The following is a 144,179-nucleotide window of genomic DNA, read 5'->3' as shown; positions in this document are numbered from 1 at the left end:
AAAGGGGAAGCTAGTAGAGTACTTACAGTAAGGGAGGAATGTGATATGATACGCATTTTTGAAAGATCATGCTGTCCATTATGTGAAAAATAAACTATAGAGGGGCAAGAGTAGGAAAAAAAAAGAGATATGTTAGAAATTTATTGCAACAATACAGATAAAAGATGGTGGAATGTAGCAAGAAATTATCAGATTTAGAATGTATTTTGAAGAAATATACTTGTATCCTTAAGCACCATGGTGAATTTTTCACTTATTATACACTATCTTATATCCTTCAATATATTTTTATTTTGTGTCTCATCTCCTTAGCGGAGAAGGCAATGGCACCCCACTCCAGTACTCTTGCCTGGAAAATCCTATGGACAGAGGGGCCTGGTGGGCTGCAGTCCATGGGGTCGCTAAGAGTTGGACACGACTGAGCGACTTCACTTTCACTTTTCCCTTTCATGCACTCTATGGGGTCGCACAGAGTTGGACACAACTGAAGCAACGTAGCAGCAGCATCTCCTTAGACTGTGGCATTTGTAAGTTATTGATAGAATTTTATGTAGCATTATTAATTTATTTAGTAAACATTAGGAGAATGTATATCCCAGCTGCTATAGCAGTTTTTTTAAATATTTATCAGTTGTTTTTTTCATTGCCACATTTATTTTTATACACACATGATTCACTTTGCTTATTTTCTATATCTAGAATTTTCCTTTTGAGTAGCTTTCTCCTTCTCTCCCTCTCTCCCATTTTATATTTGTTCCCTTGGATCTTTTCATTCCTTTTTCAAACATTCCTTATTTTACATAGTCATTTTTAGGTAGATCAGAATTACAAAGTGCTTTTCATAAAATATGTAATTTAATAATAATCTTATAAAATAGCTCATGCAGATATTATTATTGCCTTTTTACAGATGAGCAAAGTGAGGCTCAGAGAGGTTAAATGATTCACCCAAGGTCAAAATGAGCTGGGGAGAGAGAAACTGAGAGAAGAGTCAAGTTTCCTGATTCCCAAATCAATGCCTTACTACCACACTACCCCTCTGAGCCCACCTGCACTGTCCCCTAGATAGCAGGTGCTCATACACAGCAGATAACCGATAACACTGTGATGTGAGGACAATAGTACTCTCCTCTCTGCATTCAGTGTATCTATTTATATGATTCATGGATTTCTCACTATGCCAAAATGTACCTTAAACTTAGCCTAGGTAGATTTTACCAAAAAACAAAGTTATTCATAAAAGACTGGATCTCAATTCTTTGCACATGGAAAGGTTAGTCATGGCTCAATTCAAGAAACATTTTATTGGGTACCCACCATGGACCAAAATATTTCCTTGAAGAAAGAATAATCATATTATATAAATGTAAGTCCTTGTAACAATCTACTTGGAGAAATGAGAGAGAAAACATAGAAGTATAAGACCATAAAATAACATGTAATAAGTGAAGCAATATGACACTGTGAAGAATATAATATGCATTAGCCTTTTCAAGGTTCTGAAGGTGGAAGGGTGAACAAGACAGGATGGCTCCTGCTCTCATGAAGTTTTTACTCTAGCCTCCTCTCATAACTGTTATTCATGCTTTAAGAGCTTTGAAAACTTCCTAACATTCTTCATAATTAATAATTGCTAACACTTATTGGATGCTTACAGAAATTAATTTATTTGATCCTCTCAACAGCCCTATGAAGTAGATAGCATTATTATCAACTCCGTTTTACAGATTAAAGAAAAAAAATAGCAGATGACACGGTTAGGGCAAAATTAGCTTTGAATCCAGGCAGTGTGGCTGCTTAGGAGACTTCTCCTGGTACAGTGGTTAAGAATCCACCTTGAAATACAGAGGACACAGGTTCAGTCCCTAGTTGGGGAACTAAGCCCGTGCACTGCAACTTTTGAGTCCGCGTGCTCTGGAGCCCATGAGCCACAACTAGAGATCCCATGTACCACAATGAAAGGTCCTGGGTGAAACAGTGAAGACTCCATGTGCTGCAACTAAGACCTGACACAGCAGCCAAATAGATAAATACACACATTAAAAAATACACATGTTTAGACCCTGTGCAGGGAGAGATTCAGGTTTTGTGGGGCATGAAGCTTATACAATTCTAGGGACTTCTTTTGAGAAATTTAAAAAAAAAGGAGAGAATACAACACTACCGTCCAAAATTAGGTACAGGGCCTTGGAAGGGGCCAATGTAAAACTAGAACTTTATTAGTTTCACAATAAACCTACTAATAGGTTTATTAGTAGGCATAAATTTATTCTCACACTTCTGGAGGTCAGAAGTCCATAAAATCAGGATGTCAGCAGAGTTGTGTTCTGTCTGCAGGTTTCAGGAAGAATCTGTTTTCTTGCCTTTTCCAGCTTCTGAGGCCACCTGAACTCCTTGGCTCCAGGCCCCTGCCTCATGTCACTCCACCTTCTTGCTTCTTGTCACATTTCCTGCAACTGACTCTGACCTTCCTGTCTCCTACTTTTTTATTTTTAAGTTATTTATTTTTAATTGGAGGATAATTGCTTTACAATGTTGGGGATCAATTTATGGCAAAAACCTACCTCCTTCTGGTAAGGACCATTGTGATTAGACCATTGGGCCACTTGGTTAACACAGAATTCTCTCTCCATCTCAAGATCCTTAACTTAATCATACCTGCAAAGTCCCTTTTCCTACGTAAGTAACATAATTACTTACAGGGTCCCCAGGTTCTGGGGATTAGGACATGGACATCTTTGAAAGGCTGTTATTCAGTCTAACACAAAAATTAACAATAAAAAGACAGTCCAGGCTCTGTGACCATTCTATCCCTATGAAGCCATAGGCTGAATAGATAAAGAGTGGCCAGGCTTCCTCCTAAGCTAAGGAGTCTGGACTTGTTCTAATAGAGAGTTGTTATAGAGTACTGAGAGGGTCAAGTCATTAAGAAAATGATGTTGCTAAAAGATTTATTTGAAGAACAAAAAAAGATATATTTGGCAACTGAGTTGTTATTAGTTTCATTTGAATCCATCTCTTTTTCAACATAATAATAAAAACTGATTGCATATAAATTTTCATTGTTATATACCTTCACATATAAGGCTATATCATAGGTATTACTATAAGGTTTCATTGTTATATACCTTCACATATAAGCCTATATCACAGGTATTACTATCTCCATGTAAACATGAGGAAACTGAGTTTAGGGTGATTTCTCTAAGGAGATTATATACAGCTAACACACGGCAGAACCAAGCCAGCTAATTCGAGGAGACAGCATAGTGCAGTGGATGAGTACAAATGCCTCTGGAAGCTAATTTGAGTCCAAATATTAACTCTGCCCTTTACTAGCTACATGACTTTGGCCAAGTTACATCACTTCTCTATATTTCATTTTCCTTTCTCTAAAATGAGGTTAATAATAGTTCCTACCTCATAGGTTTTTGTCACTATTAAAATAATACTGGTAAATAAAGTACTTAGCACAGAGCAATCAATAAACAGTAGCTTACTATTATTACAAATCCCACTCCCTCTCCATAACATCAAACTCAGATGAGACCATCTGAGATCATACTTTTAAGTCAGCTTATATTTCAACACAGGAAGAGTCAAAATCTGAGTTTTAAAAAAGGTATTAAAGATACAGTATCTTCTAGCACATAAACTTTTCAGTTCTCCTCAATTAAAAAAAAGAAATGTCCCCAGTGTCCCCAGAACATGTTAACAACTTTAACTCTAACTCTCAATTACCCTCAGTATAATTTCCTATATGTCCTAATTTTCTTCAGTTGAAATCTGATTTTGTTCAGATGGGTTATTTGTGAAAGACCAAATAAAATGTACTTTTGCAGTCAATCAACATGAACTGGTTTGTATAACTTCAGTGGACAAGCAAGCATGTGCCAAGTGTCTGAATTAACCTTTACTTTGTGCCCATTTCTAGGAGGAATGAATGAGCAACAGTGGCCTGCTGGCCGGACAGCCTCTGCCCGGTGTCTGGCATCCAGAGACTTTTCCTGGCTGACCTTTTGGAGAATGTCCAACCCTGAGAAAATGAAATCCAAAAGAAGATACAGAATCAGGCTCCAGCTTTTGGAGATTGCACCACATTGGTCACTGGAGTTAAATATGTTCATATCCATCGGCCCTGTGCTCTGTCACGCAAAATATTAAAATGAAATTCAAGGAGAACAGTTTGAAGCAATCCTTCCTGTTCTTGAAAATCACCTTTAGCTGTTGGGAACGCTGATAATCCCTTTGTAGTTTACCCGGGGCACATTTATCAGTGAGGCAGCTAAGCCAATTGCGGTTGCATTCACAGGTGACCGTGCTGTCTGCCTGCCTTCCCAGAGATACAAGAAACAAAACCAAACCGGTAGCGAGGAGCTGGCATGGCAGATTCGCACAAGAGAGTGGCCCAGGCCACGCTTCTGTTTTTATGGACGGGAACATTCGGCCCTCTGCGGCCCAGCCTCTGAATTCACAGGCTCCTCTTACTATGCAAGCCACGATTCTGAAAAATAAAAGGGGATCTCAAGCAGAAAAAGTGATTACAAATAAGGACCATTCGACAACAATAACCAAAAAATAAACCCTGGCAGCCACCTTGCTAAGCGGGCCTGGTAGATGCCAGGCTTGCCTTCTCAGTCCCTGCTCCCATCAGTAGCACAACAAATTATCCAGTTTCCTAAATCTGATGGGCTTTGACTCCAGACACAGGAGAGCAGGCTGTATTTAAATTTGAAAAGCTGTTACTGTTAGAACCCTGCTGGCGGGCACAAAAAGTACTTTTTACATATAAAAAGCATGTTTGGCAAATCCGGCTGTTTTTTCGCTGCTAAATTAGACCACAATGTGACAAACAACAACAACAACAAATTAACTTCCACCTTTCCCTTAAAAAACGTCTCCGCTGGTCCCTTCTGAATTTTTAGATTCCCTTTAGAAATTAGAGAAATTGAAAAGAATTCTCATTATTGCTCTGTTGCTCTTAAAAGCACCTGGTGTTTTTTAAGCAATACATAAAAGTATTTGTTAAAAATCAAAATAAATTGTTAAGCCCAGATCCTATGTAGAGTAATGTGAGTTATTTCCCATCTCTTTAGCCATTTACCTTTTTCCCCCCATTTAGCCTGTTTTTCACAGTTCAATAAATATTTTTCCAAGCTCCACTTGCCAAACAAAAGAGTTTAGCCTCAGTGTTACTCCTCTGACAAATATCCTTATGGTCTTGCACATGTGAGAGCCATTGATAAACAAATTAAAATTCTGTCCCAGCTCAGAGCTCAGCTGGCCCATTTTATCTTGCAGTATGGGTTTGTAAAGGTCTGGGTGTCTGTCATCCTCCCCTAACCTTGTCTTTGTCAAAGGGATACAAAAGCCTGCCCGCTCGGGGCCCTTACGATACTGATTAGTGTGAGTGACAAAGTGGTGCTGCAAGTCCACTCAGCCTTTCATAATAAATCTATCAAAGAGTAATAGAATTCCATCAATCCTGCCTCATCCCCGAGGGTCGCTGGGCTGGGATGGAAAGTGTGTTCCGTTGGGATTGTACAACTGTTATTATTCAATTACACTCTTTTCTTCCTAGTTAAAGACCATGATATCATTATCACTTAATGAATACATATAATTGGATCTGGACTCTATGTTTGGCTGATGAATACCACTCACTATTCATTCAGTCTCAGCTCATCTTCTGACCATTTATTATAGACTTTTGGCTGAAAACCACGATGACAAAGGGAATTTGAAATTAGCTGTGATTTTATTCAATGCTCAGTTAGACACAAAGACAAAATAAAATTTTGATGCCTAAATGAGTTTGGAATGGATTAAGAAGTTTTGCCTAACTCAGCAGTCTCTGGTTTACCACACTGAATAGACACACAACATCCACAGACACACTCTCACATACACACGTACATACACACACACACAGAGTTACAAGAAGACTGTTTTAATAGTTTAATAACTTCTAATGACAATTTTATCTTAGATAATCCTGAAATTTTTTAACGAACTTGAGAGAAAATTTACTCTGTTAGTCTCATTAAAAAAAATGTATCTGCTAGCTGTGAAAGTGTTACCATGCATACACTTACACTCACACACACACACATTGAAATTTTCGAGTCAACCCTACCCACCAAACACAATTTTATGATTAAATAACATTTAAACTTGACAAAGCAAAAGTGCTTCTAATACAGTATATTTATTACACCTAATATCGAGTCCATCATTAAGTTTCATCATACAATGTGCCCCCAAAGGAAACTAGCCCTCCTATTCATATTGTTGGGAGTAAATGTAGCATACCTCCTTTGGATCACTGGTGAACAGGCTACCTCATTAATCCTAGTTAGTAGATGCTGCCGGGCATGTGGAGCCGCCAAATCCAGATGCTACCCACAGAGGCTCTCCAGGCAGTTAGGGAATCACGGAGTACCACCTCAAGCCTTCCATACATCACTTCAAATTAAATTTACATTAAGTGCTACTCCATCAGAGCTGAGAGAAGCTGACATCTTTGGAAAATGCAGATGATAATCCATTAAATCCTATTATATACATGTCTTCTAATTTTACTTAAGCCCATGCATACCAAAGTATGAGTTTGTGTTAAAAATTAAAGACCCTTTTACTAGAACAAAAGACTTTATGAACTGTTGACTTTGGGAGGTTTTATTACAGGGGCAGGCTAGTCTATCAAGACAAGTAGATTTTCTTCTGTACAAATTCTAGTTAAATATTTCTTCTGAGGATTTGTGTTAGTTTTTGTTTTAAAACATATCTTCTTTCTCCCTTCCCTCACATCCTCCATGCTTTTCAAATAATATGGTCCTTTTCATCCTCCATGCAGTATCCTAATACTGTCTGCATTAAATGTTATGAATGAGACAGTGGAACACATATTGTCTCCTTTTGCAATTAAGAAAATATTTGCTGGCAGCTTCCAAACTGGCAACAAGAAGAAGATGCTATAAAATCATCACAGTGAAAAACTAAGGTTTAATTAGCCTATTATCACATATGTTAATCCCTTTATATTTTCATAGTCCTTAGTCACAGCTACTTTTACTTTGATGAGTCTCTTCTAATTTCATAGCAATGATCTTATTATTTTTGATCCTGAGCACTTAAATTTTTATATTAAGCTGCAGTCTTTTATGTTGACATTTCTGTGTCATTTGTTTTTCTACAGATAAAACCTGAAATAATCTGAAATTGGGAAATATTCAAAAGACCAGGAAAATCAATGACTATTTGGACAAAAAATTCTACATTAACCAGAAAACTTCTACCCAGAAATAACACACACACACACACACACACACAATTAATTTAAAAGCTATTTATCAAACCTTTTAAATTTTAATCACAGTTTGGTTTTCCTGCACTGGATTTTTACACATTAAAGCCATTTATTTAAGAATGTGCCATTGTATATGTCTGTATTTCAATAAAAGTGCTCTTTCTGGATAAAAATTAGCCCTTCTCTCAAGCCTAAATTTTTTTTCCATCTATCACTTTTCTCAGACCCCATATAATTCATTTCTTTATTAGCTTCTATTTATGGCATTAAAATATTCCACAGGTACTGGCTTTATCAAAATTTACTTGTGGCAAAAATCTTTGACATATATATTATTACAAAACTTTGCTTTTGAAATAAGAAAACTAAATCCCCAAAAGGTTAAGTAACATAGGACAATAAAAGTGACTGCTTCATAAAACTTTCACAAGGATTAATATTATCTACTGTATGTGAAGTGTCTGGCATATACTAGGCTTTCAATAAATGATTACATTTGTTTTTATGTATTGCAAACAGTGCTCTCCTAAAAGACATGGGATTAATTTAGTGAAAAATTTACTTTAACATCACTGAACACTTGTACACAATTTTGACTACAATATTTGTTAAATATTGGACACTACCCCCATGTACTTAGAAAAGATACTAACAAGCACAGCAGAATGAATATCAGGTTAATGCCTCTTCCTTTACCTTTCCAAGGTTAAAAGTCCTGATCCTATCTAAATGACCAAAAAATGCAGTGAAATTGATACTGACAATCACCAGTTATTAAACTCTGAATTATTGTCTTGTACTCACTTCCATGGAGCCACTTGAAAAAGAGGATGGCAGGCCTTACAGAGTATTTACTGTCTGAGCCACCAGGGCCTTGCAGAGAACTACCTGAACTCTGTCACAAATGACTTTGCCCTACCAGAAGCCATTTCTTCTACCAAGTTTCAAATCTGCATCAGAGAAGTTAAAGGGGAGATAATAAACAAGACTCCATATGGATGCACCATCTGATTCCATCTTCTGGAACTCCTTAAACAAGCCCTAGAATTGTAGTTCCCTGTATCAAGTTGCCTATTTGATATTCCCACTCACACATCTCAGTCTTTACTATCCCAAATGAGGCTCTTCATTGTCACCCTTCCTGAGCTTGCCCCTCCTCCCATCATCCTTGCTTCACTAAATGGCACCACTATCTCCTCAGTTGCTCAAAACGAAACATTGGTCATTCTTGAGTTTCTTCATTCTTTCACAACTCCTATTCAGTTTAACATGAAACCCTGTATCTTCTACCTCCCAACTATATTCTAAATACAGATTTTCATTTTCTAATCTAATCCAAACCATTACCATCTCTCACCTGTATTGTGACAAGAACCTCAACTTCTATGTTTCCATCATTTCTCGAAATAGCTTTTTTAAAAAATGAAATAATTCATAAATATTAAAAAAGCCAAGGTTAATGAATACCAATGGATCAACCACCCACCTTTAAAAAATATTAACATTTTGTCATATTTGCTTTGGCTCTTTTTCTTTAAAAAATAAAATATAACTGAGGGACCTATGTACATATTCTATTCTCATTTTTCCCACTCCAGAGGTAATAAATGTTCTGAATTTAGTCAATTTAGTGATTCTCATTTCTATGGATGGGATTTTATTTTTATTAAATATTTAGATTCATGCATATCAATTAGGATTAACTTCAGCTGCATGTAAAAGAAAATCCAAATAACAATGGTATAAAGAGAAATGGATGTTTGTTTGTTTGTTTTTTCTCATATAACTGAGAAACCTGGGGTAGGCAGTTGAGACAGTGAAGCTGATCTGGTGTCAAGGTCAAATTCTTTGGGATTCTCCTGATTTTTTCCATAATGGTGGCAATATGATTGCTACAGCTCCAATCATTGTGACTCATTTCCAATGCAAGAGGATAAGGCCGATGACAAAGGGGCACATGTCAGCTGACTCTCTTCCTTTTAAGGATCTTTCCCAAGAGCCCTACCCAACAATTTCCACTTTTATCCTATTTTTCAGAATCATATGACAACCTACATAGCTGCAAGAGAAGCTTAAAAATGTAGTTTTTTACCTGGACACATTTTCACCACAATAAAAGTAGGGTTATGCTACTATGAAGGAAGGAGAAACTAGATACTGGTTAGGCAACTACTAGTCCTTTCTACAGTTTGTTTCCTTAGTAATATGTTGATTTGAATGTTTTAACAATTTATATACATAAAATCATATATAAAGGAAATTATACAGGTTCAGTTCAGTTCAGTTCAGTTGCTCAGTCGTGTCTGACTCTTTGCGACCCCATGAACCGCAGCACGCCAGGCCTCCCTATCCATCACCAACTCCCAGAGTTGACCCAAACTCATGTCCATTGAGTCCTTGATGCCATCTAACCATCTCATCCTCTGTTGTCCCCTTCTTCTCCTGCCTTCAATCTTTCCCAACATCAGGGTCTTTTCAAATGAGTCAGCTCTTCGCATCAGGTGGCCAAAGTATTGGAGTTTCAGCTTCAACATCAGTCTTTTCAGTGAACACCCAGGACTGATCTCCTTTAGGATTGACTGGTTGGATCTCCTGGCAGTCCAAGGGACTCTCAAGAGTCTTCTCCAACACCACACTCCAAAAGCATCAATTCTTCGGCGCTCAGCTTTCTTTATAGTCCAACTCTCATATCCATACATGACTACTGGAAAAACCATAGCCTTGACTAGTTGGACCTTTGTTGACAAAGTGATGTCTCTGCTTTCTAACGTGCTATCTAGGTTGGTCATAACTTTTCTCCAAGGAGTAAGCATCTTTTAATTACACGGCTGAAATTACCATCTGCAGTGATTTTGCAGCCCCCAAAAATAGTCGGCCACTGTTTCCACTGTTTCCCCATCTATTTGCCATGGAGTGATGGGACCAGATGCCATGAGCTTAGTTTTCTGAATGTTGAGCTTTAAGCCAAATTTTTGACTCTCTTTCACTTTCATCAAGAGGCTCTTTAGTTCTTCTTCACTTTCTGCCATAAGGGTGGTGTCATCTGCATATCTGAGGTTATTGATATTTCTCCCGGCAATCTTGATCCCAGCTTGTGCTTCCTCCAGCCCAGCATTTCTCATGATGTACTCTGCATATAAGTTAAATAAGCAGGGTGACAATATATAGCCTTGACATACTCCTTTTCCTATTTGGAATCAGCCTGTTGTTCCATGTCCAGTTCTAACTGTTGCTTCCTGACCTGCATACAGGTTTCTCAAGAGGCAGGTCAGGTGGTCTGGTATTCCCATCTCTTGAAGAATTTTCCACAGTTTATTGTGATCCACACAGTCAAAGGCTTTGGCATAGTCAATAAAGCAGAAACAGATGTTTTCTGGAACGCTCTTGCTTTTTCAATGATCCAGCGGATGTTGGTAATTTGATCTCTGGTTTCTCTGCCTTTTCTAAATCCAGCTTGAACATCTGGAAGTTCACGCTTCATGTATTGCTGAAGGCTGGCTTGGAGAATTTTGAGCATTACTTTACTAGCGTGTGAGATGAGTGCAGTTGTGTGGTAGTTTGAGCGTTCTTTGCCTTTCTTTGGGATTGGAATGAAAACTGACCTTTTCCAGTCCTGTGGCCACTGCTGAGTTTTCCACATTTGCTGGCATATTGAGTGCAGCACTTTCACAGCATCATCTTTTAGGATTTGAAATAGCTCAACTGGAATTCCATCACCTCCACGAGCTTTGTTTGTAGTGATACTTCCTAAGGCCTAATTGACTTCACATTCCAGGATGTCTGGCTTTAGGTGAGTGATCACACCATCGTGATTATCTGGGTCATGAAGATCTTTTTTGCATAGTTCCTCTGTGTATTCTTGCCACCTCTTCTTAATATCTTCTGCTTCTGTTAGGTCCCTACAATTTCTGTCCTTTATTGAGCCCATCGTGGCATGAAATGTTCCCTTGGTATCTCTAATTTTCTTAAGAGATCTCTAGTGTTTCCTATTCTATTGTTTTCCTCTACTTCTTTGCATTGGTCGCTGAGGAAGGCTTTATCTCTCCTTGCTATTCTTTGGAACTCTGCATTCAAATGGGTATATCTTTCCTTTTCTCCTTTGCTTTTCACTTCTCTTCTTTTCACAGCTATTTGTAAGTCCTCCTCAGACAGCCATTTTGCTTTTTTGCATTTCTTTTCCATGGGGATGGTCTTGATCCCTGTCTCCTTACAATGTCATGAACCTCCATGCATAGTTCATCAGACACTCTGTCTATCAGATCTAGTACCTTAAATCTATTTCTCACTTCCTCTGTATAATCATAAGGGATTTGATTTAGGTCATATCTGAATGGTCTAGTGGTTTTCCCTACTTTCTTCAATTTAAGTCTGAATTTGCCAATAAGGAGTTCATGATCTGAGCTACAGTCAACTCCTGGTCTTGTTTTTGCTGACTGTATAGAGCTTCTCCATCTTTGGCTGCAAAGAATATCATCAATCTGATTTCGGTGTTGACCATCTGGTGATGTCCATGTGTAGAGTCTTTTCTTGTGTTGTTGGAAGAGGGTGTTTGCTATGACCAGTGTGTTCTCTTGGCAAAACTCTGTTTAGCCTTTGCCCTGCTTCATTCTGTATTCCAAGGCCAAATTTGCCTGTTGCTCCAGGTATTTCTTGACTTCTTACTTTTGCATTCCAGCCCACTATAATGAAAAGGACATTTTTTTAGGGTGTTAGTTCTAAAAGATCCTGTAGGTCTTCATAGAACCGTTCAACTTCAGCTTCTTTAGCATTACTGGGATTGAACCTAGGTCTCCCATATTGCAGGTGGATTCATCACCAGCTGAGCCACCAGGGAAGCCCAAGCATACTGGAGTGGGTAACTTATCCTATTCCTTCTCCAGTGGATTTTCCTAACCAGGAATCGAAGCAAGCTCTCTGAATTGCAGGCGGATTCTTTACCAGCTGAATGGGGTATAACAAAAATGATGTATTCAATTTGCGGGTGATTTCCTTAAAGGTGATACATTTTGATAAAGGGATATCCTGCTTCTTCTCTCTTTTCCCTTCCCAATGGTGAGAGGATGGACCTAGTGGCTGGCAATTTTGGAACCATTTGTATGACACTCAAGGGATGTTAGAACAACAGGATAGAGGAAACAGAAGCCCAAGATAACTTTTGGTGAGGCAGAACTATCAAAAATTTGGTGAGAAAAAAATTAACCATCATGTTTTAAGCCTCCGTTATTTCTGATAGTCGGTCAAATCTATATCTAATACATGGTCTTGGTTCAAACAACATTTCCTCACCAAGCCTTCTCTGACTAACCTATCTAAAGTAGCTCCACCCTCAAATAAACCAAGTCAGTCTCACATCAGTCTACCCTATTTCCTTCATTGAATTTATCATCATCTGAAAATATTGTGTTTGTTTGTCTATTTGTTTACTAGGGCTTCCCAGGTGGCTCAGTGGTAAAGAGTCTGCCAATGCAGGAGATGCAGGTTTGATCCCTGGGTCAGAAAGATCACCTGGATAAGGAAATGGCAACTTACTCCAGTATTCCTACCTAGGAAATCCCATGGACAGAGGAGCCTGACTGGGTACAGTCTATGGGGTCACAAAGAGTTGGACACGACTTAGCAACTAAACAACAACAACAATTTGTTTACTACCTATCTCTCCCCAGTAAAAAATAAACTTTATGGCGGCAGAGACCTTGTCTGCTTTGGTAACTGCCTGTATGCCCTGCGCCTAGAACACTGCCTGGTATAAAATAAGTACTCAATAATTGTTTATTGACCAGACAAAAGAACAAATAACAAAAAGTAACATTAATTAGCTTCCACTAGACTGTAAGCTGTAGGAAGGTAGGGACAATGTCTATTTGTTTATTGTCACATCACCAGGACCTAACAAACTGCCCAATATGTTTTTGTTGAGCAAGTCCACAGACAAATGATTAAGAATGAACACATTCCCAAGGAATCTTGTGAAATAAGGAATCAATAATAAAAATTTAATCATGAATATAATTTCATTTTTAAAGATGTTTCAAAGTCTACCCTCCTGGGGAAATCATTTGTTCATTAGGCAGTAAAAAAAAGTAGCAGTACTTCTATAGATAACAAACACAAAATGGCAACAGAAAGAAACTTAACTTTCCCAAAATGTCTCGTGTGATTATAGTATAAAATGGAAATACCAATAACATTACCTGACACTTATTATTATTATTTTTACCAAGGGCTTATTGTATGCAAAACACTGTGCTAAATGGTTCCCATCTATTATTATCATTTAATCCTCATAACAATCTTATAATTAAGTAATACAGGTCCACAACTCCTTACCTGGCCTGCTTGAAGGCTAAAAACATTTCAACATTGACAACTTTTTGGAAAATTATAATAGAGTACATAAACTATATGGAGCAGGAGCTGGGGCAGTGCCTCATAGCCAAAAACATTATTTCCAGAGAAATATGTATAAGTTCAGCTCAGTCACTCAGTCATGCCTGACTCTTTGCGACCCCATGGACTGAAGCACGCCAGGCTTTGCTGTCCTTCACCAACTCCTGGAGCTTGCTCAAACTCAAGTCCATTGAGTCGATGATGCCATCCAACCATCTCATCTTCTGTCGTCCCCTTCTCCTCCTGCCTTCAATCTTTTCCAGCATCAGCGTCTATTCCAACAAGTCAGTTCTTCACATCAGGTGGCCAAAGTATTGGAGCTTCAGCTTCAGCATCAGTCCTTCAATGAATATTCAGGACTGATTATTCATGACTGAAACATGAATATTCACCAATTAACAAGCAGACAAAAATCTAAAAGTAACCTCATAGCCATTTAAGTCAGATTCTTCTCTAGTTTCAATCAGGGCAGATTTTCTGGGCAAATGAGTAGCAAAACCTTTTGGTTTTCAGAGATTTTGTGTTTTAGAATTACAAATAAAAGACTGTGAGTTTGTATGATCATCCCAGTTTTTTTAGGTGAAGAAACTAAAACTAAAGAACGTGTCCAAAGCCACAGAGATAATAAGGAGCAGTGGACTTGAACTCAGACAATTTGGCTGAAAATTTGCCATGTTTAACTAATTCACTATGGCCCCTGAAAATTCCATGTTCCTTTAGGCATTCATTCTGAATCATGGGAGATGTTCCATCTGAAGGGGACAACTCTGCCCTGAAGAGGCAATTTGCACATCAGGGTGCTGGATAAACTTGAAGACAAAGTCTTTTCAGGTGTCTTCTCATCCTGAGCATCCATGATCCTCTGAAAATGTACCTATGCTAATCTTAGTTCATAGGCCACTTTTGTACATGGTCCTGTAGTGGTGCTCAAAACTGACATTTGCTTCATATATTCTCTCAACAAATATGGTTTGAGCATTTACCACGTGCTAAGCAGTATAAGAAGATGTGAATACTTATTGTACATGGTCTATGATCTCAAGGAGTCTGCAATCCAGTGGGAAAGACATTATATAAAAGCAGAAAGAGTTAAAAAAAAAAAAAAAGCCATACAAACAGGACTAGTTACAAAGCCTAAATGAGAAAAACCAAAGGTGTGAGTCAGACAGAACACTGTTGGAGATCAAAGAAAGAGAAATCCCTAAGGACTAACAGAATCAGGGAAGACTTCATTGAGAAGATGACTCTGTGCCTACAGGGATGGAAAGGATTTACATGGATACAGAAATGAGAGGTGGTGTTTCAAGTATAGGCTGCGACCCACAACTGTGTTTCATCCAGCAAAAAGTTGTATTTACCATCAGCACATGCAAACTACACTTGGAGACATTTATCTTAAGCACATACATATATAAGAACAAATAATAGACACTCTCAAATGTGTCTTTCAGTATACATACATTATAAAAGACCTTACATAAGCAGTTTTACACACCCTGAGAAAAGTTGCTTTGACTATTTGCAACCAGGTAGTATTACAAGTGCTTCTGCAGTAAAAGAAGCAACCCTAAAATCAATCAGGTACCTAAGAAACAAAAGCTGCCTCTAGGACAGAACATTCAAGTGAACTCTTTATGAGAGACTACCTTCTCCACTATTCAGCAACATATCTTGAAGCACTGGACTGATTTATGCTTCCAGTGTCCTCCAAGATTCCATAACTTTAGGGCATCTACATAAATATGTCTTATGACAAATACATACTACCGCATAAGTATAATATAACCAGTAACATCATATGCATGTATAAATATGCTGATAGAGCTAATATTTATGTACGAAGAGACGTGATACCGAAATTTCACTCTAAATTTAAAAGTGAATTGTCATTTTTCAGTGCCCTCTCTAAAACAAGCTCCCAAATCACTGACATTATTCTTTTTTAATAAAATATCACTAAACTGACCTTAAACCCAGAATTTATTTCTTCTTGCCTGCAAAAAATTATATAAATAGGATGGTACTTATTTTGAAATTAATACAACATTGAGTCACATCACTTTGGTACATAATAAAAGGATCAACAGAATCAAATGGTGAGTTTGGTTGTTTTCCTCAGAAAATCAGAAGAGTGTTATGACTTTGGCTTTCTCTGTTTTAGAAGGACCACAATAAAATATGGTCTCAAAAGAACTCTGTCCATTTCTTGGTGAATTTATAACATTTCAAAACATTCCTTTCATATTTGCCACTCTACAGACCAACAGTGATTAAATATCAGTAAAGTATATATAAGCAGAGCATCTTCCTTTCCACCTTAAATCCCAATTCGAATTCTTTTCAGAGCTTAGCTTCCTGTTCTGTCATTGTCACCTAAGACACTCTGCAATGCTTCTTTAGGTCTTTTAAAGGTAAAGGTTCAATATTCTGATTAATACACCACAACAGAGTATAACTGTGGGAAAATACATGTCTGAATAATGCATGTGTAGAATAACATTTTAAATATTACTCGATGATTTTTTTTTGTTCTCAGGAATTCCTTTATTCTTCTATCATTAAAATGAAACCTTGACGCTAACACTTGTGTACTCAAGGGAAGGTAAAATCCAGCAAACAGAGTCAAGTTTTCTTTGTTTGAAAAAAAAACCTCTTAAACCCCTGACAGATATAGAAATCTTGAAAGTCTACAAATGTTTTGTTTTGTTGGTATAGTTGTTTTTTGAGAGAAAAAAAATTTTCTTTTAAAAATTAGGATCATGAAGTTCTCAGAGCATGAAGTCCTAATCAAAACAACAGAATGGTAAAGAAGGCAAAATGAGAGAAGATCTATGTTTGAAAGTTAGGCTGAAGAAAGATCTGAGGTTGAAAATAAGAGCAAAGAAGTTAGCACTGATGTGAGTCTTCGAGAAGGAAGTCTGCCCTGTGTGGAATGACAATAGACATGTCATACAAGCTTGGAAGATTCTAAGAACAAAGATCTGTACTTTGCTTCCTGGGCAAAGTACAGAAAGACCGTAAGTTTCATAAGCAAAACACCGTACCAGAAATATGTGGCAACAGTTCAGCAGAAACTCAACCAAGTGTGGGAAGAAAGAATCTGTGATAGTTCACCACACTTTCCTTGACCTCATAAATGGCTGCCAAAAGGTCAGTTGGTCTGAAGGACAAGGAGGTACCATAGGCATGGACTGCATAAGCTGAGAATTCTGATATGACCACAGATACTGAAGCAAATGACTAATGATGAAAGATTCTCCCTTTTCCTTAGACCATGGAAAATTTACACCCTAGAGGACTTAAATGTCACCCTAGGAAGACAGAAGGGCAAGGCTGGAACCCCAAATTTGACTGTGTTTACACCTGAAAAAAATCCCTATATAATTAGTGATAAATACAACCAATTAGGAAAGAAATTCCAAAAAGCTCCCACCATCATGCATACCATCCTCCCTTCATCTGTACCCATATCATCTGCTTCCCACCAAATACCATGGAGAATGTTTATGCATCTCTTCAAAGTCAACTTCTCCAGCTGTGCCCTGCCTCCTATTATCTCTCTCATATATTGAAGAACAATACTCCAGTAATCATCTATTCTTTCTCTTGTATCATCAATTTTTTTTATTTTCTTTCATTTCCATCAGTGAATAAACATGCTATATTACTTTCATTTTTAAAAAGATCTCCCTTGAGATATTTGCATAGTACTAGAACATTACCCATTGACTTTTTATATAAAGTACAAAATGAAAATGTTACTTTATAATCAAGAAATCTGGCAATCACCATTTTAACTAAGGGATCAAATTCAGCATCATTACAATGGACAACATAACATTATGTGCTCCCTGATGAAATATCGTATGAAGCATGCAATATAACTTAAGGCATTTTTGCCAAAAACATTTAACCTAATCTAATTAAGCCTTAAAACTTAATTTCCAGTGAATAGGATATATGTAAAAAAGAAACAAGCTACCAAGAATTTTGTTGTTCAGTCACTAAGTGGTGTCTGACTCTTTGGGACCCCATGAACTGCAGCACACTAAGCTACTCTATCCTCTACTATCTCCTGGAGTTTGCACAAACTCATGTCTATTGAGTCAGTGATGCTATCTAACCATCTCATCCTCTGCCATCTCATTCTCCTCCTGCCTGGCTTTCCGAGCATCAGTGTCTATTTCAATGATTCAGCTCTTTGCACCAGGTGGCCAAAGTATTGGAGCTTCAGCTTCAGCATCAGTCCTTTCAATGAATATTCAGGACTGATTTCCTTTAGGATTGACTGGTTTGATCTCCTTGCAGTCCAAGGGACTCTCAAGAGTCCTCTCCAGCACCACTATTTGAAATCATCAATTCTTCGGCGCTCAGTCTTCTTTATGGTCCAACTCTCACATCCATATGTAACTACTGGAAAAATCACAGCTTTGACTATATGACTTGTTGGCAAAGTGATGTCTCTGCTTTTTAATACACTGTCTGGGTTTGTGACAGTTTTCCTTCCAAGCAGCGTCTGTTAATTTCATGGCTGCATCACTATCCACAGTGATTTTGGAGCCCAAGGAAATAAAATCTGTCATTGAACAATTAGATGTAGGATATTCCAGGTGGCACAGTGGTAAAGTATTTGCCTGTCAATGCAGGAGACGCAGGAGATGTGGGTTTGATCCCTGGATTCGGAAGATCCCCTGGAGGAGGATCCATATTTTTGCCTGAAAAATCCAATGGACAGAGGAACCTGGCAGGCTACAGTCCGTGGGGTTGCAAAGGGTCGGACGTAAGTGAGCACACACACAGCAGCAGCATTCCATAGCACATGGCCTGGACTTTCAAAAAATAAAAATCATTTTTAGAAGAAAACAGGAGGACTTTTCTATAGATAGATACTAAAGAGACATAGCAATATGCAACATTTGAACTTGATTGGCCTCTGGATTTAAAAAAAATACATGTATATATATAAAAGATCTTTCGAGATATTTGGGAGAATGTAAATATGACTGGATATCAGACAATGTGGAATTATTACTAATTTTCTTGGGACATGAAGCTGAAGTATTTATGGATAAAGTGTCATGATGTCTGCAAGTCACTTTCATATGGTTTAGCAAACCACTTGAAGAGAGAAAGCAAATGTGGAAAGATATTCAAAATTAGTGAATCTAGGTGAAGGATATATGGTTATTCATTGTAAGATTCTTTCAACTTTTCTGTAGGTTTGAAATTTTTTAAAGTAGAAGTTCTTTTAAAATGCCTGGTTGATTTCTCCAAAGAAGACATACAGATGGATAACAAACACATGAAAAGATGCTCAACATCACTCATTATCAGAGAAATGCAGATCAAAACCACAATGAGGTACCATTTCACGCCCGTCAGAATGGCTGCTACTCAAAACAAGCAATAAATGCTGGAGAGTGTGTGGAGAAAAGGGAACCAACCCTCTTACACTGTTGGTGGGAATGCAAACTAGTACAGCCACAATGGAGAGCAGCGTGGAGATTCCTCAAAAAACTGGAAATAGAACTCCCATATGACACAGCAATCCCACTACTGGGCATACACACTGAGGAAACCAGACTTGAAAGAGACACGTGTACCCCAATGTTCATTGCAGCACTGTTTATAATAGCCAGGACATGGAAGCAGCCTAGATGCCCATCAGCAGATGAATGGATAAGGAAGCTGTGGTACATACACACAATGGAATATTGCTCAGCCATTAAAAAGAATACATTCGAATCAGTTCTAATGAGGTGGATGAAACTGGAGCCTATTATACAGAGTGAAGTAAGCCAGAAAGAAAAAATACCAATACAGTATACTAACACATATATATGGAATTTAGTAAATCGGTAAAGATAACCCTGTATGCAAGACAGCAAAAGAGACACAGATATATAGAACAGTATTATGGACTCTATGGGAGAGGGCAAGGGCGGGATGATATGGGAGAATGCCACTGAAGCATGTAAATTATCATATGTGAAAAGAATCCCCAGTCCAGGTTCAATGCATGATACAGGGTGCTTGGGGCTGGTGCACTGGGATGACCCGGAGGGATGGGATAGGGAGAGAGGAGGGAGGAGGATTCTGGAAGGGGAACACATGTACACCCATGGTGGATTCATGTCAATGTATGGCAAAACCAATACAATATTGTAAAGTTAAAAAACAGATAAATAAACTAATTAAAAAAAAGAATGCCTGGTTGATAGTCTATCTCTTTCAAGGTAACTAACGCTCATTTCTCTATCCTCCTTGGAAATTTCCTTAAAGAGTTGTCTATACGCAGTTTCCATTTCCGCAGTTTCCATTCTTTCTCAAGTTTACTGAAAATGAGCTAAGCCCCGTCTCTTCACCAAAACAGATATTGTCAAGGTCACCAATGACCTTCATACAGATAAATACAATGATTTATGCTCATCTTATCCAACCTATCAGCAGCATTTGACACACTTGATCAGTCTGTCTTCTTGAAACACTTTTTTTAAACTTAACTCTTAAGATATCATGATCTCTTGATTTTTCTCCTACTTTATTGCTCCTTTTAGTCTCTTTTGGTGAATTCATCCCATCTCCCTAACCCCTAACACTGGTGCCCCCAAAGTTCAGCCCTGAGATCTCTTCTCCATCTAGACACCTTTTCTAGATGATACCTTATACTCTGGACTTTAAACATCATCTATATACACTATTTGGACTTCTATCTTGCATTCCTATGTTCATATACCAAATACCAATTTGACATCTCAGCTTGAATGTTTAATAGGCATTTCATACCTAACACTTAACATTCACATTTAATTGGACTCCCAATAGATCCCTGCCCCAATTACCATGAACATGTCCCTCTTACAGTTTTCTTTATCTCAGTGGAAACTCCATCCTTCCAGTTACTCAACCCAAAACCTTAGATACTCTTTGACATCTTTCTTCTTCTCCTGTTTTCAATTCTTAAATAAATCCTGTCAGTTCTAGCTTCAAAATAGACACTAGATCTTACACTTCTTACTATTTACACTAGTCCAAGCCACCATTCTCCTAACAGCCTATTGTTGTAGCCTTCTAAATGGCCTCTGTCCTTTACTTTCATCTCCCACATTTTATTCTACAAAAGGCAGCCAAAGTCATTTCTTTTCCTTTTTAATTTATTTTTTAATTGGAGGAAAACTGCTTTACAATGTTGTGTTGGTCTCTGCTTTACAACACTGCAAGTCAGCCATAATTGTACATGTATCCCCTCTGTCTTGAGCCTCCCCTCTGCTTCCATCCCACCCTTCTAGGTCATCACAGAGTGTCAGACTGGGCTCCTTGTGTTACGTAGCATCTTCTCACCAGCTATCTATTTTATACATGGCAGTATGTATATGTCAATGCTTTCTCCGTTCATCCCTCTCAGTCTTTTAAAATATAAGTCAGATCATCTCATTCCCCTGCTCAAAACCCTCTAATGACTTCCAATCTCATTCACAAATAATTTGCAGTTCTGGTTGAGAGAAACTAAAGAAGACTTAAATTAGACATCCCATGTTCACGGATCAAAGGACTTAATTTCATCAGGATGTCAATACTCTTCAAATTGATCTACAGATTCAACTCAACACTATCAAAATTCTAGACTGCCTTTTTATAGTAATTAACAAGCCAATCCTAAAATTCATAAGGAAATAAAGTTTCAAGGAACTCAGAATAGTTGAAACAATCTTGAGCAAAAAAGGACTAAGAGGAATCTACTTACTGATTTCAAAATCTACTATAAATGCACACTGCTATACCTAAAACAGGACCTACTGTACAGCACAGGAACACTGTTCAATAAACTAAACAGGAAAATAATTTGAAAAGGAATACATACATGTATATGTATAACTGAATCACTTTATTGTATACCCAAAACTAATAAACATTGCTAATCAACTATAATCCAATCTGAAATAAAAATTTTTTAAATAAGCAATAAATAAAAATAAATTTTAAAAAATAAAGCTGCAGTAATCAAGCTAGTGTGGTACTGGTATAAGGATAAACATTCAGGCCAATGGAATAGAATTGAGAATATCAAAATAAGTCCACATCTACTGATTACTGGTGAGGCTGACAAGATAATTCAATGGAGAAAGAATAATATTTTCAAGAAATAGTGCTGGGACAAAAATATATGCACATGCACAAGAAGGAATTTGAACTCTTACCTCACATCATATATAAAAATGAACTCAAAAAAACCATAGACCTGATTTCAAGAACTAAAACTCATAGAAGAAAACATAAGTATGAAATTTCATGTCCCTGGATTAGGCGGTAGTTTCTTAGATACAATGTCAAAGTGCCAAGTGACAAAAGAAAAGATGGATAATTTAAAATTTCATCAAAATAAAAAATATTTGTTCTTCAAAGGACACCCTCAAGAAAGTCAAAAGACATATACATTCCGTATATATCCCAAAGAACAAACCATTCTGATACTCAATTAATGGCCTCCCAATTACTTCAGTTAAATCACCTCTTCTCATGCCAATTCATTCTTTGCTATGCCCTCAGAATAGACTTTTAAAGTATATGATAGTCCCATAACTCTTCTTATAAATAACCATTGCTCCCCACTGAATATAGTTCTTCAGGGCACTTTTCTTAATCTAATCTCAATCTGTCTTTAGATTCATCTCTTTCTGGTCCCCTTTGGATATTGCTATACCTAGTATAATACACTTTTCATTTAGTCTTTGAATATTCAGTTTCTTCTGCCTGGAATGTTCTTATCCTCTATGACCTGTCTCAACCTCTCATTGTGGAGAATTCCTGTTCAACTGGGTTCAAACAGTACATCCTATGTGGAGCATTTCCCATTTTCTCCAGATAGTTTGTCTCTCCTCATTCTCCTCAGAACGCTTTGCTTACTCTCTTTAATAGCTTTGTATTGTAAAGCTTATTGTTGTTTTTAATTTTTATTGAGATATAACTGACATATAACACCACATTAGTTTCAGATGTGTAACATGATGTTTTGATATTTGTATATACTGTGAAATCATTACCACAAGGAGTCTAGTTAACATCTGTCGCGATACAGCTTCAAAAATTTTTTTCTTGTGATGAGAAATTTTAAGACCTACACTTAGCAACTTTCAAATACACAATACAGTATTATTAACAATAGTCACGGTTTTTATATATGTCTTCCCCATCAAAGAAACATTGAATCTCTTAGTTTTCCCAAAGTTTAGCACAGAACCTGACACAGATTAGCAATTCAGTAAATGTTAGTTAAATGAATGAACATACATTCCATGGTGATTATTAATAGCTTTAATGTATTTTATAATGCTTTTATATTTAAAATAATAAAACAATTAGCTTTAATAAGGTATTTGGAGATTCTCCTAAAATAAGCACAAAAAATATTTTATGCATATATTGAAAATCATTTTTATAAAACTGGTAAAATAGAATGATTTTGTGCTAGATTTAGGATTTATCCCACAATCTAACTATCAGATGGTCAAAAATTTCCCCTAAAATTCCAAAGATCACCTAGTAAGAAGAGCTGGAAAGAGACACATAGTTAGTTCATCCTTGAGACTAGAGGATATATTTTCATTTTGATGCCCAGCAATTTATATATCCAACTTCCATTAATGTTAATGGGAATTGTGCACATAAATTCTTGGAAGCTGAGATGAGAATACATCTCTAAACGTGCAAACCAGTGATACATGCAGATACTATAATTTCAAAGCTTAGGAAACTAAGCTCATAATTAAAATGTGTGGATCTCTTGGTGGTAGCAAATTGAGTTGCTAACACACTTACCAGCACAGTTCATCACAATATGTCTACGTCCTTCCAACTTCCATGAGTCCTGGAAGGCAGCAGAAGCTGGTGAACAGCAGACTGCCTTGTCCAGGGGAAAGGTCAGTCTGCAACAGAAACCTCACTGGGAGAAAGGAGAAAGGGAATAGAAAGGTAAAGCATTGTCTGTGGAAACTGAAAACTTGCCAAAGATCCCTTTGTTTCCTGCTGCTGTCACCTTGGTGCTTTCTCCTAACAGTTATACCTGCATAAAAGAGGATTTCTGAATCTAAAACCTTTCAGTGAGAGCCAAAATATCTATTCTGCAAGAGGCTATTTGCAAACCTGGTTTACTCACAACATACTATACAAGTGCTCTGCTTGGGAGAACCAACTGATATTTCTGAAAATACAAATCAAATTTAAGGCAAATACAAATACAGCACATGATTTCACATTTGTGATCATGATCACCAGGTCTCTACAGACTCATTAGAATTTCAACAAGTTATCTTCAATACTCCTGCAATAAGTTTACTTCCAAATTCAACAGCATCAAAAACATTAAGTCTATACTGGGTATCAGTTCAGTTCAGTTCAGTTCAGTCGCTCAGTCGTGTCCGACTCTTTGCAACCCCATGAACTGCAGCACGCCAGTGAAAAGTATGTTGAATTTGTAATTCAAAGATATATATTCAAGTTCCACTCAATAGTTCTGGCACATGAAATCTCTCTGAAACACAATTTCTTCTATTGGAAAATGAGGGCGATAATTATTGCCCTATCCCTCTCTTAGGGTTACTGTGAAGCTCAAATTAGAAATTCAAATGAAAGCATTTGAAAATATAGACACCAGTTTCTATGCTCAATAATATATATATATAATATATATATTAGAATTATATATTTAGAATATATATATATTAGAATTAACTGTATATGTTATCCCCTGGAAATTACAGAAATGGCCTCTTTTCCTAAAACACAATACCCAAGATAAAGTATCTTTCATAATTCCATTCCTTCTCTCCTTCCCCTGCCATTCCCAACTTTGACCTTACCTCTTGCCATTTACCAACCCCAGTGATGAGTACCTTGTTTCACCTAAGCGTACTAAAACCACAAAATTATGAAACTCCAACAGCAGGGGAAGAGCAATGAATCACATTGGGAGTCATATGAGTTTATTCTAGTTCCAGTTCTACTAGCAGACAGAACACTATGGGCCAAATATTGTGCTAGGAACTAGAGATACTTCACTGAACAAGATTCAGCTTCAGCTTCAAGGAAGTCATCTTAAACACACCCTCTCCATCACTACCCACATTCGAACCAATACTAGAGCTTGTCACTTTTACTTTGAATAATCCACTTGTCTCCATCTTAACTGCCATCACCCTTGTCCAAGAAGCTATCATTTCATCATCTCTGCATAGACTACTACCATAATCTGTTAACTAGACCACCCACATTCCACTCTTGGCCTTTATAGTAACTGTGATTTTTTGCAAAACCCAACTTTCTCCTGTCATTCCTTATGCTTAAAATAAATCAATGACTTATAGCTGTTCTATAGATAAATACCAAACTCTTTAATATGACCTATAAGAGCTTACATGGCCTGCTCCTACCTACTTCTCAAGCCTCATCAATTCCTTTCCTCCTTTCTGCTTCAGGCATATAAACTCCTTTTGGTGTCTTTCTACATGCATTACCACGGCTCAGTTCAGTTCAGTCACGCAGTCATGTCCAACTCTCTGCGACCACATGGACTGCAACATGTCAGGCTTCCCTGTCCATCACCAACTCCCGGAGCTTGCTCTCGTGTCCATAGAGTTGGTGATGCCATCCAACCATCTCATCCTCTGTCATCCCCTTCTCCTCCTGCCTTCAATATTTCCCAGCATCAGGGTCTTTTTCAAGGAGTCAGTTCTTCGCATCAGGTGGCCAAAGTATTGGAGTTTCAGCTTCAGCATCAGTCCTTCCAAAGAATATTCGGATTGATTTCCTTTAGGATTGACTGGATGGATCTCCTTGCAGCCCAAGGGACTCTCAAGAGTCTTCTCCAACACCACAGTTCAAAAGCATCATTTCTTTTGGTGCTCAGCTTTTTTATAGTCCAACTCTAACATCCATTCATGATTACTGGAAAAACCATAGCTTGAACTAGACAGACTTTTGTTGACAAAGTAATGTATCTGCTTTTTAATATGCTATCTAGATTGGTCATAGCTTTTCTTCCAAGGAGCAAGCAACTTTTAATTTCATTGCTGCAGTCACCATCTACAGTGATTTTTCAAGCCGCAAAAGATAAACTCTCTCATTGTTTTCATTATTTCCCCATCTTTTTGCCATGAAATGATGGGACTGGATGCCATGATCTTAGTTTTCTCAATGTTGAGTTTTAAGCCAACTTTTCCACTCTCCTCTTTCATTTTCATCAAGAGCCTCTTTAGTTCTTCTTCACTTTCTGTCATAAGGGTGGTTTCATCTGCATATCTGAGATTATTGATATTTCTCCCAGCAATCTTGATTCCAGCAGGTTCTTCATCCAGTCCAACATTTTGCATAATGTACTCTGCATATAAGTTAAACAAGCAGAGTGACAATATAGAGCTTGACCTACTCCTTTCCGAATTTGGAACCAGTTTGTTGTTCCATGTTAGGTTCTAACTGTTGCTTCTTGACCTGCACACAGATTTCTAAGGAGGCAGGTACAGTGGTCTGGTATTCCCATCTCTTTCAGAATTTTCCACAGTTTGTTGTGATCCACACAGTCAAAGGCTTTGGCATAGTCAATAAAGCAGAAGTAGATGTCTTTCTGGAACTCTCTTGCTTTTTCGATGATCCAACGGGATGCTGGCAATTTGATCTCTGCTTTCTTTGCTTTTCCTAAACCCAGCTTGAACATCTGGAAGTTCACAGCTCAGGTACTGTTGAAGCCTGGCTTGGAGAATTTTGAGCACTCCTTTGCTAGCATGTGAGATGAGTGCAATTGTGTGGTAGTTTGAACATTCTTTCAGTTCAGTTCAGTCACTCAGTCGTGTCCGACTCTTTGCGACCCCATGAAGCGCAGCATGCCAGGCCTCCCTGTCCATCACCAACTCCCTGAGTCCACCCAAACCCATGTCCATTGAGTCGGTGATGCCATCCAACCATCTTATCCTCTGTTGTCCCCTTCTCCTCCTGAGCTCAATTGTTCCCAGCATCAGGGTCTTTTCAAATGAGTCAGCTCTTCGCATCAGGTGGCCAAAGTATTGGAGTTTCAGCTTCAACATCAGTCCTTCCAATGAACACCCAGGACTGATCTCCTTTAGGATAGACTGAGTGGATCTCCTTGCAGTCCAAGGGACTCGCAAGTGTCTTCTCCAACACCACAGTTCAAAAGCATCAATTCTTTGGCGCTCAGCTTTCTTTCTGGTCCAGCTCTCACATCCATACATGACCACTGGAAAAACCATAGCCTTGACTAGACGGACTTTTGTTGGCAAAGTAATGTCTCTGCTTTTTAATATGCTGTCTAGGTTGGTCATAACTTTCCTTCCAAGGAGTAAGCGTCTTTTAATTTCATGGCTACAATCACCATCAGCAGTGATTTTGGAGCCCAGAAAAATAAAGTCAGCCACTATTTCCCTTGTTTCTCCATCTATTTGCCATGAAGTGATGGGACCAGATGCCATGATCTTAGTTTTCTGAATGTTGAACTTTAAGCCAACTATTTCACTCTCCTCTTTCACTTTCATCAAGAGGCTCTTTAGTTCATCTTCACTTTCTGCCATAAGGGTGGTGTCATCTGCATATCTGAGGTTATTGATATTTCTCTCGGCAATCTTGATTCCAGTTTGTGTTTCATCCAGCCCAGCATTTCTCATGATGTACTCTGCATATAAATTAAATAAGCAGGGTGACGATATACAGCCTTGACATACTCCTTTTCCTATTTGGAATCAGTCTGTTGTTCCATGTCCAGTTCTAACTGTTGCTTCCTGACCTGCATACAGGTTTCTCAAGAGGCAGGTCAATTAGTCTGGTATGCCCATCTCTTGAAGAATTTTCCACAGCTTATTGTGATCCACACAGTCAAAGGCTTTGGCATAGTCAATAAAGCAGAAGTAGATGTCTTTCTGGAACTCTCTTGCTTTTTCGACGACCCAACGGATGTTGGCAATTTGATATCAGGTTCTTCTGCCTTTTCTAAATCCAGCTTGAACATCTGGAAGTTCACGGTTCATGCATTGCTGACGCCTGGCTTGGAGAATTTTAAGCATTACTTTACTAGCGTATGAGATGAGTGCAACTGTGCAGTAGTTTGAGCATCTTTGGCATTGCCTTTCTTTGAGATTGAAATGAAAACTGACTTTTTCCAGTCCTGTGGCCACTGCTGAGTTTTCCAAATTTGCTGACATGCTGAGTGCAGCACTTTTACAATATCATCTTTTAGGAATTGAAATAGCTCAGATGGAATTCCATCACCTCCACGAGGTTTGTTCGTAGTGATGCTTCCTAAGGCCCAATTGACTGCACATTCCAGGATGTCTGGCTCTAGGGTTATCTGGGTCATGAAGATCTTTGTTGTACAGTTCATCTGGGTATCCTTGCCACCTCTTCTTAATATCTTCTGCTTCTGTTAGGTCCATACCATTTCTGTCCTTAATTGTGCCCATCTTTGCATGAAATGTTCCCTTGATATCTCTCATTTTCTTGAAGAGATCTCTAGTCTTTCCCATTCTGTTGTTTTCCTCTATTTCTTTGCATTGATCACTGAGGAAGGCTTTCTTAACTCTCCTTGCTATTCTTTGGAACTCTGCATTCAAATGGGTGTATCTTTCCTTTTCTCCTTTGCCTTTCACATCTTTTCTTTTCTTAGGTATTTGTAAGGCCTCCTCAGATAACCACTTTGCCTTTTTGCATTTCTTTTTCTTGAGGATGCTCTTGATCACTGCCTCCTATACAATGTCATGAACCTCCATAAATAGTTCTTCAGGCACTCTGTCTATCAGATCTAATTCCTTGAATCTATTTGTCACTTCCAGTGTATAATCATAAGGGATTTGATTTGCATCATACCTGACTGTGGTCTGGTGTTTTTCCCTACTTTCTTCAATTTAAGTCTGAATTTGGCAATAAGGAGTTCATGATCTGAGCCACAGTCAGCTCCTGGTCTTGTTTTTGCTGACTGTATAGAGCTCCATCTTTGGCTGCAAAGAATATAATCAGTCTGATTTTGGTATTGACCATCTGATGATGTCCATGTGTAGAGTCTTCTCTTGTGTTGTTGGAAGAGGGTGTTTGCTATGACCAATGCATTCTCTTGGCAAAACTCTATTTAGCCTTTGACCTGCTCCATTTTGTACTACAAGGCCAAATTTGCATGTTACTCAGGTATTGCTTGACTTCCTACTTTTGCATTCCAGTCCCCTATAATGAAAAGGATATCATTTTTAGGTGTTAGTTCTAGAAGGTCTTGTAGGTCTTCACAGAACCGTTCGACTTCAGCTTCTTTAGCATTACTGGTCAGGGCATAGACTTGGATTACTCTGATATTGAATGGTTTGCCTTGGAAACGAACAGAGATCATTCTGTCGTTTTGAGATTGCATCCAAGTACTGCATTTCAGACTCTTTTGTTGACTATGATGGCTACTCCATTTCTTCTAAGGGATTCTTGCCCACAGTAGTAGATACAATGGTCATCTGAGTTAAATTCACCCATTCTCGTCCATTTTAATTCACTGAGTCCTAAAATGTCAATGTTCACTCTTGCCATCTCCAGTTTGACCACTTCCAATTTACCTTGATTCATGGACCTAACATTCCAGCTTCCTATGCAAGATTTCTCTTTATAGCATTGGACTTTACTTCCATCACCAGTCACATCCACAACTGGACATTGTTTTTGCTTTGGCTCTGTCTCTTCATTCTTTCTGGAATTGTTTCTCCACTGATCTCCAGTAGCATATTTGTCACCTACCAACCTGGGGAAATCATCTTTCAGTGTCATTTCTTTTTGTCTTTTCATACTGTTCATGGGCTTCTCTAGGCAAGAATACTGAAGTGGTTTGCCCTTCCCTTCTCCAGCAGACTACATTTTGTCAGAACTCTCCACCATGACCCGTCCATCTTGGGTGGCCCTACACACCATGGCTCATAGTTTCATTGAGTTAGACAACACTGTGGTCCATGTGATCAATTTGATTAGTTTTCTGTGATTGTGGTTTTCATTCTGTTGGCCCTCTGATGGATAAGGATAAGAAGCTTATGGAAGCTTCCTGATGGGAGACTGACTGAGGGGGAAACTGGGTCTTTTTCTGATGGGTGGGACCATGCTCAATAAATCTTAATCCAATTTTCTGTTGAAGGGTGCAGCTGTGTTCTCTCCCTGTTGTTTGACCTGAGGCCAAACTATGGTGGAGTTAAAGAAGATAATGATGACCTCCTTCAAAAGGTCCCGTGCATGCACTGCTGCACTGAGTGCTCCTGACCCTGCAGCAGGCCACTGCCAACCCTCGCCTCTGCCAGAGACTTCTGGACCCACAGGCAAGTCTGGGTCAGTCTCTTGCGGGATCACTGCTGCTCTCTCCTGGGTCCTAGTGCACACAAGGTTTTGTTTGTGCCCTCCAAGAGTCTGTTTCCCCAGTCCTGTGTAAGTTCTGGCGGCTCTGTGGTGGGGTTAATGGCGACCTCCTCCAAGAGGGCTTATGCCATATCTAGGCCTGCTGCACCCAGAGCTCCTGACTCTGCAGCAGGTCACTGCTGACCTGTAACTTCATAGGAGACACTCAGACACAGTTCTGGCTCAGTCTCTGTGGGTTTTCTGGGTCCTGGTGTGCACAAGGTTTGTTTGAGCCCTCCAGGTATGTCTGGCAGGTATGGGGTTTGATTCTAAATGCAATTTCACCCCTCCTACCATCTTGCTGGGGCTTCTCCTTTGCCCTTGGACACAGGGTATCTTTTTTTGTTGGGATCCAACATTCTCCTGTTGATAGTTGTTCAGCAGTTAGTTGTAATTTTAGAATTCTCGCAGGAGAAGATAAGCCCACGTCCTTCTACCCCGCCACCTTCTTCTGTGGATTTTTTACCAGCTGAGCCACAAGGGAAGCACTTTACCACAATTACCTCAGGTTAATTTTACCACAGGTCCCTCTAGTCAACACAGAGCTTTTAACATGCTATTTTCTCACTGTTTCCCCTAGTTAAACTACCGTTCACCTTAGCACAATCATCACTTCCTAGGAAAACCTTCCCTGCCCTCCCTTACTTGGTCAAATACCCCTTTATGTGTTCTTAAACCAGAAGGCAATAGCACCCTACTCCAGTACTCTTGCCTGGAAAATCCCATGGACGGAGGAACCTGGTGGGCTGCAGTCCATGGGGTCGCTAAGAGTAGGACACGACTGAGCGACTTCACTTTCACTTTTCACTTTCATGCATTGGAGAAGGAAATGGCAACCCACTCCGGTGTTCTTGCCTGGAAAATCCCAGGGACGGGGGAGCCTGGTGGGCTGCCATCTACAGGGTTGCACAGAATTGGACACGACTAAAGTGACTTAGCAGCAGCAGCAGCAGCAGACCACCATGAACATCTCCTTAGCACTTAGCACTCGTGATTTGATTATTGGCTATCTCCTCCAATGAATCATAGTAGTATAAGAGCCAGATTTGTGCCTGTTTTTGCTCTCCACTATTTTTTTCTAGCACCTATCACACGGGCACACTGGCACACTGTAGCTGTTCAGTTAATAAATATTGACTAAATCAGTATGTTCATTAATCAACTTATTTTAGTAATGATAAGTAAGTCACCATGCATTTATATCTCAATAAACAAAGACATAAACTCCAAGAGGGCAGGAATTTTTGCCTCTTTTATTCATTGATGTATTCTTGGCACCCAGAGTAGAGCTTAGCATATAATAGGCACTCCATCAACACTTCTTTTTCTTTTTTCTTCAAGAATTTTTATGATATAACTTTTAAATATTAGCTACAATTAGAATTCATTGTTTGTTGTTCATTCACTGTTCATTCACTACTTTGCCAACAAAGGTCCATCTAGTCAAAGCTATGGTTTTTCCAGTAGTCATGTATGGATGTAAGAGTTGAACTATAAAGAAAGCTGAGTGCCAAAGAATTGATGCTTTTGGACTGTGGTGTTGAAGAAGACTCTTGAGAGCCCCTTGGACTGCAAGGATATCCAACTAGTCAATCCTAAAGGAAATCAGTCCTGAATATTCATTGGAAGGACTGATGCTGAAGCTCAGACTCCAACACTTTGACCACCTGATGCGAAGAACTGACTCTTTGGAAAAGACCCTGATGCTGGGAAAGATTGAAGGCAGGAGGAGAAGGGGACAACAAAGGATAAGATGGTTGGATGGCATCACCCACTCTATGGACAGGAGTTTGAGCAAGTTCCGAGAGTTGGTGATGCACAGGGAAGCCTAGGGTGCTGCAGTCCATGGGATCACAGAGTCAGACATGACTGAGCAACTAAACTGACTGAACTGACTGAGAATTTATTGTTAGTAGTGACATAGGGATTTAGCTATGTTTTTCATGAAATGCCTGTATAAGACTTGCTGTTGTTTAGTCACTAAGTCACATCTGACTCTTTTGCCACCCCATGGACTGTAGCCCACAAGGCTCCTCTGTCCAAAGAATTCCCCAGGCAAGAATTCTGGAGTGGGTTCGCATTTCCTTCTCGACGTCAATATTTCTTGAATGAATGAATTAAGAGATAAAACACAGATAAGCACAAGGAATGATGACAACCTATAGCAAAGGTTTACTGGCTTACTACACTTTCTTTATTTCATATATTTGATGTCTACTTTATTAGGGGGCTTCCCAGGTGGCACTGATGGTAAAGAACCCGCCTACCAATGCAGGAGACGTAAGAGGTGCAGGTTCAATACCTACATTAGGAAGATCCCTTGAAGGAGGACATGGCAACCCATTCCAGTATTCTTGCCTAGAGAATATCATGTACAGAGGAGCTTGGAGGGCTACAGTCCATAAAGTCACATACAGTCTGATATGACTGAAGCAACTTAGCACGGACTTTATCAGGAGAATTCACTAAAGTCCTAAACCCAAACATTTCCTTGCTGAATGACCTTGGGAAGTCATATAATATCTTTGAGATTCTGTTTCCTCATCCTTAAAATACAGATAATGCCATCTGTTCTGGCTTCCTCACAGGGTTAGTGTATTAATCAAAAGAGATCATGTAAAGTATAAAGGGCCATTGGATGAGAAGACTCAAGCTAGTATTTTTTGAACACCTACTATATGATAAGAAATTACAGAATAGTAAGTCCTTCTGCGGTGATCACAACATAAAAACCCCTGAAAGCTCTTGCTTTTTTCTCTTCATTCCTTTCCTATATCTATTTATGATTATCAATTATGGCTATTCACACACTTTTCAGCACTTTGAAATACAGGAATGCTGGGAACTATGAGGTGTGGAAAGAAGTGGTGAAGGCTGGATAAAGTGAACTTAAAACCTGAACAAGAGATTCAGCAAAACGTCTAACTGTAGAGGAGGGACATGCAATGAGGCATTTGAAATTACTCTCAGGCTATAGGATCAGGGCAAAACTGGTTGGGTAGGGATGTCACTGAATGTTTGGCATCAAAAATAAGTATTGCAAGTTTGATGAATATTCTTTCCTGAATAAAATTACCTAGGAGACATTCACTGTTGAACAGAAGAGAGTATAGGGAAGGATGATGTCTATAGCTGCTTTTTCTTTATTCTACAAAATGCTTCCGGTTGTGATAGTGGTGTGCCAGCATGTTGAGAGCAATCATTACATTTCACATTTGCCTACCCTAGAAAAACAGAGGTCCTCTTCTTGCCCTTCCCATCACAATCCACAGGCAATTATCCACCATCCCTTCCCCTTTTCTATTCATAATTACACTCTTCATTGAAGGCCAAAGCAAAGTCCTTCAGATAAACTTGTTGATACTAGGCACTCTACTCAATGTTTTCCGTGTGGAAGTAGGTCTGTTTGCCGGGATGCACCTGTGTGATATAAGACAAACCAAGGGGACTGGGCATGACTACAAGTGCCCTCATTTTTATAATTCTGGCTTTCACAATTTTATTCACTGCTTGAAGAGAAGTATACACAATTAACTTCACATTCAAATTGAGAGGTTCTCATTCAGCTAGGCTCATTGATTAACTTCTTAGAAGGGAAGCATAAAAATTCCTCTTTTTATAATGTTTTAGCTGGTATATTTCCTTGACTCTGATAAGAAGACCTCAAGATTTAACTCTTTGAGGAGACTCCAAAGCCATGGTAAACTTTCTTTTCCTAACAAGAACAAGAATAAGGTTTTCACCGGATCTCTGAACCTAGTGACTTTCAGAAAGATTTCTGAAAAGAACCTTCTATGGTCTTCACAAAAACCAAGTCTTTCTCCTTCTGTGTTTGATATGTATTTTTTTGAAGTACAGCTTCTTTTCTGTGATTGTAAAATATATGTGTTCATATGAATGTTATTAATATTTAAGAAGTGATTATAAAAACAACAATTTCAGTGGGTAAAAAAGAAGAGGATTTGCAGAGTTTCAGATTCCTAGCAACAAGGGGGAATAAAGGAATTTACAGTGCTTACATATATTTTGGTTTTGAAAGGAAAGATTATATTAGTTGATCAAATCATCACTAGGCAAATCCTAAACAGCATATAAGACTAGATCAAAATAAATGAGATGTTAGACCCCTTATTATCAAATGAGAAATAAGGCAGAAAATTTTAATCAGATGGTATTTTCAAAAACCCAGATTCAAAATAAACAGCACAGTTCATAGCTGCCAGAAAAGAACCCCAAGAATCAGCAAGAATAAGCTGCCAAAGGAACAGCCAGCCACTAAAAACAAACATGCATGTGTTCCCAAAGCTACATGAATAACAACCTTTCTCCTGCAACTGATGTATAGCCAACAGCTGCATGTAATACAAATCATGTCTCTAATTACTCTACCTCAATATATCCTACTTGTATTGTGAAAACTCTCACTGTAAGAGAAATGCCTATTCATTATACCTGCCAGACTCTACAAAATTCAACCAGGAAACTTCATTACACCAAAACTGTAAGTCTTTGCCCTTGAAGAAACCTTAAATATAAGGAATAGGTGCATGATGCATTCAAATTCTGGCTCTATCATCTACTAGCTATGTGACCTTAAGAAATGTATTGAGCCCCCCTGGGTCCTGGTTTCCTCGTTTATTCTGTAAGGATAGTGACAACTGCTTCTAAGTGCTTGTGAGAATTAACTGAGATGTTATTAATTTCTAAGCATTAGTGCTAATAAATCAATAAATGGTAACAATTAGACAAGTGATTTCCTGCATTAATAGCAGGATCATCTAGGAAAACAATATGGATTTTCCTTCAAGAAACTAAAAATAAAAATATTATATGATTCAGCAATTCCATTTCTGGATATAAGGAAACAAAATCATTATCTTGAAAAGATATCTATATCATTGCAGCATTATTTAAAATTATATATATGTATATATACAATGAAATATTATTCAGCCTTAAAAAAGAAAGAAATCCTGTCATTTAATATAAAAATAGATGAAACTGGAGTATATTATGCTAAGAGAAATAGGCTGAACAGAGAAAGACAAATAGTGCATGGTACTATTTATAAGTGGAATAAAAAAAAGTTGAACTAATAGAATCAAAGTAGTATGGTGGTTACGAAGAGGGGAGGAGGTTGGGGAATGGAGAGAAGTTGATAAAAGAATACAAACTTTCAGTTGTATGATGAATAAAGTCTGATGATCTAATATATGATGATTATAATTAATAATACCATATTGTATAATTTAAATTTGCTAAGAGAGTAGAATTTGTGTTCTCACAAAAAAGATAAATATATGCAGTAATAAATGTTGATTAACCTAATTGTGAGACTCTTTCACAATGTATATATATATCAAATCATCACAAATCTTCACATTGTATACTTTAAATACCTTATAATTTACTTTTCAATTATACCTCAATAAAGGTGAAGGAAGGTGCTAGATCACCCAAGGAAAAAAGAGAAAAGACACAAATTTAAAAACCTAAAGTCAGAAATAAAAGTGGAGACATTCCTACAGAGCTTACAGAAATAAAAATGATTATAAGGGAATAGTATAATACAACAAATTAGATGACCTAAATGAAATGGACAAATTCCTAGAAACATACAAATTACCTAAACTGAAACAAGAAGAAATAGAAAATCTCAACAGGCCTATAACAAATAAAGACACTGAATCAGTAATCAAAAATCTTCCTCGTGAGGAAATAAAGCCTTGGTCCAACAACCTGCAAGAAAATGCACTATACCAGCAACCACCAGAGCCTTAAGACGCTTCCCAACTGAGTCATGAGATAGTGAGAATCCCAGAGCCAAAAGACCCAACTAAGCCACATCAGATTCCTGACCCACAGATACTGCAAGAAAATAAATATTGTTTTAAGATCTTAAAAAAAAGAAAAAAAAACCTTCCAATAAGAAAATAATCTAGTATCAGATGGCTTCACTGGGGAATTCTATCAAACATTTAAAGAAGAATTAACACCAATTACTGTGAAGTTTTCTCAAATAGAAGAGAATAGAAGAAAAAAAAAGAGAACTTCCTCAACATGATAAAAGGCATTTAAGAAAAACCCACAAATAACATCATACTCAACTGTGAAAGACTTAAAGTTAAAGTTAGGAATAAAAAAAAGATGGCTGCTTTCACCAAAGCTGTTCATCAATGAACTGGAAGTTCTAGGCAGAGCAAAAGACAAGAAAGGAAATAAGAGACATCCAAATTGGAAAGTAAAAAGTAATACTAACTCTATTCACAGATGACATGATCCTATATAGAGAAAATACCCCAAAAAATCCACAAGAAAAATTCTAGAGCTAATAAATAAATTCAGCAAATTTGTGGGATACAAGATCAACATGCAAAAGTTATTTTTGTTTCTATACACCAGCAATACACAACTCAAAAAAGAAATTATAAAAGCAATTTCATAGCATCTAAAAAAAAATACCTAGAAATAAATTTAACCAAGGAGGGAAAGACTTGTATGCCAAAAACTACAAAATACTGCTGAAAGAAACTAAAGAAGATTTACATAAATCTTCAGAATGAAGATTACAGAAGGACTTCTCAAGTTCATGAATAGGAAGAACTTGAAATTGTTAACACACCATCACTACTCAAAGGTATTTACAGATTCAACACAATCCTAATAAAAATTCTAACACCCTTTTTACAGAAATAGAGAAGCTAATCTTCAAATACACATGAAATCAAAAGGGATCCTGAAGAGTCAAAATAATCTTGTAAAAGAAAAACTAAGTCAAGGAACTCATGCTTCTTGATTTCAAAACTTACTACAAAGCTATAGTAATCAAAAGAGTGTGGTACTGGCATAAAAATAAACATATATATCAGTGGAATAGAATGAACAGTCCAGACTTAAACCAATACGTCTATGTAGAATTGATCTGTTGGTACAACAGTGCCAAGTACATTCACTGGAGAAACAACAGTTTCTTCAATAAATGGTGCTGAGACAGCTAAATTTTTACATGCAAAAGAATAAAGTTAGACTTTCATTTCATAGCATATACAAAAGTTAACTCAAAATATATCTAAGAGCTAAAACCATAAAACTCTGAAGAAAACGGAGTGATAAACCTTTCTGATTTTGGATTGGCAATGGATGCTTAGATATGACACCAAAAAGCATAAGCAACAGATGAAAAAAAAAAAAATTCAACTTTGCCAAAATGTAAAACACTTGTTCATCAAAAGACATTATCAAGGAAATAAAAACACAACTCATAGACTTGGAGAAAATATTTGCAAATCATATATCAGAAAGAGTTTTGTTTTTTTTTTTAATAAATTTATTTATTTTAGTTGGGGGCTAATTACTTTACAATATTGTAATAGTTTTTGCCATACATTGACATGAATCAGCCATGAGTTTACATGTGTTCCCCTTCCTGGACCCCCCACCCACCTCCCTCCCCATCCCATCCCTCTGGGTCATCCCATTGCCCCGGCCCTGAGCATTTGTCTCATGCATCAAACATGGAATGGTGTTCTGTTTCACATATGATAATATACATGTTTCAATGCTATTCTCCCAGAACGTCCCACCCTCACCTTCTCCCTCAGAGTCCATAAGACTGTTCTATGCATCTGTGTCTCTTATTCTGTCTCGCATATAGGGTTATCGTTCCCATCTTTCAAATTCCATATATATGCATTAGTATACTGTATTGGTGTTTTTCTTTCTGGCTTACTTCACTCTGTATTATGGGCTCCAGTTTCATCCATCTCAATAGAACCGATTCAAATGTATTTTTTTTTAATGGCTGAGTAATATTCCATTGTGTATATGTACCACAGCTTCCTTATCCATTCGTCTGCTGATGGACATCTAGGTTGCTTCCATGTCCTGGCTATTGTAAACAGTGCTGCGATGAACATTGGGGTACACGCGTCTCTTTCAATTCTGGTTTCCTCCGTGTGTATGCCCAGCAGTGGGATTGCTGGGTCATATGGCAGTTCTATTCCCAGTTTTTTAAGGAATCTCCACACTGTTCTCCATAGTGACTGTACTAGTTTGCATTCCCACCAACAGTGTAAGAGGGTTCCCTTTTCTCCACACCCTCTCCAGCATTTATTGCTTGTAGACTTTTGGATAGCAGCCATTCTGACTGGTATGAAATGATACCTCATTGTGGTTTTGATTTGCATTTCTCTAATAATGAGTGATGTTGAGCATCTTTTCATGTGTTTGTTAGCCATCTGTATGTCTTCTTTGGAGAAATGTCTGTTTAGTTCTTTGGCCCATTTTTTGATTGGGTCGTTTATTTTTCTGGAATTCAGCTGCAGAAGTTGCTTGTATATTTTTGAGATTAATTGTTTGTCTGTTGCTTCGTTTGCTATTATTTTCTCCCATTCTGAAGGCTGTCTTTTCACCTTGCTTATAGTTTCCTTTGTTGTGCAAAAGCTTTTAATTTTAATTAGGTCCCTTTTGTTTATTTTTGCTTTTATTTCCAATATTCTGGGAGGTGGGTCATGGAGGATCCTGCTGTGATTTATGTCGGAGAGTGTTTTGCCTGTGTTTTCCTCTAGGAGTTTTATAGTTTCTGGTCTTACCTTTAGATCTTTAATCCATTTTGAGTTTATTTTTGTGTATGGTGTTAGGAAGTGTTCTAGTTTCATTCTTTTACAAGTGGTTGACCAGTTTTCCCAGCGCCACTTGTTAAAGAGATTGTCTTTTCTCCATTGTGTATTCTTGCCTCCTTTGTCGAAGATAAGGTGTCCATAGGTGCGTGGGTTTATCAGAAAGAGTTTTAACATTCAGAAAACAAAGAACTACAACTCAACAACAACAAAAAATCCAATTAAAAAAAGGGAGCAAAGGATTTAAATAGATATTTCTTCAAAGAAGATAAACAAGTGGCCAACAAGTGTATGAAAAGATGTACAACATCAAAGGCAAATACAACATGATTCCACTTATATGAAGGATCTAAAGTAGTGAAACACAAAAGTTTTTATCACAAGAAAAAAAATTTTAGCAACATGGATGGACCTAGAGATTGTCATATTGAGTGAAGTAAGTCAAATGAAAACAATATCATATAATATTGGTGGAATATTTACTTATATATAGAATCTTAAAAAAGGGTACAAGTAAACATATCTATAAAATAAATAGAGTTACAGATGTAGGAAACAAACTTATGGTTACCAGGGGAGGGTGGGGATAAATTGGGAGATTGGGATTCACATATACACACTACTACATATAAAATAGATAACTAATAAGGACCTGTTGTATAGCACAGGGAACTCTACTCAATACTCTGTAATGGCCTATATAGGAAAAAGAATCTAAAAAAGAGTGGATAGATGTATATGTATAACTGATTCACTTTGCTGTACACCTGAAACTAACACAACACTGTAAATCAACTATATTCCAATAAAAATTAAGAATAAAAGAAAAAAAATTGTAACTATATATGGTGATGGATGTTAACTAGACTTATTATGGTGATCATTTTGTAATATATACAATACTGAGCTGTTATATTGTACACCTGAGACTACTATAATGTTATACATCAATTATATCTAAATTTAAAAAATAAAATAAAGTAGTCAAACTTATAGGAACAGAAAGTAGAATGGTGGTTTCCAAGGGCTGCAGAGTAGGGGAAATAAACTGCTATTCAATGGGTACAGAGCGTCAGTCATGCAGGATGAAAAAGTTCTAGAGATCTGCTGTACAACATTGTGTTTATAATTAACAATATTGTACATTTAAAAATTTGTTAAGAGTGCATACTCAAGCATCCTTACCATAATGTTTAAAAAGAGGCTCAACATCATTAATCATCAGAAAAAAATGTAAACCACAATGAGATACCACTTCACAACCACTAGAATAACTATAACCTAAAACAAAGGAAAATAAAGTGTTAGAGAGAATGTAGAGAAATTGGTATCCTGGTACATTGCCGGTGGGAAAATAGAATGATGTAATAACTGCAGAAAACAGTTCCTCAAAACCTAAACATGGAATTAACATCTGATTCAACAACTGCATTTGTAGGTATATACTCTAAATAATTTAAAACAGGACTCAAATATTTGTATGTCAATGCTCACTGAAACATTATTCACAATAACCAAAAGATGAAAACAATCCAAGTGTCCATCAACAGATGAGTGGATAAATTAAATGCAGGACATATATACAGTGGAATATTACACAGCCAGAAAAAGGAATGAAGTTCTGGTATATATTACTACATGAATAAGACTTTAAAACATTGTGTTAAATGAAATAAGCCAGACATAAGAGGGCAAATAGTGTATAACTACACTTACATGAAATATCTAGAATAGACAAGTTCATTGAGACATAAAGTAGACTAGAGATTACTGCAGACTGAGTAGAGAGAGGAATGGAGAGTTATTGCTAAATAGTTAAAAGTTTTTGCTTAGATGATGAAAAATTTTGGGAATAGATAGTGATGATTGGTTGCATAACATTGTGAATGCAATTAATGCTACTGATTGTACACTTAAAAGACTTCCCTAATGGCTCAGCCAGTAAAGAGTCTGCCTACAATGCAGGAGACCCAGGTTCGATTCCTGGGTAGGGGAGATCCCTTAGAGAAGGAAATGGCAACCTACTCCAGTATTCTTGTCTGGGAAACCCCATGAATAGAGGAGCCTGGCAGGTTACAGTCCATGGGGTTGCAAAGAGTAGGGCATGACTGAGCGAGAGACATACACTTAAAAATGAATAAAAAAGAAAATTTTATTTCATATACTTTAACAAAATTTTTTAAAATTCAATTCATTGTCTTTGTCTATCTCCTTCCTCACCCATAAAAAAGCTAAACCATCTATAATCAGGGCTCTCATACAATTATTTTTTTTCTCTTTAACACTGATCTGAGCTCATACACGCTAAAGTGAAAGTCACTCAGTCATGTCCAACTGTTTGCAAACCCATGGACTATACAATACATGGAATTCTTCAGGCCAGAATACTGGAGTGGGTAGCCATTCCCTTCTCCAGGGACCTTCCCAACCCAGGGATCAAACCCAGGTCTCTCACATTTCAGGCAGATTTTTTACCGGCTGAGCCACCAAGGAAGCCCAAGTATACTGGAATGGCTAGCTTATACCTTCTTCAGCGGATCTTCCCAACCCAGGAATTGGACTGGAGTCTCCTGAATTGCAGGCAGATTCTTTACCAGCTGAGCTACCTGGGAAGCCCCCATACACACTAAAGTGGGAGAGAAACTTAACTTTATAGTGCAGAGCCATAAAGTCTATCTATGGGACTTCCCTGGTGGTCTTAGTGGCTAAGACTCCACACTCTCAATGCAGTGGGCCCAGGTTTGCTCCCTGGTCAGGGAACTAAATCCACTTGTTGCAACTAAGAAAGAATTCAAATGCTGCCACTAAAAACAATAATAATAATAATAAAGTCTATCTACAGTAGTTTCAGAATATCTATAGTGGGAGGGGCTTAGAGTTGGCAATCAGGTTGGAAGAGAAGGTAAAACTCTAGGAAAACTGTTTTGAAGCTGCATTTGCAGGGCAAGCACACTGTTTTTAATTAGAATATATTTATTTGGGAGAGCCTCTGGGGGCTATCTAAAAGAAATTATGAAAGAAGTGACTTCATAGCCACTGCAGACAACCCTTTTGGTGTTGCCACTGAATCTGCTCAAAATCATGGCTTCTTTTTACAAACCTTTCTTTCTCACAGCAATTACAGCATTTTCACTGCCTGTGCTCTGTAAAATGATGTGCTTTGTACTGAAAATTTCAATTTAATTCAGTATGTATTATATACCTACTATGTGCAAAGTACTAAGTGAGAATCTTGGGATAAAGAAATTTAAAAGTCCAATAATTCATTAAGCAATGATTGTTAACTAGATTCTGGATTCTGTAATAAAGGGCTATAATAGCAACTGATTTTCTAGGTCCAAATAACAAACATATTTTCAGTCCCCAAAGACAGGAATTTTCCTAAAACTTAAACAGTCATTCCATAATAATTTTTTAAAATCTTTATTTCATTCAAGAAAACTTGGCATTGTCTTGGTCAGCAAGAGCCTTATGATTTGGGTTTATGATATAAGTAGTGGATTAGTTATCTACTGTTGCATAAAAAGTTACCCCAAAGCTAGATAACTTAAAACAACATTAATCATATAATCTCACAGTTTCTATGGGTCAGGAATTTCGACAGTAACTGCTCTATGATTTCTGTGGCTTCAGCTAGAAGATTGGAAATTTGGAGCCATCTAAAGGCTCTCAGCTAATGCTGGCTGTTGGCTAGGGGTCCACCAGAGGCTGTCAGCCAGAACACCCATACATGGAGTCTCCTTCTGGCCTGGGCTTCCTTACAACATGGTTGCAAGGCTCCAAGAGCAAGCATCCCAAGAGAGAGAGCTCAATGAAAACTGTCTTTTATGACCAGTTTCAAAAGTAAATCACTTGTCTTGCATTTTATTGGTCAAGGCAGTTATACAAATTTTTCTGCAGTTTCAATGCACAGATCCCACCTCTCAATGGAAAAAATATGTCATCATCTCATGGTAAGAAGAACATGTGGAATGAGGGATGTATTACTGTGAGCATCTTTGCAAAACATAATATGCTACTGTAAGCAAGGAAATTCAAAGTGTTTCCTACTGCTGAAACCTTTAGCTTACTCTGTCCCCCTCTTCTAAGTTTGCTGTTAATTGGGGCTGACATTTACTTTGTCTTCCATAAAGTCCTTTGTGAAAAAAAAGTATTCAACTATTTTTAAACAAAAAAGGAAAGACTGATTTAGTAAGAATGTAACGGAGCAGGACTTTCCCAGGAGCCTTCCCAGGACAGACTCCCTCCCATATTCTCCATCTACCTATTGTTTGTAAAAACAAAACAAAAACACAAAAACAAAAACTTTAGTCTCCTAGACTTTTGCCAAGTTCAAAAGAGTAAATTTATTTGGAGAAGCAAGAAAATGCAAAAACAAAGGAAAAGAGTCAAGCAAGGCAAAATAATAATAGTTTAGTCATGAAACAAAGTTAAGGACATTTAGTTAAGGTCCCTTAAGGGTCATAGACAAGAGCCTCATCCTTTGAACTGTTTTGCAGGTACTATAATTCTGACCAGATGGAAGAGATTAACTATATGCTGACCACAAGCACATAGAACTGAGACCAGTTGGAACAAGCAGACCAATGATGTTGACACCTGATCACCTCACCTCCAACCAATCAGAAGAATGTTCATGACCTCATTCACCATGCAACCACCTTCCTCAACTTGTCTTTAAAAACCTTTTCCTGAAAGCCATCAGGGATTCAGAGTTTGAGCCTTTTGAGCATTAGTTATGCATCCTTCTTTCTTTGCATTGCAATAAACACTGCGCTTTCCTACATCACAGACTGGTACCGGCAGATTGACTTTACTGCACATGGGCAAGTAGACCCAAGTTTAGTTCAGTAACAAGAAGGTAGATGGCATAGCAAGATTTAGCCAGAGCCATCCTGCTGAAAGTTACACTGAGAATGATTGATAGGTGAATTGGTTAGTTGATTAGTCAATTCATAACTCACTTTCATTCTGCCATGAACTTGTGGTGGCTTACTCATACTACTTTTAACTTTCTTTGCCCTTAGATACTACTCCCATTATGGTTTCTGCTTGGTTCAACTGGATTTGAATTCCTGCCCCTTTATGGCTTTATTCATGCTATTCCCACCACCTAAAATAATACAACCATATTTTTCAAGCTGTTTTGTTGCAAGGTATAGATTGTTACTAAATCTAGTTCAATTAATGAATACTTTATTATAGGGCTTAAAGGGGGCAAATTTTCTGACTCAGATATTTATAGAGCCAGACTTCACTGAAACAAGAGCTAGAAAGAAAGCTTGAAAAAAATAAATCAAAACTTCTCTTAGAGCTCATATAATCTTTCTCTTCTCTGCTTATTTCTATCTTCCCCCATCCCTTCCCTTGCCTTCTCCTCTCTTCTCTTGCCTCCACCTCCACACCCCCTACCCCATCTTCTCCAAAGCTTCCTCTGGGTGTACCAACCCCTGCATGCTGCCAGGCTTAAATATATGCCTTAAAGGTCTATCTTTAGCCTATAGGTAGGCTATAATCTCCGTCTCTTGGGATGAACTCTATAGAGAAAGGGAGTATCAGTAATCACCCCACCCCTGCTAATCAACTGTGTCCAGAAAAGGTAGAGTCACATTTTAAAAATACAGCTGCCAAATCTTGCACCTAAGCAGGGACTATGAGCAGAGCAGGCACACCCAAATACTATTCTACACTAATTCCTTCTTTCACAAAGGTCGTTAAACACAACTGGGGGAAAATCTCTCAAATAATGAGTGACTAGAATTCTTCTTTCCCCTTCAAGCTAGTATTCTTTCATACTTGTTCTCTCTCATAATCTCCTTTCCTTCACAATCAAGTTGCAAAGGAATAATCTGTGTTCAATGTTTGTAATTCTTCCCAAATTACTCGTTTCAAAAACTAGTGAATGAAGCTTCTGACCTTACTGTACTGCTGAGACTGCCCTTGTCATTCTATGCTTGTTGCTCATTCAAGGGGACATCTGACAGTCCTCTTTACTAGACATCCCTGAAGTGATTAACTCAATGAGCCATTCTCTTCATCATTCCTGTTATCTTTTTTCTTTTAATAAATCTTTCATTGGCCCTTTCTGAGAACTGTCTTCTAGTTTGTGGATTTATTTCCATTTTTATTATTTAAGTTCCTTTCTTATCATTTTCCTTCTGCTTTTATGGGGTTTATTCTGATTCCAATTTCTTGAACTCACTCTTTAGTTTATCAATCTTTTAAGAAAATATTTTATTGTGGTAAAATATACCTAACACAAAATCTACCATTGTAATCACTTTTATGTGTACTGTTCAGTGGCATTCAGCACATTTACATTGTTGAGTCACCATCACCACCAACTACCTCCAGGACTTTTTGCACCTTCCCAGACAAAACCTCTGTACTTATTAAACAGGAGAGCTCTTCATTTTCCCCTGCTCTTGGCCCCAGCAAGCACTATTCTACTATTTCTAATACATTAATTTTTAATATCTCTTATTTGCTAATATATGCATTTAAGCTACCCATTTTCTTCTAAGTATACTTCTGCTGCTATATGTTTTGATATGGTGTAATTCTTTCACTGTTACTTAAACATTCTGTAGTTTCTATCATAATTTCTTCTTAGATCTATGAATTTACAAGTATGTTTTTAAGACTCGACAATGTAAGAATTTTTTAAACTTTTGATGTTCATTTTTATTATATATTAAATTGATGTTATATTATTACATTATACTATAACTAGAAAGTATGTTCTGTATGGTTTTGGTCCTTTAGAATACATTGAACTTCCTTTGGCCTAATGTGGGTCAATATTTAGAATTATTATATGTAAGCTTGAAAGCAATGCAAAATGTATCAGAATACCCCATTAATAGTGACTTTAGCAAAAAGACCTTTATTACACAACTAGTCAAGGCTATGGTTTTTCCAGTGGTCATGTATGGATGTAAGAGCTGGATTATAAAGAAAGCTGAGCGCCAAAGAATTGATGCTTTTGTTTTTTGTTTTTTTTAAATTTTAGTTGGAGGCTAATTACTTTACAATATTGTAGTGGTTTTTGCCGTACATTGACATGAATCAGCCATGGGTTTACACGTGTTCCCCATCCTGAACCCCCCTCCCACCTCCCTCCCCACCCCAGAATTGATGCTTTTGAACTGTGGTGTTGGAGAAGACTCTCGAGAGTCCCTTGGACTGCAAGGAGATCCAGCCAGCCCATCCTAAAGGAGATCAGTCCTGGGTGTTCACTGGAAGGACTGATGTTGAAGCTGAAACTCCAATACTTTGGCCACCTGATGTGAAGAACTGACTCATTTGAAAAGACCCTGATGCTGGGAAAGATTGAGGGCAGGAGGAGAAGGGGACGACAGATGAGATGGTTAGATGGCATCACCGACTCGATGGCCATGGGTTTGGGTGGACTCCGGGAGTTGGTGATGGACAGGAAGGCCTGGCGTGCTGCGATTCATGGAGTTGCAAAGAGTCAAACACAACTGAGTGACTGAAATGGACTGAACTGAACTGAGAAATCTAGAATTTAGATGCTCTAAGGTTGAAAGAGCACTAACTCAATGGTGATACCAAAGACACAACCTCTATATTTCTGCTCCTTACTCTGCTTGGTCTTCATGGTTGATCACAAGATAGAAATGTTCCCATTCCAAACACAACATCATCACATCACTGTTCCAAGCAGAAAAGAAGAGGATAAAAGGCCTTCTCCTCATCAAGCTCTTTCACCCAAGAAGAAAAACTTTCCCCAAAGTCTTTGGACTGCAAGGAGATCAAATCACTCAATCCTAAAGGAAATCAGTCCTGAATATTCATTGGAAGGACTGATGCTGAAGCTGAAACTCCAATACTTTGGCCACCTGATGCGAAGAACTGACTCATTGGAAAAGACTCTGATGCTGGAAAAGATTGAAGGCAGGAGGAGAAGGGGATGACAGAGGATGAGATGGTTGGATGTCATCACCAACTTGATGGACATGAGTTTGAGCAAGCTCCAGGAGTTGGTGACGGCCTGGCATGCTGCAGTCCATGGGGTTGCAAAGAATCAGACACAACTGAGCGACTGAACTGAACTGATTGAAAGTCTTTCATCAGGCATTTCCCTATGTCTCATTGGTTAAATGAGTCACTCCCGTGGCCATCCCAAGCTACAAGGCAACTAGAAGACAAGAATATGGGAAGGGGAAACAAGACAGGCAGGATGAAACCCCTCAGATGGTGGAAGCCTCACCACCTCAAATAAATGACTTCCTTGGTTAATAAGTAAGAAACAAGCACTGACATTTCTTATATCTGCAATTAGATGTTTCGAACCTAGAAGTGAACTCCTCTCAGAGCCAACTCCTCTCACAGCTTTCCCTGTGCCCAGAAAACAATGTTGGTGAATAAGGTTGTGATTACTATACTTACATGCAGTTCTTTATTTCTGAAAGTTCTGTAATATTCTTTCTTGGAATACCTTTGCTACAATCAATGAAACTACACTGACACATCATTATCATCCAGAGCCCAAAGCTTACACTAGGGTTCAATACTTGGTGTTGTACATTTTATGGATTTGTACTATTGTATAATAACATATATTCATTCTCATAGTATTATACAGAAGAGTTTCACTACTCTTAAAATCTTCTTTGCTCTGCTTGTTCATACCTCCCTAATCCCTAACCTCTGACAACTTTCTCTTATAGTTTTTCCTTAATCAGAATGTCATATAGTTGGAATCATACAGTAAATATGATTATTCAGACTGTTTTCTTTCACTTGATAAGAAACCTTGGCATTTAAGTTTCCTCCATGTTATTATAAATGGAATTGTTTTCTTAATTCCCCTTTAATTGTTCATTATCAGTGTATAGAAAGGCAACCGACTTTAGTGTTCTGATTTTGTATCCTACAACTTTCTTGAGTTCACTTATTACTAACAGTTTTACTTTCATCAAAGTTTTATAGTTTTATTCATATCTTATGATAGTTTTGATATGATAGATACTATAATATCTTATAGTTTTACTCCAATCTTATACATATTTTGTTACCTGTTCATTTTTAATACAATGCTCTTACTTCAGAGTGACTTCTCCTTTTTATTTTTTAAATCAATATATAAGCATTTATTTAATAATCTCTTTCAAATCCATTATTTCTGGTTCTCTGGGTGCTAATTCTGTTGGTTGCACCTGCTAACTCTCCACTATGGAAGCTTTTTTCTTTATATGGTTTGCAATTTTTTTCTATTCCATTTCAGAGGAATTTATTTATTCTATAGCCACCATAGGTACCTTTGTTGTGAAAGTAAGAAAGGTATACAGTATTCCTAGGCTCCTTTCTGCAAACATGTTTCTCTCAATGGTATCAATGGCCCTGGACTACTTCTTGGGTAATGTATCCTACATTGCACAGGTAGAATAAATTTTGGCATCACACATACTTACAGCACAAGTTTGGGATTTTAATTTCCCAGACAGATACCAATATTCTTTCCACATATCTGGACAGTGAGTTTTTCTAGCATTTGAGTACAAAAACTAAGTTCTAGGTTCTATCCAAAAACATCAGTTCTAGGTTCACTACCTTTGCTAGACTTCTTAGCCAAATTTCTTATCTCTGTGTGGGCATTAGAAACCCATTCCCTTACTCATAAACCCCATCAGTCTCCCTAAGTCAAAACTTCCTCCTTACAAGCAACATGGTCCATCAGTGCAGCCAATTCAGACACTGAAACCTCTGTCACTGCCCTTTCATCAGCACGGTCACCTGTGTGGTCTGATTTGAAGGTTTCAAAGCAGCAACTCAACACAAAGCATCTTCTCCAATCAGGGGCCTAAAATTCTACCACTAAAAATTCATTTTTATGGGCTAAGCATTGCCCTTATATTATTCTCTTCCCATACATATCCTAAAGACACTTGTCTTTGTGACAGTACCTCTGGGAACATTTTTCAGAATGACATTGGCATACATCTACTCAAATATATTGTCGCCATCTGTACTCATTTGTTTGGTGAGATAAATAAACTCACATATCAGTGCAAATGACAAGGAGGGAAATGAGCAAGAAGAAGAAAGAGGAGGCAGTTTACAGTTTACAGACTGTCAAGACATGAGCACTGAAGAAACATTTTAACAAAACGAAAATGAGCATTGTTCCTAAGAGGGAGGTAGTGAACACATCTTGGCTCTTCCTTATGCAGCAATCTTTCCTCTAATTTTTCAGTTTGCAGAACCCCTCTTGTCTGGGGTAACCCATTCATGTCGTTTGGGTTGAGATGATGCTGAAGAAGGCCTAGCCAACTAGTGTGATCCATTGTACTAGCCTCACTCAGCCCACAGATGAGGCTTTTCTGCTGGAGCTGACTGGGAAGATGGGCTCTTCCACGGAGGTTGATAAGTTAGAAGGATTTGAGCCTGTGGTTGTCTGCAGCCATTTTTGCTCCTTCATGGAGAGAACTAAGATCCCACAAGCCACGCAGTTCAGCCAAAAAATTAAAAAAAAAAAAAAAAAATGGTTGTCAGTTTTTTAAAAAAAATCATTTTACTTTCTAAGAAAAATAACTAGAACAATATTAAAGTGTGAATACCTCAGAGTTATTGTCAATTCAAATATCTCTTATATTCTATAGGCCAGGAAATTTTTCCCCTAACTCAGACAATGATTTTAAATACTAGTTACATTGTTAATTGTTGAAATAATATGCCATAGCCTTTTTCTCCTCAATCATGAATACATAATATTCCAGTCATAATTTATCACCAAGTCAGGTAAGTCAGTATGTGAGAATACAAGGATAAACTCCAGCCATGTAAATCTATACCTCCAGATCAGAAAGTTAGAGACAAATAGGAGTTCAGAGATGATTTAGTCCTTACTCTTTCATTCTACAGATGAGAAAATTAGAGAAAATTATGGCCTAGAGAGGTGAAAGTACTTCCCAAGTTCACACAGTGAACAGGTGGCAAAACCAAAGTCAGAACTCAGTTATTCTAAGACAGGAAGAGAAACAAGGTACAGGAGAGAGGGGGCATCACTAATAAACTGAAGAACCTAAGCTCGGAGGAGGAAATGAGATCCAGAGCACAAACAGTGAAATTAGCCTTAGATTTAAGGATGGGCATCTCTTTCATTTAAACTGGAAGAAAAGGGTGGGTAAGAACACAGATTAGTTTGTTAATGTTCTAAAGAAGCGGCATTCAGCAGAAATATTATAGTTTGCTGTTTTCTCACACTGTCTCGCTGATATCTCTTAAGGCACGAACTATATAAATACGGTCTCTTGAAAGGGAGAAGACCTCAGGAGCCAGGGAGAATGATGGGCACAGAAAAATTCCTAGAGATGCAGACAATGAACTTTGCCAACATCACAGCTTAGATAGGCCTCACTCAATAACAAAAAGTTCAGGAATTAAAATCAAGCCAAGGAAATTTTAGAACTACTCTGGTGGACAGACTGATCAAGCACATAAGAATGAGGTTTACAGAGTAAATGTATTCCTTGGGACGAAAGGGGGAGAGTACAATGAACAGAGACAAGTCCCACCAACCACCAGACAGCTGGTAACAAAAGCCAGGCTGTACAAAGGTCTTTCTGGCTGTCCTTTTACATACAAGTTAGAAAACCATACATCTCTGTTGAGTGTGAGAGTGATCTGGTTGCAACATCTCTCATGCCATTGATTGCCAGGCTAGCTTTATTAGTTCTGGCTGGCTAGGCAAGTGTCTCCTTTCTTCCTTACCTTTCCACATACATCTCTTCTCAAGCTGTGTGATCTGTCAAGGAAGGCATGATTCTCTAATAAGGTATACCATTCTTCAAAGAAGGCTTCCCAGGTGGCTCAGTGGTAAAGAATCCACCTCCCAATGCAGGAAACCTTGGAGATGCAGGTTTGGTCTCTGAGTCAGGAAGATCTCCTGGAGGAGGAAATGGCAAACCACTCCAGTATTCTTGCCTGGAATATCCCATGGACAGAGGAGCCTGGAGGACTGGATTATAGCCCATGGAGTCACAAAGAGCTGGACACAACTGAGCAACCAAGCACACATATACACATTTTTCAGACAATATATTTATTATTAGGAAATAACCCAACATGACTCTTAAGTCCCCTAATCTCTTAGTCTGACATACTTTTCCCCCTAAAGGATTATCTCTAGTGCCAACAGCACCCAGCATGGCTAATAATATCTCAGAGAAAAGAGGTTCCAGTTCTGGAATTAAAGATTCAACAAGCAAAGTCCAAAGACTTTCACACTTTCATCTACAAGGGAAAGTCTACAAAATTAAGAAGGACATGGAAAAAACAACTGCTGTGAGTACACTGTAAGATGTCCTAACCTTCGTGTTTCCTTTGCATATATGTTGGAGAGGCTTTAAAATCATTATAGTATGTCCCTCATCCTCTTTGTCTTCATACTGACTTCAGTAACCTTCTATGTACAAAAGATTTCCTGTCTAGAATTCATTCTAGAACTCCTGACCCTACCTACAAGACTCTTACTTTATTAACCCTTAGGCACAAAAAATATTTTTTGGCATCTACTATGTGTGAAGAAATGTCCCAGTCTAAGCTTACTATCTTTACTATCCTCAAAGAAAAACTGGATACAATCTTGGGCCTTACACCAGAGTTTCAGATTGGACTAAAATCAGAAGCATCCATAGAGCATTAAGTGCTACCCCAAGCACTTCCACCTATGCATCCCATTTAGTCTTCACATTAATCCATTAAAATAAGAATCATTACTTCCATTTAACAGGCAAGAAACCAAGTATATAAAATAGATATTTCAAAGATTTTCAGATTCCAAGGACATCTTAAAAAATATTTAGGAGAGTCACATAGGATGTCTTACTGGTTTGTTTTGTTTTTTGGCAAAAGATTAGTGGTTGCGAGGTAGGCAGAGAGAGGATGAATAGGCAAAGCAGAGGATTCTTAGAGCAGTTGAAACTACTCTGCATGATACTATAATGGTGGATACGTCCGTATATTTGTCCAAACCCATAGAATGGACACCAAGAGTGAACCCTAATGTAAACTATGGACCTTGGCTGATGATGATGGGTCAATGTAGGAATGAGATGATTGGATGGCATCACCGACTCGATGGACATGAGTTTGAGCAAGCTCCGGGAGTTGGTGATGGACAGGGAAGTCTGGCACGCTGCAGTCCAAGGGGTCACAAAGAGTTGGACAGGACTGAGCAACTGAACTGACTGAATGTAGGTTTACCAGTTGTAATAAAGTATCAGTCTGATGGAGGGGGTGTTGATAATGGAGTAGGCTCTGCATGCTGAGAGGTGCAGGGAATATATCAGAAATCTCTGTATCTCCTTCTGAATTTTATTGTGAACCTAAAACTACTCTAAAAAATTATCTTCTTTACAAAGAAAAGATGGGCCATATATATATATATATATATATACACATATACACCATATATATGTATATAAATTTATACATATGTATATGTATATAAGGATTTCCCAGGTGACTCAGTGGGTAAAGAATCCACCTGCAATGCAGGAGATGCTGCAGATGTTGGTTGGATCCCAGGATCAGGAAGATACTTTGGAGGACGGCATGGCAACCCACTCTAGTATTCTTGCCTGGAGAATCCCATGGACAGAGGGGCCTGGCAGGCTACAGTCCATAGAGTCACAAAGAATCAGATGTGACTAAAGTGACTGAGCACACACAAGATGATATGTATATGCATGCATTGGTATATATATATATATATATATATATATATATATATATGCATGCTTGCTTAGTTGCCAAGTCTTGTCCAACTCCTTGTGACCCCATGGACTGTAGCCTGCCAGGCCCCTCTGTCCATGGAGTTCTCCAGGCAAGAATACTGGAGTGGGTAGCCATTCTCTTCTCCAGAGGATCTTCCTGACCCAGGGATTGAACCTGGGTCTCCTGCACTGCAGGTAGATTCTTTACCATCTGAGCCATCAGGGAAGCCCATTTGTATGTATATATGTGTATATACATATACATATATATATATATAATGAATATAAATTGTTCTTTCAATTCAATAAACTAAGTTTCATGAAAAACTTATGTTGTCCCCTTTTTTTACTGCCAACCAGTGGAAACCTTGTCACAGCCCCTGAATTTGAGGACTGCTCATTTGAGTTACTTGCTCAGGGTTCCTGGATTAAGTAGCTATAAGGGCTCCCTGGTATTTGCATTAAGAGCCAGGTTACATCTCTCTACTCCAGCTATCTTTCCAGATGCCTTGTGTTGAACAAATTAAGCTATATTACCTTTCCTTAAAAGATATGAAACATAGCAGTGCAGGCTTTACCTTAGAAGAGCTTCAGCTCTGTATGAGCAACCTCTTATACAGTGGGGCTGCTTTCTATTTAAAAAGAAAAGGAGGATCATCTGTGGCTTTTCCAGAAAAAGATACCTTAGGAGTAGTCCAGCTTCTTCAGATAGAATAATACTTTCTGGAGAATATCATTTTATCGTAACTATATTTTGTGAAAATTAAGTTTATTCACAGTATTATCAGAATATATCAGAAATCAGTGGACCAGGGCTTAAAATTTTAGTTTTCAGAGTAAACAGAGTCTATAATTTTCAAATCATAGACTAATAAAATTTTCTAATTTGTTAGAAGCAATAAAAATTAGTTTTATATGTACTTTCTAAAATTGAATAAAACTGATATTTTTAAAAACTATAGCAAAATTTAGAAATTAAACACTACTCCCATCCTCCACCTAAAAGTCCTTAAAGAAGTCAAATAATATTGCTTTCTAGGTTTAGTCTATTGGATTCTAGGTACAGTAACATTAAAAAATATTTAATTTATTATTTGGAGTGACAGGTATATTATGCAATTAATTTTTTGGTAATAAAATACCATTCAGTGAAAAAAGCAAGGCCAAAATCAGCAATCAAGGTGAAATAGAAAGGTATAAAGAAAACTAAAAGCAGTGATATGATTAAACATATTTGTAGTTGTGATTATTTTGCTAATTACATCTTTGGTCAAGTTAAAACAGTTTAGGAAAAAATCATTTTTGTATGTCAATAAAATGATCAAACATCAAAATATCATACAGCTTAAACTAATATCTCACAACCTTCATATATTTTAATCAGATTTTAGAAAACATAACTTTCATTTTTATTCAGGAGAATTAAGGCAGTCCTGTGACTTGGCTTTATGCCAGATTATCACAAGGAACTCAATCACAGAATTAGAAATATAATCTAATGGAATAAAAGAATTGTTAATTATATAATTCAATTCAATAGCACTTACTGTATGCTATCACATGCCAGGCAAAGCTGTGGAATTGTATGTCTGTTGGGGAGTGGACAGGATAGAGATGGGGGTAGGGAGAGCAGTGAGTGTCACACGCTTTACAGAGATTTTGACGTTTGAAGTTTTCCAAACAGAGAGTTTAACTTTGGAAAAACCAAAAGATGTAAGACTACCTCTTTTTTATTTTTACTTCTATTTGTAAAAATGAAGTATTTGTTTCTGTTATCAACAGAAACTGGTTAATGAAAATGTGCTTTCATCAAATCGTGCATACAAATTCCCCAGCAAAGCCAGGCTTAGCAGGTGGCTTCATACACTAAAATCAACAACCAAAGCACTTTCTGTCAGAGGCTTTAGCTGAGTGAACAGTTTCATGAACTGACATTGTGGCAAAATATTAGCTTTAATAATGAGTCTGCTAATTCTTCTTTCCTGCCTGTCTTGTTCAACATTACATTCCCATTATGGTAAATAATAAGCCCTCAATAAATATTTGTTAAAGGAACAAATCAGCTTGTGTTTGATCTTTGATTATAGCATAATAATTCCTGCCAGATAAAATAAGTTCAACATGCTTATTTATTACATTTAAGCTTTTTAATGGTGTGTTACCATACATTCATTCTAACTTCTCCCACCAAATAACACCATTCATTACCTCTCAATCAGATCTTGTCAAGATCAAATCTATGTAAAGTATTAAATTAACAAAATGTTAGCAAATTATTTTAAATATTTAAATATTATTTTATTGAAGCATTCTAATTTGTATTGATACATTATACTTTGGAGTACATTTTCTATACTAGAAATATAATCAAAGCTACATGTATACAACAATTCTGTTTCCTCTTATTGCTTACACTACAGTACTATGAGGCTATTTCATAAAACTCCTATAATGGGGGCTTCCTTGGTGGTCCAGTGGCTAAGACTCCGTGCTCCCAATGCAGGGGCCTGGGTTTGATCCCTGGTCAGGGAACTAGATCCCATATGCCACAAGTAAGAGTTCACATGCTGCAACTAAAGATTTTGCATGCCACAACTAAGACTCAGTGCAGCCAAATAAATCAATAAATTTTTTAAAAAAAAACTGCTGTAAGAATTAACAAATTATATAAGAAAGGAATTTTAAGTATAAAAGCATATTCTAAGTGAAAACATTATGATAATTTATATCCCTGTCCAGTTATAATACACAAGAATCATTTTATAAGGCTATTTGTATATCAACTTCTAAATAGTCTGATTAAAAAATGTTTTAATCCATATTTTAGGCAAAAGAGCAAATCTAATTTTAACTTGTTATCAAATGATTGAAAATAAAAGCACTGTCAATTTAAGTATTTTAACTGCCAGAATTCTATAGGCCAGATAATAATTTTAAATAATAGTTACATTGTTAATTGTTGAAATAATATGTAATAGTCTTTTTTTCTCCTCAATCATTAAAATCATATAATATTCCAATAATAATTTATCACTAAGACAGGTATTTTTCTAAGTAATGTATCATCAACCCACATTTTGTTTCTGGTGTCATCTGCTGAAATCAATCCACGTTATAAAATGACACATTGGCTAAAAACTTGATAAACTTTGGAATGAAGTTCACCGACACGCTCCTAAAAATAGACCCTTTTTAATTTTTTCAACAAATTTAATATGAACATGGTGATAGAAATACATTAGGATAATAGAAATTCACCCTACATTAGTTTTTAATGAATCTTAGATATCACAATTCTTTCATATACCAAATTTTAATTAGTCTTCAAAAATAATAACTACCATCTCTTGAGCAGTTACAACATGAATGATAACCGTGCTAAGCACTTTACATGCTCCTTCACAAAATCTTCACAACTTTAACATTTTAATTAGTGTCCTCACTGTATAGAAATGAAACAGACTGAGAAGGTTAAGAAATTCATTCTCAGTAGAAGAATTAGGATTTGAATACCTCAGGTCTATCTGACGCTAAAGACCAAGTCTTAACCAATCATCCAACTTTAAGAAAAAAAGTTCTAAATATAGGGAAGTGGAAAGTTGAAATTCAAAGTTAAGTTGGATGTGGAAAAAAAGATATTGCTAATTATTAAAGAGAGAAACAAATATAAACTATACTGAGAAGTCTCAAAGATACACTTACAAAATAATGAGACTAATGAATTTTCATTTTTAATGTCAACTTCTTTTGGCAATATTTTAAAGATGACTGCAAAGAATAAATCTTATCAAAGCTTCTTGATGAACATGTTTTTCATTCTAGATTAAAAATTCAAGTTCTTTTAAGAAACAAAATTTTTACACTTGTATAGTAGTTTCATTAATTTAAATGTACATTTTAAAGCATTGATAACAAGTTATCAAATATTCGTGAAGACAAAAAGTATCCCTATTTAAACTCTAAACCGTCATTTGTCCTCCACAGGAAATTAAGCTATTTTCACATGATCAAAAAAATTCATGACACACAATTAAAAAAACAACAAACAAGAGCCACATTTTATAAGGCAGCAATTATGTTCATATGGTACCAATATAATTGAAAGACAGAAGACATTTCATTCGTTAGTAACAGAATTTCTTCTAGTGGGTTTCCTTGAGCTCATTAGATATTCCCTGGCTGATTCTCCTAAGTAATTAGATTTTAACAGGATTTTCAACAGATCAGAGCAATCTCTGTGGGTGCCAATAGAAGACTCCCCCTCTGGCCTTACTAGCAGGGCAGAGCAGATAACATCCAGGCTGGGAGTTAATAGGACAATTACTGGCTCTTTTAAATGAGTTACATTAATGCACTTAAGCTAAATGGCTCCGCATATGATTAAATATTAACATCTGCAAAATATGAAATCATGATATGCAATCAAGTTTTGTTGTTTTAATTTCCCCAAAGAAAGATTTCAATTGTCTGTATAAATGCCTTGGAACACTGTGCATCGGACATTTTTAGGGTATTTAAAAAAAAAGTTGGAAAACATTCTTCTCACTTAAAAGTCCTAAAATATACTGACTTTCTGGATGGCATTTCTGGCTATGATGGAGTAACTAAAACCACAGAGAAATACATGAAATACTAGTTTCCAGACATGAGACAACAAGCAGCGCAGACAATGAGCTCTGAGAAAAGGCAAAAATACATGAGGTGGTCTTCCTGAGTTGAGAGACAGAACTGAAATGTGGGTAAGCCAGGTGGCTACAATCGCAGGACAGAGCACTATGGAGGAGACGGCGCCAGGGCACCGGAGAAGGGAGCTCTGCAGATCTGCTGTGTCATGCTGAGTGTTGACTGGCATACACACATGAGGAAACTGCCCAAGGTTAGGAAATGAACCACTGGAAAGGAGCAGGTGGAACAATTTTCAGAGTTCACACAGGGCTGGGAATAGTTCACATTCCCACAGCCAGGGCTTAAAAAAAAAATCCTTATAACATACAAAGCAACAGGTAAAAACTCAGAAAGATGATGTTTCAGCAGCAGGTAAATTAGCCCTAGGCGAAAAGTTGCTCTAGTCCTCCCTAACAAAACTCTAAGCAAATCTCAAAAGGATCAACCTATTTCCAAGTTATTTGAGTGTCCTGAAACATAGCTAGAAAATATTTATAGAAATTCAAAAGAATCTAGCTCTAAACAACATAAAATTCACAATGTTTAGTACCAAAATTCATGAAGTCTTGCAAAAAGCAGGAAAACATGACCCCATAATGAGGAGAAAATCAATCAGTAGAAACAGACTCAGAAATTAAAGATTAGAAATCAGGGGGAAAGAACATTAAAACAGCTATTATAAATATACTCCATATGGTCTAGAAGATAGAGGAAAGCATAAGCAGAGTAAGGAGAGACATCAAAGATATAAAAATGACTTAAATCAAACTTCTAAAAGTGAAAAAAAGTACAATGTCGAAGATGAAAAATATGCTGGATAGAATTAACAGTAGTTTGACATTATAGTCTGGAAAAGGAAAATGAACATCAGTGAACTGTGGGACACCTTCAGTCATCTTAATACATGAGTAATAGAGTAATAAGAGTCCCAAAAGAAGAAAAGAGAAACAAAGAGAAGAGAAAAACTATCTGAAAAAAAAATTTGAATAATGGCCAAAAAATGTCCAATGTTGATGAAAATTATATACTCAAGAAACATGAAGCTATACCAAGGCATATCATAGATCAAGTAGCCTAAAGCAAACTGACTTTAATATCATTTTAGATACATTTTAATGTCTTCAGCAAAAAAGAAACAAAATTTATTGGTCCAAACCTGATCTATAGTTAGTCTTGTACTTGTTTCCTAAGCCACTGGCACACAACATTTTCTAAGAATAATTTTTAACCTAATATAAACAGTCAATTTTGCCACTAAGTATAAGAGATATTTCAGAAGGTTTATGTTGAATTCTATTCTTTGCTTTTTGAATCTGTAAAGAGATATTTCCTATTCTTATTATCATTATAAGTTTACCTAATCTTATAACTCCCAAAACAATACATAAAATATCAAATTGAGCCTCAGCAAGTGGAGAGGCAAGAACCTGAACCAAACAAGTCCTAGCAAGCATTAATTCTGTCTCTCAGTTGGCTTATACTCACTTCAATAAAAGAGGGTGTAAGATCAGTAAGAGAATCTTCCCATTCATCAGGTCCTCACAAAATTACAAAATTAGTGGTGAGTTCAGGACTTTATAATCCAGAGAGTATTATAATCCATAATTCATGGAGCCTACCTAAATGGTGGGTCCTTAGAAAGAAGTGATAACAAGTTGTAACTTTTTCTTCCATGAGAATCAAGCTAGAGGCTTAGGGAAAAAATTCCTAACATTGGAATAGATTAAAAACAAAAATAGAATTTTCTTAAAGTTTTTAATTCAGGTTCTGTTCTGGATAATTCTAGCAAAATCTGGCATACACCTGACCTATCTTTTCTATCAGTCTGTGAACACTTGATTGTTTAAAATAATAGTTGAACTTGTTAGGCTGAGCCACAAGCTCCACTAACTCTCCAGCAGTGTGGAGTATGTCTGTAAGCCACCAAATGTAGAATTATTCAGACAGACTTTTGTACTGAATTTCACCTCTCTATTCTATTTGTTCATTTACAAGTTTGTTTTGGTAATTCTATTCTCCCTCAGTCAGTTTATAAATGTCTCTATCTTGTTTTATGTATGCAAAGTATTCCAGAGGTTTTAGGTATAAACACAACTCTTTTCCAATCTAATTAAACTTAAAGAGCATTTGAGGAACTAGTTATTTAAAAGAATTCTTTGAGTGAAATAATCATTTTCTGAATTTTTAATCTAAATCTGGTTTTTATATATCAAATTTACTTAATACAAGGTATACAAAACTAAATAGTATTATTTGCAGATCTGGATAGAAGGGAATATCTTACAGAATTTACTGAGTATTATCCATGAACATTGGGAAATGTATCACAAATGGGACATGTATCACAAAAATACATACAGATAAAAAATCCATGGGTTTTATAAAATGGGCTGAACAAGCTGGCCAAATAGATTAAATTAGTCATACTGAGATCCACATGAGAATCAACATTTGCACAGACCTCAAGAAAATCAAACAATTTGCCTAAAGGAATTATAGTAGATTCTAGTTTCCTTTTCCTTAAACTTTTTGAAACTTTTCAGCCCCGTTTTACACAATGAACTTGAAATCCTTATCAAAAAGGCATACTTACAGATTTGATTGACCCAGTGAACATTTCATTAGGTCCTACTAAAACACAGAATGTTGAAAGTAAGGAAAGACAAGAGGGTAGTATGTATGGTATATGATAATACAGTCTCGTGGCTAACTACTGGTTTTTGAAGTACCAGAAAACAGACTTGAAGTGGCAGGAACACAAATTAGACCCAATATAAGACTAAACTTTCAAACAATCTGAACTAAACAAAGATCAAGTTTCCCATCACTCTAAGTGTGCAAACTGGGTCGGGAAGATCTCCTGGAGAAGGGAATGGCTACTCAGTCCAGTATTCTTGCCTGGAGAATTCCATGGACAGAGGAGACTTGAAGGCTGCTGTTCATGGGCTCGCAAAGAGTCAGACACGATCAAACTAACACCTTCACTTTCACTTGAAGATTGGATTCAAGTGTTGTATAGGAGATTTAATTAGACAACATTTAAAGATCTAATCTTTAAGTATTTCTAAATATTCAGATGATCTAATTCTATGATCTTAATACCTTGGAAGAAAAGCTATTGACAAACCTAGACAGCATATTAATAAGCAGACATTACTTTGCTGACAAAGGTCTGTATAGTCAAAGCTATGGTTTTTCCGGTAGCCATGTATGGATGTGAGAGTTGGACCATAAAGAAGGCTGAGCATCAAAGAATTGATGTTTTTGAACTGTGGTGTTGGAGAAGACTCTTGACAGTCCCTTGGACAGCAAGGAGATCAAACCAGTCAATCTAAAGGAAATCAAACCTGAATATTCATTGGAAGGACTGATGCTGAAGTTGAAGCTCCAATACTCTGGTCACCTGATGCGAAGTGAAAGTGAAAGTGAAGTCGCTCAGTCCTGTCCGACTCTTTGCGACCCCATGGACTGTAGCCTACCAGGTTCCTCCATCCATGGGATTTTCCAGGCAAGAATACTGGAGCAGGTTGCCATTTCCTTCTCCAGGAGATCTTCCCAACCCAGGGATTGAGCCCAGGTCTCCCACATTGTAGGCAGACACTTTACCATCTGAGCTACCGGGGAAGTCCTACACCTGATGCGAAGAGCTGACTCATTAGAAAAGACCCTGATGCTGGGAAAGATTGAAGGCAGGAGGAAAAGGGGACAACAGAGATGGTTGGATGGCATCACTGACTCATTGAACATGAGTTTGAGCAAACTCTAGAAGATAATTAATGACAGAGAAGCCTGGGTGCTGTAGTCCACGGGGTCGCAGAGTCAGATACACCTGAATGACCGAACAACAACAAAAATACTTCGGTGGTCACACAAGGAACTTCCTTGGCCTTAATTTCTCTATAAGATGACTGTAATTAATACCTGCCCCGATCTTGCATATAGGAAATATCGTACTAGAAGAATACCTAGGGTATCTGGCTTAATCGCTCATTTGTTGGGTGATCTTGGTTTTTGTTTTGTCATCTGCAAGTGTGGTCTGGGAACCCTAAAGACATGTCCTAAGAGTTCACTCTACTCTATAGATTTTGCTTCTCCAAGTCTCTGACTCTAGTTGTATATAAGCCCAGCACCTTGCTAAAATAACCAGCCAAAATTCGGTTTCTGACATTCAGAAAAATGTAAAAGCTCTAACATTATAATTCCATGTTGCTGATGTGGGAAATCCTACAGTCGTTACTGACTGCTTGCTCCACCTATACCCATTCATGGTAGCCAATCACAAAGAAAGGTCTCAGGGCCTTTTCTTGTCATCAATAGCCTTCACATACCCACTCAAACATTCTACTGAAAGATTATTACCAGGAACTCCCTGGTAATCTAGTGGTTAGGACTAGTGCTTTCACTGTTGGGGCCCGGATTCAATCCCTAGTCAGGGAACTAAGATTCCACGAGCTGTGTGGCATGGCCAAAAAAAAATTAATTAATTTTTTTTTAGAAAAGGCTACCAAACAGTTTTATATTTCTGATAAGAATTATATCGCCCCTGCTCCCAAAGCAGCTCTTTGTATTCTAATCCTAAGAAAGAGCAAATAGATGAATTCCAAGTTCATCTCCATTACAATATTTTAGAATATTAGTTGTATCATTTACTATTACTTCTAAAATAAATACAGAAAGAATACTACCAAGGGAAATATTAAATGAATCATTGTGACAAAAATGCCAAATATAGCACAGAAAAATTACTAAAATGAATTCTTTTCTTACAGCAACCCATCAAAACTGACTATCAAGTCATTTGCATATACCTAACTGTTAAGTTGCAAAATTCATTCTCATTAACTGAAAAAAACTCTCCCACCAGCTTAACATTCTCTGTCTAATCCCAATATCACATTCTTTTGCAGTCCAATTAGAGATAGGCCCATTCTTCTCTTAACTTTTTATGCAATTGATCCAAAAAAATTGCATTTCAAAAACAAAATCAAAATAAAACTGAACTATTATTTGTTGCCAGAGGATTGGTTAGTTGTGAATTGTAGTTGCTGAATGTTTGAAGTCACTATGGAAAAATCAATATCTCTTACTGTGCACACAATGAGCTTGCTGTGAACTGAATTGTGTCCCCTATCAATTCATGTTGGAACCCTAACCCCAGTGTGTCTGTATTTAGAGGGCTCCTTGGAGGCTCAGGCAGTAAAAAAAAATCTGCCTTAATGCGGGAGATTCAGGTTGGATCCCTGGGTCGGGATTGTATTTAGAGATAGGGCCAAAAGGAGTAATTAAAAGTAAATGAGGTCATAATGAAGGCTTCCCCAGCGGCTCAGTGGGAAAGGATCTGCCTACAATGCAGGCGATGCAGGAGATCCAGGTTCAATACCTGGGTCGGGAAGATCCCCTGGAGAAGGGACAGGCCACCCACTACAGTATTCATGGGCTTCCCTGGTGGCTCTGACGGTAAAGACTCCACCCGCAATGCAGGAGACCTGGGTTTGATCCCTGGGTTGCCGACCCTGGAGGAGGGCATGGCAACTCACTCCAGTATTCTTGCAAGAAGAATCCCCATGGACAGAGGAGCCTGGAGGGCTATAGTCCATGGGGTCGCAAAGAGTCAGACACGACTGAGTGACTAAGCACAGAGGTCATAAGGGTGGGTTTCAGACATGATAGGATTAGTTCCTTATAAGAAGAGACACTGGAGAGCTTGCTCACTCTGAATGCACACAAAGAAGTCATGTAAGCACATGGCGAGAAGGGCACCACACTCGAGCCAGGAGCAGAGTCCTCTCCAGAAACCAATCTTGCTGAAACTCTGGTCTTGGACTTCTGGCCTTTCAAACTGTGAGAAAATAAATGTCTGCTGTTTAAGCCACCCAGTCTATGGCATTTTGTTATTGCAGCTTGAGCTAAGACAGAGCTAATGATCATGAAACTTCTCTGAGAGCCAAAGTCTCTTTACTTTCAGTCTTATGCTATGTCAATAGAGTATAATGGCCAGCATTTAAATACTGCAAATGACCACTTGAATTTTAAACAAGTTTTCCTGGCCGCAAGCTGCTGTCTCTTCATCTAGAAAATGATAGAAGTATTGCTATCATGAAGATATCCTTCAGAGCAGGAAAAAAATGGAGTTACCATCATAAAAGTCATCATCATTTGTGCAACAGATCCTATGGATTTCTCTCTAGCAATAAACTTTTGAACTAATTCCTTTATTTAAAAAGTCTACTTATTATTGGGGAATGATTTTTTTTTCTTATGCCTAATGTTTCCTTCCTGTGAAGACAGCTAAGGCCTCTCTCTTTCCCTTTACTCATTTGAAAACTGATAAACTTTGTAAAGAGTGTTTACATTAGCTCAACTCCTCTTTCTCTTGAGATGAGCCTATCTACATAAAGCACAAATTTTTTGTTTTACCATGTTAAAAATCTTACCTAAGCCGTCTTTCCATGTAAGAAAGCCCAGGACCAAGTGGGTAAGTATATCTAATGTCAGGATTTTGTTAGAAAGTCCATTCAGCTCCCACACTAAGCCAACATAGCCTGTATCAGTAATAAAGATGCTATTTTGGCCTCAGCATTTACTCTTAAAAAAAAAACAAAAAACCTCTCAAATTACTCTGAAAGAAGAAAAGCAGGGTATTATCTAATGCTAACTCCTTTCAGAGAACATGTCCAGCATAACTGCAGGACAAACCTTTGATTTCTATTATCTCTACCATTTGAGAGGCCAGGAGAAAACATGAACCTTAATGGAGGTGGAATTATCCTTGCTATGACTGCAGTAAATGTTTGTTGAAGGGGAAAAAAATGGAAAGAGAAGATACACCATATATACCTAGTTTTAATGGAAAGCCTATTTCTGCCATATACATTAGAGAAATTGTTCAAGAACAGTTCATCCATGTGAAAATATTAGCACTGTAATTCTGCCAAGGTCAGTAAGACCTAGTGATTTGCTGAGATATCACCTTCATTTCACCAGGTAAATAAAGGCTCCTTTTTCAGTATGTCCTATCCAAGAAGGCATTCCATACCACAGTTAAATTATGAATACAGCACATATGTTCCATACCATATCATTTACAGCACAATTTAGCATAGACATAATGCTTTGTAACAAACTACAATACCATTCACAAAATGCATTTAAATAGCATAATTTAGTTCATTAAGTTCAGTCATTTACAGTAAATCAAAATCATCATAGGAATTGAAGAGAGTACACAGTTGTTTGTTTGAATAGTTAAGCTAGGTAAGTCAATTTCTTTTTGAAGGTCAAGGACACAGTTGTTTCCATTTTCTGTTATAAAAAAGATACAGCTGGTGTCAAAAGATAATTTAATGTCACTTCAAAATGATCAACCCTCTTTTTTTTGCTCCCCCCCCTCCGGTTGCATATCATATCCCTGCCATTTCTAAAATATAAAATTCTCCAAAAACATTTTACATACTAGTAACTAGAAGGTGTCTGCAGATTTTACAAAATCTTAAATGGACAATTTCTTTAAATTTTTAACCAAAATATGTACCTTTGGCCCTGAGAAAGGTTCAAACACTAAATCATAATACATGTAGTCATCTGTTTATCTGTCTGCTTTTCATACCATATTGTAAGCCCCTTGTGGGGCTTAGTCAATCATATTTAGATTCTTACAACCTAGCAGTGTTTGTTGATTGTAAATTCTTTGAAAGCAAGGATTGGTTCTTTTATTTACCTGTTTTTAGTCCTTATGGCCCTTACCATAGTGCTTCACGCAGAGAGTAAATATTCAGTGATTTAAAAATCTCATTGGAGTGGCTTACCTAAGGATATATCTTATAAGTACACAAATTCAGTATATTTTTTGTCTTAGTAAGGCCTGGCATGCTGCAGTCTATGGGGTCACAAAGAGTTGGACACAACTGAGCGACTGAACTGTTGGTAAACCAGTGCCTAAAATGACAAAGGCAAAGTAAGAAAAGAAAGGACTTCTTTCAGGTTTTAATACAAACTACTTGGCCTACCTGACTATTACACTGTCCTATGCTCTCTGAAAAGAATCACACTCCAGGAGGACAAAATTGTCTTTACCTTACCCAAGTCTTTCTCTTAGCCTTTTCCTGAAATGCTTTCACCAGAAACTTAACAATAATCGATTATATGAGTATTTCAGCTAGAGTACAACTGCTTTAAGGCTAATGCAAGCTAGACATCATTCATGGGCTCAGCATTTATCCAGACATTCCATAACCTTATATATGCCTTGCCCTAGGTACTGCGTTAATTGCAGATGATATGGACTCACATGAGACCTGAAGGCTGCCCTCAAGCTGCTTAGAATGCAGCAGGGCACACCATCAATAGTGCAGTGTCCGAGGTAAGCACAAGTGCTCAGAGAGAGCACACACTGTCTTGAAAACAAAAAGACACCAACTCCCTCTATTCAGCACTCCCCACCCTCTAGGAAGAACTAGTTTCCACTCTCAGCCTTTTTTTGTTGCTTTTATTGATTTATTTTTGGCTGCCCTGGGTCGTCTTTGCTTTGCATGGTCCTCTCACTGTGGTTCTCAGCCCTTTTTGAGAGGGCCTGGAGGAAGTGATAACCTGGAGGAAGTCTAAAGGAGACTACTGGGTAGAAGGGTTGCCTGCTCACATTTCCTCCCTTCAGGCTACCTTTTCCCTTAAAAAGGAGGCAGAGTAGAAAAGAATGTTGGAAGATGAAGAGGGAAATTTTTTAATTGAAAGTAACTGTTCTTGAAAGTATCTGAGTATTGCTGGGGAGAATATTGCTGGTATGAGGAACCACATCAGAGTCCATTACCATGAACAGCCTCTAATTCTATTGACCCCCTACACTGGGAATATCAACAGCTCCACAGAGCCCAAGCAATAATGCACAAACTCCTTAGACTGCATTAAACACCTCTGTACTCTGGCTTCAGTCTAGAGACTAGAAACTGCTAGTTTCTTCTGATATCCATTCCCCCCTTCTTCTATCAGCAATAAAAATTTTAGTTGGAAACACAGTTGCCCAGACAAAAAAATTATTTCCCAGTTTCCTTTACAGCTAGATGTGGCCAGATGACTAAATTTGGGCCAATAGAGCACAAGTAGAAATGAAAATGTCAGGAGGAAGCTTCTGGGAACCTAAAGAGACAGTAGATGCATACTTCATCCTGCCCATTGGAACACGCCATACCAATCCTGGATTGTCTACCTCCAGATTTTTAACTAAAAGGGAAATTATTTTCTCTCCTATTTCAGCCACTATTTGAACATCCTGTATTTGGCAACCTCCCTCTCCCCCAGGCCCGCCCATAGAGGCCTTCTATCAGCCAGGCAATGTGCTAAGTCTCTAAATACCTCGTCTTATTTCAAGCCTCACAAATACCCTGTTAGGTAGCTGCTATTATTAGTTCCATTTTACAGATGAAGAAACTGAGACTTATAAAGATGAATTTACTCCAGAGGCCATGCTTGTAATCTCTGTAACAGCACTGTCCAGTAGAACTTTCCACAGGAATGGAAATGCTTTATATCTGAGTTGTCTAATACGGTAGCCACTACCCGTATATGGCTGTGGAGCACTTGAAATATGGCTAGTACAATTTCAATTTCATTAAATTTTAATTAATTAAATTTTGATAGCCACGTGTGGGTAACGGCTACAGTGTTGAATGCTACAGCTCTCAAGACTCCATATTGAAGCTTAGAAAACAGCACCACCACGCCTTGCATTGATCAGGTGCTCGATAGATGTTTGCTTTAGTACTTTGAGTTGGATTGAGGTGAACATCAACCACACTAGACATAATCTATGTAGATGGAAAAAAAAAAACAGAAAGGGAGAAACTTCAACAAATTCAGGGACAATATGAAAAATGATGAAGGTGAAGTTGAAGTGACAGCAGCAACAAAACTCTCAAGCTCAGCATCAGCAGCAGGAGAACCCTCAACTCATTTTGTCCTTGCTCAAGCGGAGTCTGGAAGAGGGATGTCAAGATGGGCAATGATAGCATATATAAACCCAGTTTAATAAAAGCTGGGCTGGCATCCATTTATAAAAACCTCCAGAGGACACTGAGGTTTCTCATACCGTCTATTAAGAAACTGTCTGTAAAAGGTTGGGATGGGTCTCACTAGGCTGGAAAGAATAAGTCCAGATCACTCTATTTAACAACCATTCATCATAAATTCCATTTTTCATTTGGTGGGGAAATGACAGAAACTTACTCACTCCTGGTTACAGCAAGTCAGAGCAAAAAAAAAAAAAAAAACCTTCTAGTTATACTATTAGACCAAACTCTAAACTTTAGGCCCCTTTGGAATTTTTCACTCCTGCTTTTACCTCACTGAGGTAGAGCACCAAAGACTGCAGTCAGGGACCCACACTGTTAAGTGAGCTCCTCTCAGCCTGGCCATTCTGGGTGTGACCTTTCACTAGGTCCCTGGCATAAGGCAGCATGTCGTCTCTTGGAGCAAAGCCAGAATGTAAGATGAAAAGCCACATGCGGAGGATGACGCAAGGGAAATAATCATGACTTTCATACTGAGAGCCAGAAAGAAATTTGAGGTCTTAGGCACACTGGTACCTAAGCCTAGGGGTTTTACTTAGCATAAAACTCCCTTAACATTTTATTTTGTAGGGCTTCCAGCCACAGAACAGTAAGTATACAAGCAGTGGAACTTTGGGTGTGCCACTCTGCACTACCCATAGAGGGATCCAGATGGTGCTGCCCTGGGTTTCCATAACAACTTAAAGGGAAATGTTCACCATGTCCAGAGCGCTCGGTGTCCTACAGATGAAGTGGGAGGATGTCCTCAAACTCCAAGCAGCAGGAACCCTCTTAGGTGGCACCAACCGTGACTTCCAAATGGAACAGTGCATCTACTAAAGGAACAGTGATGCTGTCTACATTCTAGATCTGAAGGGGGCCTGGGAGAAGCTTCTGCAGATGGCTTGTGCCATCTTGTTTAAAAACCAACTGATCAGTGTCACATCCTTCAGGAACACAGGCCAGAGGGCTGCGCTGAAGTTTGCTGCTGCCACGGCAACCACTCCTCCTGCTGCCCACTTCACTCCCAGAACCTTCACTAACCAAACCCTGGCAGCTTCCAGGGGCTGCTTCTTCTGGTGGTCACTAATGCCAGGGCTGACAACCAGCCTCTCATAGAGGGGTTGTGTGTTAATCCACAGACCACTGCGCCCTGTACATAGACTCTCCCCTGTGCCTTGTGGACACTGACATCCTTGCAGCAAGAAGGAAGCTCACTCAGTGGGTCTGAGGAGATGGATGCTGCCTAGTAAGTTCTGAATGCACGTGGTACCATCCTGGGTACACACCTGTTGAAGGTCACGCCTCACCTCTGCTTCTACAGAGGGGCTGGAGAGATGGAAAAGAATGAACAGATGTGCTGAGAAGGCCACAAGGAGGAATGTCAGGGTGAATGGACCACTCCAGCTCCCAAGTTCACAGCTACTTCACCTGAGGTTGCAGACGGGTCTGAAGGCGCAGGCACCTCTGTACCCACCTAGCAGGTCCTGCAGAAGACGGGAGACCTCAGCCACCACTGTGGACTGGTCTGCAGCTCCCACTGCTCAGGTGACTGAATGGGTAGGAACAAGCACTGAGTGGTCCTAAGCTGCCTTTCTCCAGGCTCTTATGCAGAAAAGAAATAAGGTGGATAGAAAATAAACATCAGTTTCTTTCAAAACAAAACAAAACAATTTTGGTTGTAATGTGTTTGTATTAGGCAACTAAAGGGTCCATTCAGCAAACATTGTTTTAGTTCCTTCTATGCGAAGGTAATGCTAAATGCTAAGAGCACAAATATGAATACAGTGACACATATCATAAGCTTTGGGACATTCTGTAGCAATGTCTTATGGAGAACAAATATTTTTAAAATCACTGCCATGTCTTACATATACTACTTCAGGTAAGTCTCAAAAGCCTCTAAAAGATTGATATGATTACTCCTGTTTTTTCAAGTGAAGAGGTTGACGTTCAAAGTGATTAAACAATCTGCTTGTTTGCACAACTGGTAATTACCACAACCCAGATCCAAATCCAGGTCTACCTAAATCCAAAATGTGTGTCCTTCTCACCAGGCTTCTCGCTTCCCCTGTCCCTTCCAAATACAACAGCAAGACAGTATGCTCAAAGATTAGCCCCCCAAACAATATCGGATATCTTCAGGGCCTGTAACAGCATGGCTTTTCACAGGCTGAAGTAACTACTACAAACAATACCCTATCACGTATCATATTTGATCTCCAGCATCACAATTATCCTGTAAGACAAGTCCTGTTAATATTATCATGCCCATTTGATAAATAAAGAAACTAAGTCTCAGGGAAATTGAGTCGGTCAAAACCATACAACTACTAAAGGAAAGAATCAGCGTTGGAACCCAATGCTGACTTTAACTTCAAAGTTAATACTCTTTCAACTAACCACTCTGCCTTGAAAAACAAAGATTCTGATATCACAGTAAACTTTGGATTTAATATTAGACCCAATCCTCTTTGGGGAGGGCGGGAGGACTTTCTTACTTGATTACCTAGCAGAAGGCAATGGGTCTGGAAGCAGAAAACCATTAAGACATGCCTAAGAAATAATGAACCAACCAGATTCCAAGATAAAAGGAAAGCTCCACAAGTATCAGGAGAGTACCAAAGGTCCCCCGTAAATCAGATATGGACTAACACTGCTGAGAGTAAGGAGAAGCACAGAAAATTGGAGCTGAAAAAAAAATCTGATTTTGAATCCTAACTTTGTTGCTTGCTATTTATGTAATTTTAAGCAAGTTATTTCAACCTCTTTGGACTTCATTACTCTTTTTGTATCTGCTAAAGTAGATTATTAAATTTGCAAATGTGAAGTGCTTTGCAGAAAGAATCGACAGTTTTAAGAAGCTACAAGTGCTAGGACCTGAACTAGAGTTGGAAGTTGTGAGGAAATTGGGAAAAGATTACATGCAAAACCCCCTTAACACTAACAAGAACCATGAGATCATTTTTAATGGTATCCCTTTTTACAAAGAAGGAAACTGAGGTCTGGAAGAGTGAAGTACTTTGGCAAAGGTCACACAGCCAGTAAGTGTTGGAGCTATAACTTGAAACCAGGAGCCTGACTCTAGAGACCACACTTTTGCTCTCTGCACTGGGGTGCTCTGAAAAGCCAGGGAATAGCAGCAGGAGCAGGACAGGAACACTTATGGAAGCTGGCACTCAAATTAAAGCTAAGAAGCCTGGAGAAAAATGACTAGCCTGGAACAATGAGGGTCAAATAAAGCACTGGGCTACAAACAAGTAAAGAGGCAGCAACTTGAGGTTACAAATACCACTGAATAAGGCAAAACAAGCGGTCAGAGGACTCAGTTGATAAGAAACAGAAGAATCCAAGGGAAAAACAGAAAAGACAGAAAAAGAAAAATACTAATAGACAAAATAGAGATCTCATTACCCAGTTGTTAATAGGAAAGGAATTATAATTGGGAATAGGGATGTGCTACATGAAAGAGAACTTCTTCTTTTATTACCAAGGATCAATGCTGCCTCTGCAGCTTTAAAACTAATAAAACTAAAAGCACTAACATATACGACAAAACAAAAAAATATCAGTGGATCTAGATGGAAGAACAGGGTAGAGAGGTCAAAAACCAAACAATCAGCTTGGCACAGCAGAGAATCCAAACAAAGTGCACCTACTGGATCAGAATCCAGGGAGACACATACTAGAATGGCAGAGCTGGAAGGGAGGGGCCTGAGACTACAGCTAGCTTCCACCCCTACTTCATTTAAGTGCGGGAAACTGAGGCCCAGAGTGGGAAGTGTAATGAGTCCAGGGTCACATCATTCATTGCAGCACAGCACAGACAAAAACTTGGCCCCAGGTTATAGGCAGTTCCAATTCTACAGATTAATACAAAAGACAGGCTGAGATGGAGGAACAGGTGCCAAAGAGAATACATTTCCTGACAACACTCACTAAAAAAACAAGTCTAGATATAGGGCAAACAATCATACACCTCTGTGGGTGTGCAGAATCCCTGTGGTCTGATTTGTAGAACAAGGGACAAGGGAATCTGTGGGGGGAAGTGGAAGGATGCCTGAGCAGAGAAATCAAGATTTTGTGAACAAGCAGTCGGAGCGGATGATGCAAAGGGACTACCTTTTCTGTAATAAACATCCATGAGACCTCAGGTGAGTCATTTAATCTCCCTCAACCTCAGTTTCTCCATCATTTGGATTATCTCACCAAATAAAGTTGTTACAGAATCAGGATTTCTCAGTGTATTTGGCAAAATTCTCAAGGATGGGGTTTGGGGAGCTACATTAATACCTGTGTTTTGGAAACACTGCATTCTCTGCCTGCTACCTTGGAGACTCAAGGTGCACATGAAATGAGCATTTCCTCCCTGGTAAAGTAAAAAGATAATAATGTTTTTCTAGAGTAGCTGAAAGCATTGAGATAATGCCTGTTAGGCATCTAGTTCCCTATCTGCGAGCGTGCGTGCTCAGTCGCTTCAGTCATGTCTGACTCTATGCAACCCTATGGACTGTAGCCCGCCATGTTCCTCTGTCTATGGGATTCTCCAGGCAAGAATACTGGAGTGGGTTGCCATGCCCTCCTCCAGGGAATCTTCCCAACCCAGGAATCGAACCCACATCTCTTATGTCTTCTGCATTGGCAGGAGGAATCTTTGCCACTAGTGCCCCTGGGAAGCCCTTCCATACCTGACACATCACCAGTACTCAGTAAAAAATAATTATTAATATTACTTAAATTTTTTACTGTATTAAGGCTAGGAAAATCAGGTATAAACATCCAATAGGACTCTTTATGCTGTCAGCAACCAAAAACTCAACTCAAACCAGATTGAGCAAAAAGTAAAATTAGCTCACACAACTAAAAAGTCCATATTAGCTCACACAACTGAAAAGACTTTTCTGGTTTTCATCTAAACTTGATCCAGAGGCACCCATCATTTGCCTCCCACTCTCAGCCTTACTCTCCTCCATATTGTGCCACAAGGAGGCAATGTGCCATTCAGCAATATCATGCCTACAATTCTCCTAGGTTTTGGTCCAGCATAAAAAAAGTCAGCTCTTCCTGGTGACTCCCATCTGAGTTTGGGACTTTGGAACAATTTAGGTCATGGGCATATCCCATATAAGATGTAAAAGCATCTTAGGAGTAATGAGTAAGTGAAATATATCATACTGTACATATTATATATACTGGATAAACAATGTTATTAGGAATGGCAACTATGTAAGGTGATGAATGTGTTGTTTAACTTGATTGTGGGAAGAATTTCAGAATGTATATGTATATCAAATTATTTTATGTTGTACAGTGTAAGTATACACAATTTCTCATAAAACTGGGAGAAAATAAAAGCACTAAAATAAACAATGTTATTAGAAGGATTTAATACTCTGGCCAGGACTGAGTCACAAGATCTATTCCAAGTGAAGCCCTACCAGCTACATTGGAAAGAGATGGTTCTCTAAAGGAGATTTGGGTAGAGCTCAGAAAAAGGAAGAGCAGAAAAAACAAATATCTGTTAGAAGATAAAATCTTTGTAACAAACTAATAGCAAAACAGCAAATAAAAAAGCAGACATTTTCATATATTATTGAGAGGGCAATTTGGCAAATGCACGTTCTTTTTGCCCAACTCCATTCCTAGAAGTTTATCCTGTACATAAATCACATCAGTGTGCAAGGATTTAATTTAAAGGGTGATCATTGAAGCAACAGTCGCAACACAGCAAAACACTGTCCATTAATATGAAAGTTGTTAGATTATTATATTCATAGGGAAATATTGCAGTTATGTTTTAATAAGGTAGATATATATGTTCTGATATGGAAATAAGTCTATGATATGCTGTAAAGGGAACAAATTGCAAGAAAATAGATAAATTTGGTCCTGCTAATGTAGATTCATGGGGCTTCCCAAGTGGCTCAGGGGTGAAGAATCTGCCTGTCAAGCAGAAGGTGTACGTTCGATCCTTGGTTGGAAAGATCCCCTGGAGAAGGAGATGGCAACCCACTCCAATATTCTTGCCTGGAGAATCCCATGGACAGAGGAGCCTGACAGGCTGCAATCCATGGGGTCGCAAAGAAAGTCGGACACGACTGAGCAAGTAAACAACACATGTAGATATGTAAAAAATATATGGAAGAATATCCAAAAAATGAGTAATACTGTTTATTGCTGGGGAAGAAGTTTTAGGGAGTTAGGAGTGGCAGGAAGAAGACATTTACTTTTCACTTTGTATCCTGTGGGATTTTAATTTGTTTACCTAAGTACACATGATTTTTATTGCTTTAAAAAGTCTAAAAAAACACCTGTTCATTTGACTATTAGCATGATTCGTAGTTTGCACCACTGACTCTACAGGAACAAAAATGTTTGCTTTATATGTGCTGAAGAAATTTATTAAATTACTAAAAAGATTTGTAAATGGAATTTCACCGTGAGACTCTACATACTTCCAAAAAATTTGCAAGTCTTCTTGTTAAGAAGCAGTATAATATTGTCATGCTAATCGAGCAAATTACCTGGGCTACTGAATCAACTTGGTTCATTTATTTACTTTGTTTATCGGTCAGACCAGCCCATTACAGGATTTTGCCACTATAAATGGGCCCCAGGACTGACTCGTTCAGGCAGGAAGAAACTCCATCAAACCCAATAATTAATCGGGCAGTCCTCCTCCATATGTCGTGATGACTATTCATTAAAGCAATGCATATGGCTCTTACCTACATGTGCTAGCTTTTTGCTTTTATCCATGGTTCAACAAATTTATGAACCTTAGATCCAATTGAACAAAATAAAATTAGTACAGAAAATATTATAATTAGGTTGACAGTTTAAAATTAGAAAAGAAAAACTGAAATTGAGAAGAGATGTTGCCATTAAAAGTAGAACTCATGACACAGGAAACATCTTTTGATGGCCTTCAATGTGCAAGGTACAAGGTACAACTCTAGAAACACAAAGAGATATATACGACATTGTGCATGCCCACAGTCTTCCTTTTTGTCTGAAGAGATAGCACATGTATTGAAAGAAAAATAAGTAACTATACAAGGTTATCACTGGCCAATGCCTATATTTCTATTCATCAAGATTCCCATTTAAAAGCACCTTAGAAGTAATGAGTAAGTGAAATATATCATACTGTGTATATTATATATACTGTAAGAACTATCATTAAATTTAGTGTTGTTATGGACTGAATGTTTGTGTTCCCCCAAAATTTGTATGTTCAAATCCTAACACCTAATGTAATGGTGTTGGGAGATGGGGCCTTTGGGAGGTAACAAGTCTTGAGGGTGGAGCACTCATGAATAGGACTAGTGCCCTTATAAGAAACACACAAGAGCTTATTCCTGCTCTCTGCTCTTCTCTCCATGTGAGGATACAGTGAAAGCACCAGTCTGCAACCCAGAAGAGGGCCCTTACCAGATTCTAACCATGTTGGCATCCTGATCTCAGACTTCCAGCCTCTAGAACTGAGAAATTTCTGTTGCTTATAAGCCACTCAATCTACATACCTTGTTATTGCATCCCAAACTTATGTAAGTGTATAGCAGTTAACCATATCATTTTATAGAATAAGAAATGAATATTACCAAATTGAATTGACAATGCTTTGGTAACTTAAGTATTAATAATATAATTTCCATATGATTAGTTTCAAAATATACACCAGAAGTACAACCAAAATAATGATTTCGAATTGTCATTGTGAGTGACATCAGTTCAGTTCAGTTCAGTTCAGTCGCTCAGTTGTGTCCGACTCTTTGCGACCCCATGAATTGCAGCACGCCAGGCCTGAGTGACATAAGATATGAAAATAATCATAATTACAATCATAGCTAACACTTGCCTGGTATTTATTATGTGCAAGGTACTATTCTAAGTTACATATAAATATATATTTCATCCTCACAACAATTCTATGATGCAAGTAATTTCTTACCCCTATTTTATAGATGGGCTTTATATACTTTTCACCTGGGCTTTCCAGGTGGCTCAATGATGAAGAATCCACCTGCCAATGCAGCAGATGCAGGAGATGTGAGTACAGTCCCTGCATCTGAAAGATCCCCTGGAGAAGGAAATGGCAACCCTACTCCAGTACTCTTGCCTGCATAATCCCATGGACAAAGGAGCCTGGTGGGCTATAGTCCATAGGGCTGCAAAGAGTTGGATGTGACTGAGCACATGCACACACACACACACACACACACACACACACACACACACACACTTTACAGATGAAAAACTGAGGCACTGAGAAATTAAATAATTTGCTCAAGGTAAGCATCAGGGCCAGACTTCAAAACTAGGCAGGTTGACTCCAGAGTCCAAACCCAAAAACACTATGATGAATGAACAATATACATTCTCTGAATAATCATTTTGTTCATTTTTTTAAGGCGAAAATAGAAGGCAAAGAATAGTAAAGATATGATTTCTTTATTCTGGAATTCTGCACTTCCTTTGCAGCCTCAAGCCATGCCTTGAACATAACAGACAATTGATAAATACCTGTCTTATGAATGGCTGAGTTCTCGGGATCTGTATTCCCACCAGCCTTCAAAAGCCCTGACCATGTGACTTTTCCCTAGTAGTCGAGTAGAGAGGGTGGCTCTCTTCCCAGGGTTCCACACAAGAAGCAGAACGGTGTCTGAGAGAAAGTGTGTAACAGAGCAGAACACAGTCTGAGAACCAGCCCTGACCCCTTTTAGTTATATAACCTTGGATAAGTCGGTCTACTCCTCTTGGAAATGAATGTTCACATTTTCCAAATGAAAGAGTTGGATCAGATGATTTTCAAACTGTGCTTAGAAGGAAGGAAGAAGGGGAAGCATGTGAACAGGTGCGACCTCTTTGGCTTCAAGGAGAGTAGCTCCCCTTAAACCTGTTTTACATATTAAGTATATGAGATTTTGTTGGAATAAAAGAACTTGAGGCTTTACAAAGTTTGAAGACCACTGGATTTGATCAAATTCTTAAGTACTGTCTCATTTCAAATATTCTGTCCCTCTTGACTGCACAGGCACGCTCCAATATGTCAGACTATTTGTTCTGACCTGTTCAAAAGACATTTTAACTGAATCTTAGAATTCTTTCCATCATTACAATTCTGGATCTATTCTTTCAGAAGAGAAATTGATTTTTTCCCTCCACCCACATTTATCAGTCCATTTTGGGGAGCTCTTCTTGCCACATCTTAAATAAGTAAATAGGATAACTGTGGTAATTGCCTGACCTGCAAAAAGTATAGAACTTCAAGGTTAATGTTCTTGGCACAAGATTTTCGCTACAAACAGCAGAATTCCTCTAACCCTTTGCTGAGGCATCGGTTCAATAATAAGAGAAAATCATGCTATGTACTGAATTACTCAAAAGAGAATTATCAGAGAGTTGATGGTCTAACCATGGCTAAACTATACTCCAAAAAGAACTAGTCTTAAAGAATTTCAGGAAAGACCTTTACTAGAGACATAGCAGAAGATACAAATATTTAACAACAATAACAATAACTATAAAACAAACTATATATCCAAGAATTGGTACAATCCTACCCCAAATGTTGTGCTAATTGCTTATGTTTAATTTTATAATTTAGCACTTCCTTCCACATGAATGAAAATAATTGTTACCATTAAGCCTATTCATTCTCTGAAATTCCTTTAGTCAGTTTTCATTAAGGACTGTCAAACACATACATCATTTAGGGATTTTTAAATCTAAATTTTATTGAAGATATATTACATATGGTTTAATATTTCAGTTCAGCGATGGCCATCAGCAATAAGCATTACTCCAAGAGTGGGATTAATTAAATATTCTAGCAAACACAGTGATCCAAATAGCAAAGAAAAATTCTGGGCACTGAGCCCAGATTCCCCACCCTCTCTTCTGGTGTGTCTCATGTCTCTCTCAGATAAACAAGACAACCAACAAATCTTTCATCATTATTGAATTTGTAGATGTGCAATAAATGATCAAATTCCTCTTCCAGGTTGCCTGTTAATTTTTTTAAGCAGAAAAAGTTGCACACGAGCTGCTCTATAAAAAGGTATTTTCAAAACTGAGGAGAAATATAGTTGTCAGAAATAAAATATAACTCTCCATGATAACCAGCAGTTTTCTTCTAACCTGAGTTTACCACTCCTCTGATGACTGGTGGGAAATGCTGCTATTCTATAATTATGAATCTGTCTTTGTTATGCTATGAAGTTTTAAAATATTTCAACTTTGTATATTATAGAGAATATGAATCACAGCTCCACAGAAACCAAGAGATTCAGAGCAAACTCACGGTCTGGTCCCTCAGAGATTACTGGTTTTGTATTCATCAGTTAAGGCTGATAATAGTCCAATTTTGAATTTTAACTTTACATCTGAACTGCTAGGTGTTCCTTATGTTAATCTATTTTAACACTGAGGTGGTGGGAGGAGCTTCAGGAAGAATATTTATAAAGGGGCTTATTCATCAAACTTTCCTGGTTCCTCTTCTTCATTTCCTCTCAGCTCCCAGCAGCAGCTACTCAGTAACAAAATAGGAGCATCTAGCCCAATCAAACATGACCTAGCAACAACTTTTCCTGTCATCACCAAATCTGCATTTTGGGAGTGCAATGTACCTTAAATCTTCTATCAAAGCACTCTCTTGGTTCAATGAGGAAGCTGTTAAGAAGGCAAAATCTTTGAAGCTAGAGCAGCTAATGAAACAAAAATATCTTCCCAATAAATTTGTCAGGTGGTTATGGTCTTAAGTAAGTCACTTCTGTGGACTTCAGAATCTTCACCTTTAAAATGAGGATAATATTTCCTAGGGTTGTTGTGAGGCTAGAACAATAACATGTAAAGTACTTTGTGCAGAGTAAGCCATAAATGGTAGCTAGTTTTATTATTATTATTATCATTATTAGAAATATAATAGAGGAAACAATCACTTAGAGAAAAGAACCAGGCCAAGAACATTCAGTGAATAGACTTCATTGAGTACCTGAATAGAGTTGTGAATATAAAAACGTGTAAGATCCCATCTCTGCCTTCTATCTAGGAACTCACACTCAGTAAGAAAGCAAACAAATTCTATTACCAAATGCTCTCTTCACTCCATTTTGATGCAAATCTAGAAAGGAAGAGGTAAACTGAGACCCACATCAACTATTTCTTAGATGAAAAACCTTCCTATGTGGTCAGTTTTTTTCACTATGGCTAAGGATACTCTAACTCACTGTGCCCTCTCCAACCTGTCTCCCCTCCATAATCAAGAAATCCTTATTTACACACTACTATATATAAAATTGATAACTAATATACTTATCAGATAATTAATAAGTATAGCAAAGGGAACTCTACTCAATATACTGTAATGACCTTCATGGGAAAAGAACCCCCCCTAAAAAAAGTGGATAAATGTGTATGCATAATTGATTCACTTTGCTGTACACCTGAAACAAGTACATTGTAAATCGACTATATTCTAATTTAAAAAAAAAAACACAAACAAAAAAAGAAAGAAAACAATTTCAATTCCCCTCATTTTAGAGATAAGAAAGAAAAAAAAGTTCTCTTTCTCTAATCTTTTCCTAAGTACTCTTTAACAGATTATTAGCACAGTCTTTTAATACAACACAATGGTATCTTGTTTTAAAGCAATTCTTTAAAGATATTCTTAATGTTTTGTATAGCTATATTTTTGCTCATTAAATGTAGAAAACTTAAAAATTACTGATAAGCCATAAAGTTAACATATTTTAGATGTATCTTTAAAGAGATAAATGATCACTCCTTTTTAAAGTATCAAAAAGAGGATAGAAAAACTCAGAAGAAATTACAATGTATCTTAATTGCTACATTTTATTTCTGATTTCACATCTATTATTAAATATGTAACAGGACAAAATAAAGTCACAAAACAAAGAAGAAACTATTAAGAAATCCTTAACAGTGGTATTTTCCTCCTTTGAATGGAGAATTCACACTATTGCTTTGGTATATTGCTGTACAGTTAACTAAAAACACTTTAACCTACGCTAACAAAACTAATCTAACTAGCTAACTTAATCTTCCCCAAATCCTGTGAGGTATGAATTGCTAAAATCATTTTAGAGAGGAGGAAATTGAGACACAGCTGTCATAATCTAGATTAAAACAAGATCAAAAAGCCTCATCCTAGTTTAATTACTCAGGTAAATCTTGACCACTAAGCTACACTGAACATATATTAAAATGTTTTTCCACCCTCACCTAGATTGCCTTCTATTTTCTCTGAGTCTGTGACACTTCAATTCTCCTAGAGGTCTAATACTGAACCTTTTATTTGAAAGATGCCCTCAGGCAATATGTTTATTCAATAATCCATGCAACATAATATAATATCACTTTTTCAAGTATGGCTATGACTTTTACATAGACTAGATCCATAAAGAGAGATGGAGAATGATACTTTGCATTTGTTTAGCAGTCTTTCAAAGTGCTTTCATATATATTATTCAGAGAGGGAGAATGGAATTTGAATTTAAGAGAAGAAAGGATGTTAGAGATTCTCAAATTCAGTGTTTCCTCACCTTCTTTAGGTCACTTGCCCATTTGAGAATCCGATAAAGCTAGAGACCTCATACCTAGAAAGATATACACACAAATTTGCATAGTTTCAAGAGGATTCTTGGAACACCCCCAGGTTAAGAACTGTCTAATTTGCAACTCACATTTTACCAACAGAGAAGCTACTATTTATCATGAAAGCATCCGCACCAGGAGGCAAAGTAAGGATTATTATCCACATTTTCCAGATCTGGAAATGAAGGTCCAGAGAAGTTGCATGACTTGCCCGTAGTCTTAAAGCTAGTTAATAGCAATAGCAGAACCCAGGACTCTGGGCTAGTCTAGTTTTGTTTTTAACTGACGTATATTTAACATACAATGTTATATCAGTTCCATATGCTTCAGTCATTCTTCTATATCACACTGACCACGTACTATATTACCATAAAATTCCTTCACCATAAGAAAGCCTTTTACAGTCAACAGTTTATTTTACTTTCCATATCACACACAAATCTTAATCTCCAGTGTAAAAGATCCAAATACAAAATTTGTTCTATTCACAATAGTAACGAATTACTTAGAGATCTCCAAAAGGTTTTAGTTATCATTGACACATTAAATATTGAAGTCTGGAAATTAGAATTGTAAACAACTCTGTAACTTCTGCATTGGTCAACTAAATACCAGTCTGGTCAACTTCCCCTTTTAGCAGCAAATGAACATACTGGAATCCAAGCAAAGAAGGCAAAATGTTAGCACTTGTCTTGAAAGAGTATGAGAAAATAGTATTAGTAAATTAGAATTGTTGATAAGTTCATTATAAACTATTAGTAAATATTTACTGAATGAATAAATGAATTACTAATAAATATTACAGAGTTTTTCAAGTATTTTTGCTTTCACTTTCAAAAATTATCTTTAAGAATACACTCAAATATAGTACTTTTCACTTAAGATCTAAGTTAAATCAGCAACAGCATATTCAATACTAAACTATACATAAAAACATATATTTTTTTAAATGTTTATTCAGATTTTATCAAAACAGCCTATGTTGTTAAGACAGTGGTTCTGATGAATTTTATTATAATTTATATATTCTCCCATAGCAATAAATATACATAAAATATTTATTGAGAAGAAAATATCTTAGATATGCCAGGATACCATAGCATTTATGATGAATGTTAAATTTTTGAAAGAAAATGGTTTTTATCAACATTTAATTTAACGTCACTTAGTAGCATGCTATCTTGCACACTCAAGATTTCTATTCCTGAGGAGCCGTCTTTGTTTATAAGCCAAAAGCCTCCATAATACAGGCTGGGGTGCTGAGCATTCTGGTTTTTAGGAAGAATTCAAGATATTATGTTTTAATTTTGCTTATTTATGCTGGCTTTCATATACTTCAAGTCTGAATTTTAATGTTTCATTATCATAGTTCTGTCATAACTAGATAGAATAAGAATTTTCTACAAAACAAATGCTTAATACAGCAATAAACCTGTTGAAGGAATAAATTAGCAGGCAAGTTATGCTTTTAGGATATCACACCACGGAAAATGTATTGTAGCCACTCTACCTAGTGATTAGGTTTATATTGCAGTGTGACTCATAAGACTCACTGTGCTGAATAAAAATTTAAGCAATTAGTAATCTTATTTCTTAGGAAGAACTGCCTGCTATCGTATATTAACACAGATCTTGCTCAATTAAAATTGCTCACAGTCAGCAAAAATAATTTCTGCACTGTAATGAAATAATGAAATAATTATATGCAAGGGAGGACTTGTGATCTTTTTAATTATTCTATTCTTCATTTTTAAAAGGGCTATTTGAAAACGTACTCTTATAATTGATTGCTATAAATCAGTCAAACGCATTCTAAGGATCATAAATATTCTAACTTTTAAAAGACAAAGAAATGCTAAATATTCAATGGAATACTTCAATATTCAGAAAATTTAATCTGGGGGGAAAGGATAGACTGCTCTTTGGAAAATAAAAAAGTAAATTTGTTGTCCCGTGAAAAATGAAATATCTTGAATGTCAGTAACAGAAATGGAATTAACAAGAGATCTTTTTATTGTTTTTTAAGGTCATTAGGCTGTGAATTCTATAATTATGGAAATTGTCAGTCCAGTTCTGTAAGAATGTTTGCTCCCATCCATAAGGTAGTGGAATGTTCAATCAGTCTCTCTCGTGGGAAAGTTAGGTCATAACTGTAAGTGTACCAGCAAAATTGAATTAAGCAAAGAGATTTCATTAGTATTTATAGCCAGAAGGCATCTGTAAAAGTACAGGGCAAAGAAGTTATGTGGAAGTCAAAGGAGAGAAAAAAAATGGGTTTCTAGTGACAAAGGCGAATCTGAAAGAGATATAAGTGTATAATGAATAAGAGCTATTGAACGCTACTGCAAAGAGGGAGTTGCAAAGATGTCAAATATTGATTTTCTTGTGTATGCCTTTGGACTACATATGTAATTGTTTGGATTTGCTGTCTTCATGGTACAACAATATTTGTTGTCGAAGGTTAAAAAGCATAATGTGAAATAAACTAAAAACAAGAAACATGTTGGAGAATTGTAATAATCCTCTACTCAGTATCTCATTAAGATATTTCTATAATTTCTTGCAAAAGAACACTTTTCATGAACAAAAATGTTCTATATTTTTTAAACAGAACACACAATCCTTACTATTAATTATGTTATTAAAAATTATTTGACTTGCAGTATCACTTTAAATTATACTAGGTTTTCTATTTATTTTATTGAATGGATATTCTTAAACCATATCTCTAATTCCAAAAGTACAGTCAAACCACACTTTATTTTTCAGTATGATTTCAATTAATCCAATTAAAGCTAAAGTGACAATAAAAATCTAATTTTACCCCCTTAAAAAGAAATACTTTCTATAGCATTTTCCTCTTCACTGCTAAAACTCCAGAAAGAAAACTTTCATTTTTAAGTCTATGTAAGCATATAAATTTAATAACAAATTGCAGTCTCAAGTAATCAAATTGACAACCAAGCTAGTATGGTCCTTAGATAAACAAAATACCTATTTTTTGTTTTCAGAGGTTACTTTCCCTTTGAATATTCAAGTCTTAACAAAGAATATTAACCATTATAATGCTCTTTTTACATAACAGACTTGTTTCTTTTATCTGATTTGATTATTTATTAGGGTTTTGAATCATATTTATTAACATTACCTTGTTCTCCTTCCTACTTCAGGTTGTTTAGAAACAATAGCAAAACTCTCCAGGTGGATTTTATTGCACTTAAAACCACAATGACCACAAACTGAAAAAAGGAAGAAAGAAAAAAAAGTATGAGATGATTTGAGCATTAGAGGTGGACAGGTGTACAAATAAAGAACAGTATAATGCATGGCAGAAGTCTATCACTTTACCAGTGCAGAAAATTGTAGGTGAAAACAATTTCTGCAGCACAAGTTTCTGATTTTGTTTTCAATGTCTCACTTTTAATGTTAGTAAATATTTACTAGCAAAGTAAAACAGAGTGACAACGTTGAGTCTATGTGAAATCCAAGACATTCTTTTTCCAGTGTTTTGGAAGCATGTAGGACACCAGGAAGATAATCCAGCAGCAACGGCAGCCCCTCACCGAGGTAAATACTTGTTAGGAACAAAACATACTCCAACTCTACTCTTCTTTTCAAAAATGTTGCTTGTGGAATATCCATCATAAAGTCATTTCTGTTTCTTAAGAGCTATTAGTGCCTGGCCCTTTGGCTTCATTAAGACACTCTTTTTCAATACGTTCTTTTATTTTAGACTTCATCCCACTTCTCAGTGACACAGTGCACACTGCAATTTCTCAGCTCCCGGGGGAGATGTTAGCCACGCCCCCCAATGACTGGCATGCAAGGACAAGGTAGCAATGGAGAGGAAGGCGGATTTGCTGGCATGGAGTCAAAAGCATTTCTTAAACCCCAGAGGTTAAAAGGGAGTTTGGCCAAGCCTCTAAGACAGAGTGCTATATCATTCAGCTGACACTAACATTACCAAGCTTCCCATTAAGAGGGCATGGGTCTCCTACCCGTCAATCTCACCCAGTGTTTGGAGGAAACTAAAGAAGCCAGAAGTTTTGAGAGTCCCTGCCACCAGATTCCAGTGTTGCCCAAGCAAGCATTAAGAGATTATAGTAATAATGTGTATGCTTACACCAAATAAAAGTTTTCATTAATCAAACCATATTGAGATAAACCTGTCACTGGACAGAGGAGACCAGAAATCAAATGCTGTGAAAGTTCTGACAGATTGTTAAATAGAAACCCTTTAAAACAGAATTTAATTTACTGTGATATTATAGATATTTATGCATCAATAGGCAAGTGCAGATTGAGTTCAGAGGTCAGCTCTGGTATTTGAAAAATAAAAGCACAGGATGAAACAAAAGGGGACAGTTACCTTTGTCTGAAATTAGGGTTCATTAGACTAAATGGGGGAGAAGGCAATGGCACCCCACTCCAGTACTCTTGCCTGGAAAATCCCATGGACGGAGGGGCCTGGTAGGCTACAGTCCATGGGGTCGCTAAGAGTCGGACACGACTGAGCGACTTCACTGTCACTTTCCACTTTCATGCACTGGAGAAGGAAATGGCAACCCACTCCAGTGTTCGTGCCTGGAGAATCCCAGGGACGGGGGAGCCTGGTGGGCTGCCGTCTATGGGGTCGCACAGAGTCGGACACGACTGAAGCGACTTAGCAGCAGCAGCAGCAGCAGACTAAATGGGAAGGTTCCGACTGATTCATGTAAGGAACTGAAGCATGGCATGTGATGTGGTGGATAATATTGGATAACAGGTAAATCCAGTTAAGGGATTTTCATTCTGTTAAAGACTTGTCTACAAACTTTAAAAAAGAAAGAAAACCCAAGGGCCAGCCAGAGAACAGCCCAGGTGCTAGTCTTTAGTGGTCCTCTTTTACACTGCAGTAGATGAATGTATTTCCTTCATGGCCTCATGGTTAGACATGCTGGATTTGGGAGTCAGACAGAACTGAATTCAAATCACAGCTCTGCTACTTACTAACTATATGACTTTTGGCAAATGACCTCACTTGAGGCTCAGTATCCTAGTCAGGAAAACAGAGGTAATACCAGTACTAACTTCATAGAGCTGTTGTAAGGATTGGAAAAGCATTTAGCACAGTGGCTAGCAGTGCTCAACAAACTATAGTTATTAATTCTTCCTTTCCTTCTCTTTTGTTATCTCCTTCTTCACTTCTTCCAGTCCAGTTCTTTATGTCTTTTGCCTCCTCTTCCTTTTGTCTTCTGTCTCCCTCTACCCTCCCCCATCAAGTTCCACAGCACCGACCACCAGCACCTCCAGCACCTCCAGGCACTGTGCAGCCCCTGGGATCGAAGGGCCTGCTGACCTCTGGTTTGCAGGCAGAGTTCAAAATGAAGTTATAAAAGGTCTTTTCATTCTTACTGCCTCATTCATGAAAGACTGTTGGAAGTTCCCTTGGATTTAGAATGTCTGAAACTTGCTTGTTCAAACTGACAGAATCAAGTTCCAGATTCTACCAAATTGATCCACAGGTGCAATCTTTCTTTCCAGGGCAATCAGCACTTTGGCACAAACTTCTTTCGGACCAGTAGCTAAAATAATTGTGATGGATCACTAAGATTTGTTTAATGAATTGTTTTAGAACCCCATATCCTAAATATTTTATTATTACAGCTTGACATCATGTGGTTCAGTCTACTAATTCCTGCTAATTCATGTTTTCAATACTTCCACACTTCCTGGGTTTTGTTTTGCACTTCAAGGTTTCTTTTTCTTAGCGTCTCTGTTTCATTCTATTTATCCTGTTTGAAAGAAAAAGGAAGTCCTCTCTTTTTTTAAGTTCTTTTTAAAAAGAGGTTTGAATAACATCTCAGTGAAAAAAAGTTGTAGAACTCACTCAAAAAATGGGCAGAAGACCTAAAGAGACATGTCCCCAAAGAAGACATACAGATGGCCGAAAGGCACATGAAAAGATGTTCAACATCATTCATTGTTAGAGAAATGCAAATCAAAACTACAATGAGATATCACCTTATATCAGCCAGAATGGCTATCATCAACAAATCTACAAACAATAAATGCTAGAGAGGGTGTGGAGAGAAGGGTACCTTCCTACATTGTTGATGGGAATGTAAATTGGTACACCACTATGGTGAGCAATATAGAGGTTCCTTAAAAAACTAAAAATAGAGCTATTGTATAACCCTGCAATCCCACTCCTGGGCATATATCCAGAGAAAAATATGATATGAAGGATACATGCATCCCAAAGTTCACGGCAGCACTGTTTACAATAGCCCAGACATGGAAGCAACTTAAGCACCCATCAACAGAGGAATGGATAAAGAAGATGTGGTACATACATACAATGGAATATTATTCAGTCCTTAAAAAGAATGAAATAATGCCATTTGCAGCAACATGGATGGACCTAGACAGTGTCATAATGAGTGAAGTAAGTCAAACAGAGAAAGAGAAATACCATATCACATCCCATATATGTGGAATCTAAAAAGAAATGATACAACTGAACTTACTTACAAAACAGAAACAGATTCACAGACTTAGAGAATGAACTTATGGTTGCCAGGGGGAAGGATGGGGGAAGGGATAGTTAGAGCATTTGGGATGGACATGTACACACTGCTATGTTTAAAATGGATAACCAACAAGGACCTACTGTATAGTACAGGGAACTCTGCTCAGTGTTATGTGGCAGCCTGGATGGGAGGGGAGTTTGGGGAGAATGGATACATGTATATGAATGGCAGATTCCCTTCACTATTCACCAGAAACTATCACAACATTGTTTGTTAACTGGCTATACAATAATGAAAATTAAAAGTTTAAAAAAAATGAAGGTTGAAGAAAGTGTCTCTGTAGAAAAACAGGGACCTCGCCAATGCATGAAAATTAATAGGCAGGCAGCATATAATCTTATTAACCCTTACAAGTGTCTAGAAAACTGCCAAAATGGATTCAAAGTGCTACAAAGTAGCTATGCAACTTTGAGGAAGTCATCTGTCCTTGCACACTGAGTTAGGTGCTCTTCCTCCATACTCTGCATATTTCCTGTGAGTACCTGTAGCAGAACTCTTCCCTCACTACTAAAATCACCTGCCCCATCACTAACCTATAAACCATTCATGGGCAGAGATGTCTTGTTTATTTTTGTATTCCCTGGCCAGCACTGGTGATCTTGACAAACTTTTGCTGAATTGATCAAAAATATTCATATCTCGGCCTGAGTTAAAGGATCCATTGAAACCCTCTCCAAGTTGATTAATTGAAGGAAGCATAACGACCTGTGTGTAAAAATAAAATGACTCAGACCCCTTGAGATGATTTCATATTAAAACAATAGCATTCCAACCTAAATGTCCATTGACAGATGAATGGATAAAGAAGACATGGAATATATATACATACACACACACAATGGAATATTACTCAGCCATAAAAAGAATAAAATAATGCCATTTGCAACAACATGGATGAACCTAGAGATTATCATACTAAGTGAAGTAAGTCAGACAAAGACAAATATGATATTACATATAGATCGAATCTTAAAAATGATACAAATGAACTTATTTGCAAAACAGAAATAGACTCAGACTTAAAAAACAAACTTACAGTTACCAAAGGGGAAGGTAGGGAGGAATAATTTAGGAATTTGGAGTTGACAGATACACACTACTATATATAAAATAAACAAAAAGGACCCACTGTATAGCACAAGGAACTATATTTAATATTTTGTAATAACCTATAATGGAAAAGAATCTGAAGAATATATATTAATATACACTTATGTATGTATGTATAACTGAATCGCTTTTCTATACACTTGAAACATTGTAAATCACCTATACTTCAAGTAAAAATAAGAAAACACAATAGCTCTCAGTAAACTCCTTAAATAAAAATTTCCTCAAACATATCTCTCTCTTTTGAATTTGTTGGTATCATTTTGAGTTTAGTCTTTACTTGTATTTTCATAGAGCTGTATTTTAAAGAGAAGTAGAAAGAGAAAAAAAGTGTGTTTCAATTCTTAGCTACCACCACTCCCTCTGATTACTAAATCACTTAATTTTTCCATTCTTCAGTTACCTATTTAATAAAATATAATTGCTGAATATAGGTCAAGTATTGATTTAGCTTTTGCTCCTAAGTGTCAAATAAAAACATAATAAAAGCATCTTATAATAAAAACATCTACATTTACTGTTACTATAATTGACTTTAAACTGAAAATGTTCAATTTTTGTTCTGTAAATTATATTAGCTACTGATTTCTGTGTAACAAATTATCCCCCAAATTTAGCAGCTTAAAACAACAAGTATATATTTTTCCACATGGTTTCTGGGATCAGAAATCAGTGTGGTTCAGGTGGGTGGTTCTGGCTCAGAGTCTCTCGTGAGGTTGCAGTCAAGCAATCAGCTAGTGCTACAGTCACCTGAGCAGTTGACCAGACCTGGAGCATCCTTCTAAGATGGCTCACTCACATGGGGATTGGCAGAAGACCTCAACCATTTCCTCACTGGTTGTTGGTAGAAAGCCTCAGTTCCTTGCCACATGGAACTATTAATATTACAGGACTGTCCTAACATCCTCATAACCTAGCAGCTGGCTTCCTCAGAGTGAGGGATACAAAGAGTACAAGGCAAAAGCCACAATGTCTGCGATGGCCTCAGAAGTGATATAACATTATGTCTGCCATATTCTAATGGTCACACAGACAAACTCTAATGCAGCGTGGGAGGGGATATACAAAAGCCATGACTGCCAGGAACTAAGGGACCATTGGGGACCATCTTGGATCCTGGCTAAAACAGCAATAAAAATTAATATTGAGGACTTCTCAGGTGGTCAAGTGGTTATGAATCCGCCTGCCAATGCAGGGGACATGGATTTAATCTCTGGTATGGGAAGATTCCACATGCCGCCGAGCAACTAAGCCCATGTACCACAGCTACTGAGCCCAAGTGCCCTAGAGCCCATGCTCTGCAAAAAGAGAAGCAATCATGATGAGAATCCTGCAGGTTCTCTAGTTATAGAAGTAGAGAAAGCCCGTGAGCAGCAACAAAGACCCAATGCAGCCATAAATAAATAAATAGTTTTAAAAATTAATATTCACATCAGTGGAGGAGGGAAGAAATGATTCTTAGTTGTTTTGTTGTTGTTGTTCAGTCACTCAGTCTGTCCAACTCTGCGACCCCATGGACTGCAGCATGCTAGGCTTCCCTGTCCTTCACCATCTCCCGGAGTTTGCTCAAACTCATGTCCATTGAGCCAGTGATGTCATCCAACCATCTTGTCCTCTGTAGTCCCTTCTTCTCCTGCCTTCTATCTTTCCCAAGCTCGGGGTCTCTTCCCATGAGTCAGGTCTCCTCATCAGAAGGCCAAAGTATTGGAGCTTCAGCTTCAGCCTCAGTTCTTCCAATGGATATTCAGGCATGATTTCTTTTAGGATGGACTGGTTTGATCTCCTTCCAGTCCAAGGGACTCTCTTGCAGTCCAAGAGTCTTCTCCAACACCACAGTTCAAAAGCATCAATTCTTTGATGCTCAGCCTTCTTTACGGTCCACCACTCACATCCATATATGACCACTGGAAAAACCATAGCTTTCTCTATATGGACCTTTGTTGGCAAAGCAATGTCTCTGCTTTTTAATATGCTGTCTAGGTTGGTCATAACTTTTCTTCCAAGAAACAAGCATCTTTCAATTTCATGGCTGCAGTCACCATCTGCAGTGATTTTGGGGCACCCAAAATAAAGTCTGTCACTGTTTCCATTGTTTACCTATCTATTTGCCATGAACTGATGAGACTAGATGCCATGATCTTAGTTTTTTGAATGTTGAGTTTTAAGCCAGCTTTTTCACTCTCCTCTTTCACTTTTCATCAAGAGGCTCTTTAGTTCCTCTTTGGTTTCTGCCATAAGTATGGTGCCATCTGCATATCTGAGGTTACTGATACTTCTCCAAGCAATCTTGATTCCAGCTTGTGCTTCATCTAGCATAGCATTTTGTATGATGTACTCTGCATATAAGTTAAATAAGCAGGCTGACAATATACAGCCTTGACGTACTCCTTTCCCAATCTGGAAGCAGTCCATTGTTCCATGTCTGGTTCTAACTGCTGCTTCTTGACCTGCATACAGGTTTCTCAGGAGGCAGGTAAGGTGGTCTGGTATTCCCATCTCTTGAAGAATTTTCCGCAGTTTACTGTGATCCACACAGTCAAAGTCTTTAGTGTAGTCAACGAAGCAGATGTTTTTCTGGAACTCTCTTGTTTTTCTATGATCCAATAGATGTTGGCAATTATATCTCTGGTTCTTCTGCCTTTTCTAAATCCAGCTTGAACATCTGGAGGTTCACGGTTCACATATTGTTGAAGCCTAGTTTGGAGAAGTTTGAGCATTACTCTGCTAGCGTGTGAGATGAGTGCAATTGTGTGGTAGTTTGAGCATTCTTTGGCATTGCCTTTCTTTGGGATTGGAATGAAAACTGACCTTTTCCAGTCCTGTGGCCACTGCTGAGTTTTCCACATTTGCTGGTATACTGAGTGCAACATTTTCACAGCATTATCTTTTAGGAGTTGAAATAGCTCAATTGGAATTCCATCACCTCCACTAGCTTTGTTCGTAGTGATGCTTCCTAAGGCCCACTTGACTTCGCATTCCAGGATGTCTGGCTCTAGGTGAGTGATCACACCATTGTGGTTATCTGGGTCATGAACATCTTTTATATATAGTTCTTCTGTGTATTCTTGCCAGCTCTTCTTAATATCTTCTGCTTCTGTTAGGTACATACCATTTCTGTCCTTTACTGTGCCCATCTTTGCATGATAAGTTCTCTTGGTATCTCTAACCTTCTTGAAGAGATCTCCAGTCTTTCCCCTTCTATTGTTCTCCTCTATTTCTTTGCATTGTTCACTTAGGAAGTCTTTCTTATCTCTCCATGCTATTCTTTGGAACACTGCATTCAGATGGGTATATCTTTCCTTTTCTCCTTTACCTTTCACTTTTCTTCTTTTCTCAACTATTTGTAAGGCCTCCTCAGACAACCATTTTGCCTTTTTGCATTTCTTTTTTTGGGGGATTGTTTTGATCACAGCCTCCTGTACCATGTTACAAACCTCTATCCATAGTTCTTCAGGTACTCTGTCAGATCTAATTCCTTGAATCTATTTGTCACTTCCACTGTATTATCATAAGAGATTTGATTTAGGTCATACTGAATGGCCTAGTGGTTTTCCCTAATTTCTTCAGTTTAAGTCTGAATTTTCCAATAGGAGTTCGTGATCTGAGCCACAGTCAGCTCTCAGTCTTGTTTTTGCTGACTGTATAGAGCTTCTCCAACTTTGGCTGCAAAGAACATAATCAATCTGATTTCAGCATTGACCATCTGGTGATGTCCATGTGTAGAGTCGTCTCTTGTATTGCTGGAAGAGGGTGTTTGCTAAGACCAGTGGGTTCTCTTGGCAAAAAAGGAGGAAAGAAATTATCCTTAGTTGTTTAGAGGGTGTTTGCTATGTCCAGTGCATTCTCTTGGCAAAAGAGAAGAAGGAAGAAATGATTCTTAGTTGTTTAGAGGGTGGAAAGCCAGAGTTCAGATGACTTCCTCAGAACTGAGATTAAACTCTACTAAACCACTGGAAATAATGAATTAAGTAAGTGGATGAACTTGGGGTTCTGACTCCTTATTCAAGTTTTAATTCCTCCACCAAAACAACTCACCATAAGTAAATTCACTTTGCCAACGTTACCTATAACTTCAGCTCTTGAGGTTGGGCGAAAATCATATTTCTCATACACGATAACCAACATCAAGGACCAAGACAAAAATGAACCCCTTTAGATATAGGAGCTAACAGACATGGTTTAGATATTCTGTGGGCAGCACTTAATTTTTATACCAGTTCTCTTCAACACCTTAGCTGGTTACAAAGATCCTATGAAACTAGAAACTTTGATTGTCAGCTGAAGAGTACAAAAGTCTGAAACCTGTGGATTTGACAAATCCCTCTCCAAACAAACAAGAATTCTCCCTCTCCCTCAAAAGATAATTTTCCCTAGATCCTATTTCTATATCCTGTCGGGTAAAAAGAAAACTGGAAATTGAGACCTGGGTTCCAGGTACAGCCCTGCTATTAACTTGCTGTGTGATCTCTAGTAAGTCACTTGACATCTCTGCTCTTCAACTATAAAGAGCCAGAAATGGATTTAAAAACAAAAAAGTCTTACAGGGCTAAAATAAATCCTATAATTTTGATTCACTTGTGCTTTCAGATGACCAGCTTTCTTATTCTTATCTACTGTCAATAATGACTCTTAACTGTATTGATTTCCTACTACATTGTGTCAGAAAGCAATAGGAAAATGGCTGGATCAGAATTCATATTAGGCCTTTATCCACCCCTCCCCCTCCACAAAAATACTGCTGGAAAATGCTCTACAATATTAACTGTGGGAAGCTCAACAGAAATGAAAATACTCAGCCAGTAAGGTAAAACTATTCTGTGACCAATGGAACCAAACTGGAGATAAATTTAGGTGCATGGGTATAAAAATCAATTTTTAAAAAAAGGTTTTAACCAAAAAATGATGGCTTGTAGAAAGACAGGAAGATATCTTTCCCCAACGGATTCACTCTTCACGAAGTTTGGCAGCTTGATGAAAAGCAAAGGAGTATGATTCCATGGCAGTAGAGGAAATGATCTGCTCATCAGCTGGTAACCAATTTTCCTCAGAGGAGGTACAGACACAGCTAAGGCAGGCCAGAAGTTACGAATGTTCCTGGATTCCCACAAGAAAGAGTGTAGAGCAAAGAAAGAAGTCTCACGTATTCATCCTAGACAAATCTGAAGTCGAAAGGAAGCCCTTTAATAATTTCCAAAGAAAGAATGGAAGAGAAGTAAGAAAATGAGGGAAAGAATAAAAGGAGAAAAAGTAAGGGTAGAGAAAGAGAGAGACAGAAAAATGCAAGGATGAAAGAAAAAAGAGCAAAAAAAAGAAAAAATTGTCCAGGACTAGACACTCATCAAGGGACCCCTGATAGTCTTGTTCAACAAAGACCCTCTACCACCTAGCCCAGTGCCTGGTACAGAGCAGGTGCTCTGTAGATGCTGAATGAGTGAAAGAATGAAGATAAAGCAACAAAGAACAGTTCAGAAAAACGTAGGATATTCATTGGCTTTGAGCTGTGTGCTTACTCCATCCAAGAATCTCACAACTGAACAAATAGGAATGAGCAAGAGAGAGAAGGTAAATAGATTAGTACAAACCTATTACCCCTCTGGAGAAAAGAGAAACAATGAAAGCACATATTCTACTGCTACATACTTTGTCACTTTTTCCAATTTTCTTCGGTATTTTAATGATCTGTATCAGTTAAGTACCTCCTAGGTATTTTAGGATCTCGTGTTAAAAAAAAAGAAAAAATAACATTTTTATTTGTATATCAGTTCAAAAAAGCCTAATGGTTCTAAAAAAAAGTGCTTTACTTGAACATAGATACCACACCATCTTTTTTAGAGCTCTACCAATATTTCAGCGTTAAAATGAATAAAATTATCAAGAAAAAGCAACTGAGTAAAATAAAGAGCATTTAAATGTTTCATAGGATTTTTACCCTTCTGCAGAGTAAGTTGTTTACAAATGTGGTTCTTTTGGTTAAATACAGACACAAGATCAAATTACACTGCAGTCTGAACCCTCAGTTCATTCCTTTCCACAGATTATTTTAGATCTTGATCTAATACAACTATCCCTTTAGGACCAGTTGGATGGCCATAGTAATTGCTCAGTGACCACAGATGTTGCAACTTTGACACAGGAGTGACCATGGTTCTAGGTCAGCTTTCATTTCACTAAGAAATGAAGACACATTAACAAAAGTGAGACTACCCACATACAGAATGACAAACACAATATCTGTTACAGAGAGGAAACAGAAAGAATAATATCCATTTAAGGTCTCATGAAGACTCAAATTAAAAATATTATTTTTTTCTTCTATCATTCCTCTTTTAGGAACATGAAAAAGGTCACTTCCACACAGCATTTAATCAGATATTCCTTTCTTTTCAAAGAATTATATTCTTAAGTGGAAATAATCAAACCAAATAGGCTATTAATAACCCACACAATGTTCCTCAAAAGTGTACATTTTATGGGAAATAAATATTTTAGAACAAGACTGGGAGATTAATTTTTCTCAATAAAATGAATTTCAAATTATCTAATTTTATGTCAGCTTAATGTAACCATTTTTAAAATGGAAACTATAAATATGTTTATAATATAAGCCACCTTCTGAGGAAATGAAATGCATCTGTAAAATGAAAATATATATATATATGTCAATTGAATCAGGCATCAAATATCTACAAATACTGTTCCATGACCATCCACATGCTGAGTAAGATAAATATGAGGTGAGACACTCAAGGATATATAATACAAAATAATATATATTTAAGCAATAAGTTTTGTATATTCCTTTTTTATCAAAAAAGGAACTAACTTAAATGATCCATAACATTCTAAGAGAGGGCCAAAATATTAGTTTTTAAATTCATTTTATTAATTTTTCTTATGCAGATTTGCATTCTTATCTAGAATTTCTCAATCAGTATTGTTGTTGTCGTACAGTCGTACAGTCATGTCTGACTCTTTGCCACCCCATGTACTGCAACACACCAGGCCTCCCTGTCCCTCACCATCTCCCAGAGTTTGCATCCGTGATGCCATCCAGTCATCTCATCCTCTGATGCCCTCTTCTCCTCCTGCCCTCAGTCTTTCCCAGCATCAAGGACTTTCCCAATGAGTCTTCTGTTCGCATCAGATGACCAAAATATTGGTCAGCATTAGTTAGTAATTATAGTAACTAACATTTATTGAGCACTTACCTATCAGGCACTAAGCTAACTACTTTATATACATTATCTCATTTAATTCTAAAAACACTAGTAAGTAAACAACTTTCCCCACATGAATGGTAAAGAAACTGAGACTTCTGATAACACAATGATCTAAGATAGCCAAAAGTAACTGCCCAGGACAAAGACACAGAAATGCTAAAAGAAATAAAATAAACATTATTTTTAAAGCATGACTGAGAAAGAGGGAAGGAAGGAAGGGAAAACCCCATCTATACTAGGTGCCCAAAATGAAGAGGTTGATGAATCACACAGGAGAGTGAAGTTTTAATTGCCTTGGAGGAGAATTAGTCTCATTAACCTAAAAGCTTAGGTTTTAATATTCAGGCAGGAAAAAAGAAATGAGAAGGTGGGTGTGCATGAGGAATTGAGAATCTTTGGATAAAGCCAAGACTGCCAAGTGGCTGCTTTTTCTGGGAAGAGATGAACTATTAATAGAAAAGAAATATTAGCCAAGACAAAGTAACAAAGACACTTGTCCATCTCTTTTGAGCTTTAAGTTTGAGGAAAATCCCTTCCCTTAAATTCAAAATTTCCAGTTTGTGCCTCTTATAAACTTGGGAATAAAATGAAAATAATGTGCATGATTTAGGAAGTTTCAAACTGAGACATTAACACAACGACTGATGAGCCAGCAAATGTGGAAAACTCAGCACTGGCCACAGGACTGGAAAAGGTCAGTTTTCATTCCAATCCCTAAGAAAGGCAATGCCAAAGAATCCTCAAACTATCACACAATTGCACTCATTTCACACACTAGTAAAGTAATGCTCAAAATTCTCCAAGCCAGGCTTCGACAGTACATGAATTTCCAGATGTTCAAGCTGGTTTTAGAAAAGGCAGAGGAACCAGAGATTAAACTGCCAACATCTGTTGGATCATAGAAAAAGCAAAAGAGTTCCAGAAAAACATCTATTTCTGCTTTATTGACTATGCCAAAGCCTTTGACTGTGTGGATCACAACAAACTATGTAAAATTCTGAAAGAGATGGGAATACCAGACCACCTTACCTGCTTCCTGAGAAATCTGTATGCAGGTCAGGAAGCAACAGTTAGAACTGGACATGGAACAACAGACTGGTTCCAAATAGGGAAAGGAGTACATCAAGGCTGTATCAATATACACCCTGCTTATTTAACTTATATGCAGAGAACATCATGAGAAACGCTGGGCTGGATGAAGCACAAGCTGGAATCAAGATTGCCAGGAGAAATATCAATAACCTCAGATAGGCAGATGACACCACCCTTATGGCAGAAAGTGAAGAGGAACTAAAGAGCCTCTTGATGAAAGTGAAAGAGGAGAGTGAAAAAGTTGGCTTAAAACTCAACATTCAGAAAACTAAGATCATGGCATCTGGTCCCATCATTTCATGGCAAATATATGGGGAAACAGTGGAAACAGTGGCAGACTTTATTTTTGGGGGCTCCAAAATTACTGCAGATAGTGATTGCAGCCATGAAATTAAAAGACGCTTACCCCTTGGAAGAAAAGTTATGACCAACCTAGATAGCATATTAAAAAGCAGAGACGTTACTTTTCCAACAAAAGTCCATCTAGTCAAAGCTATGGTTTTTCCAGTAGTCATGTATGGATGTGAGAGTTGGACTACAAAGAAAGCTGAGGGCCGAAGAATTGATGCTTTTGAATTGTGGTGATGGGGAAGACTCTTGAGAGTCCCATGGACTGCAAGGAGATCAAACCAGTCTATCCTAAAGGAAATCAGTCCCAAATATTTATTGGAAGGACTGATGCTAAAGCTGAAACTCCAATACTTTGGTCACCTGATGCGAAGAACTGACTCATTGGAAAACACCCCGATGCTGGGAAAGTTTGAAGGCGGGAGGAGAGGGGGACGACAGAGGATGAGATGGTTGGATGGCACCACCGACTCGATGGACATGAGTTTGAGTAAAGTCCGGGAGCTGGTGATGGACAGGGAGGCCTGGCATGCTGCAGTCCATGGGGTCGCAAAGAGTCCAGCACAACTGAGCAACTGAACTGAACTGAACTGAGATAAGATTGGTGATCTCTCTGAAGCAACTGGTGGAAGCAAAAGCAAAAACGCCTCAATAAAGATAATCTCACAACAAAATACATGAGGAAACAATCCATAGCGAGCAAGAGTCCACAATTAAGAACTTAAAATGAAACAACAATCTGAAAGAGAATATGGAGAAAGAAATAAAGCCATAAAAAGGAGGTACTATGAAAAATAATACATTGATTATGGAGGAAGATAAAACTATATTTTTAAAAAATGGTAACACTTTTAGAAATGAAAAATTAAACTCTTTAAAGTGAAAACTCAAGGCATGAGTTGAACGAAAGATTAAACCAGTTGAATAAAAGAATTAATGAACTGGAAGATAGATCTGAGGAATGAAGCACAAGAGCTGAAAACTGGGAAAATGTAAAAAGAACTAAAGAGACATGCAGGATTAAATAAAAAGCTCCAACATATCTCTGATAAGAGTTCCACAAGAAGGGACAGGGTGGAACAGGAGAAAGGCAATATTCAAAAGATTATGGCTGCTGAAATAGTGCAGCCATTTTGGAAAACAGTTTAGCAGTTTTGCAAAATGTTAAGAATAGTTACCATATGTCCACACAGAACCTTGTACATGAATATCCATAGCAGTTTTATTCATTATAGCCAAAAAGTAGAAACAACCCAAAACAACAAGCCTTCAACTGATGAGTGAAAAAAATGTATTATATTCATAGATGGGAATATTATTTGTCCACAAAAAGGAATGAAGTTCTCATACATGTTATACCATGAATGAACCTTTAAAACATTATGCAAAATGAAAGAGGTCGACCCAAAATGCCACATGCTATGACTCCAATTATAAGGAATATCTAGAACAGGCACGTAGGTAAATCCACAGAGACAGAAAGTAAACTCGTGGAAAGAAAGGGGAAAGAAAGGAATGGAGAGTGATTGCTGATGGATATGGGGTTTCATTTCCAGGCAATAAAAATGTTCTGAGCTTTGAAAGTGTTGATGGTTGCACAACTTTGTGAACAAACTACAAATCAATGAATTATATGTAGACTTTAAATGGGTGAATTTTTTGGTAGGTGAATTATATCTCAATTTTTTAATAACTTAAAAAATACAGTAACCAAGGGGCTTCCCTGGCAATCCAGTGGTTAATCCTGCTTCCTCTGCAGGGAATCCTGCAGGGGGCATAGGTTTGACCTTTGGTTGGGGAACCAAGATCCAACATGCCATGAGGCATGGTCAAAAAAATAGAAGAAAAAACACAGTAGCCAAGAATTTTCAGGATTGATGCACTCAAGACACAGTGAATCTCAAAAAGATAAATATGAAATTAAAGACACAATTACCAGAGTATAGGAAACCACAGAACACTGAAAATAAACAGAAATATCTTCAGAATAGCCAAAAAGAAACATTAATTATTCACTGAGGGACAATAATTAAGCTGAAAACAGACTTCTCAACAGCATAAACAGAAGTGAGAAGAAACTGAATAATATATCCAAAACATCAAGAAAAAATATCTATGAATGTATAATTCTATCAATATAATCAACTAAATTATTATATTTAAATGAGAACATAGTAGAGATATTATCATTAGACAGAGACTTTGTCAAAAAATTTTAAATAAATCCTCATTTAATACATATTACTGAAAGAAGAAACATCAAATCCAAAACTTTAAGAGAAATTTAAAGAAACAGTGAGGGAAAAAGAAGTTGGTAAATGTATGGATAACAGTAAAGAAGAACTGATGATATAAAACAAAAATAATATTTTTAATTTACAATCAAAGTGGAACAAAAATATATGACAATATCATGTGTCATCCAAGAGAATGACTAAAGTTAAAGTGCTCTATGGTCCCTTCATTATTTGAAAGAAAGTTAAAGTTATTGACAAATAGTGACATTATCAAGTCAAATATGCATGTTTAAATGTTACATGTATGCCAGAATGAGAAAAAATCAATCAACTAAAATCAACTCAGAACTAACACATGTTAGAATTACTAGATAAGAACATTAAAAGAGTTACTATAACTGCATTTCATATATTCAAAAGGCTAGAGAAAATGTTTAACATGTTAAGTAGAGACATTAAAGGTACAAATAAAAAAACAAATCAAACTTCTGGAGATTAGAAACTGTAATATTTGAAATGAAAACTGTTTTAGATGAGATTAACATCAGATTTGGCATTGTTGAAGAAAATGCCAGTGAACTGGAAGACATAGCAATAGAAATTATCCAAAAAATAAACATAGAAAAAACATTTGAAAGAGAGAGGGTGAGAGAGAGGGAAGAAAGGAAGGAAGGAAAGAAGGAAGGAAATAATATCAGTAAGTTGTGCAATGGCCTCAAGGGATCTAGTATACCTGTACCTGGAATTCCAAAAAAAATAATTAGAAAAAATATTTGAAGAAATAATGGCTAAAAATTTTCAAATTTGATGAAAACTATAAGCCCACAGATCCAAGAACTTCAGCAAACCCTAAGTACATAAAAATGAACTATACCAAGGCACATGATAATAAATTACTCAAAATCAGTGATAAAGAGAAAAATATTAAAAGCAGCTAGAGAAAAAAAGTCACCTTACTTAGAGGATGAAGATAAAAATAACTGCAGATTTCTCATCACAACAAATGTAATCAAGAAGCCATCAGAACAACATCTATAAAGCACTGAAATAAAAAACTATCAAACTACTATTCTATGAAGAGGGAAAATATCTTTCAGAAATGAAGGTGAATATTCACAATAGCCAAAAGGTGGAAACAATCTAAATGGCCACCAATGGATGAATGAATAAACAAAATATACTATATCCATACAATGGAATATTATTCTACCATAAAAAGAAATAATAAACTGATACACGCTGGAATATAGATGAACCTTGAAAACATTATGCTGAGTGAAAAAAGCCAGTAACAAAAGACTACCTGTTACATGATCTCAGTCATATTAAAGTCTAGAATAGGGAAACATACAGAGACAGAAAGCAATGTAGTGTTTACTTAGGACTCGGGGAGGGGGGAAACAAGGGGGTGAGAAGTGATAGCTACAAATGTAACGCATAATGTAGAGGGGAAAAAGCAAGTTGCAAAAGAATATATACAGTATGACTCTGCTTAAGTTCACAAACATGTAAAATGTGAATATGTGTGTGTGATACACATAAAGTGTTTTTAAAAGAGCAAGGTAAATATGGTTTTAAAAATTCAGGATTGTAATCATCTCTGGCAAAGATGGGAGGAAATGGTTCACTGAAGGCTTCAATTGAGTTGTTGACAGTCTTTTTTTTTTAATCTGTGTGATGGTTGTATGGGTGTTCATTTCATTATTTTTTATAACTTTTATGTAGACTATATATATTCTTTTGTATGTCTAAAATATTTCACAATAAAAATTTCAATAAAATATATAGATAACCAGTAAAGGAGAACTGAATGTATAACTTTCAAAACAACAGAAAGGAAAGAAAAAGAATACAAAAAATGTAAGCAAAGCAATGGAGTGCAGAAAAAGAGCAAGGCAAGGAGAAGGAACAAGGAAAAGCTAAGATAACTATAAAGCATGAAAGGAGATGATAACAATAAATATCCAAAATTGCAATTAATATAAGTCAACTAAATTTGCCAGTAAAAAATTGAAATTCATATTGAGTTAATAAAATAAAACTTTGCATGTGTATTTATAAAAGAAACACCTAAAACATAAAACAATATAATATCATAGAAAAGTTGAAAGTAAAGGAGTGGGAAAGTTATTCCCATTCAAATTCTTACCAAAGGAAAGTTGATGTAGACTATTAATATTAGTTAAGATAAACTTTAAAGCAAATATGTATAGGTACAAAAGAGAATCACTACATAATGAAAAGATAAATTCACCAAGAAGCTCCAACAGTTCTGAATTTAGTCACACCTAAGAACACGGCCTTAAAATATAGAAAGCAAACATGCAGAGAAGTACTTCCAACTCTACTGTTATGTTATTAAATTCTAACTTACTTCCCCCAGCAATGTACATGTATGTGTAGATACAGATGTTCTGAACAACACAATTTATATACTTGGGTTAATGATAGAACTCTGAATACTCTTTCTTTTCAAGTACATATGGAATATTTAATATAAATATTAATACATACATACATACCAGGCACTAAAATAGCAAATTCTAATACTGAAGAATCTGATGCTACTGAGATGAAGAAACTGAAATTTCACTGAGTTTATAAGTAATATCCCCCAGAACATACACTTAGGTAGTACATGGTTGACATCATGGTCTCTAACAATAACCATTACATTATACCATTTCTATTAAACGTTTAATTAAAGATTAAAAAATCATATGCCCAATAAGATAGTACATTTATTCCTTCTACATTATCAATGACACACTTGTCTCCAAGTAGGTATTCCTAATAATAGAAACATTCTATTTTACTAGAAAGCCATAATTTGAAATATGGATAATATTAATGGATTGTATAAGCATGCTAGACAGAAAAAAAAACCACACCAACAAATAAGTCAGAGAAATAAAATTATGGGAAGGTAGATTAGGGTCACATCAATGATAGTTTATTCATTAGACAAAGGTAGAGTATAAAAGATTATTAGGGAAGTGTCATGTTTTAGAAAATGTACATAATTCATATAAGAAAGAGGGATCCTTTCAAAATATTGCTTGCAAACTACATCACAAAGTATCCAAATAGACTCTCATTTGTTTCTGAGATGTCTATCTCAAGAACTAGCATGGCAGTGTAGAGATACATATATCTACATATGTATGTAAATATATGTTGCTATTCCCTATTCCTGTGTTATGACATTGATCGAAGTATTTCTTTCTGTAGGATCTTGGATTTGGTCTCAGAATGTTTCTGAACACAATTCTACCAACTGTTGAACCTAGTACTGTAACAGAGAACAAGATTAGGAATTAATGTCTAGCACCAGCTCTGTGACCTACTTAGCTGTGATCATATACAAGGTACTTTGCACCCCTAAGCCTTGATTATAAAGTGAGACTGATGATATTTGCCTTACAGGATTATATAAAATAATATAATCAGTACGTAGCCCAAACAGCCATTTAATAAATGTTAGTCTTTCTTTTTTCCATATTGCTATTGAAACTAGTACATACTATGGGCCTGGCATTTTCATATTATCTTCAACGACTATAAATATATCCCAATTTAAAGAATTCATGGCACGCAGATATCTTGTGCGTGTGTGTGTGTGTGTGTGTGTGTGTGTGTGCCTAGTCATTCAGTCCTGTCTGACTCTTTGCAACCCCATGGACTGACTGTAGCCTGCCAGGCTCCTCTGTCCATGGAATTTTCCTGGCAAGAATACTGGAGAGGGTTGCCATTTTCCACTCCAAGGGATCTTCCGGACCCAAGGATCGAACCCATGTCTCTTGCATCTCCTGCATTGGCAAGCAGATTCTTTACCACTGGGCTACAGGATAGTATACCAAGTATACATTTCCTTCAAGTGTCCATGCAAATGCTCCTTTAAGGCCTACCCAGACAACCTTGTTTAAAGTTATACCTATGTCCCACCCCTAGCACTCCTAACTCCTTTACCCTGTTCCTCTTCTCTTTAACACTTATTTCTTTCTAAGGTAATTGTCTTGATAGAAAGTAAGGTCCACTAGAATTGTTGTTGTTCAGTCACTATGTTGTGTCTGATTCTTTGTGACCCCATGGACTATAGCCCACCAGGCTCCTCTGTCCATGGAATTTTCCAGGCAAGAATACTGGAATGGGTTGCCAGTTCCTCTTCCAGGGGATCTTTCCAACCCAGGGATCAAACCAGTGTCTCCTGTGTCTCCTGCATTGGCAGGCAGATTTTTTTTACCTCTGAGCCACCTAGGAAGACCACCTGCCCTATAACAAGTACTTTTTAAAGATTTTTTGAACTATTACTCTCAAAGCATAATACACATTTAGGATGAAGTTTATCATTAACAACAGTGAAAATAAATGCATATTTCAAAAACTCTTTCTTGATAAAAAGTTCTTTGGCTAATTTCTTTGGCCAATTTCTTGTCAGCTCTAATTAGATTACCAATGTATTGCTTTTATTTTGTAATGTGCTGAAAAAGACCTCTAATTAGATCATAATTATTCTACCTTGTAATGTGGCTAAGAATGACCTCTACTAGGAGGTGGGGAAAGTTAGTACTACCATTTTATCATTAATAATATCTTCAAAGTTCCTTTGCGGGAATCTTTTCATGCTTAAATTATATGTACAATTTGTCAGGTTATTTAAAATAATTTAACTATGTAATATAATCTATAAATTTCACTTAACCCAACAAATGCCAGCTGCAATCACCTCACAGTAAACTAGAAGCAAACAAAAAACAGAAGTCCCTGGAAACCCTCTGTATCGTACAATTCCAACTCTCATCTCTCAGAATCCTTCATCTCCCTGGGTTACACTTTTCTTCACTTAGGAGACTACTATTCTAAATCACCAAAGCTAAAGAAATAATAAATTACCTATTGTTGTCCTCAATGTTGGCAAAAACAGCAAATCTGGGTACCTTCCCCATTCTACAACACAGACTATTATTTGATTTTTAATGTCAGTTCAGTTCAGTTCAGTTCAGTCACTCAGTCGTGTCCGACTCTTTGCGACCCCATGAATTGCAGCACGCCAGGCCTCTCTGTCCATCACCAACTCCCGGAGTCTACCCAAACCCATGTCCATCGAGTCGGTGATGCCATCCAACCATCTCATCCTCTGTTGTCCCCTTCTGCTCCCGCCCCTAATCCTACCCAGCATTAGGGTCTTTTCCAATGAGTCAACCCTTCGCATGAGGTGGCCAAAGTATTGGAGTTTCAGCTTCAACATCAGACCTTCCAATGAACACCCAGGATTGATCTCTTTTAGGATGGATTGATTGGATCTCCTTGCAGTCCAAGGTACCCCCAAGAGTCTTCTCCAACACCACAGTTCAAAAGCATCAATTCTTCGGCGCTCAGCTTTCTTCACCGTCCAACTCTCACATCCATACATGATCACTGGAAAAACCATAGCCTCGACTAGACGGACTTTTGTTGGCAAAGTAATGTCTCTGCTTTTAAATATGCTATCTAGGTTGGCCAAAACCTTCCTTCCATGGAGTAAGCGTCTTTTAATTTCATGGCTGCAATCACCATCAGCAGTGATTTTGGAGCCCCAAAAAATAAAGTCTGTTTCCCCATCTATTTGCCATGAAGTGATGGAACCAGATGCCATGATCTTAGTTTTCTGAATGTTGAGCTTTAAGCCAACAGCTTTAATGTCAGAGTAAAGGTTATTTGCATGAATATCTTGTTTAGTCCTGGTAGCCCTGATGGCTTGCATTCCTGAGATAGGCGTGCAAACTAAATCGGTCTATATGTAGTTGTTTTAGCATAGCCCCTGTGGAGATGCTTTTTAAGTCAGCAATTGTTCTCTTCAAATCCCCTGAAGTCACTCTACCCCTTAGGTAAGAGGTGTCTTCTGCTACCTCTCCTACAGCTATCAATCTTGCAAGACTTCAGTGATTTTATAATGCTCTTGACAACTTCAAGTGATAGCTCAGTTGGTAAAGAATCCACCTGCAATGCAGGAGACCCCAGTTCCATTCCTGGGTCGGGAAGAAGGACTAGGATACCCACTCCAGTATTCTTGGACATTTCTTGTGGCTCAGCTGGTAAAGAATGCACCTGCAATGAGGGAGACCTTGGTTGGGAAGATCCCCTGGAGAAGGGAAAGGCTACCCAGTCCAGTATTCTGGCCTGGAGAATTCCATGGACTGTATAGTCCATGGGGTCTCAAAGAGTTGGACACGACTGAGCGACTTTCACTTTCACTTTCTGACAATCTCAAGAAGCTCCACCAATCCTTAAAGACCTCTGGTTATTCCTTACTCTCCTACAGTCACCCTTCCCTTGAAGACAACTTCAGTTCAGTTCAGTTCAGTGGCTCAGTCATGTCCGACTATTTGCAACCCCATGAACTGCAGTACGCCAGGCCTCCCTGTCCATCACCAACTCCCGGAGCCTACCCAAACTCATGTCCATTGAGTCGGTGATGCCATCCATCCTCTATCATCCCCTTCTCCTCCTGCCCTCAATCTTTCCCAGCATCAGGGTCTTTTCAAATGAGTCAGCTCTTCGCATCAGGTGGCCAAAGTATTGGAGTTTCAGCTTCAACATCAGTCCTTCCAATGAACACCCAGGACTGATCTCCTTTAGGATGGACTGGTTGGATCTCCTTGCTGTCCAAGGGACTCTCAAGAGTCTTCTCCAACACCACAGTTCAAAGCATCAACTCTTCGGCACTCAGCTTTCTTTATACTCCAACTCTCACATCCATACATGACTACTGGAAAAACCATAGCCTTAACTAGACGGACCTTTGTTGGCAAAGTAATGTCTCTGCTTTTTAATATGCTGCCTAGGTTGGTCATAACTTTCCTTCCAAGGAGCAAGTGTCTTTTAATTTCATGGCTGCAATCACCATCTGCAGTGATTTTGTAGCCCCAAAAATAAAGTCAGCCACTGTTTCCACTGTTTCCCCATCTATTTGTCATGAAGTGATGGGGCTGGATGCCATGATCATAGTTTTCTGAATGTTGAGTTTTAAGCCAACTTTTTCACTCTCCTCTTTCACTTTCATCAAGAGGCTCTTTAGTTCTTCTTCACTTTCTGCCATAAAGGGTGGTGTCATCTGCCTATCTGAGGTTATTGATATTTCTGCCGGCAATCTTGATTCCAGTTTGTGCTTCTTCCAGCCCAGGTTTTCTCATGATGTACTCTGCATATAAGTTAAATAAGCAGGGTGACAATATACAGCCCTGACGTACACCTTTTCCTATTTGGAACCAGTGTGTTGTTCCATGTCCAGTTCTAACTGTTGCTTCCTGACCTGCATTCTCTTTCAGAATTTTCCACAGTTTATTGTGATCCACACAGTCAAAAGCTTTGGCATAGTCAAGAAAGTAGAAATAGATGTTTTTCTGGAACTCTCTTGCTTTTTCGATGATCCAGCAGATATTGGCAATTTGATCTCTGGTTCCTCTGCCTTTTCTAAAACCAGCTTGAACATCTGGAATTTCACGGTTCACATACTGATGAAGCCTGTCTTGGAGAATTTTGAGCATTACTTTACTGGTGTGTCAGATGAGTGCAATTGTGCGGTAGTTTGAGCATTCTTTGGCATTGCATTTCTTTGGGATTGGAATGAAAACTGACCTTTTCCAGTCTGTGGCTGAGTTTTCCAAATTTGCTGACATATTGAGTGCAGCACTTTCACAGCGTCATCTTTTAGGATTTGAAATAGCTCAACTGGAATTCCATCACCTCCACTAGCTTTGTTTGTAGTGACGCTTCCTAAGGCCCACTTGACCTCACATTCCAGGATGTCTGGCTCTAGGTGAGTGATCACACCATCGTGATTATCTGGGTCGTGAAGATCTTTTTTGTACAGTTCTTCTGTGTATTCTTGCCACCTCTTCTCAATATCTTCTGCTTCTGTCAGGCCCACACCGTTTCTGTCCTTTATTGAGCCCATCTTTGCATGAAATGTTCCTTTGGTATCTGTAATTTTCTTGAAGAGATCTCTAGTCTTTCCCATTCTATTGTTTTCCTCTATTTCTTTGCACTGATCGCTGAGGAAGGCTTTCTTATCTCTCCTTACTATTCTTTGGAACTCTGCATTCAAATGGGAATATCTTTCCTTTTATCCTTTGCTTTTGGCTTTTGGCTTCACAGCTATTTGTAAGGCCTCCTCAGACAGCCATTTTGCTTTTTTGCATTTCTTTTTCTTGCAGATGGTCTTGATCCCTGTCTCCTTACAATGTCATGAACCTCCATCCATAGTTCATCAGGCACTCTGTCTATCAGATCTAGTACCTTAAATCTATTTCTCACTTCCACTGTATAATCATAACGGATTTGATTTAGGTCATACCTGAATGGTTAAATGGTTTTCCCCACTTTCTTCTATTTAAGTCTGAATTTAGCAATAAGGAGTTCATGATCTGAGCCACAGTCCACTCCCGGTCTTGTTTTTGCTGACTGTACAGAGCTTCTCCATCTTTGGCTGCAAAGAATATAATCAATCTGATTTTGGTGTTGGCCATCTGGTGATGTCCATGTGTAGAGTCTTCTCTTGTGTTGTTGGAAGAGGGTGTTTGTTATGACCAGTGCATGAAATACCCCACGTCTGAGACAGTAGGCACTGAGAGAGGGCACGGCTGCTGAGCGGCAAAGCGGCGGCTGTGACGCAGGAGCAGCAAGCGGCAGAGAGGAGATACCCCACGTCCACGGTCAGGAGCAGTGGCTGTGAGGAGATACCCCCACGTCCAAGGTAAGGAGCAGTGGCTGCGCTTTGCTGGAGCAGCCATGAAGAGATACTCCACGTCCAAGGTAAGAGAAACCCAAGTAAGATGGTAGGCGCTGAGAGAGGGCATCAGAGGGCAGACAGACTGAAACCACAATCACAGAAAACTAGCCAATCTGATCACACGGACCACAGCCTTGTCTAACTCAGTGAAACTAAGCCATGCCGTGTGGGGCCACCCCAGACAGACGGGTCATGGTGGAGAGGTCTGACAGAACTTGGTCCACTGGAGAAGGGAATGGCAAACCACTTCAGTATTCTTGCCTTGAGAACCCCAGGAAAAGTATGAAAAGGCAAAAAGAAATGACACTGAAAGATGAACTCCCCAGGTTGGTAGGTGCCCAATATGCTACTGGAGATCAGTGGAGAACTAACTCCAGAAAGAATGAAGGGATGGAGCCAAAGCAAAAACAAAGCCCAGTCGTGGATGTGACTGGTGATGGGAGAAAGTCTAACGCTGTAAAGAGCAATATTGCATAGGAACCTGGAATGTTAGATCCATGAATCAAGGCAAATTGGAAGTGGTGAAACAGGAGATGTCAAGAGTGAACATCGACATTCTAGGAATCAGTGAACTGAAATGGACTGGAATGGGTGAATTTAACTCAGATGACCATTATATCTACTACTGTGGGCAGGAATCCCTTAGAAGAAATGGAGTAGCCATCATAGTCAACAAAAGAGTCTGAAATGCAGTACTTGGATGCAATCTCAAAAACGACAGAATGATCTCTGTTTGTTTCCAAGGCAAACCATTCAGTATCACGGTAATCTAAGCCTATGTCCCGACCAGTAATGCTGAAGAAGCTGAAATTGAACGGTTCTGTGAAGACCTACAAGACCTTCTAGAACAAACACCCCAAAAAGATGTCCTTTTCATTATAGGGGACTGGAATGCAAAAGTAGGAAGTCAAGAAACACCTGGAGTAACAGGCAAATTTGGCCTTGGAGTACAGAATGAAGCAGGGCAAAGGCTAATAGAGTTTTGCCAAGAGAAGACAACCTCAAGCTGCCTTAAAAATTCATTTAATACCCAGTATGATACCCTCCCTTTGTGACTTATTGACAAAATACTATTCATGTATATCTTTTGTCTGTTATGATGCATTTGCCAGAACACAGGATAAACAGCAGAGGGAGACCACAGTAGAGTACACCCACTGCAAAACACACTCAACTCAGGACAGAAGGATAAAGAGCTCCAAGAATCAGAGCAGGTGACCAGAGTTCAAATATTTCCCAAATTCAGTGGCCAAGAGTGTGAAATAGCTCACAGAACTTGGGGGTGGGGACTGAGGGTGTGGAGTTAAATCCCAGTAAGATGCATTATATTCACATGGAAAATATTTCTGAGATAGAGAAAAGCAGTGTTACATAAAGCTGTTCTCTTTCCAGAGGCATGTTGTCTCTCTGAGAGTTCATCATGGCAGATTATATGTTTATTTTCAAGTACTCAAAACATTTTTAGAATTCTGTTTGAAAAGGCCTTTGCAGACTAAAGCACACTCTTTCAATCATCTTTAAGGATAAGAAATTATCATTATTTGAAGCTAGCCCTTATTTTAGACAATAGCCTCCAAGAGTAAGTTGTAGAAAAGTGGATAAACAAGCCAGTACTAAATACGGGTCAAGAATTAGATGTGAGTGTAAAGTGAATGTGACTGATTTTCTTCTCATGGTTATCTATAACATCGCTTATTAATTTTATCACAGTTCCCCATAAATGGCTTCCCAAGGGGGCGCTGGTTGCAAAGAACCTGCCTACCAATGAAGGAGACATAAGAAACTCGGGTTTGATCCCTGGGTCAGGAAGATCCCCTGGAGGAGGGCATGACAGCTCTCTCCAGTATCTTTGCCTGGAGAATTCCATGGACAGAGGAGCCTGGCAAGCTACAGTTCATAGGATCGCAAAGAGTTGGACATTACTGAAGTGACTGAGCATACACACACACCTCATAATTATTTTGGAGTACTTTACAGAAAAGAATTTGAAAATGATATATGGTACCACAAAGAAAAACTTAGAGGAGAAAGAAAAAAAAGCATTTAAATTACAATATTCATTATTTACAATGATCAAGAACCATTACCAATAACTCTTAACTATCAGCTACTGGACCCATTTTAAGGATCTATCTGGTCCAAGACAATAAGCAAGATTTAAAATATGTATATACGCAGGCTCATATATACACTCGGTTGCTTCAGTCGTGTCTGACTCTTTGCAACCCTATGGACTACAGCCCGCCAGGCTTCTCTGTTCAGGGATTCTCCAGGCAAGAATATAGGAGTGGGTTGCCATGCCTCCTCCAGGGGATCTTCCCAACCCAGGGGTCGAACCCTCCTCTATTATGTCTCCTGCATTGGCAGCCAGGTTCTTTACTACTAGGGCCACCTGGGAAGCCCCCATACATACACACATATATAGAATAATCAAAGTTTTGTTGTACCATGATGTGAAGTGAAGTGAAAGTCGCTCAGTCGTTTCCAACTATTTGCGACCCCATAGACTATAGCCTGCCAGGCTCCTCTGTCCATGGAATGCTCCAGGCCAGAATAGCAGAGTGGGTAGCCATTCCCTTCTCCAGGAGATCTTCCCAACCCAGGGATAGAACCTGGGTTTCCTGCATTGCAGGAATTGCAAATTCCTTACTGTCTGAGCTACAGGGAAGCTGTTTGTTATAACATAGAAAAATATATTTAAAAGTGTGAAACATTTGTATAATTGGTATCATTAATGTTGTATCTTAAAGCTGGCTGTAAGTACTTAAGTATAATTATGCACAAAGTCAACCTTTTTCTTGCTATGCCATCTCCAAGAAAGCTTATTTTCTCATTCCCATAGGACAATAGCCATAGGCAATTCCCATAAGGTCAGTCCACATTCAACCCAGTTTCTTTGGTTTAAAAGACCAAAGAGAGTTATTTTCAATACACATTTTTTTTTTAATCTTGCTAAATATTTTACACATTAGAACATAACCTCTAGAAACCCTTGTTTGGGATTAGGGTCTACTTATAAATTAATAAGTAAAAGTTAAGGTTTCATTCAAAATATTTTCTTTGAAGATGATATCAGAAATCACTAAATAATATATAAAGCAAATATATAGTTGAGGGTATTGCTATGATTTTGAAAGGTTAATATGTATCGAGGTTTTTTTAATTCTTTAGGAAATAGCTTCATTAATTAACTAAAGGTCTTAATTTTCTTTTGTCTTCTTAGTATTTACAGTCAGAATTACTTCAAATTAGGATCAGAAAGAATAATCTCCTTCAAGTAGTAATCATAATTATCTAAATATATTAAGGTTAAGAGAATTGGGAGATTGGTGAATATAATAAATGCTTCATCACAATATACTTTACCATTCTTCAATTGTAGATTTTTTTTTCAAAATATACAGTGATGGCTTTCAAAATAAAATATAACAATGTTGCACCTTAGTTTTCAAGAAACCCCTGTTATCTAAGAAATTCTTCTGTACAGCATCTTCAGCCTTACTCCAAATATTTTTTATGCTTTGGCTATAATTGATTAATTGCATCCTGAAGTTATTGTGAATGCTGCTTTTTAAACTGGTGTTAATTTAGCTTTCCACTTACAGATTTTAACAAAGGACACCACTCCCATCCTCCCCACCCAGTTAGTCAGGACAGCCTTATAAAATCCCTTCAGAATTGACCACACTTAGCCACAAATTTAAATATCTCTAGTCTTCTTTTAACTTCCTAACTGAGATATTTTGTTTAAAAAAGGTAACAGAGAATTTCAAATTATCCCGTGATTCTATACAAAGCCTTCGCCTAAAAGAGTTTAAACAACATTTTGCATCATAGTGCTTTCTTAATTGTTGTTTTTATTGATTTGATTTATGCAGTATCTTCTTTCTGAGCTTTTTCTCACCACTTGCAGTCATCTTTGCCTTCAAAGGAAGGGGGTAGAAGGGACAGAAACATCACTTTCCTTTTTACCAGCAGAGGAAACAGATCACACATCAAGACAGGAAAACAAGAAGACTGGATTCTTCATTTCCCCATTCAGTGTTTTTAAAACTACCTCTCTAATTCTTTAGGCCTCCACATAATTTGTTAATAAATTTAAGCAGCTGAGAAAGTAAAGACAAACAGCCCTGGCTGAATCTACAGATAATTTCCTGCAGAGGGTTATGAACTTCAATCCTACTACATAACACTTTCAAACTATTTTAGTCCTGGATGTCTCCCAGGGGTCTGGTGACAATCATATCAAATTGAGGATCCACAATATAGTAAGGACCACGCCAAACACACAGGCACTCATTTATACTTGGAACTTTTAACAGGACTTTTTGTCCTTTACTCACCTTCCTAATGTTTAAATCCCATTTATCCTTTCAAAACCGGGAGCAAATGCTACCTCCTTCAGGAAGTCTCTCTTAATCCTCCCCTCCCCTCCCCCTCAATCCCCCAGTGCTAAAAGAAATCTCTCTTCTGAACTCCCAGGAGTACTTTGTACTTTTAGCCCACTTAATACATTCTACTTAGTAATATTTTATGTGTTTTAACTCTGCAAGTTCATTAGCTTAGGATCCACATCTGAATCTCTTTGTAAGATTACAACAACATTCTTTCTAAAAGCCAATCAGGTCAATTATAGGGATAGATAATAGAAAAAATAAAATGCTGGCATTTCCAAATGGAAAATTACCAAAGAAAATACACACACAGTTCAAAAGCATCAATTCTTCGGCCCTCAGCTTTCTTCACAGTCCAACTCTCACATCCATACATGACCACTGGAAAAACCATAGCCTTGACTAGATGGACCTTTGTTGGCAAAGTAATGTCTCTGCTTTTTAATATGCTATCTAGGTTGGTCATAACTTTCCTTCTAAGGAGTAAGCGTCTTTTAACTTCATGGCTGCAATCACCATCTACAGTGATTTTGGAGCCCCCAAAAAATAAAGTCTGCCACTGTTTCCCCATCCATTTCCCGTTAAGTGATGGGACCAGATGCCATGATCTTAGTTTTCTGAATGTTGAGCTCTAAGCCAACTTTTTCATTCTCCTCTCTCACTTTCATCAAGAGGCTTTTTATTTCTTCTTCACTTTCTGCCATAAGGGTGGTGTCATCTGTGTATCTGAGATTATTGATATTTCTCCCGGCAATCTTGATTCCAGCTGTGCTTCTTCCAGCCCAGGTTTTCTCATGATGTACTCTGCACATAAGTTAAATAAGCAGGGTGACAATATACAGCCTTGATGAACTCCTTTTCCTATTTGGAACCAGTGTGTTGTTCCATGTCCAGTTCTAACTGTTGCTTCCTGACCTGCATACAGGTTTCTCAAGAGGGAGGTCAGGTGGTCTAGTGTTCCCATCTCTTGAAGAATTTTCCACAGTTTATTGTGATCCACACAGTTTATTTTAGGAAATAAACCCTGAATATTCATTGGAAGAACTAACGCTGAAGCTGAAGCTCCAGTACTCCGGCCATGTGATGCAAAGAGCCAGAGCCAGCATCAGGAAAAGATCCTGATGCTGGGAAAGATTGAAGGCAAGGAGGAGAAGAGGATGACAGAGGATGAGATGGTTGGATGGCATCATCGACTCAATGGACGTGAGTTTAAGCAAACTCCAGGAAATAGGGAAAGACAGTGAAGCCTGCCATGCTGCAGTCTGTAGGATCACAGAGTCGGACATGACTGAGCGACTGAAAAACAACAACAATAATTTTTTACTATGAATTAAAGATAAAAATACTGTGAAATCTTCATATGTTGGGGAGGAGTAAGGGAGCGGGTCACTTGTAGGTTCAAAAGTGAGAGAAAAAGCTAAGTTTTATAAATCAAATAAAATTCATATTAAAACTTTCCAAAATGGTAATCAGCTTATAGATTTTTGTTTTATTAATTATTTGAGTGAGAAGCATTATGACCAGATGTACTCACTTTTAATTCAGAAAATTGATGCTGATTTAAAACAAACCTTTTTTAACCTCTCTTTCTCTTAGACATAAAATGTTCTGTTCAGAAATAAAACTAAAGGCATTCTGAGTTTATCTTCAGGGTCAATTTATAGCTTTAAAGTACCTTAATCACCATAAAGATTTAGCAATCCAAGATTCTTTGTCTTCTCCCAGTGAGAATGATCCTTCCTTCCTTCATAAAATAACAAGTAAATACCTAGGGCAAGTATTAACCTCACTGTAAAACAAAATAAACAAATGTTCCTACCTTAACAGTTGGTAAATTCAGATTTCCCAACCTCAAGCTTCTTACTTCTGAACTGAAAAATTATTTGTAGTGCCTTGTAAATATTATTTGAAATAGGAGCCCCTATATCAGGAAAGTCATTTCTTAGGATATTAATTCACATCCTTTGAATGTTATTTATTTACATGGCTTTAAAAGCAATTAAGACATTTAGGGAACACATTAAACCACAGATTAATGTACATTTTTCTCTCAGCCAATCTATCATTCAAAGGCTTACCCCTACCCTTTTCCACCCAGGGAGATAAATGTTTCAGAACCACAGAGGCATATTTCCTTTCTGTCCGGTTTCTTAGAATTCATTTAAACATGCTTGTTGAAATTTCCTGTCATGTAATATTTTAGCAAGATTCTCTAAATATATACAGCATGTAGACCGTAAATATTGCATGACAAGATTGCTACCAAGTTTTCTTCCTTAGGCAAACAATACCACAGTCAAAATCCCCTACATAAACAATTCCAGTTAGTATGTAAATGAGATTAACATAATAAAAGCGTAAGCATAGCTGTTTTTCTCTAAGTCTTTTAAATAAGTAGGAGTGAATATTCAAAAACGGTAAATGCCTTGGGGGTACCAAGGCTGTCTGTGAGTTATCACCACATGTCTACAGGAGGACAAGAGGACTGCCCACCTCCAAATTAAGGATCACTTTCTCTCAACAACACCCAAATCAGAGCACAAAGAAAACTGTTTCCTCTTTAAAGTACTCTGTTCAATCATTTTTGAATTCCTAAGTCCCAAGGAGTTACAGACTGATAAGACCACCAGAGACAAATTTCAGGACTTTTTTGAGACTGATTTCTTATTCCTGAAAGATACATACAAAACTAAATATGACTCCCTTTAAACAAGTATAAAATCAAGACTCTAAAAGTAAAGATATCTAAACTAATACACAAGAAAGCATTTCCTCATAGGATGATTGATTCTCATAGAATGATCAGGCCTCATAGAATGATCTCTTGGTCATCATTTGGTATAAAACACTCTGGGAAAAAAGATCAATATCAGATATTTTTTAATGCCTCCCTTTTAGCAGCTCATTATACATAGTGATGGGAGAGAGGGACTGGGCTGACTTCTTCCTCCTGTCTAGCTACTTAAAGGTGGCAAACTAATCATGTCTCCCTGGAACCAGCTCATTTCATAGGCTAGGACTGCTTAGAGAAATTCGAATCTTGATCTTGCTTTAAACTTCAGAGTTTAACCTCCTTTGTTTTAAAGGAAAATAAACACTGAAATTTTGATTATTTTATAGTTACAATATTGGCTTCCACAAGAATTAGAGGCCTTGATCAGTTTTCTGTTTATCTATATCCACCAGGTTGGGGCATAGACTTGGATTACTGTGATATTGAATGGTTTGCCTTGGAAATGAACAGAGATCGTTCTGTTGTTTTTGAGATTGCATCCAAGTACTGTATTTCAGACTCTTTTGTTGACTATGAGGGCTACTATTCCATTTCTTCCAAGGGATTCTTGCCCACAGTAGTAGATATAATGGTCATCTGAGTTAAATTCACCCATTCTGTCCACTTTAGTTCACTGATTCCGAGAATGTCAATGTTCACTCTTGCCATCTCCTGTTTGACCACTTCCAATTTACCTTGATTCATGGACCTAACATTCCAGCTTCCTATGCAATATTGCTCTTTACAGCATCGGACTTTACTCCCATCACCAGTCACATCCACAACTAGGCTTTGTTTTTGCTTTGGCTCTGTCTCTTCATTCTTTCTGAAGTTATTTCTCCACTGATCTCCAGTAGCATATTGGGCACCGACTAACCTGGGGAGTTCATCTTTCAGTGTCATATTTTTATGCCTTTTCATACTGTTCATGGCGTTCTCAAGGCAAGAATACTAAAGTGGTTTGCTACTGCCTCCTCCAGTAGACTACATTTTGTCAGAACTCTCCACCATGACCAGTCCATCTTGGGTCCATGCCCACACAGCATGGCTCATAGTTTCATTGAGTTAGACAAGGCTGTAGTCCATGTGATCAGTTTGATTAGTTTTCTCTGACTGTGTTTTTCATTCTGTCTGCCCTCTGAGGGATAAGGATAAGAAGCTTATGGAAGCTTCCTGATGGGAGAGACTGACTGAGGGGGAAACTGGATCTTGCTCTGATGGGTGGGGCCAAGCTCAGTAAAACTTTAATCCAATTTTCAGTTGATGGGCGGGGCTGTGTTCCTTTCCTGTTGTTTGACCAAACTGAGGTGGAGGTAATGACGATGATGGCGACCTCCTTCAAAAGGTCTGCACACTGCCCCACCCAGTGCCCTGACCCCGTAGCAGGCCACTGCCGACCCACACCTCCACTGGAGACTCCTGGACACACAGAGGCAAGTGTGGATCAGTCTCTTGTGGGGTCACTGCTCCTTTCTCCTGGGTCCTGCTGTGCACAAGGTTTTGTTGGTGAGCTCCAAGAGTCTGTTTCCACAGTCCTGTGTAATCAAAATCTTGTAATCAAAAGTTCTGTAATCAAATTCCGCTAGCATCCAAAGTCAAATTCCCTGGGGGTTCTCAGTCCCTTTGCCAGATCCCCAGTTTGGGAAATCTGAAGTTGAACAGGTCTATGAAGACCTACAAGACCTTCTAGAACTAACACCCCAAAGAGATGTCCTTTTCATTATAGGGGACTGGAATGCAAAAGTAGGAAATCAAGAGATACCTGGAGTAACAGGTAAATTTGGCCTTGGAGTACAGAAAGAAGCAGAGCAAAGGCTAACAGAGTTTGGCCAAGAGAACACACTGGTCATAGCAAACACCCTCTTCCAACAACACAAGAGAAGACACTACACATGGACATCACCATATGGTTGATAACAAAATCAGATTGATTATATTCTTTGCAGCTAAAGATGGAAAAGCTGTATACAGTAAGCAAAAACAAGACTGGGAGCTGACTGTGGCTCATATCATGAACTCCTTGTCACCAAATTAAGACTGAAATTGAAGTAGGGAAAACCACTAGACCATTCAGGTATGACCTAAATCAAATCCCTTATGATTATATAGTGGAAGTGACAAATAGATTCAAGGGATTAGATCTGATAGAGTGCCTGAAGAACTATGGACGGAGGTTCATGACATTATATAGGAGGCAGTGATCAAGACCATCCCCAAGACAAAGAAATGCAAAAAGGCAAAATGGTTATTTGAGGAGGCCTTACAAATAGTTGAGAAAAGAAGAGAAGCGAAAGGCAAAGGAGAAAAGGAAAGATATACCCATTTGAATGTAGAGTTCCAAAGAATAGCACAGAGAGATAAAAAAGCCTTCCTCAGTGATCAATGCATAGAAATAGAGGAAAACAATAGAATGGAAAAGACTAGAGATCTTTTCAAGAAAATTAGTGATACCAAAGGAACATTTCATGCAAAGATGGGTACAATAAAGGACAGAAACAGTATGACACTAACAGAAACAGAAGATATTGAGAAGAGGTGACAAGAATACGCAGAAGAATTATACAAAAAAGATCTTAATGACCTAAATAACGGTGATGATGTGATCACTCACCCAGAGCCAGACATCCTGGAATGGGAGGTCAAGTGGGCCTTAGGAAGCATCACTACGAACAAAGCTAGTGGAGGTGATGGAATTCCAGTTGAGCTATTTCAAATCCTAAAAGATGATGCTGTGAAAGTGCTACACTCAATATGCCAGCAAATGTGGAAAACTCAGCAGTGGCCACAGGACTGGAAAAGGTCAGTTTTCATTCCAATCCCTAAGAAAGGCAATGCCAAAGAATGCTCAAACTACCATGCAATTGTACTCATCTCACACGCTAGCAAAGAAATGCTCAAAATTCTCCAAGCCAGACTTCAACAGTACATGAACCATGAACTTCCAGAAGTTCAAGCTGGATTTAGAAAAGGCAGAGGAACCAGAGATTAAACTTCCAACATCCGCTGGATCATAGAAAAAGCAAGAGAGTTCTAGAAAAACATTTACTTCTGCTTTATTGACTACACCAAAGCCTTTGACTGTGTGGATCACAATAAACTGTGGAAAATTCTGAAGGAGATGGGAATACCAGAACACCTTACCTGCCTCCTGAGGAATCTGTATGCAGGTCAAGAAGCAACAGTTAGAATCGGACATGGAACAACGGGCTGTTTCTAAATTGGGAAAGGAGTAAGATGACAAGGCTGTATATTGTCACCCTGCTTATTTAACTTATATGCAGAGTACATCATGTGAAATGCCAGGCTGGATGAAGCAGAAGCTGGAGTCAAGATTGCCAGGAGAAATAACAATAACCTCAGATATGCAGATGACACTACACTTATGGCAGAGAGCGAAGAAGAACTAAAGAGCCTCTTGATGAAAGTGAAAGAGGAGGGTGTAAAAGCTGGCTTAAAACTCAACATTCAGAAAATGAAGATCATGGCATCTATTCCCATCACTTCATGGCAAATAGATGCAGAAACTATGAAAACTGTGACAGACTTTATTTTCTTGGGCTCCAAAATCACTGCAGATGGTGACTGCAGCCATGAAATTAGAAGACACTCCTTGGAAGAAAAGCTATGATCAACCTAGACGGCATATTAAAAAGAAGAGGCATTACTTTGCCAACAAAAGTCTGTCTAGTCAAAGCTATGGTTTTCCAGTAGTCATGTATGGATGTGAGAGTTGGACAATACAGAAAGCTGAGTGCCAAAGAATTAATGCTTTTGAACTGTGGTGTTGGAGAAGACTCTTGAGAGTCCCTTGGACTGCAAGGAGATCCAACCAGTCCATCCTAAAGGAAATTAGTCCTGCATATCCATTGGAAGGACTGATGTTGAGGCTGAAACTCCAATACTTTGGCCACCTGATACGAAGAACTTACTCATTTGAAAAGACCCTGATGCTGGGAAAGATTGAAGGCAGGAAGAAAAGGGTACAATAGAGGATGAGATGGTTGGATGGCATCGCTAACTCGAAGGACATGAGTTTGAGTAAGCCTTGGGAGTTGGTGATGGACAGGGAAGCCTGGTGTGCTGCAGTCCATGGGGTCGCAGAGTCAAACACTACTGAGAGAGTGAACTGAACTGAACTGATATCCACCAGGTAGATAAATGAACTCAACTAGTTTAATACTGAGAGTTCGTGAATGGTCTTTCTTTAGAAGTGTTCCTTTCACTCCTACATACTGGTTAAAACCTCTGGTGGCTCAGCTGGTGAAGAATCCACCTGTAATTCAGGAGACTGCCTGCAATGCAAGAGACTCAGGTTTGATCCCTGGGCCTGGGTCAGGAAGATCCCTGGAGAAGGAAATGGCAGCCCACTCCAGTATTCTTGCCTGGGAAATCCCATGGACAGAGGAGCCTGGTGAGCTACAGTGCATGAACTCCCAAGAGTTGGACATGACTTAGTGACTAAATCATCACCACCACCATTGGTTACAACAAAGACACTGGAATCATGTAGGCTTGAGCTGACACCAGTTGTATGGCCTTGAACTAGTTCCTTAATCTAATCACTCCACTAGAAAATGGGATTATTAATCAGTACCTGGTATATAGGGCTATTATAAGGATTAACACAATTCAGTCATATAAATGGTAGTTTAAATAAGACTGAGAATCAGGAAGCACCTATGCAGAAGGAAGAAGAGGAAGGAGAAAGGGGCAGGGAGAATACAAAGTGGAAAAGGCAAAAGGAAAGGAATAGGAGAGAGGGTGGGGGCCAGGAAAAGTTTGGTAAAGGGAGGGTAAAGGGGAGAGAGAGGGAGCCATAATTATAATAATCATGCCTTTGTAAAGTATATCCACTGTACTCAGCAAACCCTAACCCTAACCAAAGTCACCAAAACCTGCTTGAATCCCAGTATCCACTACATTTTTCTTTCTTTAATGATATTTTTAATTGGAGTATAGTTGCTTTACAATGTTTTATTAGTCCCTACAGTATAGCAAAGTGAATCAGCTATATGTATACATATATCCCCTCTTTGCTGGATTTCCTTCCCATTTAGGTCACCTCAGAACATTGAGTAGAGTTCCTTGAGGTATATAGTAGGTTCTCATTAGTTATCTATTTTATACATAGTACCAAATAGTGTATTTGTGCCAGTCTCAATCTCCTAATTCATCCCACCATTATCTATTACTTTCCTCCAGCCTTCACCAGAGTGATTAGCCCAAAAAACAAAATGAACCAACCAAACAAAAAACCACACAGCCATGCTAATTGGGTTTCACTTTAAATCCTTGAAAACAACTAGCAACTGGTTTAAAAATACAGAAAATTTGTTTTTCTGGCCTTTAATTCAGTTTCTCAATTACAGAATGAAAGTGTAAGTGCTTCCCATTGTTTTCTTCGATCAAACTCAAGGGCAAAATATGACAACTGCAAGTATCACACAGACATAATGTCAAGTAGAAAAAGAGGAACATTTCCCTCCTTGGAGATCTTTTTGTCAGCAAAGAAAACCTTTCCTAGAAGCCCCTGAACAATTTTCCCCTTCTTTCTCACTAAACAGAATAGCATTACTTTATCACATCTTCATTAGTCTTTGGTAAGGTGGATAAAACCATCCTAGCTGGATGAAGTCAATCAAGTTTCACCCCGCTGGAATGGGGTTCATCTCTTTCAATATACACGGCCAGGAGGATGACAGGAGATACCTGGAGAATTATATTAGCAGAAGAGAATTAGACTGTCAGAAACATCACTAGATTGGTCTAAGAGGGATATAAACAGTACAAAATAAAAAGAGGTCCTTTGATCCCTCAACATTCTACAAGCAGCAAGCAGGATAAGAAAATTACTTCAGCTGAAACTTGTTGCTATCCTTCATGAGAAAGGAAGGGTAACTTGGAGAATGGAAATAAGAACCCAGAAGGTAGAGCCAACAGCCACTAAGAATTATTTTCAAACACTGAATTCTGACCAAGGAAATGTCAACCTGTGCATAACTGAACAGAAGAATTGCTCAAGACCAATGACTCTTGTGTGACTCCCTATTCTGCGTTTTTGCATAAGAGTCTATAGCAGTTATCTTATGCCTAGCCTACCATTATACGTTGAGTGTACAAGAAGGAAAATAATTTGGCTCTTTAGTTCACAAGTCTTCAGAGCAAGAGGAACTGTACTCAAGGAGCTCTACTTTTTATGGAACTTCATCTGAGAAGTTTTGTCTACACTTGACTTATATGAGAAGATTCTGAACTCTGAGGAGATGCTGTAATGGAATGAGACTTTCAGGGACTTTGGAAAGAAAAAAGTACACTATACATATAGGAACAATGGGAACCAGGGAGCAGAGAGTGGATTGTGGTAACTAGTCTCCGAGATGGCCCTCAAAGATCGCCATATTCTGGTATTCACATCCTTATACAGTGCATTTCTACACTGTATCAGCATTTTCTGTGTGGCCAGTAGACAGCGTGTGAAGAGACCAGATCATAAAAGACATTGTGGCTTCTGCCTTACTTTTTATCTTAGGGGACACACCTACCATGAAATAAGGACATTTAAGCAGTCCTATGGAGAAGTTTCCATGGCAAGGAACTGAGCCCTTCTGCAAACAGTCATATAAGTACGTTCCAGTCAAGTCTTCTTATGAATTCAGCCCCAGTCAACAGCTTATTTGCAGACTCAAGGGAGATACAGAGTAAGAATAACCAAGCTATGCCCTTGGGGATGCCTGATCCATAGAAACTATGAGAAAGTAAGTATTTAGTATTTTAAATTTCTAAATTTGGGGATAATGTAGAGATAAATAACAATTTAAGTTGCTGTTACTAAAAGTTCTATAATATTTTTTCCCTAAAGACAGCCTGTTCAGAGAGACTCTCAAAACCAGTTATTGAAAAAGTATTAGGGGGACAACCCTGGTGGTCCAGGGGTTAAGACTTCAGCTCCCAATGCAGGGGACTGGTTTGGTCTCTGATTGGGGAACTAACATCCCACATGCCAAATGGCAAAGACAAAAACAAACAAACTAAAAAAAAAAGTATTAGAGTCCCTCTTAACAGAAAATAGAACAAAATGGTTGACACATATCTTCATTCCAGAAAAGAGTAAAATATCAAACTCTACAGTAACAGTTAGACAGTAAAGCACACTGTTCTTTGTGCATCATCTTCCGTAATTAACATAATTAATATTAAAATTATAGAAGCATTTAATCAATATGCCCACACTGAAAGGTTTAATTCAGTTGTGGGTGGCAGTGAGAAAGCCATTGGGAATGAGGAAGAGAAAGAACAGGCAGATGAAAAGAAAGATGCTATTAAAGGGTAGTGCAGTGTAGTGGTTAAGAGCCAAACTGCCTTCAAATCCTGACTGACCTTCCTCATTTGTAAAATGGGAATAATTATAGTCCCTTCCTCAAGAGATTGTTATAAAGGTTAAATACACGTAAAGTACACAAGAGAGCACCCAGAACATACTAGGTACTTAATAAAATCACTTACATCATCCTGGAGATGTGGATGGAATGGGAATAGATGGATGTATTTTGAATTACAAAGAAGATTCAGTCACAGTCTTACTTACTTGGCAGGTTATGCTGCTTTAATTTCCCTTCAGAAAACCTCAGGAGAGTGCAAAGAGAAGCCCTAATCTAACTGGGAGGCAATTAAAACTATAGTTCAGTTCAGTCGCTCAGTCGTGTCCGACTCTTTGCGACCCCATGAACCACAGCACGCCAGGCCTCCCTGTCTATCACCAACTCCCGGAGTTTACCCAAACTCATGTCCATTGAGTTGGTGATGCCATCTAACCATCTCATCCTCTGTCGTCCCCTTCTCCTGCCTTCATTCTTTCCCAGCATCAGGGTCTTTTCAAATGAGTCAGCTCTTCGCATCAGGTGGCCAAAATATTGGAGTTTCAGCTTCAATATCAGTCCTTCCAATGTAGTGGCACCTATGTTTGCTTTAAACACTTCTCTATCCATCAGTAGAAAAGCAGATTGAATAGGTTCTTAGTATTGAAAGTTACATCCACAATGTATGGGGTGACCCGAATAATTTATTATACAAACTAGGACACTTCTAGATTGGTTCAAGATGACAGAGTAGAAAGATATGAGCTCATCTTCTCCTGTGAGAGCACCAAAATTGTAACTAACTGTTGAACAACCATCAAAAGGAGGATGCTGGGACCCACCAAAAAAAGATACCCCACATCCAAGGACAAAGGAGAAGCTACAAGATGGTAGAAGGGGCACAAACATGATAAAAAATCAAATCCATACCCACCAGGTGGGTGACCCACAAACTGGAGAACAATTCCAAAGACATTCTTGCACTGTTGTGAAGGCTCTGAGAATCACATCAGGCTTCCCCAGCTGGGGATCTGGCAAAGGGACTAGGAATCCCCAGGGAATCTGACTTTGAAGGTCAGCAGGATTTGATTACCAGACTTCTACAGGTCTGGGGGAAAGAGAGACTCTGCTATTGGAGTGCACTGGGACACTTCTGAGAATAAAATAGGCTCTAGATATAATTATATGTGAAAAGTAGGCTTAAATAGAAATTATTCCAGACAAGGACTAATGAATATTTTGGTCATTTGTGACTGTGGCACAAGTTCATAGAGGCAACATGCATGTTTTAATGAAATCAAACAAAAGTTTGCCAGCTATGCACAGAATAAAGAAATGGTATCTACTTTAATAACTGCTTTGCCAGAATTTGAATAATTCCTATCAGAGATGGCCAAACCCTTATAATAATATAACAATTACACACAATAAAAATACATCTCAGAAACATCTGACTTTGTTGACACCTGTTATCTTCTCAAAAGTCCCTCTTCCTACCTTAACAGACATTTCTCCAAAGAAGACATGCAGATGGCCAACAAACATATGAAAAGATGCTCAACATCACTCATTATTAGAGAAATGTAAATCAAAACTACAATGAAGCATCACCTCACACCAGTCAGAATGGCCATTATCAAAAATCTACAAAAAATAAGTGCTGGAGAGGATGCAGAGAAAAGGAACACTCTTGTATTGTTAGTGGGAATGTAAATTGATACACTATGGAGAACAGACACTATAGAGAACACTAAGGTTCTCTAAAAAACTAAAAATAGAACTACCATATGACCCAGCAATCCCACTACTGTGCATTTAACCAGAGAAAATCATAATTCAAAAAGATACATGAGGCTTCCCTGGTGGCCCAGAGGTTAAGAATCTGCCTTGCAATGCAGGGGACACTGATTCCAGTCCAGGAGGATCCCACGTGCAGGGGGCATCTAAGCCCATGCGCCACAACTACTAAGTCCATGTGCCACTACTGAAGCCTATGCACCGTAGAGCTCATGCTCTGCAACAAGAGAAACCACTGCAATGAGAGAAGCCCACATACTGTAACTAGAGAGTAGACTCTACTCTCCCCAACTAGAGAAAGCCCTGTCACAGCAACAAAGACTCAGCGCCAGTCAAAAATAAATAAATATTTTTAAAAAGACACATGTACCCCCGTGTTCATTGCCGCACTATTTACAACAATCAGGACATGGAAGCAACCTAGACGTCCACTGACAGTTGAATTGATAAAGACGTTGTAGTATACATATATTAAATACAATGGAAGATTAGCCATAAAAAGGAACAAATTTGAGTCAGTTGAACTGAGGTGGATGAGCCTAGAGCCTGTTATACAGAGTGAAGTACATCAGAAAGAGACAAATATTGTATATTAATGCTGACAACCTAGAGGGGTGAGACAGGCGGAGAGAGGCTCAACAGGAAGAGGAGATATATAGATACATATTTATTTATGGCTGATTCGAATTGTTTTATCAAAGAAACCAACACAATATTGTAAAGCAATTATCCTCCAATTAAATAAAAAAGTCCTTCTTCCTTGCTTCCCATGATGGTACTTGCTTCCAATTATGCTCTATTTCTTTTCTCACTTTCTTTTATGGGTTCTTCTTCCTTCTTCCCTCTCTGATATTCCCTTGGCCTTTTTCTCATCACACCCATTCCCATTTTCTAAGCTTACAAACTCTCATTACCTGAACTATCACATTTAAATACTGATGATTCCTAAGTATTTGTAGTCCCAACTTCTCTTAAGATCTAGACCTGCACTATCCAATATGACAGCCATTAGCTACTTATTGCCATGGAGCACCTGAAATGTGACTAGTTCAAATTAAGATGGCTATAAGGATAAAATACACACTGTACTTCAAAGACTTCATCAGGAAAAAATGAATAGAAAATATCTCAGTAATTTTTATATTTTTATATACATTGTATGCTTAAATGACAATATTCTCAGATATCTTGTGGTAAATGAAATTTATCATTGAAATTGACTTACCTGTTTGTTTATTTTTGTTTACTTTTTAAAAAGTAACTATTAGACATACCTAACAGATAAAAGTACATATATAATTCACATTTGTAGCTCACATTATATTTCCATTAGGCAGCAGTGTTCTAGAGCCTTATCTCCTACTAATTATTTCAACTCTTAAATTCCACCAGCACCTCAAATTTAGTATGTGCAACAACAGAACTCATCAACTTCTATGTTCAGTCCATTCTCTATCTCAGTAATAGAGTGATACTGCTAAACCACATATCCAGTCACACCATTTCCCTGCTCAAAATTCTACAATAGTCACTTTCAAGATTAAAAGAAATAATAATCTCTCAATCTCTACCTTCAAGGGTTTACAATGTCTCCTCTCTCACTTTTTACAACTAGACTGAAAACTCTAAGAAAGATGGGACTACGCTATGAATCTCAACCAGAAAACAGAAAAAGGTATCGCAAAAACACAATTCATTGAAAAAAAATATTTTTTCCAGTGATTCTTAAAACTATGTGTCAAACCTGGTTCTAAGTGTTCTAGGTATTCTTAATCCTTACAATAATACCAAAAAGAAGGTATTATTATCCCCATGTTACAGATAAATTATTTCCTTATTTACAGGAAACAAGGCACAAAGAAGTGTAAGGGATATGCTTAAGGTCACACAACTGGTATATAATGGAGTTCATGGTATGTCCTCGAAAGGAGTATAGTCTCATGGGTCTATTGCATGGAGTACAAATGAAACTAGAAGATAAGTTGGAGCCAGATCACAACATACCTGAAATGCTTTCCCAAAGAGTTTGGATTTCCCCCTATAAACAATGAGGTTTTGGATCCATGATGTGATTGGCATGCTCTGACTGATCTTTAAGGAGGTAACTTGGGTAGTCAGGTGGATGAGAAGCAAGAGACTAGAGTGTTCCTCCATCTCTATTCTTCCTCCAGACACCCAAGTTTTCTATGTGAGAGTTACCGTGAACTCCTCCTCTCTTATCAGACACCTAGTTTTATCAATTTATCTTCAAAATCTTTCTTCAATTCACCCCCCTCTTCTCCAGTCCCACTGCACTGAAGTCACATCTTTATCACCTCTTACTGAGACAATGGAAATAGCCTCTTTACTACCTCCAGTCTTAACTCCTTTAGCTTACTCTTCACTTGGCCCCAAAACACTGTTGCAAAATTTTACTCTCACTGGAAGGACTGATGCTGAAGCTGAAGCTTCAATATTTTGGCCACCTGATGCAAAGAACTGAGTCACCGGAAAAGACACTGATGCTGGGAAAGATTGAAGGCGGGAGGAGAAGGGGACCGACAGAGGATGAGATGGTTGGATGGCATCACCGACTGGATCGACATGAGTTTGAGCAGCCTCAGGAAATTGGTGATGGACAGGGAAGCCTGGCATGCTGCAGTCCATGGGATTGCAAAGAGTCGGAGGACTGAGCTACTGAACTGAACTGCCAAGCATAAAGTTAAAAGCCTTCTGTGGCTCTTTATCAATTTTAGGCTCTTTAACACAATATTCAGGAATCTTTATGATTTCACTCTTGTCTGCTTCTGCTGTATCAACTCCAACTACCTGGCCCCTCTTGTTTCAGTCCAATTAAACTATAAGCTCCTCCTCTTGTCTTGCATAAGTCTGTGTTCTCTGCCTAGAACAAGGTTCCTCCCTTCATCCACCCAACAGCAGTTACTCATCATTCAAGACAGCTCAGGCTTTATTTCTTTGGGAAACCTTCCTCCACTTACCTCTTTTCCAGGCAGAGTTAGGTGTGTCTACTCTGAAATCATCTAACATTTTATGATAAATATTTATACAATTAATTATATCCCATTTAACTACAAACACTCTTCAATAAGGCACACATCAGTGACGCTGTGTCTTACTGATTCAATTGCTGCTGCTGCTGCTAAGTCACTTCAGTCGTGTCCGACTCTGTGCGACCCCATAGACGGCAGCCCACCAGGCTCCCCCGTCCCTGGGATTCTCCAGGCAAGAACACTGGAGTGGGTTGCCATTTCCTTCTCCAATGCATGAAAGTGAAAAGTGAAAGTGAAGTCGCTCAGTCGTGTCCGACTCCTAGCGACCCCATGGACTGCAGCCTACCAGGCTCCTCCGTCCATGGGATTTTCCAGGCAAGAGTACTGGAGTGGGGTGCCACTGCACTGAACCAATATTTATTGAATGTTGCCAGTCAGTTCCCCACCCCTCCCCCAGCCCTCCAGAGAATGCTTGGTTAGAATATCCTCTCCTCCTGAATTCCAGGGCTCCCCTGGTGGCTCAGATGGTAGAGTCTCTCTGCAGTGCGGGAGACTTGGGTTTGATCCCTGGGTCAGGAAGATCCCCTGGAGAAGGAAATAGCAACCCACTCCAGTATTCTTGCCTGGAAAATCCCATGGGTTGAAGAGCCTGGCAGGGCTCGTACAGTCCATGGGGTCACAAAGAGTCAGACATGACTGAGCGACTTCACTTTTTTTCCCTCCCTGAATTCAGCTGTATGACTTTCATCCTCCTCCTATACATTGTAGGGAGACCTACAAAAAGAGGCAGAGAGAAATAACTACTTTGGACCCAAGGCTAAGAAAGTCCTTTCTTTAAAAGCATTAGGAGAAGAATTAAAATTTTTAAAGTGTATCCCAGGTCTTGTCACATCTGTATGTGTACTTTTAATATGTGACTTTTGCTTTTGTGTGTGTGTGTAAATTCAGTCTGCCCTTCTGAGAGAAAAAGTATGTATTATGGTGGTGTTTCTATATGTTATCCAAATGGGTCCTTTCCTTGGGATGTGACTGAGCCAGTGGCATGGTGTTCTGGAGATTTTTGACGAGCAAGACTAGGCTGAAACTGAGAAGCCGGTTTAAACCTAAGTATCCTGTTGCCCTGTGTTCAGGAGTAGGGAGGAGAGGGGATTTCGGCATGAATACAAAAATCATTACCTTTCTGAAGGGCGGAGTTGTAAAAGGTCTTCCAGGTCATCTGGGTGCTCTGGGTCATGCATAAGTAGGAAATGGACCCAATACTTCCCGCAGAGAATTCTCCCCTAGGGACTGAATTCTCCTCTACACTCCCCTCCCCCACCCAAGACTGACCGTCTACTCAGAGTGCGTGCAGCCACTACTTCTACGACCAGCCCTCTCAACCTTCCCTCTCCTAGCCAAGCTCCGGAGATGTCAAAGATTCTTAAGCTGGGGTTTTCCAACTTGCCCCTGAAGCTAGGCGGGCGGGCCCAAGCTGCGATGTAGAGAATTCGATGTCCCAGCGACCTCCTCTGAGGAGTGGATCGAGTTAAATATAACCGCGCGAATGGAATAGCGCTAAAAATAAGGCAACAGCTGGCCGGTCCACAGCCCGGTCCCGGGAAGGGCGGGGGCCTGAATGGTCTTGTGCAGGAAGGCCGCTCCGGGCGCGGGGACGAGGAGGCAGCAGCGTCCGCGGGCCTGAGACGGAAGGCCAGCGGGATGGGCGCGAACTGCCAGGTGCACCTCCAGCCGGTGCGGGTCCCAGGGGCTGCAGTCAGGGTCGCTCGGTGGCCCGAGGGGGATCTTTTGAAAGACTCAGAACCCTGGGAGAACTTGCCTGGACGTGACAAGGCAGAAAGGCTGAGAGCTTAACTCCTGCTCGCCCCGCCGCCAGAGGGAGCTGAGGGCAAGCGGGGGAAGCCAAACCCTCGAGAAGGCCGCGGCGTCGCCGGGGATCCGAGAGCGGGGGACGTGCGGCAGTGGCCGCGCGTGCACACTCGAGGCTCCCGCGGCGATGGTGCTCGGCCTTAGCGCCTCACACATACCCACAAGCCCCTCCCGGCGCGCGCCCCTCGGCCCTGCGCACCCCCCCGCGTCAGCGCCCCTACCATGAATCCCACAATTGAAACGTTTCCAAAACGGGCGATTTATTTGCTCCCAATAAATCGATCCGCAGTGATTAATAAATCGATGTGGCCTGGGTGGGCGACGTCGCTCTCGGGGAGGGAAAGGCGCCTCTGCCCTGAGCTCGCGGGGAGGCCGAGGGCGGGTGCAGGCCTGGGAGAGGCGTGTCCCGAGGGGGCCACACCCGAGGACCCGCCACCTGGGCGCGCGGGCCCCGCCAGGCCGCATTCCCTCGTGTGACGAGGGGCGCGCGCCCGCCGCCCGCGCTCCTCGGCCCCTCTCGCCTTCTCTCTTGCGCGCGGGGGAGGCCGTGGCAGGCAGCCGCCGCCGAACAGCTCCGAGGCTTTTGTTGCTCCTCGGCGGGCTGAATGGGGGTTTTGTAAAGCGGGACAGATAAAAATGAGCAGTATCATATTGTTTGACAGAATGATCCCATATGATGAAGTGTCGGCTCCGAAGGGGGTGAAAATGGTGAATTCCTAAAAACCCAGCCCTCTGCTCCTCCGAGAGCTGCCGGTAGCCTGGAGCGACCCGCGGACAGCCGGGCCCCGCCGCATCTCACCAAACCGTGTCGGGAAGACTCGAGCTTTCAATGCCAAGTCATTTTTAAGCCCCGATCCTGCCCAGGACCTTTCTCCTCGCGGATGAAAAGAACAATTTTCGAGAGAAAGGCTCGTTTTGATTAAATCTGACATGCTGCTGATAACTCCATGCTAATGTGAAATAATTAACATAATAGCCATAATTAAAAGCACGCTAACAATGCCATAAATTTATCACACAATTTTACTAGCTTTCTGCCCCTAACTGCTCTCTCATCGTTAATTAAACGTGTTGCCTTTTACAGAATGGATGTTTATACATTTCCAATATAAATAAATTCGAAGCCATCCTCTCTCCCTCTCTCTCTCTCTTCCTCTCCCTTCGGTCTCTCGCCATTAGAAGGCACTTCTTCGCATGGGCCCTGAGTGGAGGACACCTTAAAAATAAATGAAGTTTTGAGGTGCAAATCCAAACATGAACATTAAATTAATCCCCCGACCCCCGCCCACCAAAGAGATCTGGAGAGGTATACAAGGGTGGTGGGAAATGAGTTGAAAATCCCACCCTCTTGGAAACAGAAATAACTTAGGTGGGGTGGGGGCCCGGGATGTCCTTTCAGCCTTTCCCACCTCCCTCGGTGGCGGTCATCCAGGCAGAGGCTGATAATAGTTTAACATATCGGTGAAGACTTTGTTTTTGAGGGGGTGGGGAGAGGAGTATACTCCAGATGGACCCCACTCACGTTTAGTTTCCCCTGCATTAGAGGAAAGGTGGCTGCTCTCTGTGGGGGTCGCGCCCCTCATTGCGCAACCTGGTCCTTTCTCCCCGTATAATAAGAAAAGTGCACCCGCGCCTGGGCGTAACGATTCTATCTCACCTCCGGCCAACGATTTATTCAACCACGGGCATCGTTTCTGACTTAAAGGGCGAGGAAGAGGGCACCTGGTTTCTCCCGCGCGTGGCGAGGGGTAGGTGGGCCATTCCAGCCTTCCGAACACGCTGACCGTGCCCCTCCTCCCGTGTTGACCACTTAAGAACCCAAATTGAGTTGTAATTAATTTCCCCTTCTCCGTCATAAATTGTTTCATCCTCTTCTTGTCTCCCCCATCCCCATCTCACCCCCCCCAGGACACACACACTAAATCTCCCCTCCCCCGAGACGTCTCAATTTCCTTCCTATCGATCCGAACTCCACTTTTCTTGTTTCCTGTTGCTAGAACCTCGGTCCCCTCCACCACCACTACCAATCCCCGCCCCCAACGGACCCTGTCCTGGTGGTTTCTGCAGCTGGGTAGCGCGGCTTCTGCCCACCCCAAGAGAAACGGAGGGAGCCTCATTACATTCTCTTTTGGCTGAAACGTTCCAAACATTTGAACAGGTGAGACAGCTGGCTGCCATCTTCTTTAAATCCCTCCTGGGAAGTTCGCTTGTTGTGACCCAAATAATCACTCTCATTCATAGTAATTGTTTGTGCCTGTGTTTTTCATTCTCTCTTACTACCTCCCCAGTAACCGAGATTCAGAAGATGTTTTATCCACATTCCTCTCTCCTCCCCCAATATTTCCGTTCCCTCTATCACATCTTTCTTCCCCCCCCACAAGTGTCTCACTGTCGCTCTGTATCTGTCTCGCTTCTCCCATCTCTGTTCCAAAGTTGGCGGTAACTGACGACCTGTGGACTTTTAGCCGCTAACTGGGATCATGCGGCAAACAGGATTTACTAAGCCCGGAATCTAGTTGGCCTAGGACAGGACCCTGCACCGTGTCGGGCTCGCGCCCTTCCGCCCTGGCGGTGTCCCGCAGTGATGGCAGCGGGAATCTTCCTGCCTCCCACCTGGGCTGCCGCGTAGCCTCCTTCCCTCCACGGCAGGTTGCGCGGCGCTACTGTCCGCCCAGAAGAAGGAAAAGGGCGACGGGCTGCCTCAGCCTAGAGCTGTTGGGAGAAATCTGCCGCCTCCGCTGGAAATCGATATTAAGCGGTTGGGCCGGCACCGGCGCAGGACGTCTGCGGCTCAGCCAGTAGGTCCCGCACGTCTCATCATTTAGCTAATCGAGTCGAAAAGTTTCTGTAAGGGCCAGACCCGGCATCAGATGGTAACACTGATTGAACAAGAGATTAGCACAATAGATCTCTAACCGAGGGGAAGCGTTGCTTTTCACGCTACGCGCCGTAATTAATGGTATGAATCAATTAATTTGACTTTTATTGTGTCGAAAGAAAAAAGCGCAACAAATGGAACTGGCGGCTGGGAGTTGTTCACCCCTACCCCCTTCCCCAGGGAGGTCCCAAAGAGACACGGGGGAACGGACGGATCGGGCCAGGTCTTGGCCGAGGGAGGCTCAGAGGCAGTAAACAGCGGCGCCGAGGGAGTGCTGAGAGCCAGCCCTGGCGGGCCGAGGAATTGAAATTAGGCTCATTTGGAGGATGTTTCAAGAAGACTGCGGAGGGCATCCCCTGGAGCCGCTACCCTTCCGCGCGTACACACACACGTGCAACGCGTCCATGCGGGCCCAGCCTCCTAGGCTGCGGTGGGGCTCCTGCTGGCCCGCGCCTGCCTCTGGAGCTGGACAACCGAAGCTGAGCAAAAGGAATTTGTGGATTCTGTTTCTTTTCCATGCCCCTCCGACGTTCTTTTCGTAATTATTGGGTTACTGAGACAGTTTCACCCGGGACCTCCGCTGCAGAGGGACAGCGGGCAGCCAATTCGCCGCTGCAGTCGGTTTTGCGGGAAGCTGTCTAGAAGGTATTGTAAACGGCTCGGAGCCTGCGGGCCACAAAGCGGTGCAGCTGCGGGAATGAACTCAGATGCATTTTAGGGTCAAGTGCAACCGAGGTATTATTTAGATACAGAAAAATCGTGCAATTTCCTGGTTGTCTCAAGATGGAGGAACTGCCCCGGCTTCAACCAGAAACATCCTGCGAAGTGGTGGATCCAATGTGCTAGTGTTTTATCTGGAAAATTATCTAATGAAAACTGAAGTCAATCTGTGTGTCGCCCTGCCTATAAGTGAAGCAAGTTTAGGTGTGTGTCTAGGCTAAGGGATGAGAGAGTGGTAGGTGAGAGAGACATAGACAGGGAATCATAAGTACTGCTGTCCTCCAGGAAATACATCAGTTTCTTAGTGTCTTCTGTAAATACTGAATTTCACTATTTCTTCTCAGACTGTCTCCCCTTTTGCTCCTTCCTCTGGTAAGGCCTGCACTTCCTTCTCAGGCTCCAGTGGCCAGAGTGGGCTTGGATTCCAGGAGCCCTTGGCACTCGCGGCTCGCAAGGAGGCTGCCTAAAAATGCAGGAGGGAAAAAGCAGCACATCGCGGCTTCACCAGGTCAGGAGCACTATTCCGAAGTGCGCGGTGCACGTGCCCCAGCAATGTCACGCATCCCGGGTCGGTTTGCGCCCCCCACCCTCCATCCCAGTTAAATGCCGACAGTCTTTCCTACCATCACTGACTTTCCTTGCCAAAGAAACTCGGTGTGCACTGGCCATATCCTCTCCTCCTCCTCCACCTCCTCTGCTGCCGGTCTCTGAGGAACTAAAATCTTGGAGGGTTTGTCTATACCCTAGGAGGAAAGAATCCACGTTAGTTAGCCGCAAGGAAAGTCTAGGCCGCCAACAAGTTCGCTCCCAGGAGGCTGGGCCCAGAAGCCTAAGTCACACCGCCCGCTCCGCCTGAGGTCAGCCATCCCAAACTGGGCGCAGCGTCTAACCTACGGGCCCGAAGCCTCTTCCCGTCCCAACTTGACTTACCCAGGCCGCTGCCAATGCCGGCTCCTTCCCCAGCGCCTCATTTCCGACTTTTTCACATGCTAAGTCGCTTAACAACTCCGAGCAGCTAGTTGCGGTTTTATTTATAGGTTCCCTGTTATTTTACGTCCTTTTTATTTCTCTCTGCAACTATTCTGATAGATTAATCAATAGCCATTTTCTGACCTTCGGAAACCCCAACTGATGCTGCCGAGCGGGGGTGGGGGACATATTATTACACACACACACACACACATAAACACGCCCACATCGAGCCGGAAGCGCAGACAGGACCCTGTGTTTGACTTTAGCGGGAGGAGGAGCGCCTCCCCTCAGCAGGTGTCTCCGCCGACTAAGCACTGAGGCAGGAGGGGCTCTTAAGTCTAATTAGCAAGACAGAGCCGGGGCGCTGCCCTTAATCTTTAGAGCTAAAAAGAATCAAACAAACAAAACCGAGACTACTAAGTTTTTCTTTAAAAAAAAAAAAGGATGTGAATCTTGTCCTACATTCTATGCCTAGGGAGCTTTGGCAAAGGGCGGGTGGCAAGCGGGGTAGGGGGGGAGGGAGAGGGCGCGGGGGGAGGTCAGGGAAGCAGAGCCGCGGGTCCTGCGGGCGCTCCCGGGCCCACACCCACCCTCACTCACACCCACCCTCACTCACACCCACCCTCACTCACACCCACCCTCACTCACACCCACAGGCTCCCTCGACCCCTTCGTCGGGCTCCAGCCCAGGGTGGGGTCCCAGGGCGGTCCCAAGCGCCCTTGGGCCTCGCGGGATGCTGGCGCACCGTGCGGCACGGAGTTGCGCGTCCCTTGTCCCTTTGTTGACAATTCTCTCGACCAACTTGAGTTTGGCCGGCTCCGCGGCGGCCCTGACGTCACGCACGGTCACGTGGCCCCGCCTCCCGTTGGATCTTTAAGTAGAAAGTAATCTATCAGGCCAGTCCTTAAAACGGGACTTTCGACTGCGGGGGCTTCGGCGTCCCTGACACCCCCCTCCCCCGGTTGCCCCTGCCCGCGCCCTCCCGAGCTGCTCGGCGCCCTGCGTCCTGCGCCCGCCTGCACCGCTCCTGCTCCCCACGCCCGGGCCGGAGGCAGAGGAAGGCTGGCGAAGTGAGGGGGCGCGGCGTGGAGAAGCTGCCGGGCCCGGGCTGGGGCCGGGGCCGCGGCCGGGAGCAGCAGCGAGCGCCTAATACTGAGCGCCAGGGACAGCTGGAGTTTGCGGAGCGCTGCCACGCGGGGCGGACGGCACAGCTCGAGTCGTGCGATGCCCGGCCGCCGACTGTGAGCCAAGCCGGGAGGGCCCCGGACCACCTACGCCCCCCTCCCCTCTCCCAATCCCCTGTCTTTCGGGGGCGCCCCAAACCCCTTTCCTGAGGTTGGCGGCAGCCCCTGAAGACGCCCATCGCGCGCCGCTCCTTCCCCGCCGCCGCCACCAACCCCGAGGAGGGATGACCCTCTCCGGTGGCGGCAGCGCCAGCGACATGTCCGGCCAGACGGTGCTGACGGCCGAGGACGTGGACATCGATGTGGTGGGCGAGGGCGACGACGCGCTGGAAGAGAAGGACAGCGATGGGGGCTGCGACAGTCCCGCGGGGCCGCCCGAGCTGCGCCTGGACGAGGCGGACGAGGTGACGCCGGTGGCACCCCACCACGGGCAGCCTCAGCCGCCGCACCAGCAGCCCCTGGCACTGCCCAAAGAGGTGGCTGGAGCCGGGGCCGGGCCAGGGGGCGAGGCGGGAGCATCAGAGGCCGACGGCTGCAAGAGCGGCGCTGGTGGCGACGAGGGCGGCGGGAGCGGTGGCGGGCCCGGCTCCGGCAGCGGTGCGGCGGGCGGCCTGGCCCCGAGCAAGCCCAAGAACAGCCTGGTGAAGCCGCCCTATTCGTACATCGCGCTCATCACCATGGCTATCCTGCAGAGCCCGCAGAAGAAGCTGACTCTGAGCGGCATCTGCGAGTTCATCAGCAACCGCTTCCCCTACTATCGGGAGAAGTTCCCCGCCTGGCAGAACAGCATACGCCACAACCTCTCGCTCAACGACTGCTTCGTCAAGATCCCCCGTGAACCGGGCAACCCAGGCAAGGGCAACTACTGGACCCTGGACCCTCAGTCCGAGGACATGTTCGACAACGGCAGCTTCCTGCGGCGCCGGAAACGCTTCAAGCGCCACCAGCAGGAGCACCTGCGTGAGCAGACGGCGCTCATGATGCAGAGCTTCGGCGCCTACAGCCTGGCGGCGGCGGCCGGCGCCGCGGGGCCCTACGGCCGCCCCTACGGCCTGCACCCTGCGGCCGCGGCCGGCGCTTACTCGCACCCGGCGGCCGCGGCAGCTGCGGCGGCGGCCGCGGCGCTCCAGTACCCGTACGCGCTGCCGCCCGTGGCCCCCGTGCTGCCGCCCGCCGTGCCGCTGCTGCCCTCGGGTGAGCTGGGCCGCAAAGCGGCCGCCTTCGGCTCGCAGCTCGGCCCGGGCCTGCAGTTGCAGCTCAACAGCTTGGGAGCCGCCGCGGCCGCCGCAGGCACGGCGGGCGCCGCGGGCACCACGGCGTCGCTCATTAAGTCCGAGCCGAGCGCGCGACCGTCGTTCAGCATCGAGAATATCATCGGAGGGGGCCCCGCGGCGCCCGGGGGCTCGGCCGCGGGCGCTGGGGGCGCCGGGGTAACTGGGGGCACCGCGGGTAGCGCAGGCGGTGGCGCCGCTCAGTCCTTCCTGCGGCCGCCCGGGACCGTGCAGTCGGCAGCGCTCATGGCCACGCACCAGCCTCTTTCACTGAGTCGGACGACGGCGACCATCGCGCCGATTCTGAGCGTGCCGCTCTCTGGACAGTTTCTGCAGCCTGCAGCCTCGGCTGCCGCCGCCGCCGCCGCCGCCGCTCAAGCCAAGTGGCCCGCTCAATAGGGAGGCGCCGGTGGCCGGGATGCGGGGCCTGGCGGCGGCCTGGAGTGTCGGCTGCAATTTGCAAGCTGCGCGCCCCGCCCCGCTCCTGGCCCCCCTGCCCAATCCTGGACTCTGCCTCTCTTCCATTTCCTCCCCCCCCGACCCCTCAACACCGACCTTCGGCGGCCTCCACCCAGTCCTGCACACCTAGGCTGGCGGAGCAAACTCTCACCGCGCGCCCGCGGGGAATATCTTTCTGTACAGGTAAAACCGAAAACCGATTTTTCCAAAACTGTACCCGGACGGCGCCTGCTCTCAGTACCCGGGGGATGAGGGAAATTCTTTGTACATATTTGTATAAAAATTACTGACTTTCCTTTTGGGGTTTTTATTTTTTTAAGGAAAAAAATTCAGTAGATTTAGAGCTCTGAACTTTCATTTTTTCTGAAGGTTCACTCTCCGCAGTTTTATGTGAGAAAAAATGTATAGAGACGTTGGGAGATTTTAAATATAAAATTTTCAGAAGACAAAAGTCATTCTATATAAAAGTCTGTTTATATATAATGAATATATATGGTATTCTAAATGTTATTCCATCGTGTTGTACACAACTTTGTAAATAAAATTTTTAAAGGCTCAGCTTAATGTTTCATTTAGGTGTCTGAGGTAAATGACAAGATTTTAAAATAATATTTGCATTTTATTCTTCCCAGATGAGTTTCAAGGAATCACCTTTTCAAACTTTGCTAATTCATAATTTGAGTGTAAGAAAAATTTCATTGGAAAAAATGCCTAATTTAAATTGTACTAATATTTTCTTTTAATTTTCACATAACGTGGGTGTGTAGGTGGTGATTTTCTTCCTATCAATACGTTACATCTAAATGACTAGATATTTCTGAAGATAAAGTAAGCTGCCATTTAAAAAACCAACCTAATTCTAAACTTCAGCACAATTTAAATTATTTTTAAACATCAGACTTCATCTTTCACAATGGAAACTTTCCAAATGAGAGTTCTTAATCATTTCAATTAACCTTTCAAAAGAATGTTAATTCCAAACATTTCCCTCATCTTAGCATTTAAAGCCTTGATTTTTTTCAAACTATTTACATCCCCTAAGTGGAAGTGGTAATAAACCCAGTTAACTTTTTAAATATATGTAATGGCATTTTAAATTTTGTAGTGAAATTGTATTACCTATATTAACCTCATAGATGATACATAGTTGTTTTGTTCTTTCATAATATTTTCAAGTAAGATGCCTCTCTTCTATGGCAATAATCAATCCACAACATAATTTTGGTATTTGAAGGGTTCCTGTAAATGTTTCCTTTCTTACCAACCGGCAGCTTTTCCAAAGGCCAAGAAATATCCTTTAATATTCTTAATATCCTTTTAAAACAGATGCACATCACCCCGTTTCTTAAACTTTAAAAAATACCTTAGGCTAGTTTAGTATGAAATGCGAGATCACAAAGCAGGAATGGGGAAATGTCCTTGTGGATTATTTTTAATGTTCATTTCAGCTGTTGCAACCATAAGTATTAACGTAGAAATGAAACATCTAGATGCGGAAAGTCGGTTCCCATCACCACCAACACATCCTCAAATGACATCAATTCTAATTATTTCGTAATTAATTTAGCTGTTGCAATTACGTATGCGAAATTGCTTTTTAAAACTGGAGCGGGTAGCAATACTGTCAGCTCGATCCTATGCGGGTGCTGTTTGCAAAACACCGTCAGTCCTCGGCGCTGGCGTCCACTTCGCCTCCCTCGTCGCGGAGATGCCTCCCGGCTGCTGATCCGAGCCTTATTTCTCTGCTGTCGGCGTGGGCTAGGGCGTCACTTTAAAAGACACTTCCTCGCAAATACCGAATCGGTCTTCCTGGTAAACAGTAAACATTATTGTGTCCTGAGTAAACATTCCTTCTGGATCAGAGTCCTAAAATAAAACAAGCTGCCGGGGGGTGAGATCGTTTAACTTGATAAACAAGAACTTGATAATCAACCGCCACCGAGAGGAGCTACAGTAACCTTCACGAAGAAGAGATTATGGACCACACAGTCTACGGGCGGGTCCCTTCTAATCTCTTTTTACAAGGAAAACTAAACGGATCTAAATTTGTTTGTGTGTTGCAGCTATAAAAGTAACAAGTTGTTTCACAGTTGTGTCTGGCTAATCGGTTTTTACACAAACAGCAAATGGTACATGATTTGTGCAAACACATAGAGGTTATTTCTAAATTTAGCTTACACTCCTGGGAAAAGGGAAAGGCCGGGCTTCTTGAATTCACTTTTAGCCTCAAGAAGCTGCTGATCCAAGGCTTCTAAATGACATTGGATAACAGGGGCCTCATTCCATCCCTGATCCTTTGTTACTTATAAAATTACTCGCTCATATTTCCGCGCATAGCAGCAATACCGGCCAAGCCTGCGCCCGCGGCGTGACACTCGGCCACAAGCCGCCGCTTGAGATCCGCGGAGCATTTTTTCCCCCTGATATATTCGGCGATGGAGTGTAGAGGAGAGATCCGCCGGCAACTTTCCTTCCAGACACTTACCAACCTTGAACTAGAGCCTAAAGATGACCCTTTATTTCTGGGCTCTTAGCCCCAGACCTCAAACCGACCAGCGACTCTTTAAAAGTCCAGGCAGATGTCAGGGATATAGGCCTCGCCATTCCCCCTTGAAAAGCTCTTTTTGGTGTAAGCTTATTAGACCACGAAGGCTTAGAGCAGCAGAAGAAAATGCAAATATATAATGAACGCAAGCACTTGGGCTTCAAGGCAGGGCTTGAAACCCACATTTTATATGAGCGAACGCGACCACTGGCGTCGAAAGGCACTGAAAATCCCCTCTTACACTGAGATTTAAAGGCAACACGACTGATATCAGCTTTTTATTTCACTTAGGCAGATTTATTTGTAATAAAAAGAGGACGTGGGGTTTTTTTTGTGGGGGGGGGATTTTAGCGTTCGGCTACACACGAATTTAAACTGGTTTTCACTTCCTCTGGCACTCATTTCTAAAAAGCCCATCCAGTTTCGAGGGCTGTGGCCCTTAGAACATACCCTGGATGGAGTCCCTGAGGGAGTCCCGGTACTTAGTCACTGCTCGGTGAATGGAGGGTGAATTCGGAGGTCCAGGGAAATGCGAACCAAGGCTACAATATATGCACGCTCTTTTCAGGGCTCTTGCTGCGATGGCAGACGTGGCCTGTAGGGGGCGACGAGCAGATGCAAAACTTCCCAGTTTTGTCTACGAGGGTCCAGACCCAACCCTGAGAGACCTTCCCTCCCAGGCTCTGAGCACCCTGACCCTCTTACCCTGCTCATCCTTCGGGCCTGGGACACCCAGGTCGAATTTCAGAAAAGCTGTTTTTCTCGACGACTCTCTTGAAAGGGACAGAGTCCCGAGGGGAATTTGCCCTAAAGATTGGGAAGCAATAAAGTTTAGTGATGAGGAAACATAGACTTGGAATCAATTAAGAGTTATATTTGAGGTTATTTATTTTATACGGTTTATAGAAAGAGTCTTGGCAGTGAGAGGACCATGAAAGGCCGATGTGTGTGTGCGCGCGCGTGGATATTTTAACGCAGGTTCCTAGAAGAACTGTCCTGAAGAGACTATGATCTGAAAGAAAGCCAGTTCTAGAGCCATGTCTATTAGACTCCACTTGTGTCCATGATGGTGGCAAATTGCAGCATCATTATTGAATAAACTCCTCTCTGAGAGGTGGATGGGAGGTTGGAAGGTCTCCGAGTGCCCAGGTGGAGTGTGTGTGGTGTGTGTGTGTGTGTGTGTGTGTGTGTGTCTATTTCATGGGAGGGAATGATAGGAAGCAGTGAAAAGAGAGAGGCCTTCCAGAGGGAAGAGGACATCCCAGTCAGACATAGGTATTTACTGACTGTGACCTTGGACAAACTGCTTGGTTTCTTTGAGTCTGTCCATTCCCTTGTCTCTACAACGAGAATGAGAGAATGATACTTGTAGCTTGGGCTTGCAGGATTAGGTGAGTTAGTGTCAGTGGGAGGAAAAAAGTGTTTTGTAAACTGTAAAGACCTAAGAGGATGTAAGGTGTTTGATGTTAATAGCTTCTAGAAAGACAAACGGGCGTTCCTGGTGGCTCGGTAAAGTCAATAAAGAATCCACCTGCAATACAGGAGACCTGGGTTCCACCCCTGGGTTAGGAAAGATCCCCTGGAGAAGGAAATGGCTACCCACTCCAGTATTATTATCTGGGAAATCCCATGAGCATAGGAAGGGTTCCGACACCACTTAGCGACTAAACCACACCAACAGAAAGACGAACAACTCTGTTACAAACACCTGCAGTGTTTGGCTGGGTTTTGAACCACTAGATTTTAGATGTAAAAGATGAGTTTTTCTATTTCAGCCCCCCCCCACACACACACCTGCTGTTTGAAAGGATGGAGCAAAAGAGAGGCTAATCAGAATTGGCTTTTCAAAAGAGGGGTCTCCTCCTGGTCTAGAGTCCTTCGACCCCGCCCTGGGCTTGAGGAGAAGGCTGGGATGCCCACCTGCTCTCAGTCCGCAGTCTCAGCTCTAGAGGCCTGGCCTATTTCTTTCTGTTGAGTCGTCTACTTTGCTCTTTGCCCCTTTGCTTCCACTGTCCGAGGCAAGTGGGGAAACCTGAACCCTCCGCTGACAGACACCCATTAACGCAACGCGCAGCCTCAGGGCGAATTAAAGGTAACCAGATCTCAGACCCACGTGAAAGACCACCCTCCCTTTGCCTGCCTCCGACAGTTGGCAGAGATACACCCAGAGCCAACTTCTCTCTCTTAATCATCACCACCCCCTCTCCTTGCCCTCTTAGGAATGTGCTAGCCATTCTTTGCTCCCCGCGGGCAACACCAGCCAAGAAGGACGGGTACGCAGAACAAAATTTGTAAAGAAATGTTGCAAAATCAGCGGAGGAGTTGTAGAAAGCACTATCTTATTTTTATTTCTCGAGAGAGTGTCTTATATCCGAATTTATCAAAATAAGAAGGAAATTAGTCACCTCCCTTCCTCCTTCTTCAGATGATTTTGTGCTTAAAGCTCGGTCCTGTCAGTCGAGATGGAGAGGGAGACACCTTCATTCCCTTGTCTGAGTCCTCTGGGTCTAAATTTCAGAAGCATCTTCAGAAAAACAGCCCTAGAGAGCACCCTCTCTTCTTTCCACACAGGCCCTGAAAGTTCTGTGACTTCCCCAAGGTCAGTTGGCAGCCCAAGGATAAGCTCAGCGGAGGAAAAATTGTTCTCTATCCTGGAAAGATGCCCCACTTGAGGAAAGGAAAAAAGCGAACAGTGGCACAAAGCAGATTGGAAAGACTGGGGATGCGGGGAGGGGGGAAGAGAGAAAGAAAAAAAGACAAACGCAGAGAAACTCTGGGCCGAGCTGAACTCAGCTCTGCGAAGGCCAAGACCTAGACCCGGTGCGGTCCCGCGCGGCCCTGGAGGCCCGCTCCGCCCAGACGCATCCGCGCCGCGCCGCGCCTCTCGCCCAGAGCCAGATGGTTCTCCCGGGACCTGCGCCTCGATCTCCTAGCCTCGTGATTTGGGAAGGGAAGGACGAAGGCGGAAACTCCAGACCCGAAGCTCAGAGGTCAGAGGTCCAGCCACATCGCTCAGGTCCCCACGAGTTGGTCCCCACGGGACCAGCCCCTCCCACGCCGGGTCCACCTTGGTGCCAGCCACTAGGGCTTGGCCTGAGAGACTCCAGCTCCCCTGGACTGGCGGGGGCGAGGGCTGTGGGGAGAGGAGAATTTGAATTGATTAGGGAGGAAACACATCCGTAAAAAGACACCCGCTCCTGCGGTGCCCAACTGGCCCGCGCCTGGGAAGCTCGTGACGAGGACAAATCTCCGTGATGTGAACCTGGGCGGCCGTAACGCCCCAGCCCAGAATCTCCGGGGAACCCAGGGTAGCTGTACTAGGTACAAGTTAGGGCACAGTCCTAGGAGTCGTAAGGAGGATCGTGAGAAGTCGGGCGACAAGGCCATGATCTTGGGACAGGAGTGCCCCTCGACCTGGGCCTGTTTGCCCGGCCGCCAACGCGTGGCAAGAGGTCTCTTCTCCGCCATCCGCGCCCCTCTGCTCCCGCTTCAGCGGACTGGGCGTTTGGGATGCTCCTTCGCGAGATCCTGCAACAGGAGCTGCCGTGCACGCCTTATAGAAGGGAGGAGCTTTGGTTCTCTTCCGCTCTCCACTCTCTCCTCTCGGCAGATGGTGAGCGAGACTGTTTTCCCCAAAAGACCAAGAACACATTTTTTGCCAGTTACACTTATCTGCAAGGGGCGCATGCAGAGGAACGCAGCGGGCTAGCAACCCCAAACTTTAACTTTTCTGTTTGCTTTCAAGCTCCATCTGGGAGGCACCGCCTCCTCCGGGAAGCCTTCTTGAGCCTCCCAGCTCAGGTCAGTTGCGCCTTCTTGGAGTTCACGGTGCCAACTAATGAATCGTTGCCTATGTTGCCCTGTGATCTCGTTACTATCTAATATTGCTGAGCACAAAGGGAACGATGAAAAGTATTTGTCTAATAAAAGACAAACTAGGACCATGGGAATGGGGATGAGGAATCTTGAAGGCTGTTAATTGATCGAATGAGGTTTTTCTCGAGTTTGGGGGAGGGTTTTCTTCCCATTCCTTTCCTTCAGTCTCCCCCTCCCCCCTTTTTTCCCTATAATAAATGCTTTTATAAACTCCATGTTGAAGGAATTTTAAAAAGTGCTTATTGTAGATCTAAAAAGTATAACATGTCAATGTTCATAAAATAATTGGATTTTCTGCAGCATTTTTTCTGCCATTGTGAAATTAGTTGAAAACTTCTTGGCCTAGCCTAAAATATACCTTCAGACAGTTCCACCTCCCTCCTAAGGAAGAAAACTCCATTAGAGTACCTTGGGATTTTCAGTGCCTCTGCTTCAGTTCTTCCAGTAGAAGAGGATTCACTACCTCACAAAATATCCATTGCACATAGGGGCAGCTTTATTTTTTAGAGTGCCTTTCTTTTATAGACCTTTTATTCCCTTAGTAAAGTATAGAGAATTTGAGAGTCATTTGCTTAGATGTCAATACTAAAGATGTTATATTGCCATAGGTTGCGTTTCTTTATCTTGAAGCCCAAAGAATTCACCGTGGTTTGACCTCTGTGTTTGTGGAGAAAACTGAACAACAGCTAAAGCTTTAGAAGGTATTCTGTATTCAGAATACACGTTCCAGGACTGTATGGGGTCTGTTCTGAGATCTACTTGGAGACCTCAAGTTGTTTACCACCTCCCCCAGGGTTGAGTTCAGACTATACTGGTGGTAAAAGTTTTGTTGGATGGTTGTTAGAATCTCATGGGTCTTTTTTGTTTGTTTTTTAACCAGAAAAAAAAAACAAAACTATTTTTTAAAAGTTAAATTATTTAATTTCTCTTTCATTGCTGTGAACATTGGCATAAATGTTAATCTCTTAACTGTCAGTTATCCAACCCATTCACCATAGGAAACTAGGAACTTAGATGGCTTCAGTATGTAGAATTCATACAAATTCTACTATTTAATATAGAGAAGAAGAAAGAAAATCTTAGATTATTTGGCCATTGCCTTCAATTGAGATCTAGATACTATGCTCTTTAGTGTTATACACTTAATGCATTTTTTTTTTTTTGCAAACTTATATCTAGTTTGTGTAGTCCCTATTGATTTAGGGTTTGTTTTTTTTTTTTAGTTACTGATGTATACTTGATTTACTGATTTAGCCTTTATATAGCCCAGTTAGCTTCTTTCTTTGCCATTGTTACAGATTATACCAGTAAGCCATCTCTCAAATTCTACCATCTTGCAAATGTAAATGTTGGTTACAAGAACAGGGTGGTATCAAGATCAGCACAAATTAATCACAACCACTGTGAAACATCTGCTTTATTGATAGTACTTCAACAGCATCACCTTTCCACATACATCAGGAATTATGACTTTATGATAAAGTTGCTCTTGCTGCTGGAGGGAATCGAGTACAAGAGTTAATAGATTGGATTAAAGGACAAGAGTAATTCTTAGTCCTAGGCCTGACATTGAACTTGGAAGTATCTGATGGACTCTATATTTGCCCACATAAAGACCACAATTTTTTTTATTATAGAATATTGGCTATATTCCCTGTGTTATACAATTTGTCTTTGTAGTGTATTTTATACATAATAGTTTATACTTAATCCTCTAATCCTATATTGCCTCCTCCCTTCTCTCTCCCCACTAGTAGCCACTAATTTTTTCTCTATATCTGTGAGTCTGTTTCTGTTTTGTTATATTCACTAGTTTGTTGTATTTTTTAGGTTCCACATATAAGTGCTATCATACAGTAATTGTCTTTCTCTGTAAAGACCACTATTGAAAATGTAGCTGAAAGAGAAGAGAGGAATTTAGTATTTTAACTATCATTTTAACGATTCAGGCAACAGATCTTTTTGA

General features: G+C 39.5%; 1 protein-coding gene and 1 long non-coding RNA gene across 2 annotated transcripts; one reads left to right on the top strand and one right to left on the bottom strand.

Annotated features, from left to right (window-relative positions):
* Positions 1–74,795: 74,795 nt before the first annotated feature.
* On the bottom strand, positions 74,796–127,762 carry LOC145504705 (uncharacterized). The gene is made up of 4 exons (XR_014052446.1): positions 127,618–127,762; positions 82,932–83,022; positions 79,732–79,785; positions 74,796–74,971 (listed from the first exon to the last, which is right to left on the bottom strand). It is a non-coding gene; the product is annotated as an uncharacterized LOC145504705 (long non-coding RNA).
* A 6,021-nt stretch (positions 127,763–133,783) lies between these two features.
* On the top strand, positions 133,784–136,350 carry FOXD3 (forkhead box D3). The gene has a single exon (XM_081486183.1). It carries the CDS (start codon positions 134,287–134,289, stop codon positions 135,730–135,732), a length of 1,446 nt encoding a protein of 481 aa, XP_081342309.1. The 5' UTR covers positions 133,784–134,286; the 3' UTR covers positions 135,733–136,350.
* Positions 136,351–144,179: the final 7,829 nt, after the last annotated feature.

This window comes from Giraffa tippelskirchi, chromosome 5 (assembly GCF_054371585.1).
Source record: "Giraffa tippelskirchi isolate mGirTip1 chromosome 5, T2T-mGirTip1v1.2.pri, whole genome shotgun sequence".
NCBI classification, from domain to species: Eukaryota; Metazoa; Chordata; class Mammalia; order Artiodactyla; family Giraffidae; genus Giraffa; species Giraffa tippelskirchi.
Note: the sequence above shows the minus strand (reverse complement) of the source record. Positions and strands in the feature narration are given on the sequence as shown.

What these genes read in the sequence shown, in the direction of transcription:
- FOXD3 (XM_081486183.1), top strand. Translation starts at nt 134,287, where the DNA reads ATGACCCTCTCCGGTGGCGGCAGCGCCAGCGACATGTCCGGCCAGACG.